Source organism: Pseudorca crassidens, chromosome 1 (assembly GCF_039906515.1).
Source record: "Pseudorca crassidens isolate mPseCra1 chromosome 1, mPseCra1.hap1, whole genome shotgun sequence".
In the NCBI taxonomy this organism is placed as follows: domain Eukaryota; kingdom Metazoa; phylum Chordata; class Mammalia; order Artiodactyla; family Delphinidae; genus Pseudorca; species Pseudorca crassidens.
The window spans coordinates 11,272,805-11,413,449 of record NC_090296.1 but is presented as its reverse complement, the minus strand read 5'-3'; the positions used below and the strand labels follow the sequence as shown (position 1 = coordinate 11,413,449).

The 140,645-nt window shown below is 52.5% G+C and overlaps 3 protein-coding genes across 5 annotated transcripts; 2 read left to right on the top strand and 1 right to left on the bottom strand.

The window, feature by feature from the left end:
* Nucleotides 1-44,618: 44,618 nt before the first annotated feature.
* On the top strand, nucleotides 44,619-47,086 carry FAM181A (family with sequence similarity 181 member A). 3 transcript variants are annotated; one of them, XM_067736183.1, is made up of 2 exons: nucleotides 44,619-44,917; nucleotides 45,681-47,086. In XM_067736183.1, the coding sequence occupies exon 2, from the start codon at nucleotides 45,767-45,769 to the stop codon at nucleotides 46,643-46,645; it is 879 nt and encodes a 292-aa protein (XP_067592284.1). In that variant the 5' UTR covers nucleotides 44,619-44,917; nucleotides 45,681-45,766; the 3' UTR covers nucleotides 46,646-47,086. The 3 variants fall into 3 exon arrangements, with proteins under 3 accessions (XP_067592284.1, XP_067592204.1, XP_067592110.1); XM_067736103.1 differs by having other exon boundaries at nucleotides 44,620-44,975; XM_067736009.1 differs by lacking the exon at nucleotides 44,619-44,917 and adding an exon at nucleotides 45,029-45,200.
* A 4,275-nt stretch (nucleotides 47,087-51,361) lies between these two features.
* Nucleotides 51,362-94,537, bottom strand: ASB2 (ankyrin repeat and SOCS box containing 2). Its single transcript, XM_067726963.1, has 10 exons — nucleotides 94,272-94,537; nucleotides 80,317-80,593; nucleotides 73,283-73,381; nucleotides 70,000-70,166; nucleotides 69,014-69,169; nucleotides 66,734-66,979; nucleotides 63,553-63,724; nucleotides 55,861-56,425; nucleotides 54,754-54,907; nucleotides 51,362-52,068 (listed from the first exon to the last, which is right to left on the bottom strand). The coding sequence occupies exons 2-10, from the start codon at nucleotides 80,520-80,522 to the stop codon at nucleotides 51,932-51,934; spliced, it is 1,902 nt and encodes a 633-aa protein (XP_067583064.1). The 5' UTR covers nucleotides 80,523-80,593; nucleotides 94,272-94,537; the 3' UTR covers nucleotides 51,362-51,931.
* Nucleotides 94,538-114,968: 20,431 nt separating this feature from the next.
* On the top strand, nucleotides 114,969-131,553 carry CCDC197 (coiled-coil domain containing 197). The gene is given in 13 exon segments (XM_067732535.1): nucleotides 114,969-115,174; nucleotides 115,903-116,154; nucleotides 117,462-117,481; nucleotides 117,484-117,537; nucleotides 118,932-119,077; nucleotides 119,079-119,114; nucleotides 120,730-120,840; nucleotides 121,568-121,633; nucleotides 121,919-122,035; nucleotides 125,194-125,389; nucleotides 125,568-125,575; nucleotides 131,298-131,398; nucleotides 131,469-131,553. Coding segments are annotated over 12 exon segments (1,047 nt in total). The 5' UTR covers nucleotides 114,969-115,174; nucleotides 115,903-116,047.
* Nucleotides 131,554-140,645: the final 9,092 nt, after the last annotated feature.

Sequence of the window (140,645 nt, the reverse complement as noted above, 5' to 3'; positions counted from 1 at the left end):
CCCAGGGAATCAGATAATCCAGCTGGCCCGCAAGTACCCTGGAATTTTTATTAAGAGGTTAACATTTAGGTGGGGCTCTGCAGAATGAGTAGGAGCCCAACTTGCAGACAGGGCGAAGGGTCCTGGCAGAGGGGACAGCATGAGCAAACGCTGCAGAGCTGCAGAGCCCAGGGCCATTCTCCAGGGGGCTGGGACCCGTTTTCCCCTCCAGCTCCCTTTCTCCTGGAGCCAATGCATCTGATGGCAGTGTCCACCGTGGCACCTGTATGAAGACACCAGATTCTAGTCTGACTCTGCCCTCTCAGTCACATAATCTCTCTGATCCTGTTTCTTGTCTGGAAAAGGGCGGAAAGCGGGGGTGGGAGGCAGGTGTTAATTCCTGTCAAATTTCCAGGATTGTGATGAAGATCAAGTGGGATAATGGTTGGAAAAGCGTTTCATAAAACACCAATATTATTTAGATTCCAGTCTTGCTTCTAGAAGCTGAGCTAGTTGCCTAAACAGAAAAATTAAATGAAAGAAGGAGAAGCTGAATATGCCCCTCTCATATCCCCAGACCCCCATTAACCAGGGACAGGCAAAACCATTTCAGGCCGTCTCCTTCCTGAGAGGTTAGGGATGCAGGGGAGAAGGGGTGGGGGTGAGGCAGGGAGGGCACAGCCTCGTCACAGCCATGCGTCGTGAGGACAGCTGTCCTTTCCAGCTAGCCTGTGTTGGGGCCAGGCCAGGCTCGGGCCCAGCTATGAAGTCACCAAATAAGATTTTCTTTGCGCTCAGACTTGGCTCTTTTCCATTTTTTTTTACGTCTTACCAAGGAAACCAGCTCTTGGAAGATTCTGCACTCTTTCCATCCTACAGAGGGGAGTTCCGGTCTTCCTTTTGGGGGTACCCAAGGGCCCCCCTGCTGACAGGGCCATGGTCATCTCTGGACTTCGATGGCTCGGGATGTGAGCGGAAGTGCCTCTCAGAGCCCCCAGGGCCCTCTGACTTTCTCAGGGATCAGAGCTGTGAGGTGAAGGGAGACGGCGCAATCAGCAGTGGGGACGGGGATGGTGATGGAGGTTCCAAGGCTCTGTTGAGCTTGCACAGCGTAGCTCACTGTGGATTTCCATCCAGAACCTCAGACCAGTGCTTGCATGTAACTGCCCCTCACATACAGCGTTGGCCTGAGAAACCCAGGTTTATCATTTGTCGAGCAAAAATCAGAAGGCAGTTTAGGGAAAATCTTTGGTAAGCTAGAGCCTTGTCTGTGGAGTCCAGCTTGAGGTACGAGGGAGCAGCGTGGATGGTGGGATCTTGGGATGAAGATCTGTACACCTGGGATCCTAGCTCATGGGCTGAGAGGGTGGGAGTGGGGTACAGACATGTAACAAAGCAGATATGAATGCTGTGGTGGCAGAAGCATTCAAGGGTCCCCAAGGCCAGGCTTGGGTTTAGGGTTAGGACTCACATGACTCAGAGAGCTATTTTATTCATGGTTATGGTTTACAACAGTGAAAGGACACAGATGAATGGGTTAAGAGGCACAGGGTAGAGTCAGGAGAGACCAGGCACGAGCTTCCGCTTGTCCTCTCCCAGCAGAGTCCTACAGACAGAGCTAATTCATGTAGCAACGTGTGGCAACCAAAGATGCTCACCTGAGCTTCGGTGTCCGCATCAGTTGTGTGGGCATGGCTGACCTTAGTCTCCAGCCCCTCCAGAGGTCAAACTGGTACCCCGTGGCCCAAAGCCCCCAGGATAAATCATATTGTTTGTGTAGACTACCTGGCATGGCTCAAAGACACTCTCATCAGGAAGAATATTTCAAGGGTGAACGGGTTATCTCCCAGGAGCTAGTCCATGGCCACACCTCTCAGGGTGTGGACAACCCTGATCTGCTGCAAGTCAGCCTTTGCCAGCAGAACTCAGAGAGAACTCAGAGCCTGATTTCTTTTCCCTGCTGGATAAGACTGGGTGGAGAGAGAGGGCAGGAGAGAAGATGGCCCGGCTGGGCCACAGCTGGCAGGAGAAAACTGCTTACCCAGACCTGCAGCTGCATTAGCCCAAGGGAGGATTGAGAGCAAGAAAGCACTCGGGGAAGACGCAAGCACCTCGGGGAAGAGGGAAGAGATATGGGAACATATGTATATGTATAACTGATTCACTTTGTTATAAAGCAGAAACTAACATGCCATTGGAAAGCAATTATACCCCAATAAAGATGTTAAAAAAAAAAAAGAAAGCACTCAGGAGGACCAAAGCGCCTCCATTCAGGGAGGGATGTTCAACTGGGTCAAATGTTGTTATAAAGATGCTGTGTAAGAAGAAGGGCAACCAGGACGGGGCTGAGGTGGACGGCACAGCTAGCCATCCTTGGCCCCTGGCATGGCCACTGTTGCATGTGAGCTGATCTCCAACCCAGAGAAAAAAGCAAGCTGGGGTAGCTCCTCAGACAACTAGGAATAAAATCAGGAGGGAGGCTTGGGCTCACATGCGAAAGAAGTTACTAACGACCAGAACTTCCAAAGGTAGGCAGGACTGCCTTGGCTGATAGTGAGCTCCCTGTCACTGGAGCATGCAAACAGAGGCTGGGCGCCCACCTGTCAGCGATGCTGTGGAAGTAATTCTCCCTCTGGGAGGAAGAATGAACACAGACGAACCACTCCTCCTACTCTTTCCCCAGGTGACTGCACCTGGGCTGGGGCATTAACCACTTTTATATGCTCAAAACTCCCCAATTTTAAATTCCAACCAAGACCACTCTCCTTAGCTCCAGTATCAAGTCAGTTTTCCCCATCGAATGTCCAGTACTATCTACAGCATGTCTGATACAAAGTGGGTGTTCAGTAAATATTTTTGAACAATTGGATGAACAGAAGTCCCACCCCCACCCCACTTCTCTTTTCCACTGGTTTTGTACCATCATCACCACTTCAGGCAAACAGCTTTCCTCTTGCGAACCATGACCCATGACGCTTATACCAGCTGTGCCAGCTTCATCCTTCTCCACTCCATACCTCCACCCAACTGCCGGGACCCCCAGGGGCACAGACCAGACATTCTATGTTGCTTGCCCTCGTCCAGTGCCCTGCCACTGTGCACGAACCACCTTGTTGTGTGTTTGCCTTCTCCCGATACTGGGAGTTTCTGGAGGTAGTGATTGTACCTGATTTGTCATTGCATACCCAATGGCCAGCCCAGGCACTGGCATAGAGCAGGTGCTCAGAACCCCAGTGTGGCATCAAACTGCAGCATTCCCAGCTCTGACCTTAGCCCAGATGAGCTGGGGCTGGCTGCCCCTCCCCGTGCCTTCTGCCAGCAGAGCATGTATTAAATTAATGAACTAGCTTTTCCAGTGCTAGGAAATCTATTTCACTTTAATGAAATCCAATTAGTGCCTTCGCTGTGGAGCCCTGGCCCTTTCAGACTAAAGATGCCGAACTAGGGGACACCTCTTCCTGTAACCCAGATGTGCCTTCCCCGTCCCCGTCTTCCTTCCAGGAACAGCATTGCCAACAACTATTTCTCAGCTTCTTTTATCCAAAAATACACATCTGCTTCCTACATTTCTCTATCTCATGATTCTATGAGTGTTACTCTGCAGAGTAATATGGGGAGGGTGTTCTTTCACTTATGCATCTAATCACCCACCTTCTCATTCTTGCACTTATTCATTCTCCGATCTGCCCACATATTCATCCATTCATTCACCCTTCTGTCTGAACATTCATTCATTTACCCACCTGCTCTCCCAAAGACGTATCTACCCAATCATCCAACCCACCCAAGTATCTACCCAGCTATACATCCATAATTCCACCCATGCATCCACGCATCCACGCATCCACCCACCCATCTATCCACACATCCATCCATTCACCCATCTATCCATGCACCCATCCACCCCCCCATCCATCCATCCATCCACGCATCCATCCATCCACGCACCCATCCATTCACCCATCTATCCATTCACCCATCTATCCATGCACCCATCCATTCACCCATCCATCCACCCACCCATCCATCCATCCACCCACCCATCCATCCACCCATCCACCCATGCACCCATCCATTCACCCATCCATCACCCACACATCCATTCACCCATCTATCCATGAACCCACCCATTCACCCATCCATCACCCACACATCCATCCACCCAACTATCTATTCACCCATCCATCACCCACCCATCCATCCACCCATCCACCCATGCACCCATCCATCACCCACCCACCCATCCAACCCCCCATCCATCCATGCACCCATCCATCACCCACCCACCCATCCAACCCCCCATCCATCCATGCACCCATCCATCACCCACCCACCCATCCAACCCCCCGTCCATCCATGCACCCATCCATCCACTCACCCATCCATCCATCCACCCACCCATCCATCCACCCATCCACCCATGCACCCATCCATTCACCCATCCATCACCCACACATCCATTCACCCATCTATCCATGAACCCACCCATTCACCCATCCATCACCCACACATCCATCCACCCAACTATCTATTCACCCATCCATCACCCACCCATCCATCCACCCATCCACCCATGCACCCATCCATCACCCACCCACCCACCCAACCCCCCATCCATCCATGCACCCATCCATCACCCACCCACCCATCCAACCCCCCATCCATCCATGCAAACGTAGCCCACAGACGTTTCCTTGAGCACCTACTTTAGATGAAATCCTTTGCCTGGCCCTAGGGAAACAAGATGAACAAGATTCAGTTACTCCCCTGGAGAAGCTTCCAGTCTAGCAAGAAAAAAGGAACACACAATGTTGTGCTCTTGCATTAATGAGCTCTTAGCTTAGGAAAATCTGGTGTAAAATACCAGCCCAACTACTCAGTAGCTCAAATTGCTTAACGTCTTTGTGCCTCCGTTTTCTCATTGCAAGTAGTGCCCGCCTCACGCGTAATGGGATGATTAAATGAGATATTCATGTAAAGTGCTTAGTGGGAATCCTTGTATGTATTAAGTGATCAACAAGTGATCAATAATATTATTCTTCATAATATTGTTACCATGATCGTTATTATTCCCCCATACATTAATGATATTCCCCCATACATTAATGATAAGATTTGATTACTTAGGCATTTAATGATTACTTTATACACTCAATGAGTATTTATTGAGTATATGCTGTATATCTCAGCCTGTGCTAAGCCCTGTGCCCTTCAGGAGTTTAGAATCTTATTGTGTAGGCAAGACAGATACACTTGAAATAGTTCCGTAGTAATAATAACCACAGAAATGTTTGCAATAATAATGACAGCTAATATTTATTGAGAGCTTATTATGTGCTGGGTGCTGTTCCAAGCATTTTCTCTATATGAACTCATTTCATGCTTATAACAGCTCTGAGACAGGTCATGGTATTTTTCCCATTTTACAAATTAGAAAATCAGGACAATATCGCAGAGCTGATAAGTAGAGGAGGTGGGATTTGAACCACTTTCAACAAAAGGGGGCTCACCCAGAATGCACTACTGGAATGTGCAGAGGGAGAAATTCCTGCCAGCAAGCCGCTTGGAGAAGGCGGCCAGGTGCGGACGGAACGTCCTTGTGGAGACAAGCATCTAGCACAGCCCTTCCCCAGATGTGGGCCGTGGACTGGCTGCAACAGATTCAGCTGTTCCTGAAACTCAGCCAGACCCTCTGAATCAAAATCACTGGGCGGGGCCTAGGAATCTGCATTTTATGCACAACCTCCCACTTACCAAATCTTGAAAACCACGGCTCTGGTGTTGAAAGCAGAGGCTCGTCCCCAGCTTCACTACCTACTCCCTGCGGGATGTCAGGCACATCACTTAGCCCCTCTGGGAGTCAGTTTCCCCTCTGGGAAGTGGGGATAATAATGTTTGCCTCTTGGCCCACAGTGGCTCCCAGGGTGGTGGAAGGGAGGTCAAGGGCAAGTGTGGGTGCTTTCAGAGTCTGAGGATCTCTTGTGAGCTTTGTGTCAGATCCATCAGGCTCCCTCTGGGTTTCCAGGCCTTCAAGGTACCTGCAGAAACTTCAGCACTGACCCTTCCTCAGCGGGTGACTTGCCTGATGGCTTGGTTCTCCTTGGAACCTTCTTCCAGGACGAGTGGAACAGTGTGCTTGGGATCTGACGGGAGCTCATTGCCCTCGCCACACTCCAGCCCAGATGGCATCTGCGGTGGGTCCCCCCCCGACATGGCTAGGAAAGCTTTCTCACCCCTCCCAGCTTGTGAGTAGCAGACAGGGTGTTTTAGGATGCAGCCCTTGCTTCTGCCGGGTGAATGATGAGGTCGCCCCAGAAAGAGGGCTCTCTTGGGGCGGGGGTGGGGACATGACCGGGGGTCACCGTAACAACTGAGAGATGGAAATTCATCTGTCAGTGCGCCTGTCACCTTGACTGTCACTGTGACGGAACAGCTCAGAGATCTGCCAGGCGCTCCTGGTAGCCTGTTTATTGTCTTTTTGAAGAAGACGGTGTCACCTTGGCAGCCAAGGGCAGCGTTAGGCTGGTATCTGGCCCAGAAAGAGCACCCACGTTGTGGCGTTCTGAGATTTGAGTCAGCCTGGGTTTGGGAACCAGAGTCACTGCCAGTGACACGGGCATCAGGGCTGCAGCAAGGGAGGGGAGGCCTGCATGGTGTGGCAGGGGAAGGGGGCTGGGGGCACTGGAGAAATGCCACCAAGCCTGAGCCCGAGGCCCCGGGGGGGTGGAGCGACTGGGGACCCCCAGATTCCAGGGGGTCTCTGGGGAGGGCACATCCACATCCACGTGTGTAAAGGTTGCTGACTTTAAAAAAATGCACAATGTGAGAGTTGTGAGTTAAGTTTTATTTGGGGCAAAATGAGGAATATGACCCGGGAGACAGCATTTCAGATAGCTCTGAGAAACTGCTCCAAAGAGGTGGGGGGAAGGTCAGTATATATGTGATTCTGGTGAAGGGGGAGTGCATGCAATCAGACACATATTTTTTTGCAGGTTTCTGCTAATCTCGTGAAGGTTACTGCTAGTCACGAGAAGCAGACATCATCACCATGAAGGGTTTTAGTGCTTTTCTAGATATGAGGAGATGCAAGAATTGAGCTCATAAAATCGTCTCCTGAAAATATCTAACTATCTGAAGACCTGTTCTGCTAGTTTTTCCCAGAGCACAGAGGGCCTCATCTCTGCCCTCCACCCTGAACTCCTCTCAGGGGGTGTTGAAAGTCAGCAGCTGCAGCAGTTCATGGTTTAATCCTTGTAGAGCTCGATGGTAAGTGCCCATGGCAAGTGACAGCTTATAGTTGACAAGGGGGTCCACAGCAGGCTCTCAGGGGTGTCTGAGGAGCCCTATGTGTGAGGAAGACTTCAGTCCCAACCCTCATGCCTTTCAAGAATAAAGGCCCCTTCCGATCTCACTGGGAGTTTCTCACACTGACGATGTCTGACAGGGAGGTGTGTTAGTTCCCGGGGCTGCAGTGTCAGAGCATCACAGGCTGCGCGGCTTAACAAGAGAAATGCATTACCTCACAGCTCTGGAGGCCAGAAATCTGGAATCAAGTTACCAGCAGGGCTGGTTCTTCTGAGGCTGTGAGGGAGAATCCACTCCAGGCCACCCCCCGCCTCCTGGGGGTTTGCTGGCAATCTTTGGGGATCCTTGTCTGTAGCATCAACACGGAGATTGAGTCTCCACCTTCAGCACATGGTGTTCTCTCTGTGTGCGTGTCTGTGTCCAAATGACCCCTTTCCATGAGGATAAAGGTGACTTCACTGGCATTTGTCCTGGGCACAAGCGGACAAGTAAACATTTACACCACTCCCCCATCCACTTAAATACCAGGTAGCCTAGACTTGAGGTGGCTGACAACTGCAGGGATGAGTAATTCATGCTCCTCAGGGGCTCCAATTATGCAGAAGCGCCGCTCCGTCTAGAGGTGGAGATATTTAGAGCAGGCCCTCCCCCTGCTAGTCTGCGAGCATCGGCCTCTGTGGCGGTGTCCTGTCACCTGGGAGTCTCTCGAGAGTGGGACTTTGCCATCCTCCCTGAGGTCAGCCTGGCGCTGGGTGACCCCTGCCTACAGGCTGGCTGTGGAGACCCTCTTAGCATAGGTTAGTTTAGCCTAGGTTTGAGACGTGGCAAAGTCAGAATTACTGTTACAGGTTTGGGGGAGCATTTACTGACCTGAGGAATCAGCTGGGACTCTGCTCAGAGCTCAGCAGGATGCAAGGAAGCTCATCCAACCATAGAAATAAGAAGGTCTGGGTGGGTTCAAGCCTTCTTCCTGCTGTGTGGTCTCGGGTAGGTCATTTAACCTCTCTGATCCTCTGTTTTCTCAGCTGGAATATTGGGGTAATGTGAACCATTGCCGTGTAGGGAGGGTCAGTGGAGATGACAATGTGAAGACGTTTGATAATGTACAAAGAGTTCAAGTTCTAAAGGATTTCGCAAAACAAAACATTCAATAGGCAAAAAGTGAGCAAAGGATTCTAATATTTTAAAATTCTTTTTTTTTTTTTTTTTTTACGGTACGCAGGCCTCTCACTGTTGTGGCCTCTCCCGTTGCGGAGCACAGGCTCCGGACGCGCAGGCTCAGCGGCCATGGCTCACGGGCCCAGCCGCTCTGCGGCACGTGGGATCCTCCCGGACCGGGGCACGAACCCGCATCCCCTTCATCGGCAGGCGGACTCTCAACCACTGCGCCACCAGGGAAGCCCTTAAAATTCATTTTTAAAAAACTTTTCCTGTGTGCATATATGGAGAGAGAGAGACTGAGAGGGCTGCTTACTTTTCAGAAGGCCTCTCACCTGAGTAATCTTGCTCTGACACCTACAAGAGCTCTGGAGGGAAGGAGGAACAGGGATGATTTATCCCTATTTCACAGCTGAGGAAAGTGAGACTCGGAGCTGCCTTATGACTTGCTCCAGCTAGAGAACGCTCTGGCTTGGATTTGGGGTCACATGACATCTTGGTGGGTAGGGAGGGCAGGACGGAGGAGAGATGGTACATATGCCTACTGGGCACTTCCTCAGCCCTGGGGTGAGTGCCAGGGCCTGGCTATACCACTGGATGAGACCCATTCTTGCCCTCAGGAGGCTCACAGTCAAAGGCAGAGAGACAGAGAAGGCAGAAGTAACTATGGGCTCCCCAGGAAAGAATAGGGGCCAGGGACTCGGGCCTGGGTGTCCTCAGGCCCACAGAGCCAGGCCTGACCTCTGGAGGGCACTGGGACTGTCTGGGGAAGGCACAGCACCGGGTTATAGGCACAAACTGGATTGATCCCAGGGCTACCTGGGTGGCAGGCCCTGCCCACTGAAAGGGTAAGGGCTGGAGAGGAAAAATGGCAGCCCAGAATTCCTTCTCGGCACATTAGGATCAGGCAGGATCTCTTTCCCCTGAAATCCTCCCATCCCTCAAGGCCAGCCAGTGCTCCCTCCTCCATGCAGCCTACCTGGATTCCCTCTGCTGGCAGGACCCATCCTTCCTCTAATTCCCAGGGCACGATACCTGTGCCTCTCTTTGGCTGGAATTCCATCAGGCCATGCCATTGCCCCCGTCAGTCCCTAAGCCAGGAGGGCAGTCACCTGTGACGTAGCTTCTCTTCATCTGAACCTCCGGAAAAGGGGGCAGCCAACATTTGTTGAGTTCATGACACTTGACCATATGATCATCTGGTTTAATCCCCAGAGCAATGTCCCTTTGGCAGCTGTGGTGATGTTGTCACTGGTCATAGCCCAGACTTTGAAATCATTCTTGGGTTAAACCTCAGATCCAGGGCTCCTATGGTAGGTGGACTTGCACTAGTTCCGGAGCCTCTCAGAGCTTGGGTTTCCTCATCAGCAGGCCGGGACATCACACTTGGGCCTCACAGTAACTATGACTGTTACAGAAACTGGGCTCAGAGCAGGTGGTAATAAATGTATATTCAATGAATGGACACACAAAAGTGCAAATGTTCCTTGGCCTTGAGCAAACTTTTTGCAACTGGAAGAAGGCAGATGTCAGGGGAAACGATGATGCAAATTGGAATTCAGATGGTGCTAAACCGCTAGGCTTGGGGAAGGCGGCTGCGAAGTCATCCTCTTCTCATTTAAAGTGAGTTATAGGTCCATCCACCTCACTACAAATAACTCAATTTCATTTCTTTTTATGGCTGAGTAATATTCCATTGTATATATGTGCCACATCTTCTTTATCCATTCATCCAATGATGGACCTAGAGTCTGTCATACAGAGTGAAGTAAGTCAGAAAGAGAAAGACAAATACTGTATGCTAACACATATGTATGGAATCTAAGAAAAAAAATGTCATGAAGAACCTAGGGGTAAGACGGGAATAAAGACACAGACCTACTAGAGAATGGACTTGAGGATATGGGGAGGGGGAAGGGTAAGCTGGTACAAAGTGAGAGAGCGGCATGGACATATATACACTACCAAACGTAAAATAGATAGCTAGTGGGAAGCAGCCGCATAGCACAGGGAGATCAGCTCGGGGCTTTGTGACTACCTAGAGGGGTGGGATAGGGAGGGTGGGAGGGAGGGAGACGCAGGAGGGAGGAGATATGAGAAGATATGTATGTATAACTGATTCACTTTGTTATGAAGCAGAAACTAGCACACCATTGTAAAGCAATTATACCCCAATAAAGATGTAAAACAACAAAACAACAACAATAATAAAAATGACAACAATAAAGGAAAAACAGTGAGTTATAATTCTCTAGCAAACAGGGGACAGGGCACTCGCTCTAGCGGAGAAATGGCCAGGCAAGGCCAGCAGAGCATCCCTACCTCTTGTGCCCTGATTGCGTCCCCGGGGTCATCAGTACCAGAAGGAGAAGGCGGGCAGACCCCCGAGGGTCCAGGAGGAGCTGGTGGGGGCCTAGCCCAGTGCCAGGTCCCAGGGGAACACCAGGAATCTCTGCTCTGGGTGCTGTGAGGAGGGGGACTTACGGGCACACCCCTTCCCTGCCCAATTCTATCAGAAGGTGACCAGGATGAACAGAATCGAGCCGGGGAGAGGGCCTCCCTCATTGACAATAAAGAATGCCAACCCTAACAGTGAAATTTTGAAAAGGCTTTTGGGCACGAGGCTTAAGGGAGAGAGGTTAAATACTTTTCAGCACGATAACGATCAGGGAGAGTGGAGTGGCGGTTGGGAGTAGGCCACGGGATGCAAAATCCTTCCTAAGAAGGAAAACACTGTCTTTCCTCCAAATGGAAAAGACTAGACTTTAAAGTAAACTCAAGATGTGTCTTGGGAAAGGAGGGTTATCTGTGAGGGACCCTCCTTCACCTGAGGTGAGGAGACTGGCCCCTGGGTCGGGGGAGACACCCATTCACCCTCATGCCTGGTCCGTCCTCCCCCCTCCCCTGGGAGCCTGTGTGATGCTCCAGGGACGAATGTTTGGGGTCTCTTCTGCTCTAGGGATGGTGTGAACAAGCCCCTGATCAGCAGAGATTGCCCACTGGGGGAGGAAACCTGGGGGGGAGCCCAGCTGGGACGGTCCTGCTAGCAAGCCCACCAGGCCAGGATGAATTACTGGGGGTCAGCGCTGGAGGGGGTGCCTGAGATTGCCTCCAAACTGGGAGACTGAGAAACCTCCATTCCCAATGTCTGGTCCAGACCCGCCAGCCAGGGTCACAGGGGACCCAGGACAGCTCCCAGGGTTTCTGAGGCCCCTGCCCAGGACACACCTGCCTAATTGCTTCTCCCCCTCTCTGCAGGAACCTCTGGGAAGGAGGTGCCCGATGGGGAGTGGAGAAGGGTCCACTGCGGGCTGGCAACTAGCTTCAGTTGGATCACAGCAACAAGTTTTGAGCACCTGCTGTGTGCCAGGCCCTGGGAAGGGACCAGACTGTGCTGTGATTGAAGCCCAGAGGAGAACCTAATGCAGCAGGGGTGGGGTGTGTTTGAGGGCATTGCGGGGGAGTCAGGATGGAGGTGACCCTCTTCCTCCCACACAGGGTCAGTTGCTAATTCCTGAGCCTGCAGGAGGGACCCAGTCCAGACAGCAGCAACCAGACGAGGTCCCAGCAGACGCTGCTGCCAGGGGGCCCTCTCCCCCTGGGGTCCTGGGGTCCAGCACAGACACAGCGGAAGTGTGCTGAGTCCCTCCTGTAGAATGATGCACGTTATCTAGGTACAGGGAGTGTCCTCAGGACAAAGGAACGGCGCCCTGATGGGGTAATTTTGTGCAGGGGCAGAAAGCATCAGGCAGCCAGGTTCCAGTCCCGTCTCCCCTTTCCTCACTCTGTGACCTTGAGCTGACTCCTGAGCCTCAGTTTCCCCAAGGTCGGCCTGAGCTGGTGGATTTAGCTGGGTCCAACCCAAGCCTTTAAAAGGAGTGCTTCAGGGTCAGGGCATCTTTGCCCTCTTCCAGACCCCTCAGGGATTCATTTGCATTCTTGGAATAAAAATGTGACTGTACTCCGTGCTCAGCTGCACATTTAAATGCTTATGCGAGGTTTATTTTGGAGAAGTACCTCTTGGGACTGCTGGCTGGGCTGGCGCCACCGCCTCCCCTGGGTGAGGCAATCAGCCCCCCGCTGAGGCTGGAGCCCACAGGGGCCGAGCCTCCAGACTTGCGGGAGGTACCGTCCAATGAGAGCCTCACCCCAGGGGCTGTTGCGAGGCTGTTGGGAAATGTCTCATTTTTATATGTAAATAAATCCTTTCCAGAGATTGCTCTGATCACAGCAGCCTGCTGCTAAAATGTTTTAAGTGCGTCCTCTGCCACCGTAAACTTTGTTAAGCATCATTATCGAGTTCGGTTGTTTTCCTCTGCTGATTTCACAGAAATCGCCCCCTCCCGCGGCTCTAGTCTGTTCTGTCTTTGTACCCCGGCTGCATACCTCTGGGGATGGGGACCAAGCCACCCATTCCATAGTAGGGCACCCTGACTGACGGAAGAGTGAGCTGGAATGGAAATTCTCTTCCTGTAGCTGTCATTTCTGCACCCTGAGCCACGTCTTGCTCTGGCCTCTCAGAACCAGCTTTTGCCCCCTTGGCCACCCTCCATGTATGGGACCAGGCTCCTACCTCCTTCCAAGGCCGGTCATATCCTCCATCATTTGGTTGTGGCCTCTTCCTCACCCTCACCTGCTTTCCCCCCTTACTTCCTAGGCTCTGAAGCTGTCTATCCCTCAAATACACAAAGCACAGTCCCACCTTGGGCTTTTGCACATGCGGTTCCCTGTGCCAGGACACTCTTTGCAGGTTTCCTTCTCCACGATCCCTCCTCAAATGTCGCTTCCTCAGGCTGGCCCTCCCTGGCCATCCTCGGTAAAGTGGCCCCTAACCCCATCACTCTTTATCATCTTATCCTATGTCATTTCCTTCAGAGCAGGTGCCATGGTTTAACTATAATACAGTGCAATGTTTACCTAGTCACATGTTGCTGTCTGCCTAATCAGAACGCGAGTCTTCCGCCAGGGTTGGGTCTTTATCTTGTTCCCACTATAATCTTGGGTCTAGCATCCGGGAGATGCCCAATAAATGCTTGTTCCAGGAATGCAGTGCCACGTCCTCAGAGCCTCCTTGCTGCTGGTTCCTCAATGGTCACTTGCAAAAAGTGGGTTCAGGGCCCTCATATCCACAGCCCCCTCTCTGGACATGTTTCCCTTTGTCTATATCACAGATGTCCAAACTCACTTAGCAGGAGCAGCTGTTCTCCAAACAAAATCTTAGCGGCAGGCCCACGATATAAAACAGATAAACAGGAAGGTAATCTGGCTGAAATGAGGGAGGAAAGCAGGGTACCCCAGCTCCCAGTGTGCCCCACCAGGCACCTCCAGAGATATCTGGTTCTGCCTGCCCATACTCATGCCCTCTTTGGTAACAGGTCCTGATTTTCCTCCGGGGACCCACCCTTACCCATTCTCAGGCAGCGATTCCATGCACCAGACCTGGTCAATCAGCCAGTGCCACACTCTGGTTGCAGTGATTGGCGCTGGAAAGGCACGTGACCTGTGTTGGTCCAGAGTCCAGCGCTGGAACTTTTCCTAGAAGCACCAAATAAGAAGTCTGCTCTTTGTTCTGGGGTTGCTGGGTAGGTTGAGTGAAAGCCAGAATCTGTGGGCATCCACAGAAGAGAGCCTTCCTGATAAAGCCAAATCAGAGGATAGCAGACTCAGGAGATGGAGAGAAAGTAAGCAAGGACTAATGACATTGTTTGGACTCCTGGATCTGGCTGTACCTGCAACCCTGCACTTTACAGTTACCTGAGCTGATAGATTTCCTACTTTGCTTAAGCCTGTTTCAACTGGGCTTTCTCTCACTTAACAACTGAAGGAACCCTGACTGTTACATTAGGGTTCACAGAACAAGGTTTAAGAACCACTGTTCTATATCATCCTTCCAGTCAGGCAGAATGCATTGGATGTTTTAATTTCTGCTAGTTTGTTCTCATGGATAATAATAATACCAATAATAACTATCAGTTCTTCAGTAGTTTTCGGCTTTCATCAAGTTTTCAGAACACTATGAAAAAAATAACTGTTTCTGCCTGTAGATGAGGAAACTGAAGCTCAGTGAGATTGAGGGAATTGCACAGTCACCTGATGAATAAATCACAGACACGCCTCTGCAAGGGTTTTTTAGAAGTTATGACCAATAAGAAAGAAATTGATTTATATTGATACTTTAATTACATAAAGAGCTCACAGAAATTGGCAAACTAAACAAATAAAAAAACAATCTTCCAGTAAATAAATGAGCTATAGAAAATTCTCTAAAGAAGTGATTTAAAAAATAAATTAAAAAATGAAAAAAGTATACAGGCTCACTAGTATTTTAAGAAATTCAAAGGGAAACAGGAAGATACTATGTTTCTCATTTTTTTAAATGTGTAAATATGAAAGCAAAACAAACAAACAAGCACTGAATGCTGTCCCGGTTGTAAAAAGATTGATGCTCTTCCATGACAATCCTTTTGAAAAGAATTTGGCAAAAGCATGTTTAAAACAGGGGTTGGCAAATGTTTTCTGAAAACGGCTAGATAATAAATATTTTCAGCTGATTGAACCATATGGTGTCTGTTGCAACTACTCAATCTGCCATCGTAGTACAAAAGCAGCCATAGGGACTTCCCTGGTGGTCCAGCGGTTAAGAATCTGCTTTCTAAAGCAAGGGATGCGGGTTTGATCCCTGGTCGGGGAACTAAGATCCCACATGCTGAAGGGCAACTAAGCCCATACACTGCAACTACTGAGCCCTCGTGCCACAACTACTGAGCCCTCGTGCCACAACTAGAGAGAAGCCCATACACTGCAACGAAGATCCTGCGTGCTGCAACTAAGACTTGATGCAGACAAATAAATGAATTTTTTTTTTAAAAAAAAGCACCCATAGATGTGGGCAATGCTGTGTTCCAATAAAACTTTATTTATAAGAACAGGTGATGGGCTGGATTTGCCCCAGGGGCTGTGGGTTGCCAATCCCTAGTTTTAAACACTTATGCTTGAGTTATTAAAATGATGGTCGTAAAAACATGTACTTACAAGGAAACATACTTCGAATATAAAGTTAAATGAAAAATAGCAAGTTATCCAATTGTGTATAAGCATAACCATGCAAGAAAACCCATAGACAAATATGAGAGAAAGCAAATATACCTGAATTAGTTAGCTATGGCTACATAGAAATCTAAACTTTAGGAGCTTAAACCAACCATCATCACTTCTCCCAAGACCATGGATTGGCTGGGCTGTTCTGTTGATCGGGGCCAGTCTTAGCTGTTTCCAGAGGTTTAACTGGGACTGGCACGTCTGAACTGGCCAGAAGGATGGCTCATCTCTGCCGCATGTGGTTGTCTCTCCTCCAGCAGGTCAGCCCAGGCACGGTCACCTGGGGGTGCTGACAGCAGTCAGAGAGCAAAGAAAAAAAAGCTTATTTCTTTTTATTACTGAATAATATGTCATTCTTTTTGGATGTACCGCAGATTATATATTCATTCGTCTTTTGAAGGACATCTTGGTTGCTTCCAGTTTTGGTGAATTAGGAATGAAGTTGCTATAAACATTTGTGTGTGGGTTTTTGTGTGAGCATAAATTTTCAACTCTTTGGGTAAATACCAAGGAGTGAGAATGCTTCATTGTATGGTAAGAATACTTTTAGTTTTGTAAGAAACCACCAAGCTGTCTTTCAAAGTGGCTGTGTCATTTTGCATTCCCACCTGTTGTCCCACATCCTCGTCAGCATTGGATGTCCATATTCCAGATTTTGGCCATTCTAAGAGGTGTGTAGCTGTATCATTGTTGTTTTAATTTGCATTTCCCTAATGCCATACGATGTTGAACATATGTTCATATGCTTCTTTGCTATCTGTTTCTCTTCTTTGGAGAGATGTCTGTTCAGATCTTCTGTTCATTTTTAAATTGGGTTGTTTTGTTTTCTTACCGTTAAGTTTTAAGGGTTCTTTATGTATAATGTACATGAGTCCTTTATCAGATATATGTTTTGCAAATATTTTCTCCCAGTCTGTAGCTAACCTTTTCATCCTCTTGACTATTTTTTCATTTTAATTAAGTCCAAGTTATCAATTTTTCTTTCATGGATTGTGCTTTTGGTGACGTACCTATAAACTCACTGCCAAACCCAAGGTCACCTATGTTATCTTCTAGAAGTTTTATTGTCTTATATTTTACATTAAGATCTCTTGTGAGTTCATTTTTATAAAAAGCAAAAGGTCATTATCTAGATCCTTTTGTGTTTTTTGTTTTGCTTTCTTTTGGTGGGGGGGTGGTGGTGGTGGTGAGTGGATGTCCAGTTATTCTAGCATCATTTGTTGAAGAGATCATCTTTTCTCCATTTTATCACCTTTGCTCTTTGTCAAAGATCATTTGACTATACATGTATGGGTCTGTTTCTGGGCTCTTTATTCTGTTCCTTTGATCTACTTGTCTATTTTTTCATCAATACTACACTGTTTTGATTATTATAGGTTTAAAATAAGTCTTGAAGTTGAGTAGTTGAGTCAGTCCTCTGACTTTGTTCTTTTTCAGTGTTGGGTTGGCTGTTCTGGGTCTTTTATCTTTCCAAATAAACTTTAGAACCAGTTCGGTGATTTCTAAAAAATAACTTGCTGGGATTTTGATTGGGATTTCATTGAATGTATCGATCAAGTTGCGTAAATGTACCTTTCTATAAATGTATGGTTGATGCTGGCAGGTGAAAGTCATAATATAGATTCCATTGCCCACACATGCACATGAACATCTGCAGATTGCAGGCAGTGGCTTGGAAAAAAATCCTAGGGACAATGGCAGCATTGCCAGTGCCCACGATGGGCCAGAACCGACACCATGTGGACAAACACGGACGTTATGACTCCAAGGCAAAGGTGGGCCCTGGGTGTGGAGAAGGTCCGAGAATGCCTTAATTGATTTATTTTGCTTATATTTTCCTTTTAATGTATGCAGAAGGGTGATACATGATTTAAAAAAACTCTAAGTCTAAACAAGTCTAAAGCAGTTATTTCAATAAATGTGAAATGAGAAAAGGTGACAGGGAAGTGTCATAACTTATGGATCTCCTTTGTGTCATCGTTATGACAGAGGTTCATTCTTTCTTAGAGGGACGCAGAAATAATAGTGCACCTTAACGTTGATGTCCCTAGATTCTATGATGTGCAGTAAAGGGCTGTATCTGTCAGCATCCCGGGAGAAATCCCGTAGCATACGTAGCATATGTGGAAGAGGTCATGAGTTTAATAGAGGGGATATTTACAAAGTTGTGGGCAGGGTTAAGGGAAATCAACAAGGGTGGTGCAGCTTCTTGGGTTGGCCACGCCTGGGAGCCTGAGGGGCAAGAAGAAGGAGCAGTTACCAAACCCCGGAGAGACTGTAGGAGAGGACGGCCTGACTCGTGCTGCCATCTTTGCAGGAAAGAGCGAGGGGAATGAACACCCCTGCCTCTCTCTCTGGTACCCCGATCCTATGCTCATGCCTACCGTTGTGGGACCCCACTGAGAAGTAGAGGCAAGAAGTCATTGAGGGCTTCCCTGGTGGCGCAGTGGTTGAGAGTCCGCCTGCCGATGCAGGGGACACGGGTTCGTGTCCTGGTCCGGGAAGATCCCACATGCCACGGGGCGGCTGGGCCCGTAAGCCATGGCCGCTGAGCCTGCGCGTCCAGAGCCTGTGCTCCGCAACGGGAGAGGCCACAACAGTGAGAGGCCCACAGACGGCAAAAAAAAAAAAAAATAAGAAGAAGAAGTCATTGAAATGCCCCCAGCGATTCCCCTGCTGGACACAGAAGTGTGTGGAGAGTGGGCGTGGCTCTGGAGGGGCAAATGGAAATCATCCCGCAGAGGGAGGGCCAGTGTTCCAGTGGGCTGCTTCTTTTTTGTTTTTAGTTTTTACTTTCTTGTATGAAGTTTAAAAGTTTCTGAGTTCTGTTTGTTTGTTTTTTTTACTTTTTGCAAATAATCTTTAAGGAAAAAGTTGAGCTTGTTTTCACAAACTTTTTTTTTCCACATTGAAGTATAGTTGATTTACGTTATGTTAATTACTGCTGTACAGCCAAGTGATTCAGTTATACATATACATATATATATATATACATCCTTTTATAAAAATATATTCTTTTCCATTATTGTTTATCTGTGGGCTGCTTTGAATTCCACCTGCTGCTCTCACCATGGCGCCCTGTGCTGAGGTCCCACAGGCAGATGTTTGACCAGGTGCACGGGAGCCTTGAGCTCCATCACTGTCGAGAAGGCCCGCTAGCTCTCCTGCACCCTCTGTGGGCTGTGCTGCTCCCACCCTGTGCACAGCGTGGCCAAGGTCCAGCCTCAGGAGCCTCCTCCCTCCCCTCTCCTGGCCCAGCACCTGATATACAACATGGGACTCTGTGGGGAGAAATGAAATGTCAGCTTTGGGGCTGAAACTCGGCTCAGGGCTGGCAGACGTCAGCTCACAGGCTGGGCGATGGATAGCTGGAACTCAGATTGCGGGTGTGTATAGTTTATAAGGTGAGTTGTGCATATTTCAGTCTTGGCCCAAACATCTGCTTGCCCGAGTGACTTCTCAGGCAAAGTCTGTTCTGATTTAGCGCTCTGGACCTGCCAACTTGATCTTGGAAGCTAACTCTGCTGTTTGCCAAATCCACCTCAGATACGGGATCAAAGGATCTGCGCGCGTCAGAGCTGTGTCATCATTCCAGGGCTCCCTGTCACTGGACAGACCAGGAAACTGAGGCCCAGAAAGGGAAGATGCTGGCCCCAGGCCACAGCATGTGGGGTGGAACAAAGAACCTGGGGGTTGGAGTCTGCTGCCTGCGTTCAAGACCTAGCTGTGGGATCTTGGATAAGTCACCTAATCATCCTGTCCTCAGTTTCCTACTCTGGGGCTGAGAATAATACCAAGCTCATTGGCTGTGAGACTCACATGAGCTCTGAGCCAGGCGGGCTGTGAGCAATTTTGAGCAATGCTGGTTCATGTCCATGTCCCCTGTGAGCAAGCCCAGAGTGGGCCTTAGTGTTTGTTGAGTTACTTACTGAGCGTGGAAAGGGTTTTACAGACTGTAAAGTGTGAAGGACATGCTACTCATTATGTTAATTGGTGCTCTGTAATGAGGTCGAGTTTCTGCAGAGAAGTGAATCTCACCAGCCCTATCCGTGGGCTTGAAGGTCTCCAAAATGAATGTCCTGTTTGCTCTTCTCAGCGGCAAATCCAGAGGTTTCACTCATGGGATTTAAAGGAGATACTGACGGTTTGAACAAGAGCCACCCGGCTGTCAGGTGCTGCGGTAGCAACTGCTCAGCCTGGACATTTAATGCTGGTCTGGCAGCCAAGGCAGTCAGGAAGCCCTGGGTCATGGCCACAGCCCGGAGGAAGCAGCTGATGCAGGGAGTGAGTCCCCGGGGTTCCCAGGAATATGTGGGTTGGACTGAGCCCAGCAGAGGGTCTGCTCTGCAGTGTGTAGGCCCATGGAAAAGTCTCAGCTCCCAGGACTGGCAGGGAGTGGCCAAGAGAGGCCATGTGGCCCTGTCAGTGCGGAAGTGGTCATGACCCTGGCAGGGTTGCTGCAAGTTCCACAGAGAAAAGTGAATTCTGGCAATGGGAACACAGAAGCTGAACGAGGCCTCAGAGACCCGCTTGTCCCAGTTACTTTATGGAGAAAGGGTCAGAGGCCCAGAAAAGGGAAGGTCTTGCCATGTAACACAGCAGGTCAGCCTTGAACTCAGGTCCGCGGTTTCCTGAGTCAGGGCTTTTCCTAGTCTCTCCAATCACATTAGAGAATAGTTTCCAGGCTCCCAGGAGTAGGCATTGCAGGTGTTCTGTGTGGAGCATGTCCATGGAACAGCCAGGATGCTCTCAGCAGAGTGGCTGCCGTGCATGGCTCCCTCCTACTCTAGTCTAAAGAGATGGCAGTGCCTGGAGTTGTGCAGTGCGCAGCCTGTGCAGCTGTACACAGCAGCCCCGGCTGGTCTCGCACAAAATACACTCTCGTGACAGTGTGTAGGGTATGTCCAGGAGCGGCCCATTTGTAGTGTAGATGTCTCCATCATTCTTGCTAGCTGGTGTTTTCCTTAAGACATAGGGATATACTCTAATTAGACAACTCAGGAAGGTCCACACTATAAGGGCCTTTGAGGCCATGTCATCCACCCTTTTTTTTTTTTTTTTTTTTACTAAATGATAAGGAAACTAAGGCTGAGAGGAGAGAAGGAATTTGCCTATGATCACAAAGTGAGTTGGTCCCAATTACTCTTTAGCAACTCCTCTGCAGACCCCTCTGTGGCCCTGGACATTTCCGTGAGCCTGCCCTTGGTCTCACTCACTTGGAGTCCACCCATGTCCCCTGCACTCCTGGATGCGTGCCCACCTCTGCATCCTCTCCTCTTCCAGCTGCTCTGTGCGCCACTGCGGAGGGAATTTTCCTACCATCTCTCCTGCTCCTCTTGTCAATCCTTCCTCTTCCCTCTGCTCCAGATTCATCTTCCTAAGGGGCCATCCTCGAGCTGGGCTCACCAAGCCACAAGCTCTCAGGGCCCCTCACACCCAGATGTTGTCAGCTGTCGGGTGCCCTGCCCCCTGCCCCCTCCTTCTTCCCTCTGGCCCGTCTGGTTGCTCTGTGGTCCTCAGCCCATCCATTCCTGCTGTGGACCAGCATCCCGTAGATGTCACAACCGAAAGTCTCCCATCTCTGCTGTCACTTCCGCTGCTCTGGCTCCCCGCTGCTCCTTCTATCTGGCCTCCTTGTCCCTCAGTCCATGCCCTCGAGGAGATGAGAAGCCTTCAGAGGTCCTTGTGGGTTTCTGTGTAAAATCTGAGCATCCCAGAATGGATTAGGAGCCCTTCCAGGTCCAGCCCCCCACAGAGCTCTCCCACCCATTGCCCGTCTTCTGCACCCTTCTCTCCAGCCTTTTCCAAATACATGTAGTTCTCATTAGGCTTTGGCAGTCCCCTGTCCCTTTGCACATGTGCTCTCATTTCCTGGAGCATCCTCTCACCTCCTTGAAGACTCAGATCAAGAGTCCCCTCTACCTAATGTCATCCCTTAACACCCCCCTCCCCACCCAGTGATGTATAATGCTCGAAGCACAGAGACTCTCCATCTTTTCCACTGCCCCAAGGCAGTCTCAGCAGGACACATGCCTGTGGGTTGGACCCAGCTCTCTGCAGGGTCATGCTAAATCTACCCCAGAACATTCTGGAAAATGTGTCTTGCGTGAGAGTGATGTTTGTATAGGAATAACTTGAAATCTGCTTTCATTTGTTGAGTCCATCACAGACAAGTGCTGGGCTTTTGGCAGTGGTTAGTAAGAGTTGCCTTGCCTTGCACCTCATAGAAGATCACAGCGTCCCAGCGTGTATCCTGTCCCACTGCAAGGTCACCACTTCCCAGGCAGGGCTATAACAGTTTACATGTCTGCCTCCTGCCAGACTGAGAGTGGGGCTGTGCAAGGTGTCATGGTGACCCTTCTTCTGCCCTGGGGGAAGGTAGCTCTGGTGCACGGGGCCAGCTCTGGACCAGGGCTGAGGGTCGGGACACCTCCCTTGTGAGTATTCTGTGTCGAGCCATATTCACCTCCACCGCTTGCCTGTGAGGAGGCAGGACCCTCACGGACGGATTTGCCTGCTCCATACTCTCTGCATCTGACTCTGGGTCCCAGGCTGTGCTCATCAACAAGCTCCCAGAGGATCTGACTATGGTCTGGAATTTGGGAACTTTGGAGCTGCCATTCCCACAGGGCTTCACATCCATTATTGTCATAATAACTCTGAGTCAGGTGGCTATTAGCTCACCTGTTCACAGGTGGGTGAGGGAGGCTCAGAGAGAGGAGGTAATGTGCTCAGGCCCCCTGTGCTTCTGCACCCCCAGAAAATTTGAGATCTGAACTTTCAGTGTTCTGTCGATTGAATTTACAATGAGGGGAGAGGGTGGGGACCAACGCTGAGCACTCTGCCCTCTTGCAGTCCCTAGGGGTGGAAACTGGATCTTTGGACCCTGAAGCTGTGGTTGGCAATGCCTGGGGCCACCTGGTGGCGGCCCTGGGAACTGCAGGCAAGTACCCAGGAAGACATAAGGGGCCTGTCTGGCACCAGCCCCGGGACCCCCGATCTGTGCACCTTTGGGTGGCAGAGGCCCGTCCATTTCCTATGGTGACAAGATGCCTCCACAGAGCCACCAACATCCATTTGAGGTGTTTGCTCCTTTTGATTCTAGTTTAGACATCTAGAGTCTTTGAGTCGGGTCTGGCTGGGCTCCAAGCAAGTCAGGGCTCTTTGGGGCCTCAGTTTCCCTGCTTGTCAGAGAAAAGGCTGGCTTCGACCTCTGGGGAGTCCTCTTGGCTCTGAACATTTTCTATGTTATGACTAAGGCAAAAGATGGCACTCTGATGGAGCTAAAATAATTCTTTCTCAAGTCTAGGTTCAGGATTTGGCGAGAGGTCGCAGACCCCAGAGCTGGGAAACGTGCTTTATCCACTCCACGAGGAAGGGAAACACGGGCTGAGTCACACCCGGCTCTCCTCCTGGACTCCTGTGCTCGCCAGGCGTTTTCTGTAGATGATCAAATTAAAGTATAATTGAAAAACGAGGCTGTAACTCCGGGATAAGAGGTGGCAGGGCCCAGGGCTGCTGACTTAATCAGCAGAGAGCGGCTCACTGGGGCTCGGACACTTTCCAGCTGGTGGGGCTTCTCTTCTGCTGCTTTTCACAGCAAACAAATGCCACTTGGGTTCTTTCTCCATTCCAGAAAATTCCCTGGAGTGAGATGAACATATGGGTGAAGCTGGACTTTTTCTGCTTCTCTCTAAAAGCTTGAGCAGGAAAAGCTGCATAGTTTGCAACCTAGGAAGAAAGGATGGTTTCTCCTCTGCCCACGGGGCCCCAAGCCCAGCCTCCTGCCCCAGCCCTGGAGAAGCTCACATGGGGAGGCACCCCTTTTCTGCTCTCCCTCGTCCTCTCTCCCTCTCCTCTCCCCTTCCTTATCCTCAGCACCCCCTCCTCTCTGTCCCCCTCCCCCGCCTCTGCTAACACACAACTGTGACCTCATCAAGCCCCAGATAAACAAAGGCTGGCATGGCTGCTCTGGGCTCTGCCGTCTCCCAAATGCTGGGGTCCTCCAGGCTTGGACCTGGACCCTGGGCCTCATTTTAATTTGGGGAAATTTAACAGAGAAAAATCCTCATAGGAAAATGATGACATCACGTGTCCCCACTACTCCGAACTAACTGCTGTTATTATGTGACAATTGGGCATTTTCACTCACAGGATTTCTTTTTTTTTTAAATCACTCTCTTCCTTTTTATTCAAAATGATACACGCTCATTTAAGAGTAAAGGTTAAACAACACTCACCACCTGTTTCCCACCCGGAATTGGCATCACTGATACTTTCGCATATTTCCTCCCAGCCTTTTTGCTCTGTGTGTATTAAAGAAGCGAAAGAAAACAGTATCTAAATATATTATCCCTTAAAAAAATCAGAACATTATAGATATAATTAGAATTCCCAGGTCCAGCCCCATGTATTGCAGTGACACCCCTACCATGAAACCATGGTGGTCACTTTGTGGTGTCTCCTTTGAGCCCATTTAAAATGCATTTGCAGTATAGCACAGGGACCTATACTCAATATTTTATAGTTACCTGTAAGAAAAAAGAATCTGAAAAAAGAATATATATACGTATATTTATGTATAGCTGTGCTGTACCCCTGAAACTAACACAACATTGTAAATCAACTATACTTCAACTTAAAAAAATAATAAAATAAAATAAACTGCCTTTACATACAGTTAGGAATTCATAGAAAATGAGTAGATCATTTGGTGTTTTATTTTTATCATTCCGTACTTGTCATTCTCAACTTGCTTTAATCGCTCCATGTATCTTGAGCTCTATTCCCATTGACCTGTCTTGAGTCAATTCCCTCCCTCCCCTCCCCTCCCCCTCCTCTCTCCTTCCTCCCTCTCCTCCCCCTCCTCTCCTTTCCCTCTCCTTCCATCCTTTCCTCTCTCTCTTGCTCCTTCCCGCATGGCCTGTCCACTCCCCGGGCCTTTCTTCCCGACCTGGAGTGGTTGACATGTCCATCTGTGGCTGCCGCAGCCCAGACCTGCCTCTGAGCTTCCTGGCCATTCTCCCACCCAGAAAGCCTTCCCCAACCATCCTCTCTCCTCCACCTCTGATTTCTTTTGTGTGTGTCCACTTCTACTATTGCACTTATCACATTATGAGGTTCTGGACTAAGAAGACAGAACAGCTTGTGTAGTGAGTTGAATTGTGTCTCTCAAAAAGATATGTTGAAGTTCTAACCCCAATATCTGTGAATGTGACCTTATTTGGGAGTAGGGTCTTGGAAGATGTAATAAAGTTAAGATGAGGTCATACAAGATTGAGGTGGGCCCTAAATCCAATGACTGAGGCCTGTGTAAGAGAAAGGAGAGGGAGATTCAGATACAGACACACAGAGGAGGCACCCAGGAGAAGGTCATGCAAAGATGGAGGCAGAGATTGGAGGGATGCAGCCACAAGCCAAGAAACACCAAGGATTGCTGGCAACTGCCGGAAGCTGGAAGAGAGCAAGGAAGCATTCTCCCTTAGAGCTTTCAGAAAGAGCACGGCCTGCTGACACCTTGACTTCAGACTTCTAGCTTCTAGAACTGTGAGAATCAATTTCTGTTGTTTTAAGCCATCTAGTTTGTGGTACTTTGTTATGGTGGCCCTAGTAACCCAATACAGCTTGTTACACAGCAAAAACTAGCTGATACACCCATAGATTCATTAAAAGATAATCATGTGACTTTATAAGAGCCAATGAGACTGTGTAGGGACTGCTGGCTGCTCACCAAAAGTTCATTTCCTCTTCTTCCTGGGCAGATGTCAAGCTTGGTGTGGCCCCATGGCTGGGGCTACTTAATGGAGTCTGGGCTGCAGTGACTTGTGCCACTGCTGGGCCAAGACTTGGAAGAAGTGGGTGTGTCACCTACTAGTTTTTCTTTTCCCTTCCACTGTCTAGATACAGATGACAAGCCTCTAGGGCAAGGGGGCAGCCAACTAAGGCCTGTGAGCCAGGTCTGGCCTGTGGGCCTATTTTTGCCTGATCCACAAGCTAAGAAAGGTTTCAAAATGAAGAAGAAGGAAAGGATGTGATAGAGAACTACAAAGCCTAAATATGTACCATCTGACCCTTTACAGGAAAATTTTGTAGATTCTTGCCCTGACAATGGTAGGATCACAAGATACAAAGAGTCAGAATTCTTGAACAACCATATGGAGGAAGGACCAGGAATACCCACCATGGATATTACACGAGAGTGAAATACAATTTAATAGTTTGAACTGTTATCACATAATTCTGGGGTCTATTTGTTACTGCAGTTTAGCTTTGTCTAATCAATACAGAGACAGTGAGATTCTCACTTAGATTTCTGGGAAAGAGATTTTTATTCTTATCTCCTAGACCTGGAAACTGAGATGAGGTAGGGACAGAACTGATGGCCATCCTGCTACAGGTGAATCCTGGGGCCTAAGCTACAGAGGGGAGGATGTGGAAGAGTTAGAGAGCAACCTGGTCCTGATAACATACATTGTCTGAATCCTGGAGCCAGCCATACCTGCAGCTGACACTACTATGGACTTCTCAGCTTACAAGAGCAAATAAATTCTCCCTTTTATTTAAGACAGCTTGGGACTGTTTCTATTACAGGCAACCAAAAGATTCCTAACCCATTTTTGTATTATTAGAGCAATAACTTTAAATCTTCTGACATTCATTCAGAAAAACAATTAAATCATTCACAAAGCTTTGGTGCTTTACGTACTAGTTGTTACAATTAATTGGCAACAGACCTCACAATAGCAGGATTTTACAGGGGCATTTGAGGACCATGGCTTGGAATAGCTGCTTTGGAAACAGAATCCTGGCTTCAGGAAGGGGAGACCAATTAAGAGCCTGCCTTTATGCAGGAGCTCATTTACAAACTGCTGTGGACTAATCACTAAAATAAAGTCAGTAGAAAACGTTAGCACAGACCCGTGGTCTGTGTGCTGCCCTTTGCGGACAAACGTACACAGACGGGAGGAGAACATGTGTCTACACTGGCAGCTTGGAGCTGCCTAGACCACCTCTGGAAGGATATGCCAAGAACTGGAAATGTGGCTGCCTCCAGGGAGGGGACCTGGGAGGCTGGGGCAGGGGAGGGTGTGAGAGTCTCTTTTCACTCTCTATTCTTTCGCATCTTTAGGGGACAACGCATGTGTAACTCTCCTTGGCCATGGAGGCGGGTGGGGGCTCCAGAGGCAGGGCAGGCTTGGGTCTGGGATCTGAGGCTCACACTTTGGGCCACACCTGGAAATGGATCATTCCACTGGGGCTGCCTTCCTTTCTCCTGCATTTCTGTTCATGGTGACATCCTCCCTGCCGGGGTCAGAGAGACCAAGCTTCCCACCAAATCAGAGACGACCCAGGAAGACCGAACATCCTTGATAAAGAAGCTGAAAATCGCTGCAGTGACCACGAACACGATGGACACCCCCTCAACGGTTATTATTTATTTATTTATTCTTGGCTGCATTGGGTCTTCATTGCTGCACGCGAGCTTTCTGTAGTTGCAGTGAGCGGGGGCTACTCTTCGTTGCAGTGCATAGGCTTCTCATTGCGGTGGCTTCTCTTGTTGCGGAGCACGGGCTCTAGGCACGTGGGCTCAGTAGTTGTGGCTCGCGAGCTCTAGAGCGCAGGCTCAGTAGTTGTGGCACACAGGCTTCGTTGCTCCGCGGCATGTGGGATCTTCCCGGACGAGGGCTCGAACCCGTGTCCCCTGCACTGGCAGGCAGATTCTCAACCACTGTGCCACCAGGGAAGCCCCTGGTAGCCCTGTTTAATGCCCTGTGTGGGGCCCATCATTGCCAGAAGCCCTGATGTGTTCAGGGTCTGTCTCTGGCACATGATGGAACAGGCTGGGCCTTCCCCGGTTCCTGCTGTGTCCCAGCATCCGGGGAAGCCCAGGCACAGAGCAGCGCCGCAGGTGCATCTGCTGGGTGTCAGGCGGAATGACCAGGGAGTCCTCAGGGCTGGGAACTCAGGCACCTGGAGCGTGTACGTGGGAGGTGCTGAGAAGAAGCTTAGACAGGATGGGGAGGGGTGGTGGCCCAGCCCTCGGCGCGCTGTCGACTCCAGCCATTCATTTCCCGGCTACAAGCCCGACTCGCAAGCGTCCAAGTCCACTCTGCTTTTAAAGTCAGATACATGCATTTGGAAAGAAAAGCATCATCTGTGAGGTCACCGCACGTGGGGCTGTCTTCTGCCTCGGGAGTCAAGGCTGGAAATGCCCCTGTAGTGCCTGGCTTGTGGCCCCGTGGCCCCTCGTGCACCCCTACTCTTCATGCTGTGCCCTCATCGTCCGTGCCAGGGTCTTACTCACCCCACGACCCACATCCTCCCGCCTGCCTTGAGCACCCAGTGCGGGCCCTGAGAACCCAGCGTCCTCCACCCTAGGCCATTGGACCAACTGTTCCAGCAGGCGTTTGAGGAGGTTCGAGTGCCCTCTGCTGGCTGCTGGCTGAGTTCCTACATGTCAGAGAAACAGCTAGGAGTTGAGAGAGGTGAGCCCCACCTCTGTCCTTGTCCCTGCCCCCTCTTGAGCCTCATTGCCCACCACCTCCCCCTGTGGTCCTTAATGCAAGATACATCTCCCTTCTTGGAATGCTTTCCCCCCCCCAAGGCTCCTGCATTCCCACTGGTCCATCTGATACACTCCGGTCATCTCTAAGACTGTACTCACTTCCTCCAGGAAGCATCCGTTGATTTCACCCAGGGAAACTGACCTCGCCTGCTTCCTGTCCCTGCTGTCCCCGGGAAAACACCTATGACAGCTTCTGACAGGCTGTAAGGTCCTTATCTGTTGACGTGCCTTTCCCTGTGGGGCCTTGTCCCTCCTGTCCTCTGCACCCAGCACAGAGCTCACAGAGACAGGGGCTCACACAGGAAATGTTTGGGGAATGAATGATTTTAGTGTCAACCTACTTCAAAAGTTCTGCGCAAGACCATTCTGAGGCAGGTGTCTTGGCGCAAAACCATATATAATATTTATTATATTGGGTTGGCCAAATGTTTGTTCTGCTTTTTCCGTAACATCTTACAGAAAAACCTGAACGAATTTTTGGCCAGCCCAGTATATATGGGACAAAAACATTGTGCATAAAAACGTGCTCATTAAGAAAAAAATCAAATAATATGAATGTTTATGAACTGAAAAATGAAATCTTCTTCAACCCTCTCCCATCCCTACAATCTTTCATAAATCACCACTGTTATCAGTTTGGGGTATATTCCCTCCAAACTTTTCCTCAGCATTCCCTTCTACTTTATTTTACCTTTACTTTTTTCTTTTCTTTTCTTTTCTTTTTTTTTTTTACCACAAATGGGGTCACACTATACACATAATTCTGTCCTTTTTTTTTTTTCATGAAATGATCCATCTTGAGATCCTTCTAAGTCAGCACCTGTAGGTTTAGGCCATTCTTTTCAGTAGCTGTAGAACATTCCATACTCCAGCACTACTGCACTGTATAAATTCCAAGTGTTTGGGGTTTTTGTCTTTGTCTGTTTTTTTGTTTGTTTCTTGAGCGCGAACAAGATTTCCAAAAACATCTTCACGCACAATTCATGTGCACATATTTCTGTAAAACTGACTCTTGGGAGTAGAGTTGCTCAGTCTAAGGGCAAACCCACTTCACTTTTAATAGATGCTGCTGAAGGATTCTCCAAAGAGTTGATGCCAATTTACATGCACACCAGCAATGCTTAAGTGTGTCTCTGAGTGTCATTAGACTTTCTAAAAATTCTGGCCTGTGTGATCGTCTCAACATTCAAATCCAGCAGAAGTCTGGTTAAAATGGGCATTTAGGGCGGCTTCCATAGGAAGAGGTTTGGAAAGGGTGCAGGGTAGGTATTTGAACCTCCAGCCTCTCAAAGCACTGGTGGTGGTCCCACCCCTCCTTGACCAGGAAGAGAAAGGCCCTCCCCAAACCCTGCTGACCCCTTGATCCTGGATCCATTGCCCAGGACCCTCAGCAGGCCTCCCACCGGGGGGCAGGGGGGCTCCTGGACCAACCAGAGCCCCCAGAGAGGCTGCTTGGTCTCTGGCAATGCCTTCCTGCCCACCTGGGTGAGATCCCAGATGACTCCATCCTGCTCTTTGGGAGGGGAATGTATTTGGGAGAAGTGGAGAAAAACGCACTCGGTGATACATGGCCAGGTGAGGAGAGAATCCAAAACAAAGAGAACTTCAGGCTTTAGAATGTAAGCATGCTTCCTGATGTTTAAAGTGGTCCACTGGGCACATGGAGGGGGCGGCTGCAGCATCCCGCTGGCTCACCTCTCATTCTACCCATACCCCAGACCAGGAGGACTGTGTTTGGAGAATGAAATTTGGAAATCGCTTGTCATTTGTGTGGTTTAAAAAGATGGAAAAGGGGCGATGGGGCAATGCCAACATTCAAACAGTGCTCCTCACCCCAGACTCAGGTCTTCCTGGCCAGCACCCTTGGGGTGCAGGGGGCACAGTGCCCATAGTCGCCTGGGATCATTTCCATAGTCTAAAGATCATTTCTTTAGTCTTCTAAGAGCTGCAAGATGGCCTCCAGGGAGGCTGGCTTGCCTTTCTTCCTGCTTTTATTCTAATAGGCCTTAGGAAGGACCTCACAATGACTCAGGAAAAAGCCAAGGTAGGAAAGAGGGGTGGGCAGCCTTGGTGCGGTCAGCAGCAGGGTCCCTGAGGGGAATGTCATTAGGGACCCAGGAAATGCATCTGCCAGCAGGTCAGGGGAGGGAGGGTGTGTGCTGGGGACCGTGAACTGGAGGCTTACTGGGTATAGCCCTGCGAATGATGCAAACCCTGGTGCTGAAATATATATCCCCATGTTGGCATGGCTTTTTAGAGTTTCCAACATGCTTCCATTTTCAGTCATTGCGCCTTCTTTCATTCTAAGAAGAAGCAGAGTAGGTGTTAATTATTATTCCCATTTACAGATGGGGAGAAGTGTCCAGAGTGGGGGTCCTCACCCAGAGGCAAGGGTCTCCCCTCGTGGCTGTTTTGAACCGGGGGCCTTCTTTACTTGGCCAACTCCTTTGCTTCCTTTAGGATTCAAATCAGGAGAACCGGCCTCCAGAAGCCCGCCCTGGGGCTCCCACCCCCAGCCCCTCTGCTTGCTTTGCAGTAAGGCACTGAAGAGCATCCTGTCATCACGGTTGTAGCTAAGTCTGCTCCCCTCCTGGAATGTTCCCTCTATGAGGCAGGGGCGGTGTCCCATGGATGACGCCCCTGGGCCCTCCTCCATCCCCCAGGCCTGGCCCCGCCCACCCACTGGTGCTGAGCAGATGTGGGTGGGTAGAGGGATGGGGGTGTGGGTGGAAGCAACGAGCAAACAACATCACTGTGGTCCTGAAGCCCCTGCTGGACAAAAACAATGCGGGGTTCCCGAGGATCCCAAGACTACTCAGGAAACAGAGATTAGATAATCCTGGGGTGGAGGGGCTGGAGGGTGGAGGTGAGAGGGAGATAAGCAGGGGCTCTGGAATCCCTTCAAGGTGCTGGGGTGGGGTGGGACGTGGAGGGCTCCCTTTAGAGTCCTGAAGGGGCAGGAGCATGGGCTGCACGCCTGGGAGGCCATGAACCTTGGGGCAGATGGACCTAAAGGCTCGCTCACCCTGAATGCTGGAGACCCTGAGCAATTCTGAGGGCGCCCTCTCGTGGCCCCTTGACGCCAAAGCCGAGCGCTCACAGAAGAATCCTGCACTTTCCTCTCCAGACCAACACACGGTGCAGGAAAGGGGCTTGGAAGAGAGGGTGGGAGCGCTGGTTTTGGAGTTGGGAGGCTCTTCATGCCGCTCATACACCAGGGTGCTTTGGGCAAAAGCCATTTCGCCTCTCAGCTTCGGTTTCCTCATCTGATTAACAAGGGGCTTGGATAAAATGAATGGCCTTCACAAAGGGAAATGACCACTGGCCAGCCCTGGGCTAAGCACACGCCTGTGTTACCTGGGCGTCCTCCAAGGGCATGACAAGTAGGTGACAGAGGAGGAAACTGAGGCTCAGATTGCTTGAGTGGCTTTCCTTTGGTCACCCAGGTGATAAGTGGCAGAAAGGAGGCTGTGATTCCAAAGCCCTCTCTCTCCACCTCCATATGGGGTTTCTCATGGCCTCCAAGGTCCCTGACACCTCTGTCCTGTGGTTCAAGGTGTCTGATGGAGAGAAACAGACTAACAAGAGCCCTTAGGGTCCTGGCAGGCAGTTAAGACAGGAAGTAAAGAGCCAGTCAACAGGGCTTTCATATACAAAATGCACTGTCTATGGGAGTTCCCTGGTGGCCTAGTGGTTAGGATTGCAGACTTCCACTGCGTGGCCCAGGTTCAATCACTGGTCGGGGAACTGAGATCCAGCAAGCCACGTGGTGTGGCCAAAAAATAAAACAAAACAGGGCTTCCCTGGTGGCGCAGTGGTTGAGAGTCCAGCTGCTGATGCAGGGGATGCGGGTTCGTGCCTCGGTCTGGGAAGATCCCACATACCGCAGAGCGGCTGGGCCTGTGGGCCATGGCCGCTGAGCCTGCGCATCCGGAGCCTGTGCTCTGCAACGGGAGAGGCCACAACAATGAGAGTCCCGCGTACTGCAAACTAGACAAAACAAAACAAAACAAACAACAAAAAAAGCAAAAATGCACTGTCTTTGCAGAAGAAATTATGACCACCACTCAACTAGCCATCAAAACTATGTTCTCTGGGCCAACTGCTTACCCAGGAGAAGATCCGGCTGCCCCAGGGCGCAGCTCTTGTCCTCCGCCCCGCACAAGTGGAGGATTTGATGAGTGAACTTGAGTCCCAGTGTGTCTCCTTACAGTGGAAGTAAGGCTCTGGCCGGTGCTTTCTGGTCTCAGGGAGCATCAGCTCCCAACAGGAGGCATCTGCTAGGAGCTCACAGGGGCCCAGGGGCAGGCTGGGTGGGAGTGGAGGTGAAGATGACGCCAAGGCAGGCCCTCCTGCGCTGCTCCAGGTGCCTCAGTGGAAGTTGCCCAGCACTGAGGTTTGGGACTCTTTTTTTTTGGTCCAGGCTTTGGACATTCCCTCCAATGAGATGACCATTTGACAGGATTGAAGAAAAAACAAAAAAACAAGAGTGATTCTCCAACATTCACCTGTGTCCTCCTGGGCACTATTCATTAATATCTAAGTTAACATTCATTTTAATTATTTCAAAATTAATTATTTTAGCTTACTTTAATAGAGGTTAATTAATATTTTAACTGAATTTAATTAATTAAAATTGAAAATAAACCCTGTAACTATCTTGCAAATTGCACCATTATATTGCAGTGCTTTTCTGTGTTAGGAGAGCATTATTCTGTCACACGTAAACATTTAAAATACCACCATTTCTGTACCTTCAAAAGACACTTTAGAATGTCTTTGGAAATGTTTTTAATATGATGAGACCTTCATGCAATGGAAGTGGTACAGGGCTTGCCTGAACCCAGGCTGGGTGTTCCTGGGGACAGAGTCCATTCATCATGGGACTCAGCCTCCCTGGGGAGAGACCTGGCAAGAGATCTGGCAGAGGCCCAGAGGTATGGGCCAGACCCATGCCCAGGAGTCTGGGAAACATTCATTCATTGAGAACTTATTTTTCGGCACCCTGTGTGAGGTGCTGTTCTAGGCACTGGGACAGAGCTGTTAGCAAGGTCCAAGTTCCTGCCTTCCGTGCGACTGACCTCTAGTGGCAGCAGACGGTAAAGCAGGTGAGTAAATAGCCGCAGTGTTCCGGAGGTGAGGGCGATGGAGAAGAATAAGCCAGTGGAGGAGGATAGGATGGGGGGTGAGAAGACACACCAGGAGGCTAGTGGGGCAAGACATAAAGGAGGTGAAGGGGCGAGGCCTGCAAAGATCCAGGGCAGGGGGTGGCAAACTTTTCTGTGAAGGACCAGATAGTAAATACTTCGGGTTTGCACGCCCTCTGGTGTTTGTCACAGTCCCTCCGCTCTGCTGCTGTCACCCAAAAGCAGCATAGACAACAGGTCAATGGATGGGCATGGCTGGGTCCCAGTAAAGCTTTACACAAGCAGGTGGCGGGCTGTGGCTTACCAATCACTGATCTAGGGGAAGGGAGTTCCAGGGAGAGGGAACAGCACATGCAAAGGCCAAGTGCCTGGTGACTGAGGAATAGCAAGGAGAACGGTTATACCATGTACCAAGCACAGGAACGCAATACAAGGGAGAGACGGTGGCCAGGAGAGCTCAGGCTCGGTGCTGGGACAGAGGTGAGGGGGCCACTGCATTCACCGTGGCAACTCTTCTGACTCCCCTCTCACCTGATCGGGACCCATCGGGGACCTCGGGAATGGAATGCACAAAGCCGGCCTGAACAGCCCATTTGCTGCTCATGCAAATGTTCCTCTCCTGTGGTAAGACTTTGTTCAGAGAATTCTTTAAAGGGGTTGTTTTGGGTTGGATTTGGGATACACACAGAGTTGTGATCAGATGTCAGGAAATGCAGTTAGGTGATGAAAAGGAGTCCGCTGTGTATGACCAAAGTGGGACAGTTGCTCCAGGTGGGGAGCAGAGGGCTGGAAATCCATGAGGTCAGAGACAGACAAGAGGGGACAATGCCCCCCCTTCTCTGAGGGGTGCTGCGGTCTAGACACAGACTGAGGTCAAACCCAGCTCTTCTGCTGCTCAGCTCAGTTAAAAGAAATAGTTCTTCTACCTCCCCAAGCCTCAGTTTCCTAATCTGTTGAATGGGAAGGACAATGCCCACCTCAGAAAGTATCATTCATTCATTCATTCACTCACTCATTCATTCATCGAGGATTAAACAAGATGGCAGGTATAAAACCCTGAGCACATTGCAGTATTCCAGGGGAGTCAGACCCCTGCCCCACCATCTTTCTCTCGGGAAATCCCATTCCCAGGGAGCAAACGCTCCTCTTGGGAAATCCCATTCCTAGGGGGCAAGGGCTCCTCTCTGATGATGAGAGTGTGTTGTTTGAGCAAAGTGGCCGAGAGGGAGAGCTGTGGCTGGGAAGGCCGAGCACCGAAGAGGCACCTGTTTACAGGTTGTTAGGTGACTATCTGTTGAGTTCCCAAGATGACTCAGAAACCGGCCAATCATTTTGCTCCATGTTCAAGTTTGTTCATTAAACCATATACTCAGCACACTTTATTATGTGCCTACTGTATGCAAATATACGTGGAGGACAACCTTCCTTTCTAGCCTTTCCTGCCCCACTCCCTGTGGCAACCTCTCCTCTCCATTGCACTGAACTTCTCACCGTCTTCATTCTCCAGCACGCCTAACGCCCCAGTCTCAGTTTGGTGAACTCAACTGATGAACTCTGGCCTGGGAAGTGCGAGCACTTGAGTCCTCGGGGAGTCGCTTCCCTTCTCTGGGGCCCTGATCCCTTGATGAAAACCCCAGAGCTTGGGTTACCAGAATGTCAAGCTTCATACCCCTAGCTTTGCATCCTGTGATATCAGACAGGATTCAGGGACACCTAGCCCATCTCTATCCAGGCCCACAGAAGACACCACTAGCCAATCAGGGCATTCTAACTGCTGAGCCCTGCGGGGCCCTCAGAATCTTTCCAGGGGGCACCTGCCAGCCATTACCAATCAAATCCGAGTTGGCAGTTGAGATTAAACAGACTTTCATTCCTGGCTGCTGCCCTGGATGAGGTGAAGAGACACATCAGAAAGGCACCAGATACAGTCAAGGTGACGGGCATGTGGAGGGTGGCAGGGATCAGTACGGGGCAGTGGCGAGAATGTGGGGGCAGCGGTCCATTGGGGGCACCCAACAGGGGTACTAAGACACTATTTCTGTGTCATTCCTGTCACATCAGCCCCTTTATGGGTGAGACATGCCCAAGGTGGGCTTCACCTGCCAGGTTTGGACCCAGCTCAGAGGGGAGGAAAAAGTGAGGGAAGGGCATTAACTATGAGCCAGGCACCATGTTAGTCTTTTTCAAAGATGATCTTTCCTATTTCCCATCATCCACCCTGCCTGGGAACTACTGTTAGCTCCATTTAAAGATGAAGAACCTGAGTCTCAGAGCTTATTGAACATGATGATTAACCACAAAACCATAATAATCTGCTGGTGTTGGACTCCAGCTTCACCTCTTCTGGCTGTGGGGTCTTAGGCACGTCTCTTAGTCAGCCTGTGCCTCAGTCTCCTCATCTGTAGAGTGGGGATAATAGCAACGGCCAGCTCATTATGAAGGAGTTAATATAGATGACGTTTTGGGAACATCCTCTAGCATAGAGTAAGAGGTCTATTTGCTAGGCTGTTTGCACGGGTGTCTTATTTATTTTGATATCTCCAGCACCTCACAGAATGCCTTGCACATAGTAGGTGCTCATTAAATGCTTTGGAACTGAGCCATTGAGCTCTGACTATCCTTAGAAGAGTCTCGCATAGCTCTCCTTGTCCCCGTTTCACAGAGAGAAAAACTGAAGCTTGGTGTGATAAGGTGACCTGCCCGAAGTCCCAAAGCTAAGAAATGGTGGAGCGAACTTCCACTCCAGGTGTGTGTGATCCCAGAGTGCTTCCCTTGCCCCTGCCTCCCTCAGGGGCTTCGCCTTTCGCTTTTTCCTTAAAATGTTCCAAAGACTCACCTGCTGTTGAGCCCCTGAATAGAGGATATGTAACCACGTGTCATAGGAGGATGTGAGTGGACAGTGATTCTGACCAGAAGGAATTAATTAACCAATGAAGTCTGAAAGCTAGATCTATAAAGTAACTGAGATATGTGATAACTGTGTTCCGAGCTAACCTTGATTCGAGGCAGTGGAAGGTGAAGAATGAACATGATATAAAGTGAATTAAGAGAGTTCAAGGTGCCCATAAGCTGGGTAGGGATTGACCATGGGTTTTATCTTAATTGGTGGAGGCTGCTGAAAGGTACAGAGCCACTGCAGGGGTCAGCAGGAAAGGGTGCTGACCTGCTGTGATGTCTGCCCGGGGATGGATGTGAACAGTTGGCATCTGTGAAGGAAGTGATAAAAGGCTGGTTCTTTGGCTGGGAACTGGCCCCAGGAATGGTGGCGAAGGGATCCTGAGCCTTTCCCCAGTCTCCTGATGCTCACTCAGTGACTCAGGTGTTTTGTGAATGGCCAGCCTCTAGAACAATTGGGAGCATTGACTTCTAGAGAAACTGAGCATGGGCTAAGAGCAGAGCCCTCCTTGATGAGATGGCCATGTGTCTGTCTCATTCCTCCTAACTTCAGCCACAGGTTTCCTTCACTGTACTAAGTGACTTCTAGCTTTGGAATTATAGTGAAGTTTCAGACCTGGACACGTTTCCAGGCTCTGTGAGGACCTACACCTGCCCAAGTTATCTGTCCTGGAAGGAGTCTCAGAGAGCATCCAGGCAGTGAACTTCCATCCTGGCTGCACATTAGAATCACCTGGGGGGCTTTTAAAAATACCGGGGCCGGCCTCACCTTCCCCCCCACTGCCCCAGTAAAAAAGATTCTGGATTTGTTGGTCTCAGGAGGAGCCTGGCATTGGGTAGAGAAGCACTGATTTAGGACAACAGTAAAATGATGGCAACGTGTTGAAACTAATAGACTGTAACAGTTATGTATGTACACTGAAATACGTAGAGCAACCACTAATAAAACTATGCAGAGAGATATATCCAAAGAAACAGAAAACAAATGACCAAATGGCAGACTTAAGCCCTAACGTATCAACAGTTAATGTAACATAAATGGTATAAAAATTAAAAGAGATTGGCAGAGTGGGTTAAAAAGTGACCCAATCACATATTGTCTACAAGAGATCCACTTCAAATATAAATATATAGGCAGGTTGAAAGTTAAAAGATGAATAAAGATATATCATGCAAACATTAATATTTAAAAGCAGGAGTGGCTATATTAATATCAAGTAAGGTAGATTTTAGAGCAAAGAGAATTATCAGGGATAAAGAGAAGCATTACATAATGCTAAAAGCGTCAACCAACCAGGAAAATATAGCAATCTTAAATGTTTGCACATCAAACCACAGAACTGCAGAGTATATGAAGCAAAACCTGCTAAAACTGAAAGGAGAAGTAGACAAATCCACAATTATAGCTGAATACTTAGACACCCCTCTCTCGGCAACTGACGGGACCACCAGACAGAAAAGCAGCAAGGTGTAAAAGAGCTGAACAGCGCCATCAGCCAGCAAGATCTAACTGACATTTATAGAAGCCTCAAGCCGACAGCAGCAGACCATACATTCTTTTCAAGTGCTTGTGGAATATTTGCTAGGATAGACCATACCCTGAGTGATTAAACAAACTTCAACAAATATAAAAGAATTCAAGTTATACCGTGTATGTTCTCTGACCATAATGAAATCAAAGTAGAAATCAATAGCAGAAAGATTACTCCCCAAATCTCTAGGCACCGGAAATTAATCAACATAGCGCTCATGCTTCTCAGTAATCAGTGGGTCTGTAATCATCTGTAATTAGTCAGAGTTCTCCAGAGAAACTATATCTATCTATCTGTCTATCTAATCTATACACACACACACATATATATGGGAGAGAGAGATTTATTATGAGGAATGGACTCATGTGATTATGGAGACTAAGAAGTCCTATGATCTGCCATATGCAAGCTAGAGACCTAGGAAGGCTGGTGGGTGTACTTCCAGTCTGAGTCCAAAGGTCTGAGAACCAAGTGAACTGAATATGTAAATCCCAGTTCAGTTCAAGGGCAGGAGAAGACCAATGTCCCAGCTCAAGCAGGGAGGCAGGGAGAGAAGAAATCTTCCCTTCCTCTGTTTTTTGTTTTATTCAGACCCTCAACAGATTAGATGATGCCCGCCCACACTGGGAAGGGCAATGCCTTCTTCTCAGTCCACTATTTCAAATGCTTATCTCTTCCAGAAACACCCTCACAGACACACCCAGAACTAATGACTAACCAGACATCTGGGCACCTCATAATCCAGTCAAGTTGACACATAAAATTAACCATCACGGGGTCAAAGAGGATATATCAAGAGAAATACCAAGGACGCACTGACCCGATGGAAATTTAAGATAAACGATGTCAAAATTTGTGAGATGCAGCTAAAACAGCACTGAGAGGAAATTTTAGAGCACTAACTTCTTACATTAGAAAAGAAAGTCTCAATTATCTAAGTTCATGAAAGTAGAAAAAGAAAAGTAAAACAAACCCAAAGAAGGGGGAAGAAAAGAAATAATAAAGAGTAGAAATCAATGAAATTGAAAACAGAAAGACAATACAGAAAATCAATAAAATGCTTGTTCTTTGAAAAGATCAATAAAATTGATAAACCTCTAGCAAGGCTGACCAAAAAAGGAGACACAAATCACCAGTATCAGGAATGAAATGAGATAGCACTACAGATAACATCAGACATCAAGATGATAATAAAGGAATACTATGAACGACTCTATGCACATAAATTCAACAACTTAGTTGAAATGGATCAATTCCTCAAACACTACAAACTACTAAAGCTCATCCAATATGAAGTAGATAATCTGAATAATCCTATTACTATTAAAGAAATTGAGATTGTAGTTAAAAACCTCCCCCCAAAGAAATCCCCCGGCCCAGATGTTTTCATGGGAGAATCCTACCAAACATTTGAAGAATTAGCACCAATTTTATACTCTTCTAGGAAAAAAAAATTGGAAACACTGCCAAATTCATTTTCTGAGGCCATTGTTACCATGAAGCCAAAACCAGACAAAAATAGTACAAAAAACAAAACTATAGACTAATACACACAATGAACATAGAGAAGAGAAAACAAAATCCTCAACAAAATATTAGCAAATTAAATTCAGCAATATATGAAAAGAATTATACACCCTAGCTGAGTGGAGTGTTTTTCCCAGGAATGCAAGGCTGGTTCAATATCTGAAAATCTACCAGTATAATTCACCATATCTACAGGCTAAACAAGAAAAACCACATGATCATATAAATTGATGAAAAAAATCATTTGACAATATTCAACACTGATTCATGATTAAAAAAAACTCTCTGCATATTAGGAATAGAGGAGAACTTTCTCAACCAGATAAAGGGCATCTACAAAAATCCTATAGCTAACATCATACTTAATGGTAAAAGACTGAATGCTTTCCCCCAAGACAAGAACAAGGCACGGATGTCTGTTCTCACCTCATTCAACATAAAATTCTTTCTCTGAACCCTGCCCTTCCTGAGAACCCATGTGATGAATGAAAATTTGAGGCTCTAGCCTCTCTTCCTGGAGAGTTGGGTCCTCAGACTCACCTGCTCATTCATATAACTTTCCAGAAAGCACAAGAGAATGCAAAGGAGTTCACCTAACTTTATTATGCTGAAACTGCTCTAATTTATGTTAGGAAAAAGCACACTTTCTAAGTTTGGAACGTTTGTAAATAACACTGACTTGTGACACACCAGCCCCACACCAATGACCATGTGTGCAACATGGAGGCTGAGAGCTGCTAATGTAATCCAGCCAGGAAACTGAGGCCCAGAGAGGGTGAGTGACTGGTCCAAGATCACACAGCCAGGTATGGGCAGAGTTCAGAGGTCTTATCTCCAAAGCCAGTCTCCCTTCTGGCTTCATAATAATGCAGTGAAATCACTTCCAATATGGGACTTGATCACACTGACATTTGTCTCTGTCACTGCAGTCGAGCTGTGGCCCAGGACACAGGGACTGTCTGAGCTGGGCTGTGACCTCTCCAGGTCATCGTGAGGTCTCTAGCTGCTCTGAGGGCACAGCCAGACTAATGTTCAGCCTCAGTTGTGAGGCAAGGTCGCCAAGGCCAGAAACCCTCGGCCCAGCACCAAATTTCAACCCGACACCTCCCATTACAAGGAAACAGGAAGCCCGTCTGCTCTAACTACAGTTGACAGCGAGCCTCAGGCTGGTCTTTCATAGAAATACTCCCATTATGTAAGGAGGTTACATAAATCATCTTGTGATGTCCGCGTCATACATCCACAGAGGTGCGGGCTGGACCACTGTGCCCTTGCCCCCAGCGTAGCCTCTGTACGTTTCCTGAGCGGGGGTTGCTGGACAGTACAGCTGATGTCAGAATGTAATCTACAGGCCCTTATTTCCACATTCCCTGTCATCAAAACAGACTCCTTGCTCTAATCCACTGTTTGCAAAATAAGTAGAAAGTATGCATTTGTGTGTGCAAAATCAATCTGTACTCACCACACACTGCTGTCACTGTTTTCCATGTTGGACTCCCACACACTATTTCTTAATGGGCTTCTCTGCATAAAAGCAGTTTGAAAGCGCACTGCCCCAGGTCACCTCCCTAGGTTCCCTCTGGCTGGGCTGGCACAAGACATGGCCCACTGCCTCCTTTAGCTTTTCAGTTTCAGGCTGCACCGGTGTCAGCTAATTCTAGAAGAGGACCATGTCAGATGACATCCAGAGATTCTGGATGGGTGGTCCCTAATAGTTTGTTTGGGAAGCCAAGGAAAGTTAAGGTGTCGTTCGTTTCACCGCTGGATGGGCCCGAAGATGGATGCTTAATCATCAAGACAAAGTTGATCTCTCCCCGCCAGTAAGTTGCCTTGGGAACAGAGAAGCAAGCGAAATGCGCCCACCCTTGCACCCTCTGGTCCTGGCACACAGTAGGTACCGAATGGAGTCCCTCGTGATGAATAGCGTGGATAAACTTGAGGCGGGGTTAACACGACTGGGACGTAGGAGATGCATGGCAATGACAGCAGATGGTTGGGACGGGACCCTCAAGTTCAATTCAGCACAGCTCACTTGCTTTCAACAGAGCTTTCTAGAGCCCCTGCTTGGCGCAGGGGGATGCAATTGTGAAAAAGAGCTTCCTGCTTTCAAGGCACACACAGTCGAGAAGGAACACACAGTCGAGAAGGAACACACAATTTCTCATCGAGTGCAACCATGGCAGCCACAAGGGTCAGTCATGAAGGCCTGCTCTGTGCCAAGGCCATTCTAGGCACCAGAGATACAGAAATGAACCGGCAGACAGAACTCCAGAAGCTGGAGCTTGCCCAGGCAAGGCTGGGAGGGTGGGGCAAGCAATGAACAGTAACACTAGACAGGAAGCAGTTGCTTCCAGTCCAAAGGATACATTCTATTCGGCAGGATGGCCAAAGTATTTAATTCATGAAACACTTAATGAGAAGCTACTCTGTGCCGGGCCCCAGGAGGGCTCAGATTCCAAAGGGCCTTTTGTGTCAAGCCAAGGAGGTTAGACTTCATCTTTGACTCTGTAAATGGAGGGATGAGAGACGGTGTCGCATACAGTGCTGGCAGGTGCAAGTCTTCCTGGATGTTTGAGCTGGGCCTTGAAGGATGCTGAGGGGACAGGGCTGCCTGAGTTGGGCCCAAGAAGCAGAAGCCTGAGGCTTGTCTTTGGGTGTGTCACCAACTGTAAACAGGGAGAACAATTCACTCCCTGCACAGGACCAGGACCACAATGAGAGAATGACCGTGGAAGGACTCTCTAGAGGGAAGCATGGTTATCATTAGTGATGTTTTTCCACCTGTCTATACGGCCCGTTGGAAAATCACGGAGAAGCCTTCCCCCGGCAGGGGTCACCGGCAGCGCCAGAGGCCTGGCCTGAGGCCTGGGGTGCGGCCGCGTCCATGTGGGGCCGTGGATCAGGTTCTCAGGCCACAGTTCAAGCCACAGCTGGCCCCGCTCCCCTCGCCTGGTCACCGATAGCCACGGCTCCCATGTTCCTGAGTCGGAAGTTGAAAGTCACATTCCAACGAAAGGACGCAAGAGCTGAACCCAGGACTTGATGTAGAAAATCTGGTCTGCGAGGCCTCCTGACAGCTCAGGGAATCAGCGAGGGCTGGTGGGACAGACACGGGCTTTGTACACAGACAGTCCTGGCTTCAAGTTCAAGTGCTGCCGGTTAGTAGCTGCAGGGCCTTGGGAAAGTAACTGCACCTCGTGCTCCTCCTCTGTGACGGCCACACTCACACCCTCGGAGCTGTCTCAGGGCCACGTGCGACGGTCCACGTGCATGCGTCTCAGCGCGAACCAGATGCCCTACAAGTATCGATTGTCTTCACCCCGTGTTTTTCTCCCTCCCTCCCTTCCTTCCTTCTTTCCTCAAAAAGCATTTGGTGGAAGAACAGCCAGTGTTAAGAGCTCTGGAGAGTTTTAAAGATGCAGACTCAACTCCCACGCAGCTCAGGGACCTGTTGGGGACGAGGGTCCATTACTGGCTGAAAAGCAAGGGGATGTTGTCACAGGCAGGCAGCATCAGGTGGGTTGGAGTGACCGCAGGTGCCCTGGAGTCTAAAAGGAAGCTGAGATCTGAGCAGAGTGGCCCGAGAGCATCTCGATGCTCTTAGAAGGGAGAAGGCGTTCCAGAGAGAGGGGCAGGCAGGAGCAGACACGGAGTGTGCAGGAGGCCAGGCAGGAATGGGGCCAGTGCCCCAGCAGAGAGTAATGGAGAAGGTGTCTCCTGGGCCGGCGCTGGCTTATGGAGGAACCGGAACGCACATCAGACTGGCTGACCCAGCCTCCACCGGGCAGCAGGCAGTGGGGAGCCGTGATGAGAGCAGTTCCAGAGCCTAACCTGGTGACCTCGGGCATTAGAGTGTTTTCTCCAGCCGTGTGTGTGCAGGGCATTTTGGAGGAGAAAGGATGTTTCTTGCTTCTACCAGTCAGGGTGGGCTGGGTTATGCTGCAGAAACAAGTAACCCCTGACTCTCAGGGGTTTACAGTGACAGCGGTGTAGCCCTCGGCCACACAGACGCTGCTGCAGATACGGGCCAATAATCCAGGATGCTCCAGTCCAAGGTCACCTTCATCTCAGCAGCAGGGGAAGAGGGCACAGAGAACAGGGCACTGGCTCGTAAATGCCTAAACTGAATTCTCCTCCGAACCCGTCATTCTGCCTGTAGAGACTCTCAGGCCAGAGAGGCGGCGGCTTGGAGCCCAGTGCTGTGGGCAGGCGCCTCGTGCTGGCGGTGGCTGCCTATTGGCCAGCAGGAGGGGGTGGGACCACCACTCCTGGGTGAGTCCTCCTGCCCTGCCAGTGCTCCCAGTCTGGGGGAGTGGGAGCCTTGGAGAGGAGTCCTTGGCATTATAGGTTGTATGTCAAGGTGTGGGCTGGTGTCAGCTGGCTAGGGACAGGAGGAGAAGGTGGCAGAGGAAAGGGGGAAAAGAAAGGAAGAGGAAGGAAAGGAGGAGGGGAGAGAAGAGGCAGAACGTGGGATGGTGGGGGCCCACCCAGCTGGCTGGCATGGAGGCCTCGCCCATCAGCATTTCCCAGGCAGCTTCCCTCCGCCTGCGGCCTCACCTTCCCTCTGGGCCGTCAGTGGGCAGGGCCAGGGGCTGGCTCTAGGCTCCCTTACTTGCTCAGAGCGGCCCTGCTTGCGGGCCCCGCCAGCGTTGGCACGGTGACAGTAGCCAAGTGTGCAAACTTGTGCCATTGTCCCCAGGCCAGGGGGAGCCATGGAGACTGGCTAATATGACACAGGAAAATGTTTGCTGATGGCAATTCTATGGGCTTTGTCCACCTCTTTCTCCATCATGACGACTCGATTTAAGTCCCTAACTGTTTGACTACAAATGCTAGGGGACCGTGCAACGCCAACCTTTTGTCCGGCCGCGCTGAATGGGCAATTCAGGCTTTGTGCAGCTCAATTGAGGAAGCAAACATAAAGACAAGATTCCTGAGAGCTCCAGTTCCCTTCCCATGGATATCCCAGCACCTCGTTAGAGAGTCCTGCCCTGGCTACCTCTCCAACATCAGTGTACTGCCCGCCCTCGCAGGCCTGCCAGCGCCCGATGCCTTGGGAAGGGGGTGGGGAGAGAGAGGACAGAGAGAGGGAAAGAGGGAGACAGAGAGCAGAGAGAGCCACTCAACACTCAGGGACAGCGGGGAAAGCAGCCCGCCCCGGCTCACCCCATCCGATTGTCTGTCTGCACTGGAGCATGGCAGCCGTAGGCCTGGAGTCTGGGGGAGCTTTGCCAGCCCATCTCTTCTGGGCCCAGCCCCTCCTCAATCTTGGACTTTTTAAACGTGCGCGCGCGCGCGCGCACACCCACACATACATACCCGCGCTCGTGCGCGCACGCGCGCGCGCCCCCCCCCCCCCCACACACACACCCCGCCCCCTCGAGAAATCAGGGAACCGAGGTCAAGGGGAGGAGGGGCGTGGAGGCCGAGAAGGAGAGTGGGCTGAAGGGTAGAAATTTACCGGGAAATGATTGCATTTGGGAGCTGTCTTTTTTGTGATGGTCCCCATGGTGACAATTTGTGACGGCAAAGAATGTGGGAACGGGGCGCTGCCGCCTGATTGGGATGCTTTGTATCTGGAGAGGCGCTCCTGATTGGCCTGAGGGGCCCCCCAGCTCCGGGGACTCGTCCTCCATTCAGCCCGCTCGAGGGCTGCACAACTGCCTCCAGCCGGACCACGGAGCTCGCCGGCCGCGCCGGGCCTGGCCCAGGTCTGCGGCGGGGAACCTGCCGGGCCACCTTGGCGGGGCCCGGGGCCCCGCACCCTCGGTCAGTGTGGAGGTCCAGGCGTCTCAGGCCCCACTGGGTGGGGACGTGGGGCAGGCTGGGGCCTGGGGGAGGGGCGAGGTGCTGCGGGTGGTGGCCGAGGAGGCATGAAATTGCTGCAGATGCTTCTACGGGGGAGTCCCTGCTGCCCACAGCCTGAGATCAGCCCGCCAGGCAGGCCTCGGCTTGAGTGCCAGACAGGGGTCCTGCCTGTCCTGCGTGAGAACTGTGGGTGGAGCGTGGGGACTGAGGAGGGGGGTGGATGCTAGCAGGGCTGGGGGCGGGGGTGGGAGGAGGAGGGCACCACCGGGGAGACAGGGGGCTTGGCCTTGCCTTAAAGTGGAGCGGTTGCCTCGGCTCAGAAAATGAAAACCTTGCTGGCAGGTTGTGGATGCCGGCGGCGTGGTATGTGGGAGACACAGTGGGCTCCAGCAATGCCACTTGTGGCTGGGTAGCCTTGGGCAAGTCGCCCGACCTCTCTGAGCCTCGGCTGCGTGTGCAGGGCAACAGACCCAAGAAGACGAAATGTGTTTGTGCATCACAGATGCGCTGGGAAGGGTTAGAGGCTCGAAGGAGCGTCCCACGACCCAGGACTCTGTCTAGGGCTGAGGGGTGTTGCGGTGAGCACCACTGTCTGCAACCATGTGCCCTCTGGGGAGGGCTGAGTGTGGTTGCTCAGAGACTCCAGCGGCTGCTGTGTCCCTCCAGGTCAGCTCCGTGCCCTTCCCTGGAGCCGCCAGCCGCCTGCAGAGCCGCCCTCTTCATGGAAAGCCCCGTGCAGCGGTCCCCTGGTGATGGCATCCGACAGCGACGTGAAGATGCTGCTGAACTTCGTGAACCTGGCATCCAGCGACATCAAGGCGGCCCTGGACAAGTCTGCGCCCTGCCGCCGCTCGGTGGACCACCGCAAGTACCTGCAGAAGCAGCTCAAACGCTTCTCCCAGAAGTATTCCCGGCTCCCGCGGGGCCTCCCCGGCAGAGGGGCCGAGCCTCACCTGAAAAGGGGGTCCGAGGACCGGCCTGGGAGGCTGCCCCTCGATTCTGGCCACAGTTCCAGCCCCGGCGGGGGTGGGTGCTGCAAGGAGAAGGCGTTGGGGAACCCCTACAGGGAGGAATGTCTCTCTAAGGAGCAGACCTTACACGGGCCGGATCCAGAAGCTGCCAGGCCTGGCCAGGTGCCCATGAGGAAAAGACAGCTGCCGGCTTCCTTCTGGGAAGAGCCACGGCCCACCCAAAGCTACCCCGTGGGGTTGGAGGGGGGACTGGGCCCCAGGGAGGGACCTCCCTATGAGGGTAAGAAACACTGCAAGGGCTTGGAGCCCCTGGGGCCCGAGACAGCCCCAGTGCCCACATCCCCAAGGGCACCCGCTGAAAAGGAGCCACTCAAGATGCCTGGGGTCTCCCTGGTGGGCCGTGTCAATGCCTGGAGCTGCTGCCCCTTCCAGTACCATGGACAGCCCATCTACCCAGGCCCTCCAGGGGCCTTGCCTCAGAGCCCGCTCCCTAGCCTGGGCCTCTGGCGGAAAAGCTCGGCTTCCCCCGGCGAGCTGGCCCACTTCTGCAAGGATGTGGAAGGCCCCGGGCAGAAAGTGTACAGACCCGTGGTTCTGAAGCCTATTCCCACCAAGCCGGCCATGCCCCCGCCCATCTTCAACGTCTTTGGCTACCTCTAGCCGGGCTGGGAGGGCCTTGGTCCCCACCGCTGGCCTGCAGGGGTGTTGGAGACCCCGGGAGCTCTCCTGGTGAGCAGTGGGCTGGGCAGTGGTGTAGCCTCTTGAGAGCCTTCCCTTTGTGTGTGGGGGGAGGGGGAGGGCAGGATCGGGGCAGGGGCTTCTCAGGCAGTTGCCCAGCCAGCCCTTGCAGCCTTGGGAGCGGTGGAGCCGGGCTTGGCCGGCCCCTCTCCACCCGGGCCAGAGCCCGACAGATGACCCGCAGGCCTGTGCAGACCTCAGTCGGCGGGGCGTTGCTCTGGCCTGCCGGCCGTTCCAAAAGCCAGAGTTACGCACCTGTGCATCTGCCACCCACTGTGTAAGCCAATCTCAGTTCTGTTCTTCTTCTTCTTTGTAAATATTAAGAAGGCTACAAGAATAAAGACATTTCTTTTGCAGTTTTCACATCTTGGGTCCATGAAGTTGAATGGTCCCCAGGCCTAGGACATGCTAGCTGGCCCAGACGGAGGGCCACCTACAGAGGCTGTGGGGGAAGCCTGGAGTGGCCCAGAGACCTCTGTGATGTCTGGGGATGGGCACTGGGGCCCAACCGCTCAATTCCAAGGAAGGAGGGTGGAGACAGTTCACGGGAAAGGATGCTCTGATTCCCCACGCCAGAGAACAGAGCGGGGAGGGTGTGGCTACCCAGAGGGTCCAAACTGCTCTAGAGAATAGGGAGGCTGGGACCAGGGCAGGGGGACCTGTGCTCCTGGCTCTGCCGTGGGATGTGGGGCTGGAGCCTTCCTCTTGGGGCCTCTCTGCCCCACCTGCAGGATGAGGGGTGGGATGAGAATGGTTCCCTCTGCAGTACCTTCCACTCCAATCACAGCCTCAGGACAGAGACTGGGCCAAGACCAAGCAGGAGCAGAGCCCCTTGTGGACAAAACAACTGGTTGTTTGACCAAATTGCTCCTTTTTTCAACATAGTCTTTGGTTCTATGTCCATGGGGAAAATCATCATCATCATCATCGTCATGTCTAGCTCATTCAGATTCCTAGGTTACCTGCCAATGGCTCTCTTCCCGGGCCCGATGCAGTCCCTGGCACACCCTAGGTGTCCTGCCAGTGGAATGATGAGGGCCTCTGCCTGGGACAATGCACAGAGGGGGGCACTGGTGGCGGGGAGTGGCCCTTGGTTTGGCCCCAATAGTGCCCAAACCAGCAGCCTTGGGAGGTGGGGGGCCGGCAGAGCCAGAGCCCGAGGGATCCCCCGCATGCCTGTGCAGACCTCAGTCGGTGGGGCATTGCTCTGGCCCGCACCGCACACTGGCCCAGGATCTGCGCTGCTGTGTGCGGCATGGCTCCGTGGCTGAGAGCGTAGGGGCTGCCATGGGCACTAAGCGGCTCATTTCATCAAAACACAGTTCTCACGACCGGGACAGGTGCAGGGGACCAGCCTGGTTGGGGACTATGGCTCCCAAATCAACAGCATACTGTTGAACAAGTTAATGCCCGCTCTGTGCCTCAGTTTCCTCCTCTGTAAAGCAGGGACTAGATCAAAGATAGCAAACAGATGCACCCACCACTTCTGAGTCCAAGGCAAGTATCATCAACTGGTCACACACTCTCTCTGTTGGGGCCCGGATATGGCCTCAGAATCCTTCCTAACACAAGGTCTCAGGATTAGTGATTGCTAAGGCCCCTTGCTACCCTGACTGTTTTTACTCCAGCATTCCCCTGGAGAGGGGCATCCACATGGAGGGGCAGCGTCACTGGGAAGCCGGTGGGTTTCTGGTGGTTTCTGCCTGATGGTCTCAGAGGACTTCAGAGCCATGAGGCCACATGATGCAGGCAGGGTTGTCCTGAGTTATTATCTGGCTCATGCGGTAGGGAGTCCTCAGCCAGAGCCCTTGCCTCAGGCTGCTCTGGTTTTAAAGAACAGAGAGGGGGCCTGGAGGAGGCATCTCCCCTTCTCTCCCCACCTGCACATCATTACAAAGGCCCTGCAGGACCCACTGTGATGAGGCTCGGCCCCTCCACATTGTACAGCAGGGTGTTAAAAGCTCTAATCTGGGCCCTGCCACCAGCTAGCTGTGTGACCTTGGGCAAGTTACTTGCCCTCTCTGTGCCAGAACGTCCTCATCCAAAAACTGTGATTGAAAATAGACCTGCCACGTGGGTAGCCGTGGGGATGCTGTGAGTGCCAGGCACTCTAGTACTTCACAAAGGATGGAAAGTTGCACCAACCCAGAGTCACCCCTCCTAGTTATCGGACGGTGTCTGTAGGTCCTTCCACACCGACATCTCAGTGTCGTTTATAGAGTGCACAACCCACGGGAACGGGTGCCCGGGTCATCCAGCCACCTGCACTCCTTCAGAGAAGGAGCCCAGCTCTGAGAGGCATGTTTTCTTGGGGTGCTGCTCGAGTACACCGGGCCTGGGTCCCCACAGCTCCTCTGGGGCTCAATCTTTCCCAGGGGATACCTGGCAGTGCCTTAATTCAAATTCTGAGAGCCTTGTCTGGAAGCAGAAACCTTTACTAAGGTGCCACTCAACAGAAGCACCCGACACCGTGATTTTCCACGTCGAAGCAAGTTGGGGAAAAACACAACTTGGAGAACTTCAGTATTAAAAACAAAGAAACAAAAGACAGCCGCAGTAGCAGGGGCAGCTGCTTCCCTAACCAAGAAGTGAATGGTGTTGTCTCAACATGAAACCCAGGAACTCATCTCCTGCTCACAGGCTCAGATCTCCAGCACTGGGTCAAATGTGCCCCTGCTCATGAAATGAAGACACTTTCAGGACGTTTACTGTTTGGTGATGCTGTCCAGACACCTCTGTGGCTGAAGTCTTCCCAGGGGCTGGGTAAGCGCAGGAGTGGTGTCTGTACAGTCCTCATGACAGCAGAGATGGTCAAAACACAGAACCACTGGCACAGTGTGAGCGCTGACCACTCAGAACCGACCCCCAGGGGGAAGCAGGGCATTTACGCTTTAGCTGCTGGGTGATTCGGAGGTGCGGGGCTGGGCAAGGCACTGGAGGGGAGGGGCTCTGACCAGTAGCTGCGACTGACTGGTATGGACGTACATCAATATTCTAAGAACCCAAGGCGACTCCTGTGCCTCCCAAGCCGGGCCCCACATCCTGCAAATAAACGGTGCTGATGCTGAATCAGGGGCTGAGCTCTCCCTTCCCACATCTCCCACCACCTCCTCAAGACTCACCTCCTCCAGGGGAGACCTCCCTCAGACCAGCGTCCCCATCCTGCCCAATGCCTGTGGCCGCTGCCTGTTAGGACCCTCTAGGACATAAGGCAACCTGAGAAGTGCTGTAGGTTTAAGAATTTTGCCTGATACCCAGCCCCACCCCAAATGCCCCCAAACAACATCTTTCTGCTCTGTCCCATCATTGACTGCCACCCCCTCTGGCTCCCAGGTCAGCAAAGGCATTCTTCATTCAGGGCTTTCCTCTGGCTATGCACTGAGCCCGCCTTGGCCCCTTCCCCTGGGACCCTGGGGTTGAACATCCCCAGTCTGGGAGGACGCAGGTTTCCTTCGATATTTCCTCAGGATCTCTGAAGCAAGACAGCATGGGACTCTAGCCAAGCACTGCTGGGCTGGAATCCCGGGGCTTTGCTGTGTGTACCCAGGCAAGTCCCTTCCCCTCTCTGGGCCTGTTTTCCCTCCTGTACCGGGAGGGAGTGGGCAAGATGTGGCCTGGTTCCCTCTGACCCCTGGCTGGGAGGTGTCATTTGTCAGACTCATCCTCTTCAGGAAGACACTGGGACTTACTGGTTCCATGGCAAGCCAGCGTGTCAGAGCCAGCAAGGCCACCAGGGGCCACAAGGATGGCAACCTGAGGCCCCAGAGGAGTGAGCCGACAGCAGAGCCAGCCTGGGACCCAGAACCTGCCCTGCTGCTTGTTTGCCAAAAGCCAGAAACTCCGTCTGACCTCGCTGAAGCCTCTCCTGGGGCGGGGCCGGAGCAGACTCTGAGGAAGGTCACCTGCTCTGGTGTCACCTGAGTGGCTTTAACCAGTGAGGGAAGGCAGCGCCTATGAGTCACTGGGACTTCCATGGAAACAAGGCAATCTCGGCGAGCCGAGCAGGACTCAGACGGCGAGAAAGAACTAGAGCCGTGCCAGACCTCAGCTCTCTCACCTGCACCACCCCAAATGGGCTCGCAGCTCCTGCCGGACTCCTCCCGCACCCACGTGAGGACGGAAGGATGCAATGGGGGGCACGAGGCTTCCTGTCTCTCAAGTGTGGTGCCTTTGCAAGGGCTGACGATGTCCATCCCTCCGGCGATTGCTCACAGGAGCCGGTATTTGAATGGTTTTTCCCAGTATCTCAGCTTTTGTAGCAAAACGGGTAAGACGTGAAGACAGCGCCAGGGGACACGTGTATAGGACAAGCCCAGGTGTCAGGAGACTTGTAGGATCTGAGACCCTGTTTGTGATGAAGCTCCAGTTTCCATGACAACTGAACCGGGAGAGAAAAGCCAACCGTGGCTACGCCAACCACAGGGCAGGAAGCTGTCCCCTCTCCTGGGGCTGTCAGGTCTCTTCTGGTGAATGAAGGACACATTCTCTTGGGCCTTTCGGAAGCCCAAACCAAAGTGACACTATCAGGGGTCCATGTGCCCTGTCCCAGCACCTGCTCCTCCCCCACTCCTGCCAGGAGCTGGGCTAAGGACCTGAGGCCCCGGAGGGGTCTGGCGAAAGGGACTTCACCGGGCAGGGCACCATCTGTGCAACATTTATTGTACCTAAGGAAGCCCTCTGGGACCGAGGTCTCCCCACCCCACTCCCCGGGGCCACACCTTTGGGGAGAGAGCTCAGAGTCAAGTGGAGAGTTTCCCAGAGCAAAGGGAGAGGGGCACAGGGACACTCTGCAGCAAGGCTGTCTGGGAAAGACAGACTCACCCCCAAAAGCTCTCCAGCCACAGCCCAGAGGTGGCGCCAGGGCTTCCCTGCTGGCCCCTGCCTTCCCCAGACCACCCCAAGTCCTGCCCTGGTCCCATCTCCTGGCCCCAGGAATGGAGCCTTCTGCCATCCCTGATGGCAGAGAAGGTCGGGGATCTCCTTGTCCATTTGAAAACAAACATGGTTCTTCTCCTACGTGACACATTCTGTCCTCTGCTCTGGGCAAAGCTCTGGCCCGGAGGCCGGTGAGATCACGGCGCTACCCCAGCTGAGACGGAGGCAGCCCACAGCCTCATCTGTCACCAGGTCCCCTTGGATTTGGGGCCACTGCTGTCCTGACACTCAGTGAAACAGTCTGAGGAACCACTCCTTCTCCACGTGCCCCGGTTACTGGGTGTTCTCATATTTCAGGTATCTAATCAGCCTGCCTGGGAGTGGCAACGTGTCCAAGAGTTTTATACGGTATTTCCCAATGGCTTTTCGAACTTGCAGCCGGCAAAGGTGAGCCAGGGGTCTTGGAGGTTCTGGAAAAAGGAGAGAGAGATGCTGATTCGCCGTTTGCAAGCGGCAGAGGGTTTGCATCTGTGACCCTGGCTTGTGGGAAGTAGCCAACTCACGTAGTTGGCTAAGAGAGCGGGTGCCTGGACTACCCCCACGCTCCATAACCCCGGCCCCTGACAACTGAAAAGACGTCACCCCTCATTCGTCTGCACAGCCCAGGGAAGTAGTAGGGCAGGTACCAAACCCATTTTACAGGTGAGGGCTTAGCGGGGGTCACATCTGGGACTAGAACTGGCATTTCCTTTGTCCTGTGCCCCCTCCTCTACACACCAGCCCAGAGCCCGCCCCTCCCCACAGCCTTAGCAAGTACGACCTCTTAAGTGCCCCCATGCACGGAATTCAGCTCTGGGCTCTGGGGGGTGCAGAGAAGTCAGGGTCAAGGGGCAGGGACTGGGCAGCTTCCAGCAGGTCCCAGAATCCTACCGGGCTGCCTCCTCCAGGAGGCCCCCGGGATACCTCATTCAGTGGAGTTTTCTCAGCTGGGGGGCGGGGGGAGGGGGAGAGAGAGGTAAGAGCAGGGCCTGATGCATCTAGTAATTCATTTCAGCCCTGGGAACAGGGTAGGTATTTGCTGAATCAAAGAATGCCATTCATTCATTCAACAAACACATGCTGACGCCTTCACTGTGGCTGGCCCCGTGCTCGGGCCAGAGATGCAGGGGTACCCACTCAGGAGCTTAGATGGCGCATCTGAGCAGGGTCCCGATGGGTGGGTAGGAATCTGCCCGGTGAGGGAGGGAGGGAGGCAGGGCATTCCAGGCAGCGGAAGTAGCAGTGCCAAGCCAAAGAGGCCACCGCCACTCAGGGAAGATCAGGGTGCAGTAGGAATGTGGGGGGAGGGGGGAGCCCAGCCAGCTGCAGGGCTGTCTCACTAGCTGCCCCATCGCGGCCCTGCTGACACTTCCGCTGCCCTCTGGGATGCTCAGCCCCGCTCTCTGCTGAGTGAAGTCTGAGCTTGTGGGAAGGCAAAAGGCCACTGCGTAGGCAAAGGACACAGGGCCACCAGGGCTGGTATCCTGGCTGGCTTTGGAGTCTCTGATGTCAACGTCACAGCATTAAATGAAAACGCACGTGGGAAAGTGTTTCGCAGATGGAGGGTGGGCTTTAAAGTAACCGGAAGAAGTATTGGTTAAGAACTATTTGTTCTTCCTGTTAATAAATGTTTGTAGCACACTAAAGGGTTCAGCAGATTTTTTCCCATGGACACAGTTTAGTTGGAAATTACCCTTCCCAGGCAGGGCTTGAGGAGGGCACAGTGAGAGGTGGGACGACATCTAAGCAAGGACCGCTCTATTCTCTAGTGGCCTCTAGTGGCCAGTCACGGTGATGGCAACCAATTATTCATTAATTCAAGAAATGTTTGTTTATTGAGCATCTAGAGTTCCCAGTGAGTGGTCAAGTCCATCCCACCCTCCCCCGTCCTCCGCCCCCTCCTCCTCCCCGCTATCGCCAGCCCAGTAACTTTATTAAGGACCTCAATTCAAGAGCTCCCAGGCATTTGTGCAAATGGAAAATCCTATGGCAAGTGTGGGTTCAAAGGGGCACAGGGATCAAGGAGAACCTGGCAAGTCAGAGTTGGGGCACTGGGCTGTGGGACAACTGGACAGGTAATGAGGCAGCGTCTTCACCTGCGGACAGCAGCAGCAATGGTGGGATAATAATAACTTTCTGTGGGTCAGCCTCTGTGCTACGTGATCGACAAGCACTTGGGTCAGAGACAGGACGGTGCCCCCTAGCGCCAGAGAAAGCCCTGGGGCAGCTGGATTGCCTCGGGGCAGGCATCTCCTCAGTATCGGCTGCAGCACCCAGTTCAACTGGCTCTGACGCCTCACCTGCCCGTAATTTCTTACAGGAATTCTTGGCCTGACTCAGCTAGGCTGCTCCATCTGCACTGCACACAGCTGCTGGACCGTGGCCAAAGTCCCCTCACTGTGCCAGGTACACACCTGGCCCTGCAAACACCCCCAGCTGGCAGAGCTGGGTGGGGCTGGACACTGAGCCTGCCAACCTGCTCTGTTCAGACAGGGATACTGAGGTCCAGAGGGGAGTCCTGCCCACGGTCGCCCAGCAAGCCCCTGGTTCCAGAGCTCCGGGGGCCTGGCCCCTAGACCGGTGACCTGACAGCACCGGCACCACCCGGGAGCATGTTGAAATGCAGACTTTTAGGCCCCGCCCCAGACCTGCTGAGGCAGACTCTGCATTTTTAAACAAGATGCTCAGGTGCTTCGTGTGCACTTTGCAGTTTGAGATGCCCCAGCCCATAACTCCCCCTCCACCCCACCACACTGCTTCCCAGCGGCCCATAGTCCTGGGCGACTTACTCTAAAGGTCCTGATACCCCGCGGGGAGCCGGAGTTTTTGTTTAAAGCATCCTAGAGAGATTTAGTGGCGGGATGTTGGGGTCGATCAAACCTGGGTTTGAAGCCCAGCTCTGCCACTAACTAGTGGTGAGACACTCGCCAAGTGACAGTCTGAGGGTCAGGCTCCTCACTTACAAAACGAGGAGTCACGGAGCCACTGGATGTGACACGCAGCACAGAGCCTGGCACGAGAAGGTGCTCACCAAATGTCAGTAACAGTCACAGGCCCCGAGTCCCGGCCTGAGTCAGGCAGGGTGAGCTGCCGGCCGCAGCAGTGACAGCCCCTACCTGCTTTCTCCTTGATGACAGCCCAGTCCTCGAAGCTGTCAATGTGCTCCTTCAGCCGGGAGCAGAGCTGCACGTTGCCCACGTAGTCCAGGAGGACGTCGATGATGGGCCCTGCCCAGCGGCTCACCTCCGGGGCAGACAGGATCTCGCAGAACTGAAACGGAGCACACACCAGTGCTGGGACACCCAGGACCAAGGGCACTGCCTCGACAAGCTCATCCTACAGGTGGGAACCTGCGGCCAGTGAGGGCAGGGGACACGTCTGAGGACAGACACTGGGCATGCCCAGGGTAGGATCCAGTTCTCCACATCCACACCCCTCTCTCATCAACACAGGCCTACTGCTGCCAAAAGCGGGAGGGGGGCAACTTGGGCAAGTCACGTCACCTCCCTAAGCCTCAACGTACTTGTCTAGAAAATGGGTATATGACACCAACTTCAAGGGTTTTTTTTTTTTTATGAGAATTAAGGTAATATAAACATAAACTTCTCTGCACACAGAGGATAGCCCATAAGTGATGGTCATTAGCCATTGTTAATATCTCCAAGAGGAGGGTGTTTCTAATTTCCTTTTCATTTTACATTCTGGTTTATTTAAGTCATCACCATGGACAGGTCTTGCCGCTGGGGTCACTGACTTTCTGCACCTCACCTGACCTTGTACCAGCCTGTTCTCACCTCCACCCGGATCCTGGTCAATCAACCTCATATTCCAGGTGTAGGTTTGCTGGGGGTGATGAACCCCTCAGTTTTGCAGAGTTCCTCACCAATCCCCTGCTCCACTGTTCCTTCCCCCAAAACAGCAGACCAAAGAAAGGAGTTAATCGCTCACGTGAACCACTAAGTTCTGCTGCCTCTAAAGCATGCTAACACCGGGTTCTGCTGCCTCCGAAGAGCGCTAAATACTAGCTTACACTCCCTCCAAAGTGCACTGACCATGAGTCCACACTGCCTCCAAATCCTGCTAACCATCATCTTCTGCTGCCTCCCTAGTGTATTCCACCCCGCCTCCGGTGCACACAGCCTCGGGAGCGAGTGAACCACTAGTCCCCCCAGCCTCCGGAGCGCACTGGCCCTGGCCGCACTCCCCCAGACGCGCCTTCCTACCTGGACGACGCCTGGCGCCTTGTTCGAGCCGGGCGCGTTGTTGAACCTGTTGGAGGACGACGGGGCGGGCGGGTGCGGGCCGTTGCCGTACAGGCACGAGAAGCAGGGCTCGCCGTTGCAGCCGAGGTCCATGAGGAACTTGAGCAGCGACAGGCACTTCATGGAGAACATGATGGTGGCGGGGAAGGCGGTGGGGTGCGTGGCGATGTAGGCGTCGATGTTGGCGCCGTGGTCCAGCAGCAGCTGCATGGTGCGCAGGCAGCCGTGGCGGATGGCCACCAGCAGGGGGTTGATGACGTCGCGGTTGGGGTCGGCGCCGGCGAGCAGCAGCAGCTCGGTGGCGTACACGTTGTTGTTGACCACCGCGAAGTACAGCGCCGAGCTGCGCCGGTCCTCGTAGAGGCGCGCGCGCTCGGGCGCCAGGGGCGCGTTCACGTCGAAGCGCGCGCTCAGCAGAGCCTCGAGCACCTCGTCGTTGTTGCGCTCGGCGGCCAGGTGCAGCGGGCTGATGCCGCTACGGCGCACGCGCGTGCGGCTGGTCACCGGCAGCAACATCTGCACGATCCTGCGGGCGGGGCGGGCACGCGCGGGTCACGGGGCGGCCAGCACCTCTGGGCCGGACCCGCGCCCGGTGGAAGCGGAGGGGCCAGGCTCGGCCACTCGCAACCACTGAGTGAGGAGGCACGGACCCACCAGCAGGGGGCGCCGCGGAGACAGCCGTTCTCACAATTACCACTTGGGGGAGAATGGGTCTGCTTTACAGATAAGGAAACTTGAGGCTCAGAGAGCTTCCACCACCTTATCAAAATCACAGAGCCAGTAATGAGTGGAGCTGGGCTTCAAACTCACAACCCTTAGCCTCCAAAATCTGAGTCCTTAAAAACCTCAGCCAGACTGGCCCGTGGTTTCAAGAATCTCTTGCCGACTTATTTCAGGCTAAGGAGTGTTGCCCATTCCCAGCTCAATTATCTGAAGGAATTGATTAGAAGGCCCCAAACCTAATGACTGTCTGGGCTACTGTCTTCAGGAGGCAGTAGAGCCACATCGTGAAGCATGGAGCTAGACCCTGCCCTGCCTGGGTAGGCTGGGGGTGCGGGTAGGCGTGGGCGGGCAGGGACAGCCGTATCCAAGGGCTCACTATGTGCCAGGAGACATCCAAAGGCTTTACAAACACTATTCGGTTTACTCTTTACAACACCCCAGAAAGTATATCTCGTCATTCCCTTTAATACAGATGAGAAAACAATGCTCAGAGCGGTTAGGGGGCTTGCCCAGGCCGTACATCGGGAGACACAAACCAGGATTTGTACCCTCCTCTGACTCCAGGGCTGAGCTGTCCTGCATCTCTGTCTTGCTGCCCTGAGGCCTTGGTGGGTCCACCAGGTCCTGGGGGACAGGAGGGGACAAATCTGTCTGGCCCCAGCCACTCCTGCCCCAGACCCCAGTTAGCCCTCAGTGACCGTGAGGTCGCCTCCCCGGTCCTGGGAGTCTCAAAGCCTCTTCCCCTGAAGGCTGACTCTAGCCTCTCCCAGGCTCTCTGCCCTGCCTGTGGCTCGGAGAGGGTCGATCAGCTGCGGCTGAGGCTGGGGATTGCTGCCAGCCCTGACTCTGCTCTCCTCTGATGAATCAGGCACTATTCTCAGCCCTTAACCTACGCTAATCTGGTACATCCTCCCAACAGCCCTATGAGATGTGTACTAGCATTAACCTCATTTACATGAGCAAAGAGAAGCCCAGGGACACACAGCCAGTAGGTGATGGAGCCAGGATTGGAACCCAGCTAGTCTGATTCCCCCTGGAGTGAGGAGCGCACTCTTAACCACTCCTCTGCTTCTTGTGTGGCAGTCAGGAGAGAGCTGCTATGTCACAGGGTTTTACATTCTTCACAACACATTACTTGCCTGCCCCATTTTATCTTCCCTGCAGGCTGTGGAGGTAGCCAGAGTGGGTCTGTGGCCTTCTTTGTAACAGGCAGGGCTCAGAGGGATGAAGTGACTGATCGAGGGCCATAAAGCAGTTCTGGGGCTTGACCCCAGGAATCCTGACCCCTTGTATTTGCTGTCTTCCCCTAGACCCCTGCCACCTGCCAAGCTCTTGCCACTGACGTGATTACAGCCCCTAACCCACACATTCCCGGCTGACAGGTGACCTTGTGGGCTCCAAGGAAGTGGCATGGCAGGGCAAGCAGGCGCCACCAGGCCCATTCCCACACCTCTTTGCCTCCTGGCACTTGGGCTCCTGGGGCTTCTGGCTTCTTAGAAATGTGATGCCAGGGACCTCCCCTTAGGATCTCAGTGGAAAGTATTATTATGGTTAGTGACGCTGTGTTTGCTTAAAATCTGCCTCTCAACCCTCAAAAGGAAATTCACACACCCAGGGGGGCTAATTGCCTCCTAATTTCTATTTGTGCAGGCTCAGGAGGCCTGACCTCGCTCTGTTGAGGTGCTGGTCAAAGGCGGGGGCCGGGGCCTCAGCCTGGACCACAGCCATCGCCAACAAATGCTCCCTAACAGCCGTAACATGCCCAAGCACGGGAAAAACAGCGAAAGGGGCTGCCTGGGGCCACTGGCCAGATGGGCTGGTATCTCTGGCAGGTCGCAGCTGGTCTCCACTGGTCCTTTGCCGAACCAAGGGAAAATGGCAGAAATGTGGGAACGTGACTGGACGTTGCCTAGAGTCCCAGAAAATAACACAGTGAAATTATCTAATTGTTGTACGCTTCTGGAGGACTTGGCCAAGCTGAGAGTAATTGTAATGCTGGGCGGGGTCTGGAGATCAGTGTGTCCAGCCTCCCATTTTACAGAGGGTGAAACTGAGACCTGGGTGTGGGGTGGGAGGTGGAGGTTGGACTGGAGGTGGATGGCAAAGCCAGGGCAGAATGCAGGCATCAGAATGCCCAAGACCAGGCCTTTCCATGATGCCCCAGTCCCCCTAGGCCTGGGGAGTGTTGGTCGCCCCACTGCATGTCATCACTTCTCTCCCACAGACCAGTTGGTGGGAGGAGGGCAGGAGGACGATGGGGAGACCCCACAAGACAGACTGGGACATTCCCATTTCTCCCATGGGCAGGTCCTGGGACCACAGGTGCTCAAAATGCACCTTAAGAAGAGAACAAACGTACTCATTGCCTGGCAGAAACTTTGGTGTCTGGGAGGCCTAGTTCCCTGTCCCTCTCTTCTCCTTTCCCCAGCATGGAAGCTGCACCCACCAGCTCAGCCTCCTGGGTCACCGGGTCACGGTGGTGTGACCTCTGCCAGCATTCAGTATAAATTTGACCATGGACTTGACTTTCACAAGGGAACCAGCTGCCCACAAATGGCTCTGCTCCCAATACCACTGGTAGCACTGTGTCAACCTGGCAGTGTGTGTGTGTGTGTGTGTGTGTGCGTGCGTGTGTGTGTGTGTGTGTGTGTGTGTGTGTGTGTGTGTGTTGAGGGAGGATTACCTCTTTTCTGAGCCCTTACGGAGCCAGCAAAGGCTCCACCAGTGGAGAATCTGCCTGAGGGTGTTCCCGAGGGCACAGTGGGACTCCTGCCCACGAGGGATCCTTCTGGGGGAAAGTCTGCAGCTCTTCCCCTGGGAGCTGGAGCAGAGGAGCAGGTCCTCCACGAAGGAGGAAAAACAGGCCCACTGCCACTCTGTGCCACCTGCTGGATGAACAAGCAAGCCTAGGGGTCTCTGGGTCCCCGGAGAGACAGTGGAGCCTGCTGAGGATACAATCTGTGTGCTCTCAATCCCTGTGCAACTCAGAATCCCTGAGGGAATGCTGAAAATGCAGGTTCCTGGGCCCTGGCATTCAGGGCCCAATTCAGCAGGTCTGGGGAGGGGCCCCGGAATCTGAGGTGGGTGATCTATGCATCACGCCTTGAGAAACTTTGCTGCAAACCTTCATTTTCCTCCAGAAGGTACAAGCAGTAAACCAGTTTCCTGGAGTGGATGGGGTTAGAGAAAGGGGCCTGTCCTCTCATTTTCTGGGAGGGCTTGAGCTCTGAGCCTCAGTTTCCCTTTTAATTAACGGGCATGCTAACTTGCTTATGAATGTGTTGAAAAATGCATTTTAATTTAATGTATTAAATGTTCTCTATTCTGCCTTTCCCAGAAAGAGTTTTCAGTGGCTTGCAAAGGTAATATAAATTAGAAGTAAAAGAGAAAGGATATTTAAAAATTAGGGAAGGCCCAAAATACACGTCAGTATTATATGTCAGCCACAAACGACACATTGGTTCTCCCCTGGGATGCCTGGTAAAATCAGCTGAGGGCTTTTAGGAATCCTGCAGTCCTCGCCCCAACCCAGATTGCTTACAGCGATATCTCTAAGGGCGGCGCCCAAGCCTCAGGGTTTTAAGAGTTCCCCAGGGTTCCAGTGTGTAGCCAAGGTTGAGAACCAGTGGTTTCAGTGCTATTCTAAATTCAGTTTAAAGGAATCCTGCACCATCTGCTCTTCTCTAATACTACTTCTTAATAAGTCTATCTTTGGTGCTGAGTTTTAATCTCATAAGGTGTCTTTGCTAAACTGGAAATGAAAAATAAGAAAAGGTGTGTCTTGGGGCTTCCCTGGTGGCGCAGTGGTTAAGAATCTGTCTGCCAATGCAGGGGACACAGGTTCGAGCCCTGGTCCGGGAAGATCCCACATGCCGCGGAGCAGCTAAGCCCGTGCGCCACAACTACTGAGCCTGTGTGCCACAACTACTGACCCCGTGAGCCTAGAGCCCGTGCTCCGCAACAAGAGAAGCCACCGCAACAAAGAGTAGCCCCCGCTCGCCACAACTAGAGAAAGCCCATGTGCAGCAATGAAGACCCAACACAGCCAAAAATAAAAAAAGATGAATAAATTTATAAAAAAAGAAAGAAAGAAGAAGTGTGTCTTGGAGGTGCCTAAGACTTTGGGGTCTTGGGGGCTCCTTTCTCAGCCACGCCCAAATGTCACGCCCTCCAGTTAAAAGTGCTGAAGGCACCATCTGGCGAGCACCGAGCCCAGATGCTGGAGCCACCTTCCATGCTACGGACAGGCAGGGCGTCCTGGCAGGTGGTGACTGCGGAAGGCCTAGGGAAATTCACATCAAATCCCCAAGCAGCCAAGGGAGGACAGCATGGAGAGGGCCACATGCCACATGCCCAGGGAGTGAGTGCAGCACTGGGGGCTTGCCTGGCCGCGGGCCCTGCCAGGTGGCAGGAGCTGCTGGGGGTCGGCTTTACCCCTTTGTAGGGCAGACGTCAAAAGGTGGCCTGGCCCCCTCAGTCTTGGGGTCGAGAGGGAACTGAGGTCTGAGAATGGAGGGTGAATAACCAGGGACATGGCTTTGGGAGTCAGCACGAGTCCAAAGCAGGAGACTCTGGGAGAGCATAAGCCATTCACGTTGGTGGTTCCAGAGAGGCCCAGCCTTTCTCCCTGGCCATCCTTAGCCACACCCAGTGCTCTTTCAAACTCCCCACCAGCTGGGGCCAGACTGCTGACATCTAGTTCCACCTGAAGGCATTGGGCGTGACTGGAGGATGCCAAGTGACAGTCCCAGCTCGGCCACTCTCTGGCAAACCACTTCCCATCTCTGTCCTCGGGTCTCTCCTCTGCAAAATCAGGCTTGGATTAGATCAATGGTCCCCCCCAGAGGTCTGGCTGGGCTGTATCTGGTTGACCCAGAGCTTTTCAGTGATAGAGACTTGGGCTCCCTCTCTCCTGGAGATTCTGGTTCCGTGTGTCTGGGATGTGCTATTTAAAAAATAGCCCAGAGTGACTGTGCTGTACAGGCAAGTATGGGGAGCCAGTGTACCGGGAGGCTTCAAGGGTCAGCCCTTCTGTCTCTTTCCCTCGGGATCTCTCTGGAGTCAGGTTAAGAGAATCCATGTTTGTTGACTGATGGGGGATCTTTCTGGAGCTGAAGAGCAAGATGCTATCTTGCCCACCACCTGTGCCTGACTTAAGTTGCTTTCATCGCTTCATTGGTTTCACTGAAAAATTATGGAATGTACCCTCCCTACATAAGAGAGAATGCAGACCCAGTGAGCACCTACTGTGTGCCAGGTGCTCTGCTGAGGGCTTTATTTCCATTCTATAGCCGCGTATATCCATTTCACTAGTCCCCGCAACAGCCCCCGAGGCAGTGCAACCTGCCTCCCGTTTTACACAAGAGGGAATTGAGCTCAGGAAGGTTAAGCAAGCTCCCCAGGGCCTCAGGAGGCATTCAGACCCAGATATGTCTGCCTCACGGCCGGCTACTTGGTCCAGAGAAGGCGGGGTCTCCTCTGTGCATGTATGGGGCATGGAGCGGGGAGGGCATCTTTGGTTGGTCATTTGTGCGGGTACCTACAGAGCAGGGCCTGGGGCCCCTGAGAGTCAGCTCTGTCTCCTTGTGTCTCCACTCCATTCTCCACCCCCATTTCCCTCTGCCTTAGTGGAGACCACCCACACCCTCCAGCACACACGATCTTCTCCCTGCTGAGGACAGGGCTGCATTTCCCAAAGTGTGTCGTCTGGGGTACACGAGATGGGATTTTAGGTGAGAAGGTTTTTTTTATTAATTGTAACTTGATCATTTTAACAATTTAATAGTGTGATAAACGTTCCCTTTTGAAAATAAATTCATTGAAAATAATAACGTCTTGAAAGGAAAATACTAAGAAGTGAGGGTACAGATATCTAAAATCAGGAAGAATGTCTGTGAATGCTCAAAGTTTGGGGAACACTGGTCGAATGGAAATTACTGGGCCCTGTGCATCCTCCACGGGCACCTCCTAGGCGAGTCTTCCCTGACCCTCCAGCTAGTGGTGGTGCAGGTGGAGGTTTAACAACTTGCTCTCTGGGGGGAGGAGGGGCCTCTGATTTCTAACAATCATTAATTTCCATGGTGTAAATACTCTCATCATGGCCATTTTCAGGCTACCAATGTGATCAATCAGCTCACAGGAGCTGTACAAGCCAGCTCTAGCACTCCTCTGCTTCCAGCCCATGCTAGTCTCTAGGACCACCACGGACCTCAGCTCTTCATGCTCTTTCATTCGTCATGAATTTGTGTGTGTGTGTGTGTGTGTGTGTGTGCGCGCGCGCGCATCTTCCGTCCCACCAGATTGCTCTCTGAAAACTTAAGCTTCTCTCATCTCACTCAAAGTACCTAGCACACAGTAAGTGCTTAAGAAAAACTAGCTAGTATCAATGGTACTATTTGTATTATTGTAGGTATCCCCTGTATGCCTGCTAACTGCCTAAGAGGTTATCTTTGCATCCCCAACAGAAATATCCACTAGTCCAGACTCATATCTGGCTTTCTGTGTGGAATCCAGTAGATGTGACGTTTGGAACAGGTGAGTTCCTGTCATTTGCAAGCTGAGTGACCTTGGGCAAGTCGCTCAACCTCTCTGTCTTAGCTTCCTCATTTGAGAAAAAATGAAGATAATCGTATCTACCTCAATAGATTTGTTAAAAGAATTATGAAAAGTACAGCTGTTAAAAGGATTGAACACATTTCTAATGTAAAGTGCTGGAAAGTGCCACATAGGTGTTGGCTATTATTATTGTTCCTGGTGTTGTAAGCATTCACTCTAGCTTGCCGACTGCTGAGGGGTCTTCCTCTTTTCCACCTAAAACGTGGCCTGGGCTCTGACCTCTCCTGGGCCTCCCTACCCCCGTGGGCGGGGCATTCAGAGGAATGGGTGGGGAGGGGGAGGAGCCTCAGGGGCAGGGGCGGGGCCTGGGCTGACCTGTAGTTGCCCTTCTTGGAAGCGATGTGCAGCGGGAGTATGCCATCCTTGTTGGCCTTGTTGGCGTCGGCACCCTGCGACAGCAGGAACTCCACCACCTTCTCGTGGTCGTTCTTGCAGGCCTCGTAGAGGGCAGATGCGTGGTCGCTGGCCTGTGTGTTGATCTCAGCACCTGGCAAAGGAGAGGCGGATGGGTGAGTGATCAGGGCGGTCACTGTCCCTGATGTAACGCCCACCTCGGGCTGGCCGCTGCTGCCCTAACCACTGTGATACATTGGATCACCCGGAGGACCTCCAGCTCCTTTCTGCTACATTGAGACCCGCTGTCTGCCATCCTGAGCTGCCACAACGATGCTAGGATTTACTGAGCACTTGCTCTGTGCCAGACGCTGTGCCTTACCTATGCTATCTCTTTGAGTCCGCAGCATACTGTAACCCCATGCAATCGGTAACAACTTTATCTCCATGTCACAGACAAGGACGATGAAGCACAGAGAACCTCTGCAACTGGCCCCAGAACCCCCAGCCCATAAGGGAAGAGCCCAAACTTGAACCCCGATGATCCGATGGCAGAAGCCCTGACAGATGGTCAGATGGCAGAGACCATGCTCTCAACACTCATTCCACCTAAAGGGATCCAGATCCTGCCCTGAGGAAGGCCCTCACAGCTCTAGGAGGGCACAGAGCCTCCTCGTACAGAAAACCCTAATAATTCTATTCATTGGGATTTGCTCTTCCCTGCCTTCCATTTCAAGGAATAAGGGAGGAATTACTTCTTGTCTCCTCTGAAGGAAACACTACACCGTGCTGCAGGAGGGAGGAATCCAGCCTGGTGACAGTCTCCCGTAAGCCCAGTCCCCTACACCTTCTCCGTCTCCTGGTGGTGATGGAGAGAATGCAGGGGTTTCTCTGCAAAAAGCGGTGCAGCCTGTTCCCAGTCCCTCCCTATTCCGGAAGGAAATAGAACTGAGATGGCAGTGAAATGTCAGTAAGGGCTGAAATCAAGAGCATCTGTTAACCACACAGATCCCCTCTCTCTGGGCATCCAGCTTATCACAAGCTTTCTTGTAATTTAAAATTTTTGATGACTGATTTCTGGTCTAGCGGAAAGAGCACAGGCTTTCATGCCAGACAAGAACCAGTTGAAGTTTCTGTTTCATGCTTTACAAGCTCTGTGGCCTTGGGCAGCCTTTAGGAGCCTCAGTTTTCTCATCTGTTGACTGGGAATAATAGTACCTACTCAACTGCAAGGAGTAAATAAGGCAATGTAAGCAAATATCAGCTATAGACTGAAACACTCATGTCCCCTGAAAACTCTTACGAAACGTAATCCCCAGTGTGATGCTGTTAGAAGGGGGAGCCTTTGGGGGGTGATTAGGTTATGAGGGTGGAGCCCTCATGAATGGGATTAGTGCCGTCATGAAAGAGACCACAGAGAACTCCCTCACCCCTCCACCATGTGAGGACACAGAGAGAAGTTGGCTGCCTAGGAAGTTGGGACAGGCTCTCATGGGACACTGGATCCACCGGCACCTTGATCTTGGACTTCCCAGACTCCAAAACTGTGAGAAATAAACCTTGGTTGTCCGTCAGCCACCCAGTCTGCGGTATTCTGGGAACTAAGACAACCTCCCCCCCAGGTGGCTGGCACAGAGGGGCTGCTCAGCAAATGCGAGTTCTCCAGGATGGAGGGGCCGGGGCGCAGAGGCTGGTTCTGCCTCCACCCCGAGGGAGACTTGGCCAGCGGCTCTGACACTGCCGAGCTCTCAGAGTCAGGCTCCCTGGAAGCCTGGACCCCGCCGGCCTCAGGCAGAGCCGCCTGCTCACACAAGAAAAATATTTGCATTTGCAAGTGGACTCAGCCCACAACGGGAACAGACCCTGACTCAGGGCTTCAGCGGGAGAGCTGGGCAGAGGTCTAGCGTTAGCCAGTTCCCCTCGCCTGTCCGCTGAGCACCTCGCCCTTTGCCCAGCCTCCTTTCCTGGCTCCCAGGACCCTCCCTGTGCCCCTCTGTCCTCAGGCTGGTCAGCCCAGATATGTCCCCAGCGGCAAGGAACTGCCCTGGGTCTGTTTTCCCAACTGCTCGGGCACGTGCTGAGTAGGTGGATGCTATCCAGGCCAAGCCCCAGGATGGAAATTCTCGAGGCCTGGGGCGGGGTGGCGGGGTGTGAAGAGCATGCAGTTTGGAGTCAGATGGACGCAGTCGGAGTCCAGGCTCTGACTGTGACCAATCATTTAACCTCTGCGAGCCTCGGTCTCCTCATCTACGAAATAGCATGAGGACACTCCCTACCTCTTAGGGCTGTGGAGGAAACCCCACTGGCTTCTTGTGCTCATGCCTAGTGCAGTGCCTGGCACACAGTGGGTCCTCAACAAATTATTCCAACTCAGCCCCAGCGTCTGGCTTACCTCTGGGTTCTCTGTTGCTCAAGTGGAAGGGTCACTTCCCATGGAGAGAGAAAGGAAATCAAAAGTGTTCTTGGGGTAGATCAGAATATAATACTCTTTAACCAAAAGAATGTCGGCCAAAGTCTTGGAGTCTTCTGTTACTGGGACATGATAGTTCAGGCAATATTATTTTATTTTGTCCCATTAAGTGAACAAAGATTTTTCAGAGGCAAGGAGTGCAAAGACCAGGGTTCAAATCCCAGTTCTAATTTTCCGTGAGACCTTGGACAAGTCATTTTCCTATTCTGGTCCTTGTTTCATCACCTATAAAGTGAGGAGGTGACCTAAATGTTGTCTGAAGTTCCTTCTGGCCGTGATAGAAGAGAAGCGGTTAGGGTGTCGGGAGACTAAGATTCTGGCTAGTTCTATCACTAATTTGCTACGTGATTATAGATAGATAAGTCCCTTCCTCTTTCTGGGCCTCAGATTCTTCATTTGTAAAATGAGGTTGTTGGGCTAGGTTAGAGATGGCTAATATACAGCACGTGTGCCACCCCACTCCAAGTTTGTGCCTAATTGCGGGGATCACTTGTGGAACTCAACACATTTCCGGCTGAGCCTAGACACAGCCTCAGAATCCTTCTCAACACAGTACTCCCGGAAGATAGCATCACTCAGTCAGAGTATATCCATAGAGGACCCCTAAACTTGCCTTCCCTTAGAGTTGGTCTCTGAGGTCCTTCCCAGCTGTGCCCCTTGGGAACTCCATGACCCAGGGACCCTAGCACTCACCGTGTTTGGTCAGGAACCTCAGTGCGTCCAGCTGCCCACTCTGGGCGGCCACGAACAAGGGGGTGATGCCATAGGCATTCTTGGCTTCCACCTTAGCACCTCTGCTCACCAGGATCTCCATGACCTCCAGGTCATTGCGAGCAACAGACTCGTGCAGAGCCGTCCAGCCTCGGTTACAGCGGTGGTTCGTGTCCGCGTTGTACTGCACCAGAATCCTCACTGCCTCCACGTTCTTGCGCTCACAGGCTGTGCCCAGGGAGAAGCAAGATGGTCAGCAGGGCCCCGGCAGGAGCTGGCCAGCCAAGACTTCATTCATTCGTTTGTCCCTCTACCCATTCACTCATCAGCCGTAAGTGGATTCACTCAACAAATATCTACTGGATCTGCACTAAGTTTCAGTCTCTGCATAAACCTAGGCTATACAACAAAAAGTAATAGTAATACGAATCAGAATTTGCTGATATGTCTCTGGCACTGGTTATATGCCAGGCACTCTATTCTAAGCACTTTGCATAATTAACTGATTTAGTTCTCCCAACCACCCTTAAAGGATGTAGTGTTATTCCCTTTCACAGATGAGAGAAGTGAGGCACAGAGAAGTTAAGTGACTTGGCCAAGGTCACACAGATAGTAAGTGGCAGAACTGGGATTCAAATCCAGGTAGTCCGTTCTGGAGTCTCTGTCCCCTGGAAGGTTCTGGAATGCGCCTACCTCATCTCCCTTTCCAGTGTTACCTGCTTCGGTCCTCCACGAGCCAGAAGGGGAGGAGGAGGGCAGTGCCATCGTCCTGGCCAAAACACTTCCTCAAGAGCTACTCACTTAATTTGGGCTCAACTCTGTCTTCTGAGTCTGCTCAAACGCCCCTTCCAAGCCTCGTCTTGCGGTGGCCCTAAACGCAGCCTTAGCGCTGGCAGAGCTTCTACCAGGGAGGCTGCGCACTTGTCCAAATTAACCGTCCCTAGAAGCTTCTCTGAGTCAGTCAGAGGGGGTGGTGAGAGGCAAGGGGGGCCGCCTGTGTAGTGTTTCAAACAGGACCCCAGGCTCGGTTTCCTCACCTGTAAAGCACAGATAATGGAACCTTCCCGAGAGGATGCCGTGGGAGGGTGGAGGGAGGTAGCATACGAAGGCTCTAGGGCGGAGCTTGGCACATCGTGGAGCTCATGCAGGACCAGGGCCCAGGCTTCAGCTGTGAGTCACCCAGCATATTGGGCGCTCTCTCTGGGTCAGCTGAGGCTCCAGGTGATGGCTCCAGTGCCCAGGGGACATGAGTTCTAGGCAAGACACTTCCACCACAGGTCTGCAGTGGACCTGGCTCCTGCTGCCTATGGAATGTTCCAGGTGCTGGATACCAGACACAGGGAAAGTTGGAGATTTCTGTAGTTTTTCAACGTGTAAAGGTCCTATCATTTTTGCAAGCCCCAAAGCTGATTGCTTAAGCGTATAGGCATGAACTAAACACTTGATCGTGGAGTAGTTCAGAGTGTGGTGCTGGCATCCAGCTCGCGGAGTTTAGATCCCAGATCTGCCCTTGCTGGCTGTGTGATCCTGGCTGCCTCATGTCAGTTCTCTGTGCCTTACGGCTTCATCTGTAAAATGGGATACTAGCATCGCCTACCTCGTACGTGGATGGATATGAGGGTTAGAAAAAAGAACAGAGCCTGCTAGTTAGTAAGCACTCAATAAATACCAACTGTCATGAGTATTCGGATTTTGACCCTGGGTACTGCCAGGGCAGCCAGTGAATGTCCTTGGATGATGTATTGGGTAAGCCAGGAGTGTTTCCTTTTCTCGAACATCCTGGAGGTACAAATTCCCTCTCACGCCTCTTTGCTTTTGCCTATGCTGTTCCCCTTGCTTGTCCAGCTGGTAAATCCCTCCCATTCAGGCTCAGCTCTGGGACCCCCTCCTGCAGATGCCCTCTTCCACATCAGGGCCCCTCCCCAATGTTCCCAGGTGCCTTGTGCCAAGCTCTTCAATGCCAGTGGCTGACTATTACATCATCTGCGAATCGACGCCCACCAGATGGGGAGAGCACACGGACACGGACCGTATCTTTTCATCTCAGGGCTCTCAGCATGCCTGGCCCATGGGAGGACTTGGGAAATGCTGACTGAATATGTACATGAATGAATGGTCCAACTATGGAAGTTATACATCTAAACGAGGCTGCATCATCAAAGTAGACCCCCTTGGGGAGTTGTACAATTTGCAAGCAATCCTCCCCATTGCCCACCTAGTTTCTGGACCCTCCCTCGGGGAAGCCCACCCTAGTGGGCTCACCTTTGTAGAGTGGTGTCTCTCGGGCCTTGTTGGAGATGTCGGGCTCAGCCCCAGCCTGGAGCAGGGATTGGAGGCAGTCCAGGTGTCCCCTGCATGTCGCCAGGTAAAGGGCCGTTTCCTCCTGCAGGGTGCGCTGGTCAATGATTGCCGGGTATGCTGGGGAGGATAGACCAGGAAATTCAAAAGGAGGAAGATACCCACCTCCCCCTCCAACACAGGGGTGGTCCCGATTTCCTCCCAGTTCCAGGGACAGATGTGAGTGGCCTCCACCTGAATTTACCATCCACACTGCCACACTGCCCTGGCCTTGGATTCAGTCACTTTCACAGGGCTGTTTCAGCTTCCCGGTCATATTAATCCAGCTCAGATGCCACCTCCTCTGGGAAGCCTCCCCTGGTTGAACCCCCTCCTTCTCCGAATGACCCTGTCCTTCCCTTACACTCCCACCAGCCTCTGCCAGAAGTCCGTCTCATGTAGTCGCTCCTGCCCTGGAGTGTGGTGGGCTGCCTGGGGTCCGTGCTTCTTGACAGCAGAGGTAACTCCTGTCTGCAGGTGTTCCCCATCCACATCTGGCCTGGGGGAGAGCCGAGGCTCAGAGTGTCACAGCTGCTGGAGACGGCCTTGGCAGGGCACAGGCACAGCTGCGGTATTTTCCACACCAAATCAGCCCCTGGAACATTCTCGAGCAAACTGGCAGTGGCTCTCCCACAAGTCAGCCTTCCCTCATTCCTTTTCTAGGAATTAGGCCCTCCTGTCCTGGGAGGCCTGGAGAGGTGGCGGGATGGGTGGGGCAGCGCTGGCGGGATGGCTTGCTTCCCCAAGCACTTCCTTGCTTCCCACTTGATGACTTTAACTCTGCGAGCGGGGTGGTAGCTTTGCCTCGCCCCTTTCACCATGGTGGTGGTGAGGCAAAGCTCCGCAAGGAGAGTGCCCTTGCCCGTGCGTCCGTCCCCACCTGTGGCTGCGCACAGAGCCCAGCGCCTCACCTTGGTGCAGCACCTTCAGGCAGCTCAGCTGGCCGTAGTAGGCCGCCTCGTGCAGCGGCAGCCAGCCCTCCTTGTTGGGCTCTGCGAGGTTCTTCCCCGCCTTGATCATCGCCTTCAAGGCCTCTTCATCGCCTTCCTTGATGGCCTTTAGCACAGGGTCCACGGGCCTGTGAGAGCAAGGGGCAGGTCATTCCTCCGGACTGGGGCAGGCAGAGGCAGGGCCAGGTGGACTTTCTCCCAGAAGGAAAGCAGGGCGTGCTGGTGACCAGGAGTGGGGCTGGCTGTGGGATCGCACAGTCCTGCTTGGCCCTGCTGCTCTGGGACAGGTGCTCAGCCTCTGCAGCCGTGTCCTCTCACTAAGGAGAATAATTTTTCCTAACCCACATGGGCGTGCCCTGGAAACTCTGCCCTGACCTCGGCCCTGACCTTGGCCTCTCTGACTCTCAGCCCCGTCACGGCTTCCTCAGCCTGCCTGTGACCGGGTCAGCCTCTCCCTGCCTCCGGTCCTAAGCCCTCAGCTAACCACTGGCTTTTACATGTCTTTGATTGTTTGCCCACTGTCTGTCTCCCCCACTGGACTCTGAGCTCCAAGACCACAGGGCCCGTGTCTTTCTTTTATCCCTTATGATTTGGTTCCCACGGCACAGCTCAGTGGCTGGTCCATAATAAGTACTTAATAAATATTTGCGGCTTGAAAGAGAGAGAGAGAGAGAGAAAATATGAAAGGAAGGGAGGGAGAGAGGAAGGATTCAGAATTTAAGAACCCTGACAATTATTTCACTCCTTCATCCCTTCTATTTCCAAAAAGACAGCCTCTTCCCTGTTAGAGTTTTGCTTGTGTCTTTGGGGATTGTATTTGTATCTCTTTCAACACAGTCTTTGCAATGGCTTCCTCTGAGCTTTTGGAGGACGCACTGGCCTAAGAAGATAAAGGTGAGGGCTCTGGATCGGGCTTTGCCAGTGTTCCGTCCCCCTGTGAGCATCCCTGGGCCTGGAGTATTCCCATGCCTTTATCTCCAAGTTGGGTACCACATTGGGAAACTCCACTAGAAACATGGCCGGCTCATTCACTTCCACAGATGGAAACCAAGGATCCCTTTTAAACAGAGCTCCTTGGTGGCCAAAAGAGAATCAGGGGACCCCTCTGTCCCTGCAGCTTTCAGTGGCTGCATCTGCTATACCAAGACCATTTCTACAAGGAGGATTCGGGCTTCCAGTGTCGGCCCCCCAAAGGGATGGATAACTGACCCCACTGGAGGTTTTAGTGATAATTAAACTCCTTCCCTGAGCATAGCACTCCAGAGTTTACCAAGCACCTCCACCTTCGGGGCCTGTTTGCACTGAGACAAAGGCGCAGACCCTTCAGAGGGGGAGTCCGTACAGTGAGCACCTCTCTGGGGTCTTCCCAACCCCCTTCCTTTCTCCGGACCCTTCTCCTCACCTCTAGAACTTTCAGCTGCTGAAAGATTTAAGTACCTGAAGGATTAATACGTTTGACACCTTCACAATTTAAAACTTCTGAATATCAAAAAGATTTCAGGGCTAATATGAAAGATAACTTCTTAGCTTGGCTCATCCAAGCACTTTGTTTGTTCGTTCGTTCATTCATTCGTTCATTCATTCATTCATTCATTCATGCACTGAGCTGGCTTCCCCCATCCTTGGAGAGTCAGTGAGGACAACAGACTGCTGTGGGTCCACTCTTGGGGAAAGAGCTGCGTAAGTGGTCCCATTTCCCTGATGGAGGAGGTGAGACCGGAGGCAGGCCTTGTCCCAAGGCCGTCATCCCTGTCAGTGGCCACGATAGGCCCAGAGTGTCTCCAGGGCCAGCCCCTTTACCCTCCCAGCTGCTCCCCCCTCCAGCATGAGCAGCACTTCCTCCTGACTCTCAGCCTCTCTGGTTATTAATAGCTTCAGAGCACAGATGCCGGTTAAGGACAGACCCAGCAAGGACGATGGGTAACTGACCAGATAAGCCCTGAAGTCCCCATCAACGCCATCACTGCCACCTTGATGAGTTCCGCTCACGAGCGGCCCAGAGCAGCCCCGGTTGGTGTCAGGAAAAGCCCCAGTGGGGTAGGTGTCCTGTCTCTCCCGGAAGGTCTCCTGTGGGACCCGTCTGAAGTGGAAGGGAGGAGGGCTGGCTGTTCTTGTGGCTTTGGCGGGTGTGCGGTGTCATGAGAACATTCTTAGGACGCACCGCTCAGCTTGGGCCTCATCCAGCTGTGGTGCAAGGACCCTGGATCGCTCAGACACACACACCGCCAGCTTCTGTACGAGCTCAGCCAAAGTGCCCGCCCCAGGGCTGGGGGGAACTGCTGCGGGTATCAGACCATCAGAGACCGAGGAGCTGGACAGGACCCTGGAGGCCACTCTGTCCTCTCCAACCTTCTCTACGGAGAACGGAGACTAAGTGAGGGTCAGCGACTCACAGGCAGTCTCACAGGAAGTGGCAACAGCGCTGAGACCAGAACCTGGTTTCGCTTTTCCAGACTGTCAAAATCCTACCTGCAGCGCCAAGGAAGAGAGGGGTGGCAGGACTTGAAAAGGGCTGGGAAGAAGAAACAAAACATCGGCCAATTGTCTCCTCCCCACAATGTAACAGATCAAGGAAATAGGGGCTCCAGCGACGGGACCGCTTTTTTGTTTTTAGCTGCTTCTGGGGTCGAGCAGAGAAGGAAACAGCACAGAGCTATTTTCTAAGGACTCACCTAGCCCAGCACCCTGGTGCCAGGCAAACAGAGCCTTTCCTGCAGCTCGGATTATCTTTTGGTTTTAGCACCTGGCACTTAATAAATAAAGGCAACAAAGCAAACCAAAACTTGTGGGTGTGGGCGTCGTGGGTGTGCTCAGATAGAGCCACGGTGATGGCATGCGGGAAAGCGAGGCAGAATGGGGGGCTGACTCATCGGCCTCAGATCTGAGCCCCTGGAGTACTAGAGCCGTCTCCCCAGTCCCCCTCTCGCTGGGTCCCCAGGTTCAGAGCCCTACGGGGCTACTCCAGCACGCAGGGCCCATTCTGGGGGAACTGAGGGGTTAATCACAAGCTCAGCCTGGCTGGCAGTTCCTAGAGGATGGAGCCTGCGACCACCAAGCCCAGCTCGGCAGGAGCTGCTGGGTCTCAGGGGGACACACCTGGGAGGGTTGTTCCTTGGAGTCCCTCCAGAGTACCCCTCTTCCTGGGGGCTGTGGGACTGCTTCCCATCCCTGCACCCCAACCCCAGTTTAGAGGAGAATGAGCTTGGATGGTCTGGGGGCCGCGGGGGGCGGGGGGGGCACTTACGCTAGCTGGAAGGACTTGCTGCGGTTGTATTTCTGCATAGCCTCCTGGAACAGGCCCTTGGGGGCTGCGGTCGTGGTGCTCTCAGGAGACACAGAGGACCTGGAGGGTGCAGGGCAGGAGTGAAAGAGGGAAAAATACTCTGCATATGAGAAGCGGGTCATGGCCGGAGGCAGGAACGAGGATGGAGGGAGAGCGAGGGGGAGAGACTGACAGACAGACACAGGGCTCTGAACCAAAGCAGATGGCCGGGTCCTCCCTGTGCGCTGGACACAGCTGCTGTGTCTCCAGATTATTTTTGGCCCTTGGAGGAAGCCCTGGGAGATTTAAATGACCATATAAGACAACAATGAGGTTAACCTCACCCCACCCCCGAAGGTTCCCCTCCCCAGCCAGCCACGCAGGAGGCAGATATGAAGCAAGGTGACATTCTTCACCCAGGAGGATGTGAGGAGCAGTCAGCAGCAGGTCCCAGGATGAAAGGGGCTCGGTCCCAGGGAGGGCCAGGCTGGGTCCCCACAGGGATGGACAAGAGATTCACCGGGGTGGGGGGCTAGGAGAGCACAGCTGGGGCGCCAAGCCAGGTCTGTGCTCCCACCCTCACCTCACTGGCTCCTCCTTAGAGGGTCCTGCTGTCCCAGGGTCGGGAACAAGCAGTACAAAGGGTAGAGCAAAAGGATGCGGGAAGAAGTTCATCGGAGTCAGGGCTTGGAGTCAGAGTGACACGGGTTCAAATCCAGGCTCTGGCACTCCCTGGCTGTGTGACCTCGAACAGGTGCATCTTCTCTGGGACTTAGTCTGGTGAGGCCTGAATGCGTGAATGGTGTAAAGTGCTTACCAGAGGGCCAGGCACAGGGCTCCACACGTGTCCACCATTCATTGCATCATTATTTCATCTCTCTGAGTTTCAGTTTTCCCACCCCACTGGGCTGTTGTGAGGACAGGAGGAGTGAAAGGAGGGGAGGTGGCCACTGCACAGATCTGGATTGGTTGGAGCTGGAATGGGAACAGGGCATGCTGGCCCATCTTCCAGCGGGTTGGGGACCCTGGTGCAACAGACACCCCAGCGGACCCGGCCTGGTCTCCTGCGCCCCTCTGCGGAGTCCCCTGCGGGATTGGGAAGGGTGTTGCTACAGGTGACCAGCATCCCGTGGGCCACGGAGGTGCTGGAACTGTGACCCTGAGGCCCTGCAGGTTTTGTGGACACCCTCAGCCAGGCCGGGGCACAGGGAAAGGGAGGGAGCAGAGAGAGACGGGAAGGATGCCAGCCCCCTTCACCTGCTGCACCACGGTCATCACCTCTCACCTTCCTTCTCCCCCACCTGCTCCTGAGCAGCGAGGCCGAGTGTGATGCCATGAACACTAGAGCGGGTGCCAATGCCACTGCCTTTCCTAGACTCAGAGACTGAGGCTCCTAGAGGCAGGAAACGGCCCCAGGCTCACACGCAGCTGCAGAGTCGACTCCTGTCTGCCGCGGAGCTCCGACACATGCTCCCTCCTCCAGAGGCTTGGTGTCTCCCGCCCCTTTGTCCCTTCTTTGGCTCTCAGGCCGCCACGCTGACAGTCCCTGAAACTGGGAACAAGCCCCCACCCCTCTCTGTGCCTCAGTTTCTTCCTTTGCAAAATGAGGAGGCAGGACCTGACCAGGGGTTTCCTCGCTGCTGTGGTTGCCGTGGAGGCTTCACTGCAATGAGCTCACATGGAAACTCAGGATGCCATACAGATCTCACACCACATCTTGGGGACAGGGGTGCAGAGACTGGCCCTGCCAAGGCCCCTTTTCCCCAGCCCTGAGAGCTGCTGTTTCAGTGTCATTATCTGCACTTGCTCCCGGCCCTGAAAAGCGGAGGATGCTGGGCAAGACAGAAGCAGCCTGAGGCCAGGCCCACCTGAGCAGTCCCCAGCCCTGTGGTCATGACAAAGCCCTGGGCTTCTAGCTCTACATGGCCCTGGGGACCCGGTCACTCTCATCATTGATCCATGTGTGGCCTCCCATCACTTTTTGTTGTTAGAATGCTTTTAGCCAGGTAAAACTCATTGATGAAAACCTACCCACCACCCTAAAATTAGGACATCTCTCTGACGGTATAATAATAACAGCAACAATGGAACGGTGAGGCTGGTGGGGATGGCAGCGAGATGGCGACGGTGACATTCCCTCACCATGGGGCATGGCTTCGCCTCCTTTCTATGCTTGCACAGCCTGTGCTAGGGCCTGGGGGTGCAGATCGATGGCATATTTCTTTTTGTTGATCCCCAGGTGTTCAGAGGCTCACGGGGTCGGGCGGGGGTGGTGGTGAGGACACACACCACCACAGAGCCGCAAGGGAGGGGCTGGGAGAGAGGCAGGAGGACCCGCTCTGGGCGCTCTGAAACTGAGCGTGTTAACTAGGCTTTAGGGGCAGGGAGCATGAGTGCTCAGAGCCGGAAGGGGAGCCAGGCCGCTGACCGGGTTCCGTGCTCTTTCTGATCAAGGTGACAGGCCCCATTTCACCTCGGGTCCAGAGCAGGGAAATTCCCAGCAGAGAAAACCACTAGGGCTGAGTCATCAGAAGTGAGAGGAACATGGCAGGATGTGGGCAAAGGTCATGCCCTGGAAGGGGCCCAGGTAGGGCCCCACGTCCTTTGTGTGGGTGGGCAGGTCGGGGTCGGTAGTATGTCACCATCAGCAGCTCCCAGCAGCCCTGTCCTGGAGTCCAGCTGGTCCCGGCTTCAGACACAGGTCAGGCTCGGTGAGAGTGGGGACCAGGGCTGTGATGACAAGGCCCCCTGACTTCTCAGTGGGCCCTGTCTGAGTTAATGAGAAGCCCAGGCCAGCCCCAGGAAGGGTGTTACATTGGCCTGGACCTGGCTGAATGCGGGTGCAAGCAGGCGTCTTAATAGCACAGGGAGCTGACAAATACAAGAGTCTTCCCATGCCTGCCATTGAGCAGCATCCCATACCTGTCCTCCCATCTGGTCCTCACACGAGCACAGGTGTCATGAGTACAGGGCCTGGCACCACAGGCGCTTGATAAATTTAAATGAATGAAACAAAACAAGCAAACAAAAGCCTTTGTAGGGATAGTGTCCCGTATGGTAATCTTGGTGCTGTGTGGTTGTATGCCAAGACCTCAAATTCCTGGAGAACCAGCCCGCTGCCCTCTTGGCTGGAGAAAGGAAGAGCTCACACGGGATTGCCCCCTCCATGCCCATTCCCCCCATGAGAGTTCTGTTTCCCCCGCACCCACTGGCCAATGCATCCTTTCTGGGCTGGCCAGAGAGGACTCACATGTAGAGAACATGGATTCCAAGCTGCAGCAACTTCTGCCTTCCCATCCATGGCTAAGATTCATTGAGAGCTTGCTTTGTACCAAGTCTTATGATAGGCACATGGCACAAGTCATCTCATTTCATCCTCTAGTCCACTTTGTGAAGGAGATGAAATTGGCTCCCTTTTGCAGATGAGGAAACTGAGGCTCAAAGAGGTTTGCTTCCTCTAGCCTGTTTGGCAAACTCCTATTAATCCTGCAAAGCCCACCTCCTTGGCTAAGAAGTAGATCAACACTTCCTGTGTCCCTCTGACACCGAAGCAAGCCTCTTTGCTGCATCCATCCTGTCGGATGATTATGTACCTCTGGGCCTTTGCCCTCATTAGACTGAAAGCTTAGGGAGAACAGGAACCAGGCCTGATACACCTCCAGGTGCAGGGAAGTCACCTGGCACATCGTAAGTGTACAGTAAGTGTAGGTGGCTTATTTGAATTGTTTGCAGCTGTGCACACGTCCGCCCGAGCAAGTTCCAGCTTCAGGCTTTCTTCCTTCTTCTTCTTAGAAATTTAACCTTAAATAAAATGCAGAAGTTTAAAGACTGGAAGACTCAGCTTCCTGGAGCCACTCGGACTGCTATTTTCGTACCCTTGGGCTCCCTGTTCCATGAGTGCATGAACCCTACTTCTCCACTGGATGGGATGTTGGTCTGCCTTTCAGGGGGCCCTCAGCGGGCCAAGGCTTGATCCTCATACACGTTCAAACTTCACCCCTTACCTCGTGGTGGGAGAGGAACAAATTGGAAGATGACTTTAAAAGGGAATATTATATTTTCTCTGGGATGCTGAGCTGACTTTCATTTCTAGGATCCCAAAGACCTGCTTGACCTTTACGTCCACGTTTGCCATTTTGGTCACAAGCTGATGACAATAAATTATATTTCTAGAGAATTTTATTGGATTCAAAATGCAGGGACTTCCCTGGTGGTCCAGCAGTTAAGACTCCACGCTCGCAACGCAGGGGGCCCAGGTTCGATCCCTGGTCAGGGAACTAGATCCCGCATGCCGCAACTAAGACCTGGCACAGCCAAATAAATAAATATTTTTTAAAAATGCATTGATTTGCCTAAAAACATTCATTGGGCATCTACAATGATCCAGGCTCTTTGCCAGGTACTGAGGATACAAAAGTGAGTCATATCTCTTCCCTGTCCCCAAGGAGGTCACACAGTGTCCCTGGGAACACTCTCAGGAGGCCGGGCAATGCCTTCCTAGGGTGACACAAAAGCTTGTCCATGATACAGAGGCAGCCTTGAGATGGGCACTCAGGGTCCTCAGGTAGGAAGTGGAGCGAAGTTGTTCAGGCTGCAGGATGTGGGACAGCACCCACCTCATCTGATTAGCTTTTCATAAGAATACTGCACGGTAGGCCTGGGCAAGTTTTTGTTATTGCCATTTTAGGCATAAGGTTGCTGGGGCTCAGAAAAGTCAAGTAACTTGCCTAAGGACACACAGCCAGTAGGTGACAGAAGAAGGAGCCGAACCTCCCAACCCACTCCTGTTTCCGCTCTAGTCTGCCAACTCCTCACTCATTCACCCTTTCATCCGTTCACCAAGAGCTATGAGGTGTTGCCACAGGTCAGGCCCTGTGTGCTAGACAGGAGGCCTCACCAGAAGGAAGACGGCTGAGGCCCCTGCCTTCAAGGAGTTCACAGGTTAATGGCAGAAAGAAACACATAGAGACTGTTGTAGTCAGGGCAGTGAAAGAAACAGTCAGGAAAGTAAGAGAGCAACTTGCCTGACCTGGGAGGCTGGTCAAAAATGAGGCGGAGCTGGCCAAGTGGAGCCTCTGGGGACATATGTGATGTCCGCTTTCTAAGCCTGCCGGGGGTCTACTTAGATGAACACTATGATATTTGGGGGAAAAAGTGGACAAGGACCCTATTGGGCCCCATACTTACTGTGACACCATGTCTGAGTGCGAGCACAAACCCGTGTGTCTCTTGTTTGGGGGACCCTGAATCTCTGTGGGGAGACGTCTCTTCAAGGTGGAGGAGGGACAGGAAATAGAGAGAGGATTTTGCAGAACCAACGGAGCTGGGCAAGTGTCTGAACTTCAGGGTGGGACAGACCTTGGTTCAGATCCTGGCCCTGCCGGGCGCGTGTTTTGTCATACGTAAAATGGGCACAGAAACGTCCACCTTGCGTGGCTTTTGTCGGGATCAAGTGAACGCCTGTGGGCTGGGCATGTGGAGGAAGAGAATGTGATTAACAATCCCGTGAAAGGGATTTGCTTCCCTAGCAGGGCCCAACCCAGCCTCCTTTCGGAGATGAAAGGGCAGAACAGAGCCTAGGAGGCTTCAGGCCACATCAAGAGTGAGGAGATGCAGGCTGAACCCTGCCCTGCCTGACTGTGCCTGGATCTTGGGTGAGGGCCGCATGGCCTTGGATAAGTCCTTTCCCTGCTGCGTGAGAGCTTTCTTTCTCAGGATAGATGTTTACACCCCACGTGGGGCCGCCACTTCCTTACCACTAGAGGAAGGAGGAGGTCAGGGCCCAGTTCTAATGTTTTCAAGTGTCTACAGCACTCCTGGAGGGGGTTCCCACGCTGGGGAGAAGGCTGCAGAGGCCCCAGGACATATGGCTTGTGCTGCAGGCCGGGTTGGAGGGAACTTGCTCTTCTCTCTCTCTGATCCCTCTGAGAAAGAGGAACCTGTGGTCTGACTTAGGCTGAACTGGCCAAAACAGGAACCAGGGTCTCTAGAGCATCAGCCACCACGAGTCCTTGGCCCTGGGCTTCTGTTTTTCAGATTGGGTCTCAGGATGGGATGTCCTTGTGGTCAGCTCAGTAACCTGGAGCCTTCATATTCCTTCCAGCTGCCCAAGGAGGTTGCCTGCCTTCCCCTTTAGGGAGGGGGCTCCTGAGTGATGGGCATCCCAGGCCTTTGCCCAGCCTTCCTGGCAGAAGTGGTCCAGCCTTGGAAGGGCCAGAGTCACTTGGGGAACACCCTGGTAGGTTTCATCAGGGCACAGGGCCAAGATGTACCATCACCCACCTTCATCCGTGTCGACTGGCTCTGGACATCGGAAAAAGTCTGTTTATTGTTGCTGCTGTTATTACCGTTGTTGTTTGAGGTTCAGAGAGGTTAAATGACTTGCCCAAGGTCACACAATTCAAAATTGCATCTGTGGAACTGCAGTTGTGGCCCGTGTCGTATTTCTACTGCTGTGACATGGAACTGCTGTAGATGGTCCTGCTAATGGGAGGATGAGGCCGTGCTGAGATGTGGAGCCGGAACAGGAGGCAGGATGGTTTTGCTGGGCAGATGTCATTGCTTCTCAGACATGTTTTTCCAGGGAGATGGCATAGAAAGGGTTGGAAGCCCTGGCCAGATTCAGAACATCAGTTCCTTTGCATCCAGACATAAAGCCAGCGGTACAAGGTCGAGCCATGGGCTCTGGAATCAGATAGCTCCAGTCTCTGCACCACTGTCTGCTAGCTGTGTGACCTTGGGCTAGTTACTCAGCCCTGAGCTTCAGTTTCCTCATCTGTAAAATGGGAATATAGCACAGAGCCTCCTAGAGGGTCCTTAAGAGGATAAAATGAGGCGAAGTGTGTACAGCACTCAAGGTGGCACTTGGCGCCTTCAGAGCTCAGTGAGTTTAGGTAACAAATGAAAGTCATTACAGTGTGAGAACGCATCTTAGAGACCAGGATAACTTGGTCTCGGATTAACAGTGTTTGGGATCTGTGCCTGATGGACGCCCCGCCTGGCCTCCCCTCGCTCACCTGGTCCACGGGTAGAAATACGCAGGTTCGCGGTTGACGCGTGTGGACACGGCGGCCTCCGTGGTGGCTGGGCCCCGAGTCTTGTCAGCCAGGCTCTGCTCAATGGCCATCTGGACCAGCTCATCCTCGCTCAGGCTTCTATACAGGTTGTACTCCTCTTGCCCAATGGCACGCTGTCTGCCCTGAGCACTGATCTCCGTGGCCATCCTCTTCCACCTCTCACCTTGGCCTCCAGAAGACACTCAGTGGGGAGGAGCAAGCATCAGATCAGGAAAGTCTGTGAGGAGATCAAAGCCACCCTGGTCACTAAGAGTCATGCAAGGTAGCTGTGTTTACACACAGGGAAGGCTGTGCTGTCTTGCGGCAATCACACAATCATTTTTCATCCATTCATTGCGTCCTATGATCCACCCAACCACCCATTCATCTACACATCCATCCACCCACTCATCTATTCATCACTCCACCAGCCTATCTAACCATCTGTCCAACCAGCCACCCATCTATCCAATTATTCATCGTCCCACACATCCAGCCGTCCACCCACCCACTCATTTATCCACTCACCCTCCCATCTGTTCGCTTAGCCATCCGTCTGTCCAACCATTTAATCATCCATCCAACATCCGTGCTCCTATCCACCCACTCATCTGTCTAGCCAATCATCCAACAATCCACCTATCTTTCCATTATAACCCTCAGATGTATCTGTCTATCCACCACCCATCCATTTATCCATCCATCCATCTATACATCTATATATTCAACCAACCATCCACTCATCCACCATTCATTTTTCCATTCCAGACAGCCTATCTATACACGTGTGCATGCATCGTTAACTGAGGGATTATTTACTGAGCACCTCTTCTATGTCTGACACTCTTCTAAGCACTGGTGATACAGCAACACGATCCCAAGAGACAGAATCCCTGCCCTCAAGGAGATTACACAACCGTGCCCACATTCCTTCCTTCCAATCATCCAACAACACCCTATCCACGCGTTTCTCTGCCTTGTGCTAGAGGTGAGATTATTAGAGATGAATCACATGATCTAGTTAAAACCGATGGTTAAAATCATTTGCCATGTAATTCCAGGGACTGTCTTCTTAAAAAAAATTGCCTTAAGGAGAAATGGACTTTGGTTGAGTCAACTGCTCTTAGGAAATGAAGTCAAATCAGCTTAGCCTGATTTTCATTTTGACCGGCTCACATGCAGTGTGGCTGTAGGTCAGTGATTCCGAGCCCTGACTGAAGATTAGAGTCACATGAGATCTTTTCAGAAAACACCAGTGCTGTAATTCGGCAAATATTTGTTTGCTCGGCGAATATTCACCCTCCCCTTTCCCCTGGAGGCAGAATGTTGCCCCTTCCTTCCCCACTGAGCTTGGGCTTGGCCGTGTAACTTGCTCTGGCCAATGAATGCTGGTGGACATGATAAAGCAGCCACTTGACGTGCGTGTGTGCAGTGGCACTCGCTCTTCTGCCATCGCCAGGACTCCCCCTTGGAGCCATTGCCCTTTAGCTGGGCCCCAGAGTGAACCCACCTGGGGCTGCCACAGCCCAACCTGCACAGAGGAGCTCTGTCTAGTGGGCCTGCAGCCTGAAGCTGAGGAGCCCAAGCTGAGTGACCCAGCCTGGCCTGGCCTAGATCGGCCTATCGACCCGCAGCGCCAGAGCGCGAGACTAAATGCTTGTGGCGGGTGCTTTGTCATGTAGAATTCTTGTGGCTCTAGTTAACCAACACCCAAAAGACTAGGCCGGGCACTTCACAGAGAGGACATCTAAAGGGCCAACCACCAAACGCAAGGGTGCTTAACTTCCTAAGTGTTTGGGAAGACCTCAGATTAAGACCCCAATGCAATACCACTGTACACCCACCAGAATGGCTCAAGTGAAAACGATGGGAAATGGCAAGCGTTGGAGAGGAAGTGGAGCAACCGGAATGCTCCGCACTCGTGGCAGAAGTGTCAAAATGGGATGGCATTTGCTAATGCTGGGCATATACATGTCATGTGACCCCCAAATCCCACTCCAGTCTCTATGTCCAAGATAGGTGCACATATGTTCACCAGAAGACAACTTTGAGAATAATTCATAGCAGCGTTATTCAAAATAAACCCCAATGGGGCTTCCCTGGTGGCGCAGTGGTTGAGAGTCTGCCTGCCGATGCAGGGAACGCGGGTTCGTGCCCCGGTCCGGGAAGATCCCACATGCCGTGGAGCGGCTGGGCCCGTGAGCCATGGCCGCTGAGCCTGCGCGTCCGGAGCCTGTGCTCCGCAACGGGAGAGGCCACAACAGTGAGAGGCCCGCGTACCGCAAAAAAAAGTAATAATAATAAAAGTAAACCCCCCCAAAAAAAGTTAACCCCAATGGAAACGCCCCAAATGTCTATCAGCGTTTGAATGGATTACCGCACTGTGGTGTATTCAGGTGATGGATAGCGTATGCACCATTGAAATAGTCAAACTGCCGCTACACACAGTAACAGGATGCATCTCACAAACCCGAGTGAGCAAAAGAAGTCAGATAACAAAGAACATACACACACGATTCGATCTGTAGAAAGTTCAAGAACAGGCAAAACTAACTTATGGTGACAGAAGTCGGGAGAGTGGTTACCTTTGGGGGTTACTAAGTGGGAGGGAACATGAGGGGGGCCAGTCACGCTGTATTTCTTGATCTAAGTGGTTACATGGTTGGTTGGTTCCCTTTGTAAGAATCCCTGCAGCCGTTCGGGTATGATCTGTACATTTCTGTACATGATACCACAGTAACACATCTACTTAAAAGGATACAAAACTGGTTCTAGAAAGGATTGGTGTTTGGGCCCCGTCTCAGACCCATTAAGTCAGAATCTCTGGGAGTGTGGCCTGAGCATCCCACTTCTTCGAAGGGCTCCACGGGTGACTGGGAACAACCACTTGGCAGGAGGACCAGCCATAAAGCACAAGCGGGGGGGGGGGGGGTCACCCATCTGGGGTGGGAGCGGGGCGAGGGGTGGGATCTGACATGGGCTGAACCCTTGGTAGATATTCTTCCATCTACTTCCTGTCACAGCCCTAAGAGTAACACCTCCTGCTCTGTAAGGCACTAGCAAATGAAAGTTGTTATTACCACACAAATGTGGGTTTTCCAAACACAGCTAGACGAGGCTGCAGCTCCGAAGGCAGCACACAAGGGCACCTGGGGACGGTGGTCCTGTGCCCTGCCTCAGCCTTCCTGGGGTCATTCCCCTCCACCCGCTTCTCCCCACCAATCCTGCCTGGTTCAGTCCTTGATTTCCTCCTGCTTGGCCTCAGCAGTGGCCTTCATGGTGGTCTCCCAGCCTCACACCCCAGACCTCACCAAGTCCTTCCTCTGCCTAACAGAATAAAGCCTGCACGCCTGGCCTTGGCCTTTTACCTCTTCAAAATCCAGTTCCCATTCTCCCTTCACCCTCTTCCTCTGCATCCCTGACTTTCCAAGTAAGGCGAGGGCACACCTCTCCCCCAACCCAGCCGTGGTTCCTACCCCAGTGCCCTTGCTTGAGCTGTGCTGGACACATCTCCCTCCTTCCTGCATTTTAAGAACTCCTTCTCATTCCTCAACGTCCAGAGCAAGTGCCTCCTCTTCCAGGAAGCCTACCCAGTTTCTTCCAAGGAGCATTCTGCTGCTAGAACTTCTCCCTCCGGGCTGTGGTCAGTAGTTCATGTGTGGACTTGACCCTGGGTGGTCTTCCCAAGGCCAATGCCTTACGAGGGGAGAATGCCTGGTTCAAGTTTACTGTGCGGGTGGCTGTGTGTCTCCACTATCGTAGGGTACAGCAGACCCTCTTGATTGCCCACCCAACAGCCATTTCCCCCAATTTCTCTGATAGCAGAACCTGGCTTTGTTCAGGCAGCAGTGTGCCCTCTTCCATGGATGAAGCATGACTGTTCCAAGACAATTGGGACAATCTCACCCCCTTGGCCAGTGACTAATTTAGGGTTAGGCATGTAGCCTGGTTTTGTCCAAAGAGACATAAAGGAAATTCTGCCGGGGTCTCCCAGGAAGGACTTTCCTTTTCCTAATAAAAGAGAAAGCAGTGAAGAAAATGACTCCTCGCCCACACCCCTGCTTTGTGTTGGAGGACTTGCTGCTTGGAGTGGTGGCAGCTATCTTGTAACCATGAGAGGGACAGTGTCGCAACAGTGAGTTTGACGGAGTGAATGACAGGTCTTCTGAGTCCTTCATTATATTGTTGAGCCGCTGAACCAGTGCTGGGTCTGCCCATCCTGGCCTGCTTATTAGGTAAAGACTGAAGATCCTTATGGTTTAAGCCAATGTTAGGTGGATTTTTTGTTATATGCAGTCAAAAATCATCTTAAAACATGGTTCTTAGGCCTGACCGAGAGTTTTGAAAACACGCCAAGGCTCTAGTCCCACCCAAGACCATGAGCTCAAAGCCTCCAGGGCTGGCGGCCAAGCATTGCAATGTTCAAGGCTTCCTTGACAATTTTAGTAGGTAGCCAATGCTGAGAACCACAGCTCCACATCAAGTGTCAGGTAGCTGCTCTGTGCTCCACCCTAGGGGAGGGAAAAGGGACATTCTGACCTCAAAATCACTTTGTGCCTAATGTTTGGGGTACTATTATTATTATTATTACCATCATTATTATTTTGCAGCACCGACAACCTCAGTTTTGTTTATTGTGTAAAGAGACCGGCAATCAAGAGACTTGGGGGTTTACGTCCCAGCTCAGCCACGAGCATCTCTTTCTGTCTCAGGCTCTCAGTTTTTCCATCTGTTAAATGGCGGGATGGACTAGAACCTGCCCTCCATCCCTTCCATCCTGGAAGGGGGCACTGTGCAGCCAGGTGGTCCCCACCCCCAGCTGACCCAGGCCGTGCTTCCCACCCCTTCTTTGCTTCCCTGTGCCTGAGGTCCCTGCCTTGGCTTTTCCAGAGCTGGAGTTTGGCTCTCCCCCCACCTGGCACAAGGCAGAGGCTCAGTTCATGTGGTGCTACCCTGACCGGAAGTGCCAATGCCCAGTGCCTGCCCAGCGTCGTGGTGCCCTGGCCTGAGGGCATCTGCTCCAGACCAGGGGCGAGGGGGAAGAGCACGGGACTAAGAGTCAGGGACCTGGGTTATAGTCTCCAAGTTGATGCTAAAGTGCTGTGTGACCTCAGCCACATCCCTGTCCCTCTCTGGGCCTCAGTTTTCTCTTTGCAAAAAGAGGATTTTGGCTAGAAGGTTTCCAAGGGTTCTTCCAGTTCTAAAGCTTCTACAACTCGTTGAGATGCTTGGTTAGCTCCGTGCTAGTGAACACCAAACTCTCTGTCCCTGGGAGTTCCTTATGGTCACTTCAACAGGTCCACCGTATGTATAGAGCTTAGCATCGGTCATGGGGGAATAGCGAACCAAGCAGGAATGGAAGGATCTCAGATCTGAGTGTCAGGAACCCTAGGTCTAGTTTCAGTTCTGCAACTTACTAGCTATGTGACCTTGGTCAAGTCACTTCCCCTTCTGGGTCTCCGTTCCTTTATCAGTAAAAATGGGAATGAGACAACCCACTTCACCATGTTGAAGGGGCCATATACATGTGCTGGTCGAGTGCAGGCAGCTGGGAGGGGGCCCCTCCAGCCCCTCACCCTAAGGCAGCATTGGCCCTGCAGCCTGGTATGGGTAGCTCAGAGGTACCCGGACAGCACCCGGCTCCAGCGAGCACCCCTTCCTTGACCAGATTCCTAGGGAGGTGAGGACAACCAGGTGATGGTTACCTGGAACTGCCATGTCCCGCAGCTAATTCCAGACTCCCAGGCCCTCCCCCGTGGATCACACAGCGTCCAGAGACTTTCCCTTTTGTCACTTATTCCATGGCATTGCCCCAACAACTGCCCTAGAAAGTAAGAACGTTTTTTGTTGAATTAACTTATTCATTCTTATGCATCCTCTCTCCCATTTGATAGACGAGGCAATTAAGGTTCCAAAAGGGGAAGGGAAGGGTTTGCATGAGGACAGCCAGCTGGAAAGTAGGATTTGGAGCCCAAGCTTCCTACCTCAAATCCAATGCTCCTTCTGGGAATTCCAGGGACACCAATCCAAGTAAGTGGCACACACAAGGGTTCTGAGCAGGCAGGGGTAATATAGCCATCCTCACCCAACCCGGCACCTGCGCGGTGGGGACCACGGTGGGTTCCCACAGATGGGGGTTGACCTTGAAGGGACCTTGAGGGAGAAGAACTTCCCTACCCTCACTGTGGGGTCGGACATCTCTTGATTTTCCCACTGAGATCCTTAGCCTTTGAGGGGCTTTGAGTGAGTCCCCATCTTTAGAATCCTCCTGTTCAAAACGGAGACCCTGGTAGGTACTGTGGTTAAGGAGGTGGTGGTAGAATTAGGAGGTTCAAGCACGGACAGGCCTAGCGCTGGGCCTGGCCGTTGGTAAGGAAGTGTGTGATACCAGGCTACTTCCCCATCATCGGGCCTGTGCAGTTACAGGCTAGGGCTGCTGCCAGGGACACTGGCAGGTGGCACTGCTCAGCCTTAGCGTGAGGGGGCAATTAGGAAGCAGCCTGTGGGGGACTTCTCTGGTGGTCCAGTGGCTGAGACTCCACGTATCTACTGCAGGGGGCACAGGTTTGACCCCTGGTCGGGGAACTAAGTTCCCGCGGGCCACGCTGCATGGCCAAAAAAATGAAAAAAACAAAAAAGAAAAGAAGCAGCAGATGGGGTCAGCTTGGCCGGGTTCAAATCACAGCTTGGCTGGTTGTTAGCTCTGTGACCTCTTAGAAGCTCAATTTCTCCACCTGTAAAATGTACCTAAAAGAGTACCTATGTCATGGCAGAGTGAGGGCAGGGGTGAGGAGGTGAGATCCTGGGTGATGCCCCGCCCCTCTCTTGCCCTCAGTTTCTCATCATCTTCGTGCTGTCCAGCTTGATTTCTGAGGCCTCAGCCTGGGGGCTAGGCTACCTTCTGGGCCTGAGTCCTGGAGAGAGGCCAGGGGTCTCAAGGGACCCTCTGGGAGGCTGATTGGGGTTAAAAAATAGCCCTTTCCCAGTGAAAGCGAGAGTGTAGTGGGCCCTGCCAGTCGAGCCAGGGGCCTGCAGAGGGAGCGGTGGTCGAGAGTAGCTGACCCAAGGCCCGCTTGGAACAGGAGAGACTGGAGCCACTCCTGAAGCTTCCAGGGGCTCCTCTTTTGCCTCCTTTGTGGGGCCCCAAATTCTGGCTCCAGGGGAGACCCCACCTCTCCCAGGGCAGCTATAAAATGGGGATAACAGTGGCTGTGACGGGGCTCCTTGAGTTAACACAGTAAAGCACTCAGAACAGTGCCTGGTCCATCCACAGCCAGTGCTCTTCTAAGTTGGGCCTCAGTTTTTACATCTGTGAAATGGGCATAGAAACACGGACGCTTGCAGGACTGGAGTGAGGACTAAATAATAGCATTTGAAAAGTGGTCCTTCTTCCCCCCAGTTCCTTCCCCTCTCCGCAAGTCCAGGCTCTCTGACAGCCAGGGTCTCTCTGGGAGCTGTGGTGGGGTCTCTGTAGCCATTTTGGGGCCTGTGGCAGGAAGAGTGGCTTCCTGGATGTTTTATCAGAAACTGGGGGTGGGAGGTGTGGCTGGAAGGGTTGGGGGCAGAAAAGGGACTGGCAGTCATCCTCCAGGGCATCAAGTTCCCCCTCAGCCGGGGATTTGAGTCAGGAGTGAGAGCCCAGACAAGAGGCTTCCTGTCCTCTGCTCATCTGCCTTCCCTTCCCTCCCCTCCTGGCCTCATCCCCTGGCTAATCACCCTTCCAGACGCAGTTCACGCAGCTCCTCCACCAGGAAGCCTCCCTGATCTGACGGCTGAGGCGTCCAGGGCTGCCTCCAAGGGCACCCCTGACGTTCTAGTGCTCTGACTGCCCACTGTGCGCCTGGCTCCCTAGAGAGCCTGGAAACTTCCACAGAGCAAGCCTGTATCACATTTGTGCCATAATCCCAGGACATACCCAAGGCCAGGTACACAGTAGGTACTTAATAAATGTTGGATGGGCAGGCGAATGAATGATTAGGTCAAACCTTGGAAGCACAGCTATTATGAGAAGACACTGTGCATGGTAGAGGGCGTGACCACAGGTGTCTGACCACCTGAGTTCAAAGCCCGCTCTGCCACCAGCTGGCCGTGTGATGGGGAGCAGCTTACTCCACTCCCTCTGCCTCTTTTGGCCCCTCTGTAAAATGGAGATAATGATAGCATCCGGCCTACAGAGGTGCTGTCAGACAAAGCGAGGTAACATATAGAAATGTGGGACAGGGCGCTCGGCATGGGGCCAGTGGCTCAGGAAAATCCGCTAACATTAGTCCGTGGCTCCCAGGATGCTGCGGTTCTCTGTTCTGACCCATTCCTGCTGAGATGCTGTCACCTGGAACTCGTTCCCAGTTGGCAGTTTCCATGCAAACTGTTTTCTCCTGACAGCGGTGGTCAGGAGGGTCGGCTGTGGCTGTCGGCCCCCGGGCTGTCCCGGGTAGCCCCGAGGGATGCTGCAGAGACCCGCTGGGTGGGTCCAGGGGTCAGTAACGGGGTCAGAGCTTGGGAAGGAGAGAGAGCTCCACGCTTTCCCTAAACCCAGCCTGGGTGCAGGATGGCTTCTCCCCACCACTTCCAAATCCACTGCTCCCCAGGGCCCCTCCCTCTGCCGCCTCCCTTCCTGCTGGCACGACCCGCTGTCCTAGGAACTTCAGAAGGACCCACAGCCCAACCCACTCCTCTTCATCCTGGGTTTGAAGTCATGTATGAGGTGACCACCTACAAATGACAATAGTGGGTTTCTGGTGAGCACTTAGTTCTTGGATCAGGGCAGCACGTAGTAAGGGCGGGATGAGTATATCAGGCAGGGTCCACCTGGGTGTTTTAGGTGTGAGTGTGGACTGTGCAATTCAGCTCTTATGCAAAGCACTATGGTTCAGACACTGCAACAAGCACTGGGAGAACCACAGCCTTAACGCCTCCCTTTGCAGTTAATTTACACTCTTACGTATGTTGTTAGCTTGAGCTGTGTGATAGATTTGTGATGAGGGTACGGATCCCATAGATTTGTGATGAGGGTATGGTTCCCATTCTGCAGATGAGGAAACCGAGGCTCAGCAGGAAGAAACTGATGAGGAAGAGACCAGAGGCTACATCTTCTGACTTCACACCTAGCCCTCATCCTATGTAACCCACAGCCTCCAGTTCTTTTTTAAGTTTTGAGTAAAGGCCTGGGTTAAACTAAATTAATTATCTATCTATCTACCTATCTGTCTATCCATTCCAGGGCCTCACATCACATGACCTTAGCCCAAGGCAGTCCTAATTACCTGCCTCTTGGCCAGCCTGGGGCCAGTATGAGGAAGTGAGGAATTGACCTGGGCTGTTCCTTGGCCCCTAGGGTCCTCAACCCCCTCTCCTTGCAATGCCCAGTATGTTTACATCAAAGCTTATCTTTCTGATCTGCTGTTCCCCCAGGATCCAGAGGGGTCCTAGGAAATCTGAGGAAACACTTCCAGCTGGAGAGCTCGTGAGTGTAAAACATTAAAGCATTCTCTCCCCCTCCTGGGTCCTATGGCTTTAAAACCTAAACCGTAAAAAACGCTGGTGCTCACACTACTATATATAAAATAGATAAACAACAAGGATCTTCTGTATAGCACAGGGAACCATATTCAGTATCTTGTAATAACCTATAATGGAAAAGAATCTGAAAAAGAATATATATGACTGAATCACTTTGCTGTACACCTGAAAAAAATAGCCCTTTCCCGGGGAAAGCGAGAGTGTAGTGTGCCCTACCAGTCAAGCCAGGGGCCTGTGGAGGGAGCGGTGGTTGAGATCCAAGGCCCGCTTGGAACAGGGGAGACCGGCGCCACCCCTGAGGCTTCCAGGAGTTCCTCTTTTGCCTCCTTTGCGGGGCCCCAAACACTGGCTCCGGTATATCAACTATACTTCAATAAAATTTTGAAAATAAAAATAAAAAGGCTGATGCTGTGGGTCCCTGCAATGTTTCCTGGCCAATTTCATGTATTACACCATTTGACTTCTCAAAACCTCCAGAGTCAGGGGAGGATTCTTCCCATTGCCCAGATGAGGAGACTGAGGCCCAGATTGTAAGTGGCAGAGAGCCTGCCTACCCCTCTTTTCATCAGACCTTCTGACACCGAATATTTAGGGCAGGGGCCAGGGGTTTCAGTTATTCTGGAAGTCTCTGCTCTGGCTAAGGGGCGAACCGGCGGGGGAGGGAGAGTGGAATCCAGGCCACCTTCATTGGCCCCCAGAGGGGCCCAGGTCAAAGCCCCAGGGTGGGCCTTTGTAACAGGCAGTGCTGACAAGCCTTGGGCTGCTGGCGTCCAGGGCCTGGCAGCTAATGGGATTGGAGCCTTTTGTCCAGACTCTAAAGCTCAAAAGCCCCTCCCAGCTCTGCTAATCCCAGAAACTTTGATGCTGGTTACACACTCCTGGCTTCTCTCGGGAGTTAGGACTTTAGGTTTCTGAAGCTGGGCCAGGGTTGCTGGAGGTTACCGAGGGGATCTTATCACAGCTGACCCCATAGCCCAGGAGGGAAAGCTGAGCCCCAGGGATGGGGCATGACAGGCCCAAATGACCCAGGTAGGAGGTGACGGCCAGGGATTTGAACCTGTCCAAAGCTGCTTCCGCTCCCACGCCACCACACCGCCAGACCCTCTGTGCCCACTGTATGTTTGGGAGACCAAAACTCCATCTGAAATGGGCTGAGCGCCCCTTGCTAACCTGAATCAGGGTGAATCACTCACAAGTGGTCTAGGACCCTGATGACAAGTTTTAGAAGATTATTTACTTATTGTTGTACATTGAGGAAGCTACCCCAAAACAGAGGGTGAGAGGGAGAGAGGGAAAAAGAAAGAACAAGAGGAAAAAACCTCTTTCCTGTTTTTGGTGGAAAATATTCCATTTTCCGAGGAGAAGCATGAATTCCACACAGGCCCAAAGGCCCACAATCTGAGGTGGCACCGTGAGCACCAGCTAAGAAAAGCATCGTGAACGCCAAGTGGGTTTTGTTGTTGTTGTTTTTTTGGGTTCGCGGGCCTCTCACCGCCGTGGCCTCTCCCGTCGTGGAGCACAGGCTCTGGACGCGCAGGCTCCGGACGCGCAGGCTCAGCGGCCATGGCTCACAGGCCCAGCCGCTCCGCGGCATGTGGGATCTTCCCGGACCGGGGCATGAACCCGTGTCCCCTGCATTGGCAGGCAGACTCTCAACCACTGCGCCACCAGGGAAGCCCGTGAATGCCAAGTTTTATCTCTTTGGGCCCCATGCTGTTGAGTCCCCGGGCTCGTGGGTTACCTTCAGCTCAGCCTCCCAAGTGGAGGACACGTCTCTCACCCCCTGGCCCTGCAGTGGCTGGAGGTGAGCCCTAGCTATGCTGACCCTGGCACAGCTAGGCGCCTTCCCAAGGTCCCCCTTGTCCATCTCCCTGTCTTTTCCCGTTGCAGTCAGCCTGGCTCGCTTGGCACATACAGTCTGGACGCAGGACTCCAGGCCCCTGCCCCAGCCTCTGTCCAGGGCTCAGCGAATGCCTTGCTTTGCCATCTGTGCCAGCGCCCCACACGGTGTGGGGCTGAGCCTCTGACAGCCGCTGCTCCGCCCCTCTGCAGCCCAAGTATGGCCTTGCCTAGCCCTATCCTGGGTACCTGGAGCACAGGGACTCTCCCTCATCTTGGCCCCTGGGTGGCAGAAGGTTCTGGAAGCTCTAACTCCAGGCTTCAGAGGGGGAAGTCTCAGGCGGGGCAGGGGTGTCCTCCCAGAGCCCCCTCCTCACCCAGCCTAACCACACGCAGGACTGACTGGAAATTGTTTTCTTCCAGATCACACCAAAATCAGCTAGGGTTGTTCTCCTTTCTGTTTTTTTTGTTTGCTTTTTGCTCTCCTGCCTTATTTAAATATTTTTCTTCTCTCTCTCTACTTCTCCTCTCTTTTTCCACCCCTCTCTTCTGTGCGCTTTTCTTTAAAAACTTCAGGCAGGTTAGGAATCACCTGACTTTTACCTTACCACCATCTCCCCGAAACGTTTCCCTCAACCGCAAAGCTCTTAATGACTTCATTGATACCCCCAGGCATTAATGAGTCCAGAAGAAAGTGCTGAGGATGGGAAGTAAAGATATAAACAAGTCCTGTGACAGCCGCCCACTCCGGGCCGCCTGACCCTCTACAGCTCAGCAGTGGAAGGACAGTGGGTGGGTCCAGAGATATTTTTGTGCCTCCTTTGGGAAGACTCTCTTGGATCCAGCCTGTCCACAATATACAGCACCTTATGATGCTTCGAAGGTGCCAGGACGTGTCTGTTTACCTCAGTGCCACTCCCCTGGGAGGCTGCAGAGACCACGGCTTAGAGGCCAAGAGGCCAAGAGGCCAGGATTTGAGTTCCAGCTCCAACTCCTCCTAGCTGTCTGGCTTTAGGCGAGACCCTTAACCTCTCGGGACTTCAGTTTCCACATCCGGGAAATGGGAGTAACCATCACCTTTAACTTATGCCCATGAGAAGAGTCATTGGGAACAACCACCGCAAGCCCTGGACTCAGTGCCTGGCTCACGGTAAATGCTCAGTGAACACTCACAGATACTGATTACTCGTATTAATTGTAAGGTCACCAGGGGTGGGTCATACTGGGTCCCCACCCCAAGGAGGAGGAAGAGGGCATCATGGGCTGGCCTGTTTGTGCAAGAGTGGATGATGCAAACTAGAAGGGTGCCAGTGGAGGCGGCTGCCAGCCCCTGGAGGAGGTTGTGTTGTAAACAGACCTGCCACCAGCTGTCGGGACCCATCCAACTGTTCCAGAAGTGACTGGAGCATCTGCCCCTGGCTGCCTCACTGCGCTCTGCCCCAGACTCCGACAGCACAGATCAGGGCCTATGGCTGGTGGGCTGGCCCCTCAGGATCTGTCTGGGCCCCTGTGAACTCCCTCAGTCTCTATCTCACACATAAGCTCTTCCATCCTGGGCAGGGGGCTTGGCCTCTGCCCCGACTCAGGTCTTCATCACTTACCTAAGGGTCACTGCCTCCCTGCCTCTTCATTCCGGGCCATCCCCCTGGCTTCCTGGGGAGCTGCCTGAAGTCACATTCCACCCACACCTCCTCTGCTCAGAAATGATCAGAAAATGTTCCATCTTCCTGCCTCACCTGGTGGGACCCGCATCCCCCATCCCCACCCCCCGCTTCCCCTCCCAGCATCACCCCCGCTTCTCACCTCCTGACCCTTTGCTATAGCCACACTGCACTTCCCACCATCAGCCCAGACCCACCCCGGCTTGTCTGCCTTTGCGCGAGCCGCCCCTCCACCTGGAGGTCCCTCTCCCACCCACCCTCCACCCGCCTGAAGACATCCACCCATCCTTTCAAAGGCCATCACCTCCTTGAATAAGTCCTTATATTTACACACACAACGCTTCTCATTCTTTACGTGGTGTCATAGTTTTTGTTTGCAGATCCTACTCTCTCTCCTAAACCCCACGTCATTGCAGGTACAGCCCTTGGCACCCAATGCTGCTATCACCTGCCCCCCCCGACAATACTGCACACACATACATGCTCCCTAAATGGCACATGAAATTGACGCCCCCATGCATGAAAATATCTTTCATTCAACCTAAAAGCATTTCTGAAATTCATTTGTCCGACAGAGACATTGACCAAGGCCTATGGAACCAACAATAGCATCATTGATAACTCCTTTTGCATTTCCATTTTTAGAAGTGCACAGCAGAGTGATATTCTGAGCCAGAAACCTCCAGAAGATCCGACAAGTACGTGCAAACAGCCGATTCTTGTCCCCCAAATCCAAAATGAAAATCACCAGCTTGCTTTGTAACTCGAGAGAATAAGAGAAAGAGGGAGACGCAAGAACATACTTTGACTTTAAGAGGTTACAGATAGGCACCGCAGCGGTAAGCCCCAGCCCGACAAGCAATCTTGCTGTATAAGAAAGTTGAAAGCATGCATTACCTGTTAGGCTCTGAAACAAGGGTACAATTCAGGGGTAATAAAAAAGATTTTCTTGAGAGTGTCTTAATTCAGAACATGCTCCCTGAGTTTGCCTTCTGCCCTGGCCCTGGGCTCCTGGCTGCTGTGCCAGGCAGTTCTGAAACACTCTCCTTTGAACCAGGGAGTTTATTTTGGGCCCACCGCATGACCAATGATGGCGAGCCAAGCTATAAGATGTTATGAATCTCAGATTTCCTGTTTAAAGATTGCACTGGGGAAGCCGCGATCCTGGTTCCTCCAGGGCGCGTCAATTACGGACTTCACTTCGGAGAGCATCTCGGAGCTTTGGCCCTCCCGTGATGTCATCACTTGTGATCCCTGACATGGAGGCCATATATGGATATGTTTCTGGAACTCCCCAGGAGGGAGCAAGAGAGGAGAGAGATGCAGAGGGTAAGAGACACGGAGCTGGGAGATAAAGACACAAGAGCAAGGAAGGAAGTATAGGAGCGATGAGAAGGAAGAGAATGGGGAGAAAAGAAGAAAAGTGGGAAGAGAGGATGGAGAGAAGAGAAGTAAAAGGAAGGAGAGGAGACAGGGAGGCTGGGAAAGAGGAGAGGAAGGAGGGAGATGGAGAGCAGGCAGGAAGGCAGGGAGGAGGATGGGCTGAATGAGAGGGAAGGGAAGGTGAGAGCGTTCAGTGTCAGGGCCTTTGCAGAAATCACTGCGCGCGCAGCAGGTGGCCCAGCCTGATATTTGGAGGTACCAGGATCCAGCTGCTGGAGGCCATGGGGTGGGGCTGGAGCTACAAAGGGCAAATAAGCATGTGAGCAAGCCTTGGGCAGAGGCACACAGCAGAAGGGAGCCCTTCCTCCAGGGCCAGGGAAGAATACCCCGTTTCTGGAATCGATGGAGTGCCACAAAATGTCAGCCTCGGGTGGTAAAAAACAACACACATAGAGGCGCACGCACTGGGCACACGGGGTGCCAGGCCCCCATGTGCCTGCATCTGTCTTCAGCTCTCAGGTGTCAGAGTCAGGGGGCTGGAAGTGCCACTAGGTCTATTCCTCTAAGTGGAAAATAATTTCAATTTCAAAGACCCCTTCCCCCTTTCCAGAGAGTGGATTTATGACCCCCTGGCGTGGCTCACTTTGCGTAGTTCATCTGGAAATAAATCTCAGTGAGTTCAGGGTGCCCGGTAGTCGGCTCAGTGTTCTGAGGGCTCACCCGGGGCTGAGGACGGGGGGACATGATTAGTCTCAGGCTGTCTCCCAGCCACTTACATCACTCCCGCTGGGACAGTCCCCCCAGGCCACTGTGGCTGGCGACCCTTCAAGGACAGCTCACACTCAGCCCCTCCCAGACTGTGTGCCATGGTGGCGGGGTGCCAGAGAAGGTGGCGGCTGTCTAGGGCTCTTTAACGTCTGGGAATTTTTCTCAGTAGGAAGGGGTTCTAGTGGACTCCATGGAATGCATCCCTGGGGTTCTGCTCCTTCCTTGGCATCCCTGCCAGACATGGGGCAGAGATTCCTCTCCTGTCGATGTGTCACAGACCTCAGATTTGGCCTGGGAGGGCTGGGCCATGGGCAGACACAGAGCCCCTTCTCAGGTGACCCTCTGCCTTGCCTCTCCCTGCCAGTCCAGACCAACCACTTATAGTCGAGAAACCTGGGGAAACTCAGTCTCCAAATCCTGTCGCCTGGGCCTGCACTCATCTTTTGAAAATTCAGAGCCCAAACGGTAAGTGAAGGATCACGGGGAACAGAAAGTGCATTGGGGGTGGACAGCAGGGGGAGGGGACTGGCCAGATGCACTTTGACTTGTATATGATAACATCTTCTGGCTGTACTCACACAACCTTTCCAGCAAGTGCTCCTGTCACCCCATTTCACTGATGAGAAAACTGAGGCTCAGAGAGGCTGGGGAGTTTGTCCATAATCCCAGAATCTATAAGTGACGGTTTAGCAGTTTGAACCACATCTGCCTGATGCAAAAGCCAGTGCTTTTAGTCAATGCAGGTCTATCCCCCAGGTAATGGGAATCCAAATGTTGGGGCAGAACAAGGAGCCCTGCAAGGCTACGACTCTAAATTGGTGAATACTTGCTGTTCCCCTGGTCCTTCACTCATCCCGCTTGGGAGGCTCGATGCTGCAGATACAGGTCCACAGACCCTGAGATAAACACCGGTTGGCCTGTCTGTTGACATCACAGGTCACTCAACTCCAAAATGAACAGGTTGGGCTAACCTGGTGATTCCCCACCTTAGCTGCATGTTAGAATCCTATTAAACCTAGCCACGCCTGCCTCTACCCCAGAGATTCTGATTTCATTCATCCGAGGCAAGGCCTGAACAGCACCAATCTTTAAAAACTTTTCATTAAATAATAATATACCCACAGAAAAGCACACCTATCATAAGCATACAGGTCAATCGACTCCCAGACACCCCAGCATCTATGTCAAAGAGAGAATATTACCAGCACCCCAGAAGACCCCTTTTGCTCCCTGCACCCATCTCAATACCACCACCCACCACCTCCTGCCAAGGGTGACCACTCTCCTAACAGCTAGTGGTTCAAGTTGTTTGAACTTCATGTGAATGGAGTCACGCCTGTGTCTTCCTCCACTGAACTGTGTAGTGTGAAGTCCATCTATATTGTTTCATGTAGTTATGGACTGTTCCTCCCTGTTGCTGGGGAGCTTGCCATGCTATGAATATATCACAGTTAATTCACTCTACTGCTGATGGACCTTTGGGTGGTACCTAGTTTTCGGCTCTCATGAGCGGCATAGCTGTGAACTTTCTAGACTATCTTTTGGTGAATACCCATACCCTTTTCCGTCGGGTCAACACCTAAAACAGGAATCACTGGATCAGAAAATCAGCATAGGCTCAGTTTCAGGAACACTACCAGTTTTCCAAAGTCGTTGTACCAACTTACCGTCCCATCTGCCGTGTGCGAGAGTTCCAGTTCCTCCACAGCCTCCCCAACACTGGGCAATCTCCACCTTTTCTCTCATTATCCATTCTGATGGGCGATAGTGGTAGCTCACTGCAGTTTTAATTTATGTGTCCCTGATAACAAATTACACAGCGTCTGAGAAGTCCTGGCCCCAGTGATCTTTGGAGCCTTTGTGCAAGGCCCCAGAGGTGGTCCTGTGGAACAGTCCTCCAGGGAAGGTTTTTATGGGGACAGAAAGGGCTAAATGGGGCAGAGATGCAGAGGCAGAAACCAAACAACTGGTCAACCTGCAGGGCAGCAGAAAGAAGGCTGGGCTGCCAAGAGAAAGCCCCCAGGGCTCACGCACGACACCAGGAGGGTTCTACTCTCCCGATCCTACACAGAGCCTCCCCTCCCTCCCTCTCTATCTCCTTACCCTGCTTCATTTTTCTCCATAGCACTTATCACCCCCTCCCTTAACTATTATATATTTATTTGTCACTTGTTTATTGCCTGTCTGTGCCATCTGGAATAGTCTTTCTGTTCACTGCTGAGTATCAGTACCTACAACCGTTCCTGGCACATAGTAGGTGCTCATTAAATGGCTGTTGCTATATGTGCTGACACGCAAGCCACACAGCTCCTGGATCTAAACTGGGAAGGGCTGTGGCACGTCCACCAGACTCATCCTGGTTCTTGGCGGCACATATTCTCTCTCACACATAGACGCACACACACACACAGACACACAGACACACAGACACACACACACACAGACACACACACAGACACACATACACACACACACACACACACACACACACACACCAGACCTCTCCCTTTCAGGCTTCCCTCCATGTTTATTTTAATCTGAATTCAATGAGTAAAGTTTTGGGGAGGGAGGCAGTTCATAGAGCCCCAAACCTAGTAGGCACCAGAGAGGGAGCCAAGCCCAGCATGTTTTCCATATGACAGCGATACCTCTTTCAGGAAGGAGAGAAAGAGAGAGAGGGGAGAGGAAGAGCCAGAGAAGGAGAAAAAGGGGGCAGGAGCTGGGATGTGGTTCAGTGCCGAGTCCTGGGACAGTTCTGACCCAGTGATGGAATATCACCTGCTAAAATAAGCACCCCTGCAGCCTTGGCGTCCTGGCCCCCAGCCCTGGCTGCCTCTTAATATCAGTTTATTTTGGTTTCAAGAGATGAAGAGGGACAGGAAAGAGTCAGATCCACACCCTGGGCAGAGTTCTGGGAGGGAGAGCACAGAGGGCAGCCTGCAGGGGTGGGGAGGGCAGACGAAGGCCCCAAGTCCTGGGAGGGAGGGAGGTGCATCGTGGAAAGGAAGGAGGGGGCGAGGAGAAGGCAGAGGGAAGTCCCCCACCCCTCTTCCTTTCTTTACAATGAACGCTGTGCCCTCTGGGGTGTGGCCAACTGATGGTATATTTCCTCTGGAGCAGTCTGGACCCCCATCAAGCTCCCAGCTCTGGGGGTCAAGGAGAACTCCTGGGAGAGAAGACAGTCTGCCCATTCATAGAAAGCAGAGGGAGGGTGTAACCCCGCCCCTCAGATAGGAGAGAAGGGCAGATCAGCCTCACACCCCATCGACACCCTAGATGTGCAGGTGACACCCCAAGGATGAGGGGGCCCCTGAGGACTGGCGAAGGGCAGCCTGACCCCGGCCCTGCTCCCTCCAGCAGCCCCCATGCATGTCAAGGGAGGAACAATGGCGTCACAGTTAGCGGATTTGAGGCACAGATCCATTGTGGGACACGAGCTCTTTGTAGCCGGCTGGGGCCTTCCTGAGCCATGACCATCCACGACTGACCCTTCAGACGAGAGCGGCCAGGACAGAGCAGCAGGACAGAAAGGAATGGCAGAGCCACGGCCGCAGCCAGCCTCACAGTTCCCTGCTCTATACCTCATCCCCCGTCATGCAGATCACCCGCCATCCTCGGCTGGAAGCGCCGAGTTATCCCTGCCCAGAGACGCAGAGTAAGGCCGTCTACCTCGCCTCCTGGGCTTCAGCCCTCGGATGTGGGACATCTGCAGCAGAAGCACTGTAGCCCCAGCACCAACTGTCTGTAAGCTCTTTCTCCGAGGAGTGTCTTGCCCTTGGAGGAGGTCCCAGTAGGGGGTGGTCCTGGGCCTGGTGGGGACACGCGTGGTCAGCCCTGTGCAGACAACATCTTCCTTTTGCGGAGACACCACCCACATGCAATCCCAGTTAGCACCGCCCTGTCCTGTTTCCAGCACGGGCATTGGTGCCGGCTAATCCCAGCCCAACCCTCGCTTGCTGTGGGACCTGGCTACAGCCCTGCACCCCTCTGAATCTCAGTTTCATCATCTGAGAATAGGAGAGTGATGAGTCTTCTCTCCCATGGCTGTTTAGGGGTTAAATGAGGTCCCAGGGCTCAAACAGCCCACCCAGGGCCCAGCACTCAGGAGACGCTCATCCATGGTACTTCTTCCTTCCCACCTGCCACCTGCAGGGGGAAGGTGTGTGCAGGAGGGGAGGGCATCTCCCATGGGCCAGGCAGGCTCAGGTGACCCGTGAATGGGCCTTGGACTGAGCCATCCTGGAGGCTGCTGACCCTGTGGGCCAACCTGAGTCACCATGCCTAAGTCACTGTTGGGAACTCGAGTTAGCTCTGTTAGCTGCTGGGAACAGATTATCCATGAACATAAACATGTTTCAAACAGGTCTGGGAACTCTCTATTGCCCTTTGGCAAGAGGGAAAGGCATCTCATCTCCCAACCAAGACTAGCATGGAGCAGGCCCTCCCTCCTGCCCCGGGATGGGCCAGGCTGTGTCAGACGCTGCATTTCCTGCTGGATCCAGCAGCTCCTTGCCGGCCCAGGGCCATCCCTCCATAACTGCAGTGGAGCAGTGAGGGCAGGAGCCTTTCGTCTTCAGCCCTGGCCAGCCGCTCTGGAGGCAGAGCTTGCGGGGAGCAAAGTGACAACTCCAGAAATGCAGCTCTCACCCGTCTGGCATCTCTGCAGGGCAGCCAGCTGAAAGGCAGCTGACTGCTTCACCTTGGCCTTACTCCTCGGGGAATCCAAAGTGGCCACGTGACACTGCAGAGACGTCAGCCAGATCTGGCGCTCCCGGGCTTGCTGCAACAAGGAGGGCCTGTGTTCTGGGTGGGAGGCAGGGCTGAGGAAGAGGCAGGCAGTGGACCAGGCGCCCCGACATCCTGGGGGTGGGAAGAGATGCAGATGCCCCCGTTTAGCAGCCCCTGCAGGGGTCCAGGCACCTGCATGGCCATCCCGGGAGGTAAGTGTTATCATCCTGATGGAGGAACCAAGGCCCTCCTGGGACTCGCCTGCACTTGGTGATGGTGACACCTCTGTCCACATAGCCTCGGTCCCACAGAGAACTGAAAGATCAGAAGGTGAAGAAATGTCAGAACCAGAAGGTCCTGGGGCTCGTCTGCTCCATTGTCCTTCTTCTGAGAAAAGGGAATTTGAGGCTGGAGGGTGAGAGGGGCTCACCAAGGCAGAAGCCGCAGCTTCCAGAAATCCATTCTGCTCTCCGCAGCTCCCTCCCAAGCTTACGGTGTGATCATAGTGGTTGATAATCACATCATGCCCTGAACCCTAAAACCCCAGTTGCTGGGCAGATTGGCAGGAATCCCACCATGTCAGAGGGGGATGGGCCCAGAAAGTAGGCCAGACATCCTCATGGGCACATTTACGATGCCTGTTACCCCCTGGAGACTCCCAGAGATGCTTCGAGGCAGGGAGGTTGTGGTTTGCAATAGACCACAAGCCCCAGTGACCAGCTGGAGGCTTAAGCACAGGCAATTTGAGTGTCAATGTCATCGTGCTTCCTTGTTCCCACTCCAGGGGGTCAGGCAGGGGCCACTCCCTGCACAGAATTGCTTGTAAGTTGACTGCCCCAGATCTCCCTTGCAGAGCCAAGTGGCTAAGAACCAAGACTCGAGTCATCTACCAGCTCCACTACTTGTTAGCTGTGTGACCTTGGACAACTTACTTAACCTCTCTGAGCTTTGGCTTTCTGATCTATAAAGTGGGGAAAAAATGATAGTACCTATGCCTCATAGGAAGGTTGCAAGGATTAAATTTTATATATAGTAGTCGCCCCACCTCACCCTCGGTTTCACTTTCCATGGTTTCAGTTACCCTCGGTCAACCGCAGTCTGAAAATATTAAATGGAAAATTCCAGAAATAAACAATTCATACGTTTTAAATTGCAAGCGGTTCTGAGTAGCATGACAAAATCTCACACCATCCTGCTCCATCCTGCCTGGGACACGAATCATCCCTTTGTCCAGCGTATCCCGGCATTAGTCACTTAGTGGCCCTCTCAGTTATCAGATCGACCGTTGCGGTACCACAGTGCTTGTGCTCAAGTAACCATTTCACTTAATAATGGGTCTAAAGTGCAAGAGCACTGATGCTGAGAATTCGGATGTGCCGAAGGGAAGCCGTGAAGTGCTTCTTTTAAGTGAAAAGGTGGGAGCTCACAAATTAATAAGAAAAGGAAAAAATCGTATGCTGAGGTTGATAAGATCTAGGGTGAGGATAAATCTTCTATCTGTGAAATTGTGAAGACGGAAAGAAATTGGTGCCAGTTTTGCTGTTGAACTTTAAACTGCAAAAGTTACAGGCACAGCGTGTGATGAGCACTTAGTTCAGATGGAAAAGGCATTGAATTTGTACAATAGGTATTTTGAGAGAGAGAGAGAGAGGGATCACACTCACATATCTTTTATAATTGTTCAGTTTTATTATTAGTTATTGTTGGTAATCTCTTACTGTTCCTAATTTATAAATTAAACTTTATCATAGGTATGTATGTATAGGAAAAAACAGTATATATAGGGTTTGGTGCTATCCATCATTTCAGGCATCCCCTGAGGGCCTTGGAACGTATCCTCCATGGATAAGGGAGAACTACTGTATATATACATTTCTTAGAATAAAAACTTACGTCAATAAATGTTAGATGTTGTTATTAGTTTAAACTTCCTGATAGAGACAGAGGGGATGGTGGTTGGTTGAAAACAGTGGTTCTTAGCTGGGGACAGTTTCCCCCCGGGGGACATTGGACAATTCCTGGAAACATTTTTGGTAGCCACAACAGAGGGAGGTGGGTTTCCTACTAGGTGCTACTGCATGTAGTGGGTAGAGGTCAGGGACGCTGCTAGACACCCTACAGTGCACAGGACAGTTTCCCCAACATAGAATTAATGGTCAAAATGTGCACGGTGAGGTGGTGCAGTGGGAAGCGGGCGTGCGAAGGGAGGAAGAGGTCTTCTGGGAGGGAGAGGGGCTCCCCAAGGATGGTTTTGGATTTCAGGAATAGCTGCTGTCGGGGGGCCAGGTGTTTGGATTTCAAATACCTTGTGATTGGTATAGGGATGGCTCACTGAAAGGCCTCATAAACAGCCCTGAAGGTCACCAGCAGAGGGAAATGCAGCCGTAGTTCAAGCAAAACAGAACCAAGAGCTTCAGGGATCACCATGAAGCTTGGGGTTCTCCATTAAGCAGGAAAGGGGGGGACTCAGCCCTGCTGGTGCCGGGCGTCCCCGCTGGTAGCTGGTGCATTCAGACAGACAGACACACAGAACAGACACAGGCACGCACACACACACACATACACACACACGTGCTGTTGATGCTTAGATCACACACACACTACACACACAGCTTACCTTCTTTCAGTGAAGAAAAGAGGTGAATTTAATCTACCAGTTGGCAGGGCAGTTAGCAAATGAACTAGTCTTATAAATATATTAAGTAACTGTTGATGTCTCTTGTTTCCTAAAAATATAGATCTGGGGCTTCCCTGGTGGCACAGTGGTTGAGAGTCCGCCTGCTGATGCAGGGGACATGGGTTCGTGCCCCGGTCCGGGAAGATCCCACATGCCGCGGAGCGGCTGGGCCTGTGAGCCATGGCCGCTGAGCCTGCGCGTCCGGAGCCTGTGCTCCGCAACGGGAGAGGCCACAACAGTGAGAGACCTGCGTACCGCAAGAAAAAAAATATATATATATATAGATAGATAGATAGATAGATAGATAGATCTGTCTTTCTTGGCGCATGTGTGTGGTAAGAGGCACCTGGCACCTTGGGAACAGCTCAGGCCTGGCCTCTAGGGTGCTGGTCTTGGCCCTTCTGGAAAGTTCTGTGTGATCCCTATGCAAGTCTTTCCCCTCTCTGGAGCCCTGAGAAAAGAAGGAAAGCACGGGCCTGAGAGCTGTTAAGAACACCAGCTCCTCCAGACTCTGAGCGCCTCTGAAACCAGAGTGAGTAGCTGTCAGTTGGGGTACCCACATCTCTTTGCTCTCTGAGAATAAAAATTCTAATTGTAAGTCAGCTGAATTCAAATCAAGCCTATGTAATTATTTCAAAATCAGAAATTAAAAATGGGACAACAGTGGCTTTGGACGAGTCTCTGAATCCTGGGATTCAATCTCCCATTACACATAACTGCAAAGTAACTAGCTGTTGGGCAGAATTCAGTCAATACATGTGTTTGCACAGGTCACTCTCTCGCACACCCATGCACACACGGGCTTGTACACGCCCCAGTGAGGCTGACCCTTCAGGAGGCCCTGGGGTGAGCGGACACTGGAATGCGGTGGCCGAGAGCTTGAAAAGCATGGGCACTTGTGGTCAGCCTCACGCTGTCCTGAGGGGCGGATGTGGCAGTCCCCATTTCGCAGGTAAGGAGATGGAGGCTTTAAGATACATTTCCAAGTTCACTCGGTCAACACAGGGGCTGGATTTAAAATTCTCTGTCCCTCTCTGTTCTTTCCCTTCCTCTCTTACTTCCCAATTTTCCTGGTGCCACTGAAGCCAGTCAGCATCGCCTCCAAACTGCACTGTCATCGCTCCTGGCCTGGCCGCCGAGAAGCGTGTGACCTGGGTGCACACCGGTGCTGCCAGCAGTCAGGGCTGTGCTGTGGGGGATGACTGCCAGCCCCTGGGCTCCTCTTCTTGTTGATGCAGGGCCTATGGGTGGCCCCAGATGGCCAGCTGGCCCCTCAGTCTTATCCTTCTCTCCAGGCCTCTAGGTCTCTATTTAGCCTGACCAAACGGGATCAGGTGTCGGCTGTGCCACATGTCCTGGGATAAGGACCATTGGGGCCTGAAGATAATCTCCAGGCTGCGGTGCCCAGTGGCCTCTGGTTTCTGACCCACGCAGTCTGGTGCCCGTCGGGGTGAGGGCTGCTGCGTCCCCAGAGGGCACGTGGATGCTGAGAGAATCAAAACAGGCTGCTTCTGACGCGTGCTGCCCAGGCGGTCTTGGTGGGATCTCCGAGGCCTCTGCGGTCACCCCCCCCCAGAGATCATCCCCGCCTTCTGCAGCCTCGTTCCCTCGGTGCCCCCAACCTTGCTCCATCGTCTGCACGTGGCTGCACTGGACCCTCTTGGAGCGGCAATGCCCTCTCCCTCCACCCTTTGGGCAGGTTCTGCACAGTGGCTGCTGCAGGATTAGAGTAGATGCGGCTTGGGTGGTCTGCTGAATGTCCCCTCTCCCTCTGCTGGACGGCTTACTCAGCCTTCTCGGGGCCCCAGGTTCTCCCCTGTAAGTCAGGAGCCATAACTAGCACCTTCCTCCTGGGGCCGATACAGGGTTTCAATGAGAAGGTCTAGGGCAGTGGCTGCTTGAGGCTCGATAACTGTAACTATCACTATTTTTATCCTCGAGGCACAAATGAAATGCCAGGAGCCCTACTAAGAGCCAGAAGCAGTGTCGGCCACTGGGATGTAGAAACCCTACATCCCAGCCCCAGGGAGGCACAGCCTGCGGGGCAGGGAGCAGGGGCCAGGAAGAGGGGGAGGGGGAGGGAAGGGGAGGGGAGGGGTTAGTGCGTGGGGCGGGGCGTGTGGGGCCGGGAGACCTTCCAACAAAGGAGGAACAGGCCACCCTGAGTCTCAGCAGGTGAAGGTTGTCTCGGTGCACAGGTGGGCGCAGGGCATCGCAGGCAGAGGGCACAGCATAAGCCAAGGTCCGTGGCCTTGGAGCCCGCGGCCAGGTGGGCAACCACAGGAGGTGGGCCTGGCCGGAGTGCAGCGTGTGGGGAAGGGCAGCCATGGGCTGGAGGAGTCGGCAGACGCTGGACCAGGAGAGCTCTGCAGGCCTCACTGAGGGCCTGGCCTGTGGGGGAGATGATGGAGAGGTGCTCTGGTTTCCTTCGGGGCTACCAAAGACAGACCTTTACTCCTCTCGCGGATCAGTCCAAGGTCAGCGTTCCAGGTGGGTAGGTAGCTGGCTTCTCAGTCGGTGACCCGAATTCTCACGTTGCACTGGCATTCCTTAAGGCCTGGCATCATCTGTATGTTTGAGGCAGGGTTGCCTCCGGCTCCGGAATTCTGGAGGCTGGGAAGACCAAGATCAATGTGCTGACAGACCCTGGCTTGTAGGTAGCCGGCTGTCTTTTCGTTGTATCCTCACATGGCAAAGAGCAGCCTGGGGAGGGTCCTTTCATTTCTACAGCCTGGTGCAAGGTACACGGGTGGGGGGAGGGATGGAGGGAGGGAGGGAGGGAGAGAGACAGAGAGAGAGAGGGTCTTTTCTGGGAGATACTCGGATATAAGTTTGGGGTGGATGTGACTCCCACCTCATTCTGGGCCTTCAGGGGAAGGGGAGAAGCTCCGCACAGCAGAGAGAGAAAATTGCGGCCCCAGGAAGGAGGCAGTGGGGGAGGGCGATGTGGAGGACCAGCCCTGCACCCAGGGGCAGTGGCGGAGGGGGGACGGGTAGCACCCTCCCACCTGCCTGAATTTCCCAGGAAGATCAGTCAGGCTCCTGAAGGGTGGGTGCTGTAGACAGTGAGCCTACAGGGGGAGGGGTCCAGTCTGGGTGGAGATAGCCAGCCTGGAGCACGGGCCTTGTGGGGCAGGAGAACAGAAGCCCTGGAACTGGCAGAAGTCTTGGGAGAGGTTTTGGACTCAAAGGGCCAGAGACCCTAATGAGCTTGGAGCCAGTTGGAGCCACGCTTTGAGGGGTGAAAGGCCCCTGCAGACATCTGGCCACATCTGCTTGGCCTGCACCCGGAGCCTCTTCCTGGAGGACTGAGGGCCTATGTGTAGCATCTGTGACTCTGCCCCATCCCCGCCCAGCCTTCCGGGAAAGTCCTCTGTAGTCTGGTCAAGGGGACAGAGCCTAAGGGGGATTAAGAAGCCCTGGTTCCCTTCTCCACACTGTGCTGGCTGCCCCTTTGCTGTCAGATCCCTGCTCTGCGCTTCTGTGCCCGGCAGGCTGACCAGAGCATCACCAAGGTCCCTGCCCTCTGGCTTTTGACCGGGTCCAGCCAATGGGAAGCCAGGTGGGCGGGACAAGAGAGCCATCGGGGGTGTTCATTTCTCCAGCTCCCCCTCTGCTTTGGGCCTGAGTTCCCAGGGGCTCCATCCTCCATGGCTGCAGCTCTTCAGGCGGCTTCTCACCAGGCTCCAGAGCACCATTTCCTCCCTGGGATGGTAACAGCTTCCCATGGCTCCTGGACCAGGTGCCTCAGTCTGCCTTAATGCCCTTGACCCTGCCCACCCCTCTGTCCCCTCATCAACTTCATCAACTCTTCATTTGACCTTTTGCATGTGCCTGCTGTGTCTTGTATTAGATAAAATATAAGATATCCAGTTAAACTTGACTTTCAGACACAATAAATTGTCCTTCAGTCTAAGTATGTCCCCCAAATTGTGTGGGATATACTTATGCTAAACAATTCCTTGCTGTTTATCTGAAATTCAAATTTAACTGGGTGTCCTGTATTTTTCTTTCTAAACCTGGCGATTCAACCTGCAGGGTCCCTGACTGATACACTAACACATCCCTCAGGTCATGGGCATTTCCAGCCACCCCTGACTAGAGGAATAGGTGGGTTTCAAGCTCTTATACTCTGCCCTGCCGAGACGGAGCTACATACAGGCTGCTTCTTTCTCCTATTGGGGCAGTGGGAGGCTTCCCTGGGGGCAGGAACATAGTCTAAAGATGAGGAGACTGGCCCAGACATCTCTGCAGTTGCGTGGCATCATCCCTAAAATGCCCCCAGGGCCATGGGCAGAAACGGCCCCAGTCCCTGTTCCCATGAGCAGGTCCTGGCCATCAGCAGAGACGTGGCCGAATTCTCAGCCTCAGCTTTGAGCTCACAGCAGAGCCCCGAGGGGGGTGGCATCCAGGACAAGGACGTTTGGAGAGAGAGGGCAGGGTGTAGATGGACTTGGAGTCTTAGACTCGCCCCTCTGCCACCAGCGGGAGAAGACGCGCTGCCTTTTCAGGGCTCCTGTGATTACATCAGACCCACCTGGCGATCTCCCACTTCTCAGTCCACTGATGCAGAACCTTAATTACACCTGCACAGGTGATGTAATCACGAGTGTGATGGCTCGCCGTATTCACAGTGCCGGGGCCTGGGGAACCCTGGAGCCAGGTGAGAACTTGGTTCTCCTCTGTCCCCTTCCTCCTGGCCTTCCGAACTCCACACCGCCCTGGTCCTCCTTCCTCACTGCGGCTCCTGCTTGGTCTCCTTCGCCCCGTTCACCCACCAGCACCAGCATTTTTAGGAACATCGGGATGCCCAGAGCATCTAGGGAGCTGGCAGAAGCCACCCCAGCTGGGGATTCAGCCCCTACTCGGGGAAGCTCGTGGCCTGGGGTTTGGGGGCCTTGCCTCCAAGCTCAGTGGTGGAGTGACCTCCCAGGGTCAGGTAATACCCCAGGAGAGTTTGGGAAGTGCTGAGACTCCACGGTGAGGGGTCCACGGTGAGGGGGCAGCTCTGGCAGCTGGGGGTGCACGTGGGGTGGGTGACCCAGACAGAACTGGCTCTTTTTCCGGCTTGGCTACAGAGCTTCAAGAGAGGGTCTGGCCTTAACCAGAAATGGCTGTGGACCCGAAAATGGCACAAATGCTGGACTAACATCAGGCAGGGTAATAGCGATAATATCAGCTTTTTTGTGTTGGGGGGCACTTACTACGTGCCAGCTGCTAAGTGTATGTGTATATCAGCTAATTTAATCCCCACGGCTACGTACGAGGTAGGTACTATGTTAACCCCCATTTCCCAGAGAAAGAAATTGAGGCTCAGCCAGGTCAGGAGACGTGCCAAGACCGCACAGCTCATGACTAGAGAAGAGCTGCTGAGGTTGTCACATCTGCCTTCACTGCCGTGCCGAAATGTGACATAAATCTGTGCTCAACATTAACAACGTGGTTATAACGACACAAGACTTTCTGCGGGGAAGCAGTTGAACTGGGACTTAACGAGGGACATGATGAGGAAACATATTTGGCTTCAGTGTAAGGAAGGGCAGATGTTCTGGCGGTCAGAGTGGCCCAGAGGTGGACACGGCTACTTTGGGAGGGAATGAGGTCCCTGTTGCTGGATATATGCAAGTGAAGAGGCTGTTTCCATTTTCTGGGGCCCTGGTAACAACAGATACTGTACTGAACATCCTACACATGTCATCTTTAGGTTCTCACTGCTCCATCACATAGGCGCTGCTGTCCCCGATTTACAGATGAGGAAACTGAAGCCCAGTGAGATTAAGTGACTCAGTGATGGTTATGTAGAATGGTTGGTGGGGGAGCCGTGACTCAGACCCAAAGCTGTGTATCTCCAAAGCTGTGCTTGTACGCATACAACTATCGAACGCCTGCTGTGTGTCTGGTACTATACTTCTAGACGCTAAGACCCAGCAGGGACAGTTTAGTCCCAATCCTTGCCCTGATGGAGATCAGATTCCAGTAGGGAGAGAGACAGCCCAGAGTAATGAGACCAAAATAGACCTCAACGAGAATGAGGCAAGACCAAAGGTAAGCAGGAGTCAGGGGGGTTCAAGATGGTCAGGGGAGGCCACTCTGAGTGGTGTATCTGAGCTGAGATCGGAAAGGAAAGAAGAAAAAGTATTATGAAGAACTGGGAGAATGGTGCTCTGGGCAGAGGCAACCACGGGTGCAAAGGCTCTGAGTGGGGCAGGAGAAGAACAATGTGGGAAGCATGGCCAAGCTGGGGGCCAGATCACTGGGGGCCTGGTCATCCAGGGTTTAAGCTTCATTTGTAGTTATTAGAGGGTTTTTAAGCAGTGGAGTGCTGCAGCCCACTGATGCCCGCACATGAGAACCACCTGTTAAATCTTCAGGATTTTTGCTGTTGTTAAACTATTAGTAGCTTGAAATCAGCCATGGTGGGAGTATTTACACCATGGAAATGGGCAGCAGGTGGGTAAACATTTATCTGCCTCAGACTGGTTTTAGACAGGGAGGTGGGGAGAGTGGATCTGCGCCTGAAGGAGCGCCCTCTGGCTGCAGGGGGGAGAATGGTCTGCAGGGGACAGAGAAGCAGGGATGCCCTGCAGGGAATGTCATTGCAGGGATGCCCCGCAGGGAAGGCCATTGCCTTGGTCCATGTTGGAGAGATGGGGGTTTGGACCAGGATGGGCCAGTGGATGGATCTGAGTGATTTTGAAGGCAGAACCAGTGGGCCTTGCTGAGATGACCCCATTACTGAAGCTCAGAGCAGGGAGGTGACCTGCCCAACGTTACACGTCTGGAATGTGGAAGAGGTGTGATTGAGCCCAGGCCTGCCAGGCCCCTAAACCCTTTCTGTTCCCTATACTTCAGTGTTTCCCTAAGTTGCCATGAAGATTCTTCCTGGGAAGCTTATGGTCTAGGATGAAGAGGAAATAATGATGTCCCTGGCTGCCTGTGGTCAGAGCACCCCTTTCCCACACCTCTTCCCAGGAGGGTGGGTTCTCTGAGCTGCGGTTGGGGGTGGGGCGTGGAAGGAGCCAAGATGTCACCGTCATAGACACTGGGAGGCCCAGCTCCCACTGGTGGACACTGGGGCCATGGCGTCTGTCCTCCCTCCCAGGAGGGCCCCAGGAGGGCCCCAGGAGGGCTGCCCCAGAGATGGTCTTGGAGGGTCCTACGACCTGCTTGGGAGGTTCCCAGTTCTGGGATGCGGGACCTCCCCTGGGGCAGGGCAAGGACCAGGGCTGGAACCAGTCTAGGACCTCAGAGGAGGAGCTGCCACAGCACAGCTTCCCGGGGGCCAGGGCTGCTCTGGTTTTTGCTGGGGTGGGAGGGAGGGGATAGGGATAGATCTGAGAGTCTAGCTCAGTGGGAGCGGGGGATCTAAGCAGCGCCAGGTCTTAGCGAGGTGCCGGCAGAATCACTAGGCCCCGCTTGTCTGCCTGCACCTGCCCCCCCCCACCCCGCTCCCTCGCCCCCCACAGGCTTCACACACTCCCAGTCCCTTCCCTGAAGCCGCCTTTGGCACCAGTCCCAGCAACAGGGCTCGTCTGCTCCAGCCCCTCCCTGTGTCAAAACTCACTCTCAGAAAAGGGTCCTGTACTGGGGGATCACTGTCACTGTGACCTTCTGCAAGAAGCGAGAAGGGAGGAACAGAAAACAAAACTAATCAAATACCTACCAGGTGTCAGGCAGAGCTGCTTGCTTTCCTCAAAGAATTAAAATTACAGAAAGGTTTCCCCTCATACTCAGCCCCTAAAATAAGGCTCTAAAAAGTTTACTCTTATCCTTCTAGACTTCCTTCTTTGTACACACACACACAGGCTATTTTTTTAAAAACTGAGATAATGTTACTGTTCTATGTGGATTATTTCATTTAATCCTAGGTTGTTATGATCTCTACTTTGCATTTCAGGAAACTGACGCTCAGAGAGGTTATGTACTTCTTCTAAGGTCACACAGCTTGTAGAACTGCCTGGCCCCACAGCCTCACTCTCTGCATCTTGGGCATCACCTATGGGTGCAGAAGGCCAGCCTTGTTCCTGTTGGGGGGCATTTGGGGCTGCAGAGCAGGTGGGGCTGGAATTCTGGGCAGAGGCCTGATCCGGCCTTCCCTTCTGCTGTGCTGTGAGACTCAAGCCCTGGGGTCAAATTCCAGCCCCACTGAGTCCTTGTTAATGCTTTTTAAAAGGGGATTCGATTGCCATTTAATTGCGGCTCTGCCCTTGAAGCAGACTCCCAGCTGTCTGTAACAGACAGCTTGGCCTTGGATTTCTCTCTCCCAAAGCCCAGGGGATAGAGGCTGCACTGGGAGGTCTGCGACCTGGGCCACTCACCAGCTGTGGAACCTTGGCAGTTCCTGCCTCTCTCGCCTTGATGTCCTCTTTTCAAAGTTCCTTTCAGCCCCAAGGTAAGCCCATGACTCCACCCCTAGTCACTGCAGCTTGCTGGAGAGAGGAGGGGGAGGAAGAGGACGAACCAGAGCAGAGAGGAGGGCTCGGGGGCAGCTTAGTGGGTTTGGAAGGGAGTGGGTGTTTAAGAACAGGTTCTGGAATCCCTAGACCTGGGTCCAAGTCCCAGGGCAGGACCTATGCAGTTGTACAAGGCCCAGGCTCAAAAGATTCCCGGGGCTTCCCTGGTGGCGCAGTGGTTGGGAGTGCGCCTGCCGATGCAGGGGACGTGGGTTCGTGCCCCGGTCCGGGAAGATCCCACATGCCGCGGAGGGGCTGGGCCCGTGACCATGGCCGCTGAGCCTGCGCGTCCAGAGCCTGTGCTCCGCAACGGGAGAGGCCACAACAGTGAGAGGCCCGCGTACCGCAAAAAAAAAAAAAAAAAAGATTCCCTACTTGGTTTTACGTTCTGTCATTGCTGTCTTGAAATTCTTAACTTTCTGAATAAGGAGCCCAGCATTTTCCTGTTACGCTGGGTCCCACAGATTGCACAGCCAGCCCCGCTACCGCGTATGAGCCGTGTGCCCTTGGCAAGTGATTTCACCTCATCGATCCTGAGTTTTCTTATCTGCAAAACGGAGTGATGCTTACACCCCCTGGGAGGATTGTTCTGAGAATTCAAAGAGAGATGCCTGGTAAAGAGCCAGGCAGCAGTAAGTCCATAACCGGTGTCAAGCCCTGGTAATTGTGGCCATCTTTCTGTAGGGCTCTGTAGGGCCTGACAGGGAGAAATATCTCCGGAGCCGCAGTCTCTCTCCCAGCCTTGTCCACGGGGGCAGGCGGGGGGCACATTTCAGGCCAAAAATAAAATCCTCGGGCTTCCCTGGTGGCGCAGTGGTTGAGAGTCCGCCTGCTGATGCAGAGGACACGGGTTCGTGCCCCGGTCCGGGAAGATCCCACATGCCGCGGAGCGGCTGGGCCCGTGAGCCATGGCCACTGAGCCTGCGCGTCTGGAGCCTGTGCTCCGCAACGGGAGAGGCCACAACAGTGAGAGGCCCGTGTACCGCAAAAAAACACAAAAACAACAACAACAAATAAAATAAAATAAAATCCTCACTGGGAAGCGAATGGTGCCACCGTGCGCACAGCAACCCCTGCCTGTGGCTATACTGGGTCAAGTGGTTTAGGGCCCTAAGTTCCTGGGAGATCAGGTGCTGTGGGGCTTGAGCCTGGGGAGAGATGAGGGTCTGGTGAGGCTGCTCCGGCACCTGCTTTCAGCCAGAAGAGGGTCAGTCACGTGACCTTCATAAATGAAGGCCTGACGCCTAGAGGTGCTGATGGAATCTCCCCAACGGCCGCCTCCTTCACTCTATGTCTTGGCTTGGAGGACCCCCAAGGTGTTGTCCCAGCACCTCAACCTCCCAGATGTTTCCAGAGTCCCGACTTCCTGGATTCATAGCTCAGCAATTTCCCAACGGTGAGACCTGGAGCAAGTTACTCAACCTCTCTAGGCCTCAGTTTCCCCATCTGCGAAACACTAACAGGTTTGACCTCGTGGACGTGTCGTAGTAAATCAACGCCCGCATGAAAAGTGCTTACAAGCATGCAGACAACGTCAGCCGCTGCAACGGCTGGCCTGCCTGCTTCCACTCCGCGCTGAGCCCGACAGCGGGCTCCGAAATGCCAGTCTGACCACGCCTCTCCTTCAGCCGCTCGTTGCCTTCAGGATGAAGCCCAGACTCCTTGTTCCGGCTCCTCTGAGCCTCCATGTGGTGAGGCCCAGTTCAGGGGCCATTTCCCCTTTTAGAGTCCACAGCCTCGGGATTTGCTCAGGGCAACCTCCGGCCCCCAAGGCAGAGCCTATGATGTGGCTGTCAGTCAAGCCACGGGGCGGGCACATGACCCAGGCTCAGCCAGCTGGGCACCTTCTGTAAGGACTTTGATTATTATTATTTTTTTAAATAAATTTATTTTTGGCTGCATTGGGTCTTCATTGAGGTGCGCAGGCTTCTCATCGCGGTGGCTTCTCTTGTTTCGGAGCACAGGCTCTAGGTGTGCGGGCTTCAGTGGTTGTGACGCACGGGCTTAGTTGCTCCCTGGCATGTGGGATTTTCCTGGGCCAGGGTTCGAACCTGTGTCCCCTGCATTGGCAGGAGGATTTTTAACCACTGCGCCACCAGGGAAGTCCCAGGACTCTGATTCTTAAGGATGGAGAAACTTATGGAAAGGGGTTGGGAGGGTTCATTTGGGAGGTTATCCCCCTGAGTTCCTGCTGCCTGGATCTCCAGGGCTGCCCTAGGCCCCGGTCCTCCCTGGGCCTGGGTTTTTAGCCTTTCTTCCGATTCTGTGCAATGTCTCACAGCCTTCCGTTGATGCTCTCTTTGTCCAGAGTAGCCCTGTCAGTTTCTGTTGCAGGCATTCAGAGATCCTGGTGGACACACTCTGGCTCCAGACGCATCCCAGCTTTGACCTTCACCTTGTGCTTTTAAGTGTCTGCCTGCATTTCTCAGTCCATGCCTGCTACTTTGTGCCTCTGAACCTTTGTCCCTGCTGTTCCTTCTGCCGGGAATGTCTTTCCCACCTTATTCTCCTCATTCATTCTTATCCCAAGAACCACCTCAGACATGGTCAACTCTGGGGGGACTTCCTCCAATCCTCCTCTATACCACACCCCCGCCTCCAGGCTGGCTCTGACCCTCTGGGCAGCCCTAGGCCCTGGGCTTCTCTCCCTCAGCAGCAGCATTTCCTCGTCTGAACCCAAGACCAGATCCAGGCCCACCCACCTCCATTTCTCAGTTGGCCACAACAAATGTTTTTTGGGCTCCAGAACCATGGAGGGTAATACAGGCAGCTCCCTTGGGACCTGCTCAGGGATTCCTCAGCCAATTAGGACCAAATCCATTGCCTGCTGCTGAGGGGTCACGAGGGGAATTGCTGAGGACTGCGAGATTGGGAATCGTCCCAGAATAACAATGAGCCTGACTCCTCAGGGTTGGCCATTGCTCCAGCCCTAGCCTTTGATCCAGAGCCTGTGCCAGCCTTTGTCATAGCCCCAGCCGCTGCCCCAGCTCAAGCCACAGACCTGACCTCACACCCCACCCTCGGCCCCAGCCCTGTCTCTGCCCCTGCATAGGCCCTTCCCCCCACCTCTGCCCTCACTGCAGACCCCCAGCATCCTTCCCAGTGAGACCCACCCAGGCTGCCCTCCGTAGAGGCCCTGGCTCTGATCGAATGGGGCTTTCGGTGGGGAAGGACTGGCCAGTTAATTGGGCGGTGAATAGAGCAGGTATATCAGAGGTAGGTGCCGCGCCCAACTCCCCTCAGTGGCACAAGACCTGCAGCTCCAACAGTAGGTGACAGAGCCGAGCCTTAGGCAGGGGCAGGGGCAGGACCAGGTTTAGGTCCTGAAGGTTCCTTCTGTTCCTCACCTCCCCTGCCCTGGGCCAGACTATGTCCTGAGCCGTGGACAGGGCTGAACCCTCCATGGTTGCTGAGTGCCCCAGCTGGGGAAGTGCCCGAGCTATAGCCACCCAAAATCAGGTAAAAGGAGGCAAAAGGGGGAGTCCCAGGACAAGCCAGTAGGATTGGGGAAGCTTGCAAGGTTGGGGTATCAGTAAAGACCACCACAGATGACCATCCTTGAAAGAAAGGCAAAAACAGCCCAAGTCTCCCCTGAGGTCACCAATGCCTCTCCACCCCTTCTCCTTGGGAACTGAACCAGGGCTGCAGGGGTGGGAGGGCCACAGGACCTCGGGGAATCAGGCCGTCCGCTCCACCCACAGGTGGATCCTGCAATGGACACATCATGAGGACAGAAGCCAGCACTGTGATGTCACAGCTCAGCTGCGGCTTTGTGCTCCTGGAGCTGTCGAGTGAGTCAGCTGGGCCCCTTCCTCCTTCCCGTGCTCATGTACCTGTGTCCGATGCTCAGGGCTGGACAGGTTGACTGTGTAGCCCCACCCCTTCTCTCCCTGCTCCTCCCACGTGCTGGGGCGGGCCCAGCAGATGGCCAATGAACAGCACGCTTAGGGAGACTGTCTTCTTTTGGCCATAACTAGCGACCAGTCTTAGGTGAGCGGCCCAGGAGCTCTTTGCAAGGCTGTGTTGAAACCACCTGTCAACTAGGCCACCTTCCCAGCTTGACCATGAGCTCATTCAAAGGGTCTATCCCGGTCCCCAGTCTAGCTCTGTAGAAGCTCAGAGTATATGATGTCAGTTAAATGCATAAATGGCTGGAGGGACGGGTGGGTAGAGATAGATGGCAAAGGTATCTCCTTCCTATGTGGGCTACTCTCTCACCCGTCCCCAGCTCTGACCCTCGGAGTCTTTCCTGAATGCTCTTGGAAGCTAGCACCTGTTGGAAGCCCCAGGCATCTTGGCACCCATGGGACTTGACGGTGATGGAGCTGTCCCAGTTATGGGGTGACAAAGGCAATAATGCCACTGCAGAATGGCATTTGGTCCCTCCAGAGCTGGGGGGCACAGCTCAAAGACCTCAGACTTTGAACTTAATGAAAGCCGAGTCCAAATCCAGCCCTGTTGTACATCCTCAAGCTGGTCACAGGGGCCTCTCTGAACCTCTGTTTCCTTTTCTATGAAGTGGGAATGTGAACTGGCTTCTGAGGACCATCAGGAGAATCAGAAGAGAAAGCTGCTGTCTTGACTGTTGCTGTGGCCATCCATCTTCTTCCTGCCTGGCCCACGTGGCCCTCATCCTCCAGTGTAGCCTGAGGTGGTGAGGGGCAATGTTGGCGACCGTGGACACAGGCCAGGAGGCTGGCCTGAGCAATACCGGTGACAAGGACCGGGACCTGCAGGTGCTGTTCCAGGAACTCTGCCAACTCCAGGCAAAGTACGAGCTGTCCCAAGCCCCGCCGTGCCCCCTGCCTCAGCCCCAGGGCCACCTGCGGTGGGCTAAGCAGCTGGGACTGAGCAAAAATGCCTGAGGAGGCCAGGCCAGGAAATGAACGGGGAGGGGACTGAGGCCCGGGGTGGGGGTGGGGTAAGTCAGCAGGGGCAGCTGATTGGCGAGTGGTGGGGAGGTGGGGGGCTTGGCTCCCGCCCTTTGAACTCAGACCTTGGGCCAGTCCCAGGCCCTGTGCAAGCTTAGTCTCCCTCCACGAAGGCAGGGCTGTGGGTGACCATCCCTACGCCTCTGTCAGCTCGGCCCCTCTAAAATCAGCCTGCAAGGTTGCTGCTGTGTCTCCAAGCAGACACCCTGAATCCTTGCCCCTTGGTGACTCTCAATTTCAGGCTGCCCACGAAAGCCTGAGTTATATGCAAAAGGATGGATTGATATCTGCGAGTGATTTTATGGAGAAAAGTCCCAACCGGTCCATCGGATTCTCATAGGGCTTCCCAACCTCCCCACTGAAAGGTTTAGCACTGTAGCTCACAGGGCCCCACGTGGTATTTGCAGGGGGAAGACAATTTTTTCCTGCATTTTTCAGGACTGTATGGATGAGAAAATCGGGCCTGAGAGGCAGAGTGGCTTGCCCTGGGGAAGTCAGCAGTCACTCAGAGATACCCACCACAGCCTTTCCTGCTCTGCCCTCTGCCCTTGACCACTGACCTTGAAGGCGACCAGGGTGGGCAAGCTATTGGAGACTCATCTTGCTTGGTGATGCCCCCTGATGGCTGGGCAGCAGCACGTGGCTGCCGCCCCTCTGGGGGCTGCCGGGGCCCCGACCACAGACTGAGTGCTTATGATGTGCTGGGAGCCCCAGACCCGGTCCCCACTGGCCTATGAGGGAGGGGTCTGGTTACCCCTGTTACGGACGGGCCAGCCAGGCACAGAGAGGCAAAGCCTGTGCCGGATCACCGGCTACTGGGGGCTCAGACCATCTGCCACCAGCTCAGCCTGCAGGAGGGGCTCCATAGACCCCATGCCACAAAGGCCCAGCCTCACTGGTCCCCAGGCCCCTTCCTCATGGCCTGACCACAGGCACCTCTTTGACCTCTTTGTGGCTCAGTTTACTCAGCAGTGAAATGGGGGTGGAGAGACTCAAGTCAGCGGCCCATTGATGGGGTCAGTGACCAGCCCAGCCCGGATCCGTGCAGATCCACAGAGGCTGGCCCTTGCCAGGGGTCACAACCTGGAAGTCCCCAAACCGTGTTCTCACGTCTGGCTCTCTTGCCGGCACTGAAATGTCTCTACAGACAGAGGAAGCTGAGGAGAGAGGTCATAAGGTTTTTGAAGACTATCTGATCAAGGTCCTTGAGAAAGTCCCCAAGGGTACGTAGCTTCCTCAGCAGGCACCTCCCAGCCTGGGAACCTGGGCGCGTGTGAGCTCGCTGAGCACTGAGCTCTCCTGCAGAGTGGGGATCCACAGGCCGGTGCCACCGTGGTCGAGCCAGCCAGGGCACCAGCCATGTGGCCTGCAGCAAGTTCTCAACGTCTCTCTTCAGTGGGAACAGCAACAGTTCCGTGGGCTGGATCGTCCTTTATGAGCACGTAGCCTGGAGCCCGCTGTCTAGCTATAGCACCCAGTAAGTGTCAGCTGTTATTATTACCTCATCTGTCTTTGATTTTGCTCTTAGGAACTAAAATTACACAGGCATCTGAAATGAGTTTTGTGTTCTGTTTTACATGATTTGCACCAGAATCCACTGTTATCAGTGCTGAAAACTTGATAGGAAAGAGAAGGGGAGACAAACATACATAATTTTATTATCGTCATTGTCTTTACATCACCAACAATAAAAATAACTATTACTGTTTATGAAATATTTACTCTGCGCTAAGCTCTTTAGTAAATCTTTTTTACCCCTCTTTAGGAGCTGCTGAGAACTGTGTTACCCAGGCTCAGTGAGGTTAAGGGACTTGACCAAGGTCTCCCAGACAGGAAGTGGTGGGGCTGGGTCTCAGACTCTGGTCTATCTGATTTCAGAGTCACTGTGCTAAGTGCTCTGGAGCTGCAGGAGCCCCAGGGACTCTGCCCTGGAGGTCAGGGAAGGCTTCATGGAGGAGGGGGCCATTCATGGGGCTCACATGCGTTCAGCAGAGGGGAACAGCACTGCAGGCAGAAGAACAGCACAGATGCAGGCTGGAGCCAGGCCCTGTGCAGTGGGTTTGGGGTTGAGTTCCAGTGTGCTGGAGCGCCATTATCCGCCAGGGGTCGCTGGGAGATGTGATTGGAAGGTTGAGCAGCACCAAAGAGCCTTGAGCACCAAGCCAAGGAGGGGCGCAGGCCTCCAGGTCAGGCACGGGGTGTGAAGCAGACCCAGCACCCGGCGCTGCTTCTAGAAGCCTCCTAGTTTGGGACCTTCCTAATTCAGCAGTTCAACCCTGTTCAACCCATCCAGAATGAGCAAAGCTGGGGACCCCGTCACGCGGGACAGCAACAATCCCTGTCCTCTTCCTGCAGGCTCCCCCAGTCAGCAGCCCCTCCCGGGGTGGCGGTGGGGGGTTCTCCTGCCTCACTGGGCAGACTTGATCCAGAATGCTTCCTCTCAGCCCGTGGTGGCCTTTCAAATGCAGATTCTTCTCTTGAAGAGGTGGGAGGTCAGTGATGGGGCGCTCTCAACTTCGGGGCTCCAGTGGACAGCAGAAGTCCCACCTACATTATTAGTATCACTGCACCCCTGCAGTGATATGCCCACCCCTCCTGCCATGCACTGTTTCTATAGGCTACAACCAAGGGGAGGAGCCAGAGGAGGCCCCGGTGGAGGCCATGGTGGGGCACTATGGGAAGCTCTTCGCAGTCAGCCAGGACATCCAGAAGCTTCTGGAGGCCTTCTTCAAGATGAGCCAGGCCGTCCACGAAAGCCTGGAGGGAGTCTCTAGAGGGAGGCCATAGGGCTCTTATCCCGGTAACAGCTGCCTGAAGCCCGGCTCATCCTCCTTGGCCCAGAGAACTGGGACGTAGGGACCCCCTTCCCTCTGCACCCCCAGAGAAGGCCTGAGGCAGGGGCGGGCTCCTGAGAGGGTCTGAGTGGGGCGCTCACTCCAGAGCCTTGTTCTGTACCCCTTTCCCTCCCTTTCTGCCGGGTTTCTCCTGAGGAAGACTCAGCTTATCCTTAAAAGGTATTCTTCGTGGTAGAAAACTCAGGAGTTCTAGATTCAGACAGACTGGGGTTCAAATTCCAACTCAGCCTCTGACTAGCTGCATGGCCCTGGGCACGTTTAGACCCCCTCTGAGCCTCAGTTTCCTCATCTGTGACGTGGGGGCAATTCAACCTAGTTGGTAGGCTGTTGTGAGACACTGAACACAAACTGTCTCAGAGTTAAGTGCCCCAAGAGGCCATCTCCCTCATAGTTGGTTCATCTTCTAATAAATTGAACTTTCACCCCAAGGGATGGGCATTCCATCTGGGAGAAACTGCCCTGGCAAAGGCATGGATGGCATGATGAATTTTTGTGCTGCAGCTGGGGCCTGGGGACACGGAGAAGACAGAGGATGGGGACATGGAGAGGACGGGAACAGGGAAAGGGAGGCTGGTGAGTGGGCTGATTCTCGCAAAGGACAGTGGCATGGCATTTGCAGCCAGTCTCTGCCCCCTAGTGGTAGCACTGAAAACCTACACCATTTTGTACGGTTTTTTTCCTTCGTGGGCGGGGCACTGTGAGAAGCACTTAACAAGCTTTATCTCATTTAAACCTCACCCCAGCACCCGGAGGCAGGTGCTTCTATTCCTAGAGCTGAGACTAGAGGAGAGGAGTGAGGTGAGCATGAAAGTAGAAGGTTGGATCCCAACTTTATTGAGAATTTTAATACTTTGTTCATCATGGATTTTTTTTTTTGCATTACCTTTGATTTTTAAAAAACACTGCATTTGGGAATTCCCTGGTAGTCTAGTGGTTAGGACTCCGCGCTTCTACTGCAGGGGCACAGGTTCGATCCCTGGTTGGGGAACTAAGATCCCGCAAGCTGTGCAGTACGGCCAAAACCAAAACCAAACCAAAAAATTGCATTCAAATATTATTTATATTAATTCTGAGTTAAATGTTGCACCTTAGTCCCAGGCATGCCATTTTTCTCATTTTCAAAGTAAGAAAACTAGGCCTCAGAAAAGTGTGGACACATGTATATCCTGTGTCCTCCAAACACATCTCCGCGGGGCCTGGCGTGGGAGTGCACCCAGCACATCCTGTGCCCCGCAGGCCTGGGCCGCAGAGGCTATCACAGCCTTGCCCCCTGGTGTCCTCCCAGCCATTCCTGCAGCCGGAAGGGCCCAGACAGGTGGTTCTGCTTATGGTGAGAAAAACGGGCTCCAGGAGCTGAGCTGGGATTCGAACCCTAGTCATCCTACACGTCCATTTTCCTGCATCTCCTGGTGCCTTAAAGGACGCTGACCACCCAGAACTTTCCCCTCCTCCACCCCCATCATCACTCAGACCCCTGAGCCGTGAGCTCCTCGGGACCAGGCCCAGGGCAGGTGCCCCGGGAGGTCAGCTGCACCGAATTGACCAGCCACCCTACCACAGAGCCTCAAGATCCGGCTCTTCCAGCTGCAGAAGAAGTGTCACCGCAAGCAGGAGCAGTGGCGGCAGCTGGAACACGGTGTCACCTACCAGAAAGACACAGGCAGCTGTGATGTGAGTCCAGTCCACTGGCTGGGGTGGGGGGCGGGCAGCGCAGGGGCGGGGGGCTGCTGTCTCCTGGATAATGATCGGCCTCCAACACACACACACACACGCACACACATGCACACGCACACGCACACCACTTACCCACTTACCTCTCCTTGGTGACTGTTAGCTTTCAAAGGGCTTCTCTAAGACGAGCCAGATGTCATGTGACACGTGGGAGAACTGAAGCCACAGATAGTTAAGGACCAGCTGGGATGCCCCCGTACAGTCCCAGGGCCTAGCATCTGCACTCCTAAATATTGGTTGATTCTTCCTCATATCTATTCACAGATGAGAAGAACGAAGCTTGGAAAGAGGAAGTCAGGGCTAAAGTCCAGGCCAGGATTTCTGGGTTTAATCCCTTGAGCTACTCCTTCCTGGCCTGGAGAATGTGGACTAGTTATTCTCCAGACCCCCGGGTCCTCCCCATAGCAGAGTCTGTGCCCTTCTGGCCTTGGGGGCTGCCTGGAGGACACGGGGGAGCAAAGGCTGGGGCACAGCGCTGTGCCAGGCACACTCCACCTGGGCAGGGCGCAGTCAGCAAATGTGGGACCTTCTCAGGCTCTTGTGGGATCCTAGTTTGGAAGACATGAGGGTTGGGGTCTGTGGGCTGCTGACTTCCAACCAAGGAGCTTTGATGGGGAACTGGATTGGCCACAGTTTATAGAGTCTGTTATGGGTCTTCCTCTTGAAGGTGAGAAGTAAGGTTGCTGATCACAACCCTGAAAGCCTGAAGTCCACACCTCTGGAGCTTCCCAGAGTGAGGAGCCCTGGGTTCCCCCATGTCCCCTCCTGGCCCCTCCCCTGGGTGTGGACCACGGATGTGCCCAGCCGGGAGGACCCTCTTGGAAGTTAGTCGGTCCGGTGTCCCTCTTTGCAGAGGCGGATGCTCTGACCCCAAGGTGGGGAGGGACTCGTCCAAGCCCCTTTGGTTGTAGAGCCCAGACCAGCAGGAGGAGGTGGCTCCTGGCTTCAGGACACGTCTCTGGCCTGAGTGAGCTGGGGGCAGGGGGCAGGGAATTCTGGGAGGGGCCCGAGTCTGCAGAGCCGGCTGCTAAACTGCATGCAAATGGTCATCAACAGCGCGGCCCAGCAGTGCTGCGCCTCTGCCCACGGCACGCCCAAGGGCACGGGTCTCTTCTCCAAGCTTGACCTCATCCGGGTGAGGACTCCCGTGCCCGGGCTGGCCTCCAGCCTGAGCCTGTCCTCGGCCTCGGCTCATGGGGCATGGGTGGTGAGCTGCCCTATTCCTCCACGGCTGCATGGCTCCTGCACAGGTGCGGTAGGGTCTCAGGGTCTCTTTTAGGCTCTCAACGAACTTGTAATGAACGCTCATTGGTGCAGGGTCAGAGGGTTGTAAAGGAACTCCTGCCCTGCCTGGTCTTAATGTGGAGCCCCACCCCGGCACATCACACACATACACACGCACGGGGTACACACTCATACAGACTCCTATGGGCTCTCCACACACCCTGCAATATACACAAAACATACGCTGACACACTGCAAACAAACACACCAAGGTGCACACAGATGTAGTCACGTTTACACGGGGAGGCACATTTCAGTGACCGACGGAGCCTCTGCGCAGGGTCCTCATTTTAAACTTCAGACTCTCGTCAAGTCCACTGAGATTTCCCTTCTCAGTCGGAGGGTCCCCACCAGGACCAAACTCCCACCAGTCATAATGCTGATGCTGCAGTAATGGAGGTCATGTGATCAGGTTGGCTTCCACCCACAGCAACATATCTTGTTTTCTTTTTAATAATAGCTTTATGGAGATATAATTCTAGTACTCTAAGATTTACCCTTCTAAAGTGCACACTTCAGTGTTTTCAGTACAGTTGCAGAATTGCGGAACTATCATTAGTATCTAATTCCTGAATCTTGTCATCACCTCCCCAAAATACATTTTGTATCTGGCTTCTTCCACTTTGCATGATGTCTTCAAGTTTCATCCACATGGCAGCACAAATCATTCCTTTTTTTTTTTTTTTTTTTTTGCGGTACGCGGGCCTCTCACTGCTGTGGCCTCTCCCGTTGCGGAGCACAGGCTCCAGACGCGCAGGCTCAGTGGCCATGGCTCACGGGCACAGCCGCTCCACAGCATGTGGGATCTTCCCGGACCGGGTCACGAACCCGTGTCCCCTGCATCGGCAGGCAGACTCTCAACCACTGCGCCGCCAGGGAAGCCCAAATCATTCCTTTTTATGGCTGAAAAATATTTTGCTGCATGGATAAACCACACTTTGTTTATCTATCCATTAGTTGATGGACATTTGGGTTGTTTTCATTTGGGGGCTATTATGAATAATGCTGCTATGAACATTCATGCCCATGTTCTTGCATAGACATGTCTTTTCAGTTATCTTGGGTATATACTTAGGAGTAGAATTTCTGAGTCTTGTGGTAACTCACGAGGTAACTCAGCGAGGAACTGCTGAACTGTTTTCCAAAGTGGCTGTGAAATTTTACAATCCTATGATCAAAATATGAGGATGCCAGTTTCTCCATATCCTTGTTAACACTTGGTGGTCTCTCTTTTATAATTTAGCCACCCTAATGGGTGTGAAGTGGTATCTCATTGTGGTTTCGATTTGCATTTCCCTGATGATTAATAATGTTGAACATTCTTTCACGTGTTTATTGGCCGTTTGTATATCTTCTTCGGAGAAATGTCTATTCAGATCCTTTGACCACTTTTTAACTGGATTCTTTGTCTTTTTACTGCTGAGTTGTAAATATTCTTTGTATATTCTGGATAAAAGTTCCTTATCAAATATACGATTTGAAAATATTTTCTCTCATCCTATGGGCTGTCTTTTCACTTTGATGGTGTCCTTTAAAGCGCAAAGATTTCAGTTTTGATGAAACCCAATTTATATATTTTCATTTTAGTTACTTGTGCTTTAGGCATCATATCTAAGTAACTATTGCCTAATCCAGGGTCAGGAAGATTTACACCTAAGTTTTCTTGTAAGAAGTTTATAGTTTTAGCTCCAATATTTAGGTTTATGATGTGTTTTTAGTTAATTTTTGTATATGGTATGAGATAGGGGTTCGCTTTCATTATTTTGCGTAAGGATATTCAGTTGTCCCGATACCATTTGCTAAAAACCTGCTCTTTCCTCATTGAATTGTCTCCTCATTCTTGTCAAAAATCAATCGGCTGTAAATGTGAAGGTTTATTTCTGGACTCTGAATCCTATTCCATTGGTCCTTACGTCTGTCCTTAGCACTGTCTGGATCACTGCAGCTTTGTAGTAAGTTTTGTAATTGGGAAGTGAGTCCTCCAGCCTCACTTTTCCTTTTTGAGGTTGTTTTACTCTTGTAACTGCATGTCTTGCATCGTGCGTGGAAGTTCCGTGTCTGGGTGGGTTTCAGGTCTGGTGTGACCCAAGGCTCAGTGGCACCACGAGGACCTGTCCTTTCCACCCTCCTTTGTCTGCCAGCTTCAGCATTGGTTTCATCCTAAGTCATAACTTGCTTTTCTCTTTCGAGGCAAGTTCAGTGGAGTTGTTTGAACTCGGGATTCTTAAGCGCCTCTGGGACACGGAGGGCGAGTCCCATGGCCAATGTTTTCTAGCAGCAAGAGTCCACAGTGAGCGAGCCTGCGTCTTAGTTGAGAAGAGCTCAGGAGAATTTCACAGGCAGTTATCAGGGCCTCTCTGCTCCATGGCACAGCTCTTGGGGCACCATTCACAGTGAAGGCTGCATAACTGGCATCCCCTGAGGCATAGATCCTTCACATCATGATATATGAATGAGCATTTAAGTAAGGGCACATTTGCCCTACAGTCACAGTGTATTAATTTCATCTTCTTCCCCCGCAAAAAGGAAGAAATTACCCAGTGATGTCAGGGTGTCCCAAAGATCTCCCTCAGCAATCAGTCAAGTCTCAGAGTCACCCACATGCGTTCGGCATGGTACTAGGGAAAGAGAGGTGGAGGGAGATAAAGGTCACCTGGCCCTTAAGAAGTGAGTGCCGCTCAGAGAGGGAGGCTGGGGGCAGTCAGGGTGGGCTTCTCGGAGGAAGCAGTGAGAAGAGGCAGGCAACCACATTCAGGAAGCTGCACAAGGACCTGGGCTTGGAGCCATCCAGCTCTGCCACTGCTGGGCTGTGTCGCTTCAGACAAGTCACTTAACCTCTCTGAGCCGCAGTTTGCTCATTTGCCAATTGGCATTGATACCACATCTTTGGCAGCGCCCTTGTGAAGACTAAAGGAGACGCAGGTCAACCTTGATGTTGCTTTGGTCCCTGGGAGGTGGTGTCCAGGGGCCAGAGTACAGTCAAGTGAGAGAGATTTCTTTTTCTCTTAGGAATTTATGTTGGACACAATGGAGACTGTGAGATTCATCTCACTGCTCAGGGGACCTAGAGTGTGCTGGACAGCAGACAACCCCAAGGACCGGGGCCTCAGAAGGTACCCCAGACCATTCAGGAAACATTCAGAGAGTCAAAATTCGATCCCCAGGACCCCCTTTCCTAGCACCCAGACTTCAGAGTCCCCAGCCTGTACTGACACAACGCAGGGCCACCAGCCCTGCCAGCATCACGACCATCTCTTTACCTGCTTGACCTTTTTTCACTCCTGAGTGGGTGGGAGCCAGGGGAGGCGGAGGTCAGTGAGGTGGGGCAGCTAGGGCCAGGTGGGGTTGAGGGGGCACTGTTCCCTGCATTGGGGGATTGGCAGGGATGGAGGTGAGGCCTGCCTGGGACCGTGGGCGAGACAGAGGGAGGTTCCCGAGTCAGAGGCAGCAGCCAGGTGGGAAGTCCCAGGTTGGAGACCTGCACCCGGAAGCCGGGGATGCATTTCTCGCCGTCATTGGTGGGTCTGTCTGGGGCCAAGGAGCTTGAATGGACGCCCGACTATTAGGAACGCTGCAGTCATAGGAACTCTCACAGAGAGCCACCCTGAGCTATAGGATGCGTGGGAGCTGGCCTGGCCCACAGCAGACCGGGGGTGCTCAGCTTGTAGGAGAACATGTCATCACTGGTTCCCAGAAACTGGATACCAGTTTGGTGCCTTCTGCCCACCTGAGGGTCCCTGAGCTGCCTGGACTGAGTGCTACTCTCAGGGGGACTGGGGGCAGGGCAAAGCCCCTCTCTAGGCTGGTTTTCCCACGTGTGAAATTGGGTGCGAGGATGTCTAAGGGAATCCTCTCTCCAGTCTGACGTTCTTAGGTCAAGGTTGGAAAGGCCTCTGCGTGGATGGCACTGGCTTGATGTTATTGAGCCACGGAGGTGAAATCACCCTGGCAGCCACCACAGCCCCGGAAAGGATTCACTCCTGCGGGTCTGCTGATGGTAACTGATTTAGGTTAACTTTGAAGGTTCAGAGCAACTGATTTGCAGCAAATGGGGCATCAGCAAATTACCTTTCAAAGGGGAGTTTCAGAAAAGATGCTGCTATTCCTTCAACAAGCACCGAGGGTCTGCTGTTTTCCAGGTGCTGTTGGGAGAGGGGACGGGAGGCTCGGAGGGAGGGGGTGGGAGGCTGGGTAGGACTTGGGCACTGAAATATTTAGGGGAGCTAAATATAAGAAAGAAGGTTATGTAGGGTCAGGTCTTAAGAGCAGTTTTTTTTTAAAGGCCGGGGGGAGCTGCAGAGAAAGCATCATTTTGAGTTTCTGACTCTCAGGGCTTTGGGGCAAAGAGAGCATCCCAGATAGGGCTTGAGTCAGATTTCAGAAGGGAGAGGTTGGGGGAGGGCTGAAGAAACTGAAGGGAACACAGGGTAGGGCTTCCAGTTTGGCTGGAGCACAAAGAACCCGACGGGCAGTCTGAGATGGTGGGCTGGGGAGCCACCGTGGGGTCCCAGAGGCCAGGCTACGAGGTTTGGAGGCCATACCTGGGGGTGTCTTAGTCCATTCTGGCTGCCATAGCAAAATACCATACACCAGGTGGCTTAAACAACAGACGTTTATTTCTCACAGTTCTGGAGACTGGAAGTCGAAGATGACAGCATTGGCAGGTTTGGTGTCTGGTGAGAGCCCACTTCCTGGTTCAGGTGGTGGAAGGGGTGATGGAGCTCCCGGGGTCTCTTTCTTAAGGACACAAATCCCATTCATGAGGGCCCCACCCTCATGACCTAATCGCCTCCCAAAGGCCCCACCTCCTAACACCATCACACAGGGGTTAGGATTTCAACATAGGCATTTAGGGAGCAGGTACATTCAGTCCATTGCAGGGAGCATCTCACATCCATACCTCACTGCTTACTTGCTCTCCACCCAACATCCACTTTCCAAAGAGATCGGAAGTATCTCATTAGCCTCCCTGTAATGTGGGCACATGTTAGGCCAACAATCCTTAGATTTGAACGTTCCTCAGGAGGGCTTGTCACAGCAGAGTGTGGGTCTACCCCCAGAGCTTCTGACCCAGCAGGCCTAGGGTGGCCAGGCCTTAGAATCTGCATTTCTGACAAGTTCCCAGGTGATGCTGCTGCTGCTGGTCTCAGGCCCACACTTTGAGAACTGCTGCTTGGGAGTAACGGCAAATCCCAAACGCCTAAGCTGGGCTCTGCTTCTCCTGGAGTACCAACTCCCCCTGCCTGGCCTGCAGTCCCCATCTGCACAATGGGGCTAGCGTCATGGGGACCTGGCATCCTGGGAGGGCCATCCCCACCCCGTCTGACCTCCTGGGAGGTGCTGAACATGACACCCTGTTAGGGGCCCAGGGAACAGTCCTCTCACTTTGCCCACAGAGGCTCTGTGAAGAGCTGTTGTCTTTCTGTCCTCTGCCATCTGCCTGCTGTGCACATGTTTTGTGTATGTTTGCAGGTCTAGTTCAGATGTTTGGCACGCTCCCTGGGGAGGAGGGCCATCAGAACAGATACCTGGGGTGGCAGTGACCTGGCCATTAGTCTAAGTTCGCAGTGGGCACCTGAGTCTTTTAGGAGCTCCCAGCCTCCTCTGGGCAGAGCTTGGGTCATGAAATTGACGACTGGGCACTGCGCTTAGGGGCCCTGATCTCTCAGGCTGCTGGCATGTACAAGAACGCTGGGGTTTATCCTTGCTGGGCTTTCTTGTCAGACAGAAAGCTCTCTCAGCCCTGACCCTGTACCTTTAAAGCACTTTCCTCCTGGGTTCCATATTAGCTGGGGAAAGGCCTTCAAGGGCATTTGGAGAAATCCACGATGGTTCAGGTGCCTTATGAAATATCATTTCATCTGACTGCCCATCCAGATCCTGAGACCCCAAGGCACTAGGAGGCCCAGGGCTTGGACATTTTCTGAGACTGAGAGCTCATTACCTGACATCAAATTCCAGCTTTAATTTTCTTCAAGTGTGAGGACATTCTCTTTACAGACCATCCAGGAAGAGTTGGACTATTAGCTACTGGCTGGTGCTGAGAACATTGGCTATTTGGCAGGAAAATCAAATTATGTCCTTTTTCCACACCACATACTGTAGTATATTCCAGTTCCTTTGAATGATGGTTTTCCAATTTTAATGTTCATTAAAACCACCTGTGGGGCTTCCCTGGTGGCGCAGTGGTTGAGAGTCCGCCTGCCGATGCAGGGAACACGGGTTCGTGCCCCGATCCGGGAGGATCCCACATGCCGTGGAGCGGCTGGGCCCGTGAGCCATGGTCGCTGAGCCTGCGCGTCCGGAGCCTGTGCTCTGCAATGGGAGAGGCCACAACAGTGAGAGGCCCGCGTACCGCAAAAAAAAAAAAAAAAAAAAAACAAGAAACAAACAAACAAAAAAACCCACCTATGACACTTGCTAAACAGGGCTCATTCTCAGAAATTCTGATTCTGGCATGAGGCCCCCAAAATCTGGATGTTGAACAAGCATCCCAGATGGTTCCAGTGCAGACTGGTCTCTAGTCACAGGGTGAGAAACACTGAATATCTCAATGTCAAAAAGAAGAAAACCTGCTCCACATTTACCTGGTCTTTAGTCAGGAAGAACTTTGGAGGCATGAAAGCAACAGAAGTGACACCTGAAAATAATTTGACCATGTAAAAATGAAAAATGCATCCACCTCAGAACACAGCCAAATATCTAAAGACAATAAACTGGGGGGAAATGGTGAGAAATTTGAAAAAGGATCAATGTTTTTGATATTTAAAGAACGCTTACACAGTCAAAAAAAAAAATGACATCAATTGTTCATTTCAGCAAATCACAAAATAAATAAAAATGGCCTATGAACATGGAAGGTATTTCCCTTCACTAAAAATAAAATTACACCTCATAACTTCTGCCCATCAAAAAATGTTTAGTTAATACACTAAGGCATATAAGATAGGCTCTCCAACACTGCGAGGCTGTTTGCATAAACTCTCTGGAAAGCAATTTGAGAAGAGATCTTAAGAAGCTTACAAAATGTTTAGGTCCTTTGGCTCAGCAATTCTAGGTCAAGAAATTTAAGTTAATAAAACCAGAGCTATTTGGTTCAAAATGACAGAAAGCCCAACTCAACTTGGCTTAAGCCAAAAAAGAGAAGGTATTGGCTTATGAAACGAGAAGACCAGGGATTGTAGAGCTTCAGGAACGGCTCGATCAGGAGCTCAGTGGCAACAGAATCCAGTCTGTCTGTGGGCTCTGCTCTGCCGCAGCTTGGCTTCATTTCCAGGCTCAGCATAAACAAGATGGCTGGCAACAACCTCGGCCCCGCATCCTTTAAAGTGGAAGTCAGAGGAAAAGAGAGAATGTCTCTTCCCAGTAAACCCTGGCAAGTCCCAGGATTTACTCTAATTGGATCACCTCGAGTCAGGTGTCGCTCTAAACAAATCTCTGATTGGCTAGGCCTAGGCTCCCTGTGCGTCCTGAATGAATCTCTGTAACTAGGGGAGATTCCATGCTCTGATTTCCAGGACTTGATCAAATTTTTGTTTGAGTTTTTGTGAGGTGGAGTATCTTTCATGGCTGGGGACCAACCATATGAACTGAAAGAAGGGTTCCCCAAAGGGAAATCAGGCAGTTGTTATCACAGGGAGGTGAGGCCTGGCGCTGGGCAGGCACAAGCCAGAAATGCCCGTTACCATACAGAAACGGTGTCTGTACCAAAATGTCCACCACGCTGTCACTTACAGTAGCCAAACTGGATACAAACTCAATATCTCAGAGGAAGAGTTCAGTCAATGATGCAAAACTTTATGATTTTATAATTCTGCAGCCATTAAATTCCATGTTTTCAAAAATAATGTAAGGAAAATTATCTATAGGGTGTAAAGTTAAGTGAAAAAAGCAAGCATTTTTTTTAAGTTGAATATAAACTCAATTTAGTAAAAATTATATATGTAAAAGAAGGAAATAGACTAAAGCAGTGCTTCTAAGTGGGAGGATCCTGACCCTGGGGTGGAGTGGGAAGTATTATACCCACCGGGTGCCGTAGATTGAGTAAGTGGTCCCTAGTCTCCACCCCCTGTGGTGGCGCCTACATCTGCGCTCCTGCCACAGGCTCAGTATTCACTTCTTGGCTTTGGGTCGGCCCTGTGACTTGCTTTGGCCAATGGGATGTCAGTGGGTTATGACACAAGCAAAGGCTTAAGACTTATTGTGCAGTGGGGCTTGTGTGCCTCTGGGAGCCTCCTGGTTGCAGGGGGATGAGAGCCACAGGGAGCTGACATAGACCAACCTGCAGCTCAGATCCACCGACACCATTCAATCCTTACTAAATCCATGGCCCGCGGAGTGAGAAATAAACGCTTATAATTGTAAGCCAGTGAAGTTGGAGGTTGTTTGTTACACAGTATTACAGCAAGAGCTGTCAGATACACCCTCACACTTCTTCAGATTCCATGCTCTCTCCAACCCAAGAATCACCAGCGTGTGGGGAGCCAATCCACCTGCTGGGCGGGAATTGGGTTCCTGAAGAATGCTGAGGTGTCGAAAAAGGATTAGGAACTCTGTTCTGCCATGTTCATCAACCCATCCTCTGGATTGGAGGATTCTAATTTTTAATTTTCTTCTTTTTACTTTTGCATATTTTCCAAAGTTTCTGCAATAAGCGTGGTTAACTTTTATAACCAGAGGGGGAAAACAACTTTATTCGAAAATTGGAAAAATTAATTGGAAACCAACTTTTCTTTGCATCTCACTGATCCTAACCTTTGGCGTCTCCAAGAACAAAGCTAACCGTCAAGTCCTTCACCCACAGGACTCTCTTCAAGTCTCTGAAGACAGGATTCTTGGCCCCTGCACGCTGTCTTTTCTCCAAGTTCAGCAATTCTTGAATGTGTCTCCACTCTCTGAATGGACGCCACTGGTTTCTAGCCTTAAAATGTGGTGTCCCAATCTGAGTTCCATTCTCCAGGTAAGGAAGTTGGCCAGACAGGGATAACAGGATACGTCTGGAAGAGGCTTCCTTGCCATGGCTCCACCTGCAAAGGCACTGGGCGTTCCTGCCTTCACATCCCAGCCCATCATCCTGGGGCATCAGGCTCTGCCCATCCCTCTTCTTGGCCCAGGAACGGCCTGGCTACTTCGAGGCTTGTGCCCGAGACTGTAAGTGCTGGCCAGCCCATGGGAACATCTCAAACGTCTTCAAACCCGAGCCCACCTGGCACCAGTATGTCCCTGTCTCTTACTAGGCACCTTCAGAAGATGCTGCACTGTTTCCCTGCCCTTTGATGCTGCAGCTCGCTCATCCTGGCTGCCAGCTACCAGGATGCCCAGCCCTGGGTCTCCAAGCTGCTCTCCAGCTCTGCGCAAGGGGAGATGTGAGGCCCGGAGCTGCACCTCCCTCACCCCTAAATCTCCATGCCTAGTCAGGACCTGGCACAGAGCAGGTGTTCAGTGTTGGACAAGGGGGGATGTGTGAGTCAAGAGAGCTAGGCTCCCGATGACTCTCCCCATAGTGAGAACTTCCTGATGTGGTACTAGGATGCTGCTTTGGGGCCACTGTACCTCACTGGGTCCTCCCCACAACCCGTGATCTAGAAAGTGGCAGTTTCCCAGTTCCATTCTACAGAAGGGGCAGCTGCAGCTCAGTGCAGTTCTGTAACCTTGGGGTCACACAGCCGCTCAGTGGTTGAGCCGGGACATTTATCTCAAGTCCATCGGGCTCCAGATGGAACAATGTAACTGGAAACAGTTTGGTAGCAAAAAGAACTCTAAGAACAAGCACTGACATGCACTGGACGCTTGCTGTGTGCCATGTACTCTGCTAAGCTCGTCATTGTTCCTGCAGCCTTCATGCCCACCCTGTGAGAATGACTATCCCATTTTGCAGATGAGGAAATGGCGGCTCAGAGAGGTTGAAGGCTTGCCCGAGGTCACACAGCCCAGGGCGCAGGCCCCACATCTGTCTCCTTTCAGAGCTGATGTTGTGGGCTGAAGGGGACATGGGTATGAATCATGAACTAGAGTCAGGAGTCAATGGCTTACGTTCAAATCCAGGTGGAATCAAGTTCTCAGGTGGAATCAAGGGAGAGTGCGTGACTATAGATCCCTGCTGCTCAAAGTGTGGTCCGGGGACCTGCGTCATGGGCATCACCTGGGAGTTTGTGAGAAAGGCAGAACCTGCATTTTAACAAGGTCCTCTGGGGATCCATGTGCACAGTAAAGCGCTGGTCTGATTTGCTCTGAGGCAAGCCTGGCCTTACCCTCAGGTGAAGGTGGAACTCCCGAGGACAGCACCAGCTCTCATCATCAGGGTTCTGCTCGGGTCTGGGAGGGGCGTCTGTCTGTGAACTGGGAGGGGCGATGTCTCTAGCCCGCCAATCAGCCACCTGGGTTCCCACTGAGAGCTGCACACGGTGCATATGTGCTTCGAAGGAGGTTCCTTCTGCCCTGACTTTCTTTCCCTGCCCGTCCCTTCCCTATCCACTTCCAGCCTCACCTCCTTCATGAAGCCTCCCCAGCTGCCTCTGCCCCAGGCAGAGTGAGCAGAGCCCGCCTCTGGCTGCCACCCCCTTGTAAAAGGCTCTCAAGAGTAATTACCTCCTTATAGGTGTCACTTAATTGTTTACATTTGTATCTCCCCCACTGGAAGGAGAAGTTCTCAAGAAGAAAAGCTATGTCTTAGCCACATATTCCAGTACCCATTGTGGAATAGGCCCTCAAGAAATATGTGTTGAATGATTGCATCCTTATATCCTCTGAGTAAATGAAGAATGAAGGAAGGAAGGAACGAACGAACGAACAAAAGTCTTAAGCAAAGGAGTGAATCTCTAAGTGAAAAATTTTAAGGACCATGTAGGAGTCCAAAGTGAGGGATATTTGGGGGGACAGAGAAATCTTGGCTACCACTTGGCCCTCAGGGTCATCCACGTCCCATGCATCGATACCGATGGATACCTGGGGCCATGCCACTTTCCAGGATGAGCTGTCTCCCCAGCAGTCACGTAGGGTGAGCCTTGCTAAGCCAGGCAAGGGTTTAATGAGTCCTCCAAGGGAATTATTAGGGGAAGAGCTCCCTCTCTCCCCTCTCCATAACATCATAAATCATAGGAATGCTGTAGCCAGTCACCTGGGCTGTTCCAAGGAATGAGGAAGGAGGGGGCCTCAGGACAGCCAGTGCCCACATTGGAGCCTGTGACAGACAGTGTCCACCTCTTTGGAGCCAGCAGAGACTTGCTCTGGGGTGAGTGAAGCCACACAGGCCCACAGGGCTTTTTCAGTCCTCACTGGCCTTTAACATGTGGAGTTGGGATGGATGAAATGGAAGAGAATAGAAAAACATGATTGACCCGTGTGTGTGTGTGTGTGTGTGTGTGTGTGTGTGTGTGTGTGTGTGTGTATTTCTGTCTATTACTAGTTTATACATAATGGCTGGATAGATTATCACCAACTCTGGAGGATGGACTTGGGAAGTTCTGACTAAAAATAAGATCACATGGTATCTATAAAGATGGCTGATCCAAAGGTTGGGAACTCTCACAGTTTCTTTTTTTTCTTTCATACCGAATAGTGTAGCACATCATTTTAAAAGATTTCAAAAAGTTGATCTAAGACCTTTATACAGTTTGGATTTTACCATAAAGTTTTGCATAAGATATAGTCGGGGGGTGGGAATACCTACAGTTTTTTATTCCTGCAATGATTGATTTCATTTGTCTATTTCCTGTGATCTCATATAAGAAATTATTCTAGGCAAAATGCTGCCACTTAGAAGATGAACAAATTTTAATTCTCCTTCAGCAACTGGCAAAAAGGTGAGAATTGTGAGAGTTGGAAAGCTAGTCTGCGAGGAACAACTGCTTGAAGTATGGGAGTGGCAGGGTCTTTCGTGGGCAACTGAAACTGATACCTGGGCTCAGAGAGGTGCAGTAACTCACTCAAGGTCACACAGCAATCAGGTGGCAGAGCCCAAGTCTGGCTGACCTCAAAGTTAGAGCACTTGTCCTGATCAAAGCCTAGAACTTCCCCTACCCACCTCCTGCCAAATATGTCCAGTGGCAGAGAAGAGTTTACTCAGACTTTCAGGGGCCTGGTACTCAGACCTGAGGGAGACCAAATATTTTTGCACTTTTGCATTTTCATCTGAAAATTTCATGTTAGTCAATTTGCCTTCTATTTCATAATACTTTGTTCTTATACAAAAAAAGTCATGTTTTCTTCCCTGTAAAAATCTTTGAGGAAAACAGATGATCCAGGAAGCTGCTCAGTGTTTATGCAGCACTTCAAGCTCTGCCTGGCAGAGCTGGGGGCCCCAGGGACCTGGGCTGGGGAGCCAGCACTTACCCCACACAACCTCCATCATCTGTAAACAAAAGCTCAAGTTTCAAGAAGATTTTACCAACACCTCCAAGGCGAAGGTTGTCTGAGCTTTGCTCTCCAGGGGTCTAGAGAGTTTCCAGGGATCACAGCCCTGAACTTCTCCATTTTTCACGTCCTGGGGGATGGCAGTTTGGGGATTCACTCAGGCTCTGAGATCTGCTGAATCTAACGGAGGCTGTGCTCTTGTGGCATCACCCCAGACCCTCTCTCTCCTGTTGCCCCACATCCAGCCACTGCAGGTCCTGTCCATGTTACCGTCTGCCCCTGGGTACTGTCCACTTCCCCCATCTCTGTGCCCCACCCTAGGCCCTAGCCCTCTCATCTCTGGCCTTCAGGTCTTCTGCTTCCACCCCCACCCTCTCGAAACCCATTCTCCTCATAGCAGCCACAACCATCTCTCAAAAAAGCACATCTGATTGTGTCCACCCTCCCTCCTGCCCCTTCCAAGGCTCCCTATTGCCCTCAAGACAAACCCCTACCTGAGGCCTCAAGGCCTGCATGACCTGGTCCTGACCCCCTCTCCAGGCTGATGTGAACCACTCTCCCCTTCTTGACTGGCACCAGCCTGACGGGCCTCTCCCAGTTCCTAGAATTCACCAGCTCCTCTCCCTGGATCCTCACCTATGCCATTCCCTCTGTCTCTAGTGCTTTGTCCCTTGGTCTCTGCTTGTGACTACTCATTCATTCAGTTCAGTTTTCTGGAGCACGTACTACGTGCCAGGCACTCTGTCACGTACTTGGTGTGCTGTGGTGACCTGGTCCCCACCCTCCTGGAGCTTCCCCAAGGCAGACACACATTGATGGTGATGAACTGTGATAAATACTAGGACAGGAAATCACAAAGTGCTAAAGAAGAGACTAACAGGCTGGGGACAGGGAAAAGAAGGACAAATGAACCCTCTCCAACTCAGCCTTCAGACCTCAGTCAAAATTCACCTCCTCTGAGAAGACTTCTCTCTCCCCGTGAACAAGGCCAGAGCCCTGGGTTACTGGTCCCACAGCACCCTGTTCTCTTCCTTCCCGGCACTTGCAGAGTTTGCAGTGAGACATCGATTCCTGTGACTAAAGCAGTAGTGAGGAATGTGCTGTGGAGCATCCAGTGGGGGCTTGAGGAAGTAACCCCAGAGCTGGCTTCACCCACACCATTACCCAGAGATGTGAGTATCATTAACACCACTTCCTAGAGGAGCAGACTGAGGTTGAGAGCAAGAGAGGCTGTATCAGTCATCTAATGCTGCGTAACAAATCACCCCAAAACTTAGCTTAAAACAATGAACATTAACTACCTCCTTATTCTTGTGGGTCAGGAATCTGGGCATGGCTTAGCTGGGTCCTCTGGCTCAGCATCTCTCCACAAGGCTTCAATCAAGCTGTCAGCCAGGGCTGTGGTTTCATCTGAAGGCTCAACCGGAGGAGAATTGGTTTCCAAGCTCACTCGTGTGGCTGTTGGCAGATGAAGTTCCCATAGCCTGTTGGACTAAGGCCCTCAACTTTTCATTGGCTGAAGGCCTCCCTCAGCTCCTTGTCCTGCGGACCTCCCCATAGGGCAGTTTACAGCATGGCAAGTAAGAGAGAAGAGACAGTGAGCCAGACAGAAGCCACTGTCTTTGGGTAACCTAGTCTCAGAAATGACACTCCATCACTCTGGTACTCTGTTTGTCACAAGCAAGTCATTAGGTCCAGCCCATGCTCCAGGGGAGGGAATTACACGAGGGCATGAACACAGGAGGCAGGGTTGTTGGAGGCCATTAGAGGCTGCCCATCACAGAGGTCATGTACCTGCCCCAGATCTTTTAGCTAGGACATGTTCCAGCCTCCTTCAGGGGCAAGGCTCTCTGTCCCGCCTCAAGGAGGTGAGGATGGGGCGGGGACAGGAGCTTTTGCCAAGCCCAGGACCCCCCAGTGGCCTTGGCTTTCTGTCAACCATACCCAACGCTTTCTCCTCCCATGGAAGCTGGGAGTATTCCCTGCCCAGCCCAGGAGGCTGTGTGGGCTATGAGCATTTGCTACCCAGACTGGAGAAACGTTAGCTTTCAAAACCCAGGCCTGGGAGGAACCCACAAATGGGCAGTTGGCTGGAAAACTGGCCTATCTATTAGCCTCCTAGGGCTGTGGGTTATGTTTAAACTGAAAAGTGAGCTGTGTTGTGGTATAACTGGGCCTTGTACGGTTATTTCTCTTCCAGATCTTCTTGCCTCATTTGAAAAGCCACAGCAGCCTGGCAGGTACATTTCTTTTGTTTCTACACCCCCCGCCCCCCACAAATTAACGCTCACTGTGTCTCCTGGTGGAAAATTAAATCTCAGTCACCCAAGGGGCTCCCTCCTGTCCTGCCTGCACCCTATAGGGGTTGTGTGGTCTGGACCACAGATTCAGTGCAGAGAGCCGGAGGTCGCCACCCCAGCAGAACAGGAGCTGAGCGAGGCCAGCGACTTCTGTCAGTTCTGTGCACAGATGTGCACAGTCGGTGCCCAGCACACAGTGGATGTGCAACAAGTCTTTGCTGAAGGTTGAGTGAGGGGTCTTTTGTTCCGTGGCCACAGTCTTTGCCCAAACATACATGCGCCTTGGATGGAGGGACAAAAGGGGTCTTGGCCAGCCAGGCCAGCGTCCAGCGTTCCCCCAGGGAACACAGGCCTTTCCTCTTGTTCTGGGACACCTGCTTCCACCCCTTCCCTAATTCCAGAAAGTTCTTCCTATTCAGTCAGCGCCAACTCCCAATTCCCTAATCCCCCAAGTTCCATTGTTCTTTCCGGAAAGAACTTTTCTTAAAAATAAAAGCCTCTTTCTCAACAATGCCCCTAGGAGTGGGAGCCATGGTAGACCACTGACTCCAGGGCTGGCCCACAGCTCTGCGACCCGGAGTGAGGGGGGGGGAGGGGGAATCTGATTCTATCTCATTCTTCCCAGCAGTGAAACAGCACACACGTTGTATCTCAACAAAGTTTTCAGCTCAAAGGTGCAGGCTCTGATGCGAAGGGTAGGGGCAGGGGGCAGCCAGGAGGACGGCATTGACACCCTGTGAGGAGGTGAACCAACTTACAACCCGGGGGTCCTGCAGAGCACCCCGCCCTGAAGCTCGCAGAGCAGAGAAGGTCAAGTGCGTGAAATAGCACGACGTAAAGAACACTAGAAGGTGGGTCTGCACTAAAACTGCTCCTGCCAACAGGGGTACAGCTGCATGAGATCCTCCCATCATAGTCTCCGGACATAGATTTGGGAGAGGACAGATGACCCTCCTTTCCGGCAAAGACACAAACCTCCTTGGCGCTCCTTCCTGCTACATGCAAATCCCTGCCTGTCCTCTTTAGGCTTCGCCACACAAGATGAACAAGACTCTGGCCCCAGTAAGTACCAGGCAAAGCCCACCTGTATTGGGCACTTACTGGATACCAAGTACAGTGTCAGGTGCTTTTCATGATCGTCTCATTGAGTCCTCCCGAATGCCCTTTGAGGTGGGTATGAATACCTTCACTTTACAGATGAGGAAACAGAGGCATGCCTTTCTCAAGGAGCATTGCCATGGCAATCACAACACAAATAAATACCTCATGCCATTGCTCCTACTTGTAATTACCAGGTCCTACTGCCCCCTCCAAATCACAGCTGCAAAGGATCAGCACCACAGAAGGCCGGAGATGATGTAGTGGAAATTCAGAGGAATTCATGACCAGCCTGGCAATCTGGGATGGCTTCATGGAGGAGGAGCCAGAATTTGAAGGATGGGGGACTTTGACAAGTGAAGCCCGTGAAAAGGACATTCCAGGAGGAGCAGAGGCTTAGAGGTGGGAAAAATGGGGAAGGTTCTGGGCCCTTGGAGCCAGCCTCTTATGCTCATGTACTGGGGAAGTGGGGAAGTGAGGGAGAGAGGGGATGAGAAAGGTGGGCACATTGTAGAGAGTAAAATGGGGTCAACCTGCGAGAGCTCTCTGGGTCTGACCAGCCTGAGAAAGGCCAGGCCATGAGTCACAGGGGCCACAGAGCCCAGCCCCAAAGTCTGGGGGTGTCCAGCACCCAGGTGCCCAGGTCCTTTCCTGGAGGACAAGACACCCCTCTCCAAACCTGTGAAGTCATAACAGCCATCCCCCGACCCCCCCCCCCCCCCAACCCAGACACCTGGAGGCCAGGCAGAGGCGGAGCAGGTAGAGGAGAGCAGATTCATTCCAGAAAGAACACGCTTACACCCAGCCAGGGCGCGGCCCCTACAGAGACTGTTCACATTTGCAGCTCCATCTCAGCTTGAAAACTGGCTGAACTCTTTGGAAGCTTTCTTTCTCTTCTAACCAGACTTTAGGGAGCTCAGGAAGATGTCTGATTAGTTACAGACTAAAGAGATCACATTTTCCCTGCTCATTTGAGCCCCAGTTGAGGAAAGTTTCCATATACTGAGATTCTGGGTAAGATTGTGTTTTTGTTTAAAAGTTTCAATAGTAAAAATATATTTTAAAATCTTCTTTTAATGACCTACATTGTCCAATCTCTTCATTGAGTGAGGAATCAGTGGCCTAGAGAGGGCCTGGATGTCACCTGAGGCCACACAGCAGTGAGCGGCAGAGTCTAGAGCCAGCCTGGGGCTCAGGGTTGCCTGTGAACTCCAGCTCAGCCAGCGCTCCTTGCACATGCCAGCGCTGGCTTGGGTTGGAGCTGCTGTGGCCTGGGGAGAGAAGGAGATGGGCCAAAGGCCCAGGGCTTAGTATGGCCCAGCATGAGGGTTCCTAGAAGCCCTCCTTCTGGAAGCCCCAGATGCCTCAGATGTGGGCTTGACCAGGGTTAAGCCTGAGACCAGGCCCCAGGCAATGCCCTCGCAGGCCCTTCCCGGCTCTCCTCAGCAAAGACACCTCGCCCACACCTGCAGGGGCCACACCTGGCTCAGTCATTCCTCCAGCGAGTGAAGCCTACCTAACACAGTCTGGACCAAGCACTGGATGAGGAGTCAGAAGTCTGGGATCCACCCCAGCTGAGCCTCTTCCTAGCTGAGTAGCACTGCGCTGTGCCTGTCACCTCTCTAGCTTCCTTGGCTGTAAAAACACAGAGCAGAAACTCTCCAAGTGCAAAAAGAGGCACTGGGAGTACACAACCCCTGCAAACACGGGCATTGTTCCTCAGCAGAGCAAATTCAAACCCAGCTCTGGAGTCAGGCCACCTGGGATTGAATCCCACTGTGTGCTGGGTCAATGTGGGCAAGTAGCTTAATTTCCCTGTGTCCCAGTTTCCTTGTCTGTAAAACAAGGATAATAGGACCTACCGCCATAAACTAGTTGCGAGAAAATTAAGATAATATAGTTTGAGAGTTTGTTTTGTTTTTTTTTGCGGTACGTGGGCCTCTCACTGCTGTGGCCTCTCCCATTGCAGAGCACAGGCTCCGGAAGCACAGGCTCAGCGGCCATGGCTCACGGGCCTAGCCGCTCCGCGGCATGTGGGATCTTCCCGGACCGGGGCACGAACCCGTGTCCCCTGCATTGGCAGGCGGACTCTCAACCACTGCGCCACCAGGGAAGCCCAGTTTGAGAGTTTTGGATGATGCTGGATACACAGTAAGTACTCAGTAAAAATTAGCTTTTATTTTTATGGCTCTTTGAGTCTTGATTGACCCCAAACTCCCCAACTAGTAAATGATATGCACTTGAAAGATACAGATGTTTGTCTATTCAAGAGCCTAGCCTGGTGCCTGGGGCAGGGGGGTGAGAGTGTGGTGTGGAATTACTTAATACATGCTCCAGGAAGTATTAATACTTATAAAAGGGCCGCATACAATTCACCCAGAGCACCGTCTTCCAGCGGTCAAGGGCTGGTGAATGAATGAATCTCTGAACGATACATATTCCTCTGTTTGACGTTCAGCAATAATGAGCTCCTATGCAGGGTGAGTCACCAAGCGTGGTTCACGGTCTGTGCCTTGTATATAGCCGTACAATTCCACAGGCACAGAATCAAAGATCCTGGAAATTCATTCATTCCACAAACATTAATTGGGTGCATGGCAACCTACTGATTCAGGAGTTGGAAGGGTGTAAAATATTATTTTGAAGCTACACATGCAGGCAGGTAACTTCATGTTATTGGACACGTGTTCCCTAAGCGCCTGTCCTCTGGTC

Excerpts from the sequence above, each read along its gene's own strand:
- FAM181A (XM_067736009.1), top strand. The coding sequence starts at position 45,080 with ATGAAATTGCTGCAGATGCTTCTACGGGGGAGTCCCTGCTGCCCACAG. Across the intron at positions 45,201-45,680 it reads GCCTGTCCTGCGTGAGAACT|GTCAGCTCCGTGCCCTTCCC; the intron begins GTGGGTGGAGCG and ends GTGTCCCTCCAG.
- ASB2 (XM_067726963.1), bottom strand. The coding sequence starts at position 80,522 with ATGGCCACGGAGATCAGTGCTCAGGGCAGACAGCGTGCCATTGGGCAA. Across the intron at positions 69,170-69,999 it reads CCTGAAGGTGCTGCACCAAG|CATACCCGGCAATCATTGAC; the intron begins GTGAGGCGCTGG and ends TATCCTCCCCAG. Across the intron at positions 54,908-55,860 it reads AGGCGCCAGGCGTCGTCCAG|TTCTGCGAGATCCTGTCTGC; the intron begins GTAGGAAGGCGC and ends GCTCCGTTTCAG.